At 36.3% G+C, this 144179-nt stretch overlaps 7 protein-coding genes across 9 annotated transcripts; 4 read left to right on the plus strand and 3 right to left on the minus strand.

Annotated features, from left to right (window-relative positions):
• Nucleotides 1-659: 659 nt before the first annotated feature.
• On the plus strand, nt 660-10265 carry ecm1b (extracellular matrix protein 1b). Its single transcript, XM_053495015.1, has 12 exons — nt 660-793; nt 2557-2607; nt 3005-3064; nt 4617-4873; nt 6230-6444; nt 7208-7317; nt 7544-7791; nt 8354-8568; nt 8731-8983; nt 9159-9373; nt 9549-9636; nt 9811-10265. Exons 1-12 carry the CDS (start codon nt 733-735, stop codon nt 9988-9990), a joined length of 1953 nt encoding a protein of 650 aa, XP_053350990.1. The 5' UTR covers nt 660-732; the 3' UTR covers nt 9991-10265.
• A 2878-nt stretch (nt 10266-13143) lies between these two features.
• pip5k1ab (phosphatidylinositol-4-phosphate 5-kinase, type I, alpha, b) lies at nt 13144-34443 on the plus strand. Of its 2 annotated transcripts, XM_053494607.1 has the most exons (17): nt 13154-13223; nt 18237-18265; nt 18360-18403; nt 18712-18792; nt 19021-19151; nt 19823-19940; nt 21154-21306; nt 21474-21773; nt 22645-22871; nt 24656-24739; nt 24934-24982; nt 25103-25184; nt 25319-25486; nt 25599-25707; nt 25819-25881; nt 25959-26046; nt 31124-34443. In XM_053494607.1, exons 4-17 carry the CDS (start codon nt 18733-18735, stop codon nt 31124-31126), a joined length of 1635 nt encoding a protein of 544 aa, XP_053350582.1. In that variant the 5' UTR covers nt 13154-13223; nt 18237-18265; nt 18360-18403; nt 18712-18732; the 3' UTR covers nt 31127-34443. The 2 variants fall into 2 exon arrangements, with proteins under 2 accessions (XP_053350581.1, XP_053350582.1); XM_053494606.1 differs by lacking the exon at nt 18360-18403 and having other exon boundaries at nt 13144-13223.
• Nucleotides 34444-40338: 5895 nt separating this feature from the next.
• vamp1b (vesicle associated membrane protein 1b) lies at nt 40339-46984 on the plus strand. 2 transcript variants are annotated; one of them, XM_053494409.1, is made up of 5 exons: nt 40344-40811; nt 41606-41756; nt 42427-42585; nt 44521-44572; nt 45445-46984. In XM_053494409.1, coding segments are annotated over exons 1-5 (381 nt in total). In that variant the 5' UTR covers nt 40344-40809; the 3' UTR covers nt 45462-46984. The 2 variants fall into 2 exon arrangements, with proteins under 2 accessions (XP_053350383.1, XP_053350384.1); XM_053494408.1 differs by lacking the exon at nt 45445-46984 and having other exon boundaries at nt 40339-40811; nt 44521-44598.
• Nucleotides 46985-47782: 798 nt separating this feature from the next.
• On the minus strand, nt 47783-54418 carry tapbpl (TAP binding protein like). The gene is made up of 9 exons (XM_053494407.1): nt 54119-54418; nt 53705-53905; nt 53304-53582; nt 52437-52625; nt 52182-52349; nt 51935-52038; nt 49806-50052; nt 49213-49279; nt 47783-49056 (listed from the first exon to the last, which is right to left on the minus strand). Exons 1-9 carry the CDS (start codon nt 54162-54164, stop codon nt 49050-49052), a joined length of 1308 nt encoding a protein of 435 aa, XP_053350382.1. The 5' UTR covers nt 54165-54418; the 3' UTR covers nt 47783-49049.
• A 1498-nt stretch (nt 54419-55916) lies between these two features.
• LOC128519918 (complement C1s-1 subcomponent-like) lies at nt 55917-61675 on the minus strand. The gene is made up of 11 exons (XM_053493883.1): nt 61587-61675; nt 60721-60934; nt 60429-60609; nt 59928-60068; nt 58489-58604; nt 58330-58408; nt 58086-58217; nt 57877-57957; nt 57524-57726; nt 56844-57061; nt 55917-56692 (listed from the first exon to the last, which is right to left on the minus strand). The coding sequence occupies exons 1-11, from the start codon at nt 61610-61612 to the stop codon at nt 56347-56349; spliced, it is 1737 nt and encodes a 578-aa protein (XP_053349858.1). The 5' UTR covers nt 61613-61675; the 3' UTR covers nt 55917-56346.
• Nucleotides 61676-61899: 224 nt separating this feature from the next.
• On the minus strand, nt 61900-70049 carry LOC128519919 (mannan-binding lectin serine protease 2-like). Its single transcript, XM_053493884.1, has 8 exons — nt 69837-70049; nt 69544-69724; nt 68346-68468; nt 67412-67540; nt 67239-67310; nt 66898-67106; nt 64725-64927; nt 61900-63308 (listed from the first exon to the last, which is right to left on the minus strand). The coding sequence occupies exons 1-8, from the start codon at nt 70047-70049 to the stop codon at nt 62948-62950; spliced, it is 1491 nt and encodes a 496-aa protein (XP_053349859.1). The 3' UTR covers nt 61900-62947.
• A 4254-nt stretch (nt 70050-74303) lies between these two features.
• Nucleotides 74304-79766, plus strand: LOC128520441 (holocytochrome c-type synthase). Its single transcript, XM_053494685.1, has 7 exons — nt 74304-74422; nt 74954-75072; nt 75160-75308; nt 75412-75560; nt 76241-76360; nt 78756-78842; nt 78945-79766. Exons 2-7 carry the CDS (start codon nt 74967-74969, stop codon nt 79141-79143), a joined length of 810 nt encoding a protein of 269 aa, XP_053350660.1. The 5' UTR covers nt 74304-74422; nt 74954-74966; the 3' UTR covers nt 79144-79766.
• Nucleotides 79767-144179: the final 64413 nt, after the last annotated feature.

A 144179-nucleotide genomic window follows, 5' to 3' on the forward strand; every position in this document is an offset into this window, starting at 1 on the left:
CTTGTTATCCCCTCCTATGTGTGAGCAGACGGTTCAAAAAGATGTGGTCGGCTGGCGTCACGTGGTTCGGAGGAAACACGTGATAATCTTCGGCCCTCCGACTGAGTGGTAGCAGTAGCCTTAATGTGGGAGCGCCCCCTAGTGACGGGGAGGAATTGGACACGACTAAATTAGAGAGAGAAAAAAAAGTGTTTTCACCGACTGGGTCATATTATTATCATGCACTTTTGCTTTGAGTGTTTGTTAAACAGATACAGCACTTCCAGGATTATGAGGTATGGAATAGTAAGCCTTTTTCCAAGAATACAACGACTAAATTGTAATATGACCGTTTTCAACTTTCATTATGACATGCCTAGTATATCTGGCACAATCCAATTTGTTTCCATCATAATTGCACCAATACTCGGGAAATATTTGGTAAAAGTGCTGGAAATTATTATGGTTTCTGGTTAAAAGGTTCCTGTGTTAGTGAGTGGATAATAAACATGAATTAAGTGTTCATTAATATAACATTGTGTAATATTGTAAACACCTAATCCAGATGATGGGTTGTGAGAAGTGACTGCAGATTCCCTCAGATGGTCTGTCTGACTCATGCTCAAAACTCCGACCTTCCCTTCCTTCGGGAAACTAAACGAAACAACGCGCGCGCGCGCCCGCGCACACAAACTGCGTGGGTCGGAATTTAAGAACAGCTAAGCGGCGCAACACACGGAGTCTCGATCCGCCATGGACTCTTTTAGAGGATATCTGGTTTTTCTGACGCTAATAGCGGTGAGCGCTGGGAAAGGTAAGCGTTTAGTTAAACGGGTTTTTATAATGACGTGTTGGCGCAGAACTGTATTAATTCCACACTGTTTACGGAATATCCGAAATCCCAACGCCCTTTAAACTCCTAGCCTGCCAGTGTGTCGGCCAAAACACTGTATCGATACTGGTTTCCTTTCTTTTTTGTTATACATATCATATAGAAAATGTGCAGTGAAGATAAGGAAGAAGCTATTTCTGAAGTTTATGCAACATAAAAGTGACCAAACTTGCTTCCCTAAAAAATTCACGTGGAAAGTTATTTTATACTGTATGTACCCCAAAAATAGCCATTTTTAGCAATATACTGTCTCACTTCAAACAACAATAATTTAAAATGCAATTTATTTGGATTTCTATAGATTTTTCTAACATGCAATTTATTTTTAGATTATAAAAAAAAATATGTGCAAGCTCCGAGAGTAAAACTTGTTTCTTTAATTAAAGCATTCTGTGCAAAATTACTATTTTTTTGGGAGAAAATCCTTAGTTTTCGTAACCATGTCAAATTAATGTTGTGATATCTCAACAATTTAGCATTTTAGAGTAATACACTTTCATGTGAAATCTAAATAGGCCAAGTTTCATCTGAAAGATAATTAAGATCATTGAAATATTTGAGTTAATAAAGATACATACTTACATAAAAGGGCATGAAATTATACTTAGCAAAGGTTTCTTTTTATTTAATAAAAATATAAATGCATATGCATGTTTACAAAAAGATTTAAGACTTGGATTAAGATCAGCCGGCAAAAAGGAACACATGACGAGTTAATATTTCATTGCCGTGTCTGGGTTACCTCAATAGGACAGGTATATTCAACCTCAGCTGGGTGTAAATATGGTGCTTCAAAAGTAAAAGTTTTTTTTTTTATTAACATTATAAGAGTGCCTTATTCAATAGAAACATTGCAGTACAGGCTTTACAAGCCATTTAATCAGCAGGCAGGTTTGCTGCGTGATAGGTTGGAGGTGCACAGCACTTTCTTTCTGACTGTACCGTAATCCTGAAACTTTTTTTCTGCTGAGATTTTTTTCTGAAACATACTCTTGATGTTGTACTGCTGCCAGATAGGTCTGCCGCCCTGTTACAGCCTAGCACGTGATTTGGAAAAACACATTCTTTTTACAGTACAAAGTTAAATTCCATTTAACTGGTTTTGGCTGATGATTGCTAAACATCCAACTACAGCCAAACAACAATCCAACTAGGTTCCGTGGAGGCCAATGGTGACTATTGTATTTATTCCGATTTTACAATCGTGGACTACTGGTCAACATTTACACTCGCACATTATGAGCAATTAGAATTGGAAGATTTTCCACTAGGTTTCCAAGCAGGTTTGTGCACAATGGCATTAGTACTGCTGTCAGACAAAGAGGTTCAGTGTGCAGCTTGTAGTCATTCCAAAGGTGTTCAGTAGGGATGAGGTCAGGATTAGTTTCCGGCAGCTTGAGGTATCCTTCTTCAGATTTGTGCTTCCAAAATTTTGCCAACAGTTCGGAGAAGGTGTACTAATTAGTGTGTTTGTCAGTTGTCTATATCCTTTTTGTCTGCAAAGTCTCTAACATTTTTTACTCAAGTTTTAAATTTGGCCATGACTTACAATGATAAAATGTCTATTTGTGATGAACCCATACTTAAATGAGTTCTGTTTTCTTATAATGATAAATTACTACATTGGACTACAATGAAAGCAACTATATATCTTGTCTGTTCAGCATATTTTTTTCTTCTGCTAGTTTTACCAGACTCTGAATGTTGTCTTCAAATGGAAGTTGGTATTCCCACTGGTAAGGCCAGACAAACTTTGATGTTAATTTAAAGCAGGATGATAAATTAATTATAGTGTATAGTTTCTTGAGAATATATATATTTTTAATTAAGTACTAAAACATTCTAGGTTCTTTTGCTAAATGGCTTCACTGTTTATAACTTAAGTTATGCAAAATGGTTATTGTGGATACTTACTCTTGATGTTGAAACTGTCTACAAGCATAGCAAAATGACATTTTGCAAGATTAACCACCCTTGTGTTAATCTTGTAATTTGAATTTTCATTTATTTTTTGGTGATGCAGTTAGAATAACTTTTTGAAGTGACAGTTTTTGTTAGCACATGTGAAAACATATTCTGCTGAAGTAAACGTTTTATGCCTCTTTTATGAGATGGTATTCTCCTTACCTGCAGACATCTTGGAAATGCTAAAACGGGAACCAAAGGACTCTAATCCTGCAGTGAGACAGAAAGGTGGGTTATTCGGCATGTGTAATGAAGCATGCACATACTAATACTCAGAATTCAGGCAGATTTAATTTATCCGTGTTTGCTTGGCACTCTTGCTGTAATGTCATTATACTATATATTCTATTATCTCTAACTTTCAATTCCATGCCATGATCATGCCATTTCTTTTTAAATTTCTTTTCTAATCTCTTTTTAAATCTCTTTTTATCCATTCCATATTCCCATATGTGTAGCCTGTAGTCCATCAAACCATGCATTCAACATTAATTCAATTTGTCTCTACCAGCTCCACCGAACCTAAGGCAGGCTCTGGACAGATCGTGAAAGTCACCATCAAATTGGCTGAACTGAATAGGATGCTAATGGGTAGCCATTGCTAATCACATCCCCCTGTCTAGCACGACAGGGGGACTTGTTGTCGAGATGCTTTTAAGCTGCTCTTTAGCTTCTAATGGTCTGGGTACCATGGCATCATATCCATATCTGTTATTTTCACTGTTCCAATATGATAAAGCCCCTGTGCACCCATGGGCTAGTTACAAGCATTCTCGAACACAAGACCCCAGAACATGGGCCCAGTAAGCTCACGGATGAAAACTTTTTTTTTTTATTTTCTATATTATTATTTTCACACACATTTATTTATAAATTCTTCTTTGTTATTTATAAATCTCCTCTTTTGGCAGGACCAACCTCAGCATCCTTCTACCAATATGCTCACGATCTCTCCTCTGAACTTGCCCAAACCACCTCAATCTGCCCTCTTTGACTTTATTTCCAAAACATCTAACATGGGTTGTCCCTCTGATGGACTCATTCTTGATCCTATCTATTCTTGTCACTCCCAAAAAGAACCTCAACATCTTCATCTCTGCTACCTCCAGATCTGCCTCCTGTCTTTTCTTCAGTGTCGCTGTTTTTAAGCCGTAGAGCAAAGCTGGTCTCACCACTGTCTTGAACACCTTTCTTTTCACTTTCGCCGATATTATTTTGTCACATAACACACCTGACACTTTTCTCCACCCATTCCAACCTGCCTGTACCCGCCTCACAAATTTATTTATAAATATAATATTTCTTCTTCTCAAGTCTAAAGAATTAGCATGCAGTATGTGCTAAAATGTGCTGTAGTACCCACACAAAATCCATAAAATATATCAGATGCCTGATATGAACCTCCAGCCCTGGTGGAGAAGGCAACAGTGCTTATCATAAAGCCATGTTCCTAATGCAGACCAAATAAACTTTATCATATGTATATTTTGATAAAGTTTTTTTTTCTTTTTATTATGTTGATATCAACAGCCTTGAATGTCATCTTGACTATGTGTATATTAAAATTTTAGCATGTTTTCATTGGTTAATTTGTTGCTTTTTATGTTAATCTTTTTCCTACTTTCTAATTTTATGTAGAGCCTTGTAATCCTGCATAAAATCTTTGGGCCTTTCTTTCCCAACTAGTGTTTTTGTTCTTAATTGGGAAGAGACCCTTTCTACCATCTAAACATTTGTTTCTTTGTCTCTTCTTCTCTGTCTTTGTGTTCATGTTACTCAGGTCCTCATATAAAGATTGACTCCATTGCTCCATCCATTCCTTTTCCTCTTGCATATCCAACTAAAGACAACATCTATTTCATTTGTCGGTATAGTAATCGTCGCCCTCGGTATACTAGCGACATGCTACCAAGAAGTGGCTTTGGTTACTTACTCCGTCAGGCCAATGCTGTCAATCAGTTGGAGTCCTGGTTTACTGTGTGCTGCAGTAATGGCACTCAAGATGACGAACTGACTCTGTGCTGTGCACGGCAGGCGGTGAGAACGCACACTGACTACCTGCACAATATCTTTTTTACCAAAATTTTCCATTTAGGCACTCCATGTGTGGGGAAAAAGGACTGCTTAATGTACATTAAGGGCACCCACATAAATGCAGTTTTGGGAGTTTCTACCTAAAGGGGCAAAAAAAAAAAAAAGCTGGTGTCAATACAGAAAAATTCAATTTTGCACTTGCAATGTAATTTCCTAACCATTAGCATAACACAATGTTTGTTCAAATCCCCCGACCTGCCAAGTTGTCCCTGCTGGGCTCTTGAGCAAGGCTCCTTAAGCATCAACAGCTCACATGTATGATGAAATACAAATATAAGTCGCTCTGGATAAGGGCATTTGCCAAATGCCTAAATGTAAGTAAAAAAAAAAGGATGTTTTTCTCTATTGAAGATAAACTTGTATTGTTTACCAAGATAAAGTTTATTGAAATTGTGTCTTAGTAAAACAATCTGAAACATTTGTATTACCACAAAAAAAGTTTTCATATTCTATAATTACTGTGTAATTTCGGGTGCCAATAGGTTTACATTTACTTAAGCACACTCATCAATCCATTGTTATATTCTTTTGACCATTTTCTTGTCTTTAGTCTGTTACACTGGAATTGTGAGTATAAACAATCAACTTGGAACTTTTAACACCAATTTGATTGTACACCACAATTACAGTGAGGCAATAGTATTGAGACAAAAGTAAAATTTATTGTTTGACATTTTAAATGTTTTAAATAATGACAATCAAGATGATGGATAAGAATAATTTAATTTATATAATGAAATTGCTATATAACGATCAATGTTTAGTATAAAGTCCTTTACTCTTCAAAACCCTCTATGCTGAATCCGGCTGGTCATAGTCAAAAAGACATCTGCAGTTCTCTGGTGTGCAGAGGTGGACACCCCGGCTTTAGAAGTTCTGCCACATATTTTTTCCATCTATTAACTAAACCAGCATAGTTCATCAGTTAGATAGGTGAGAATAAGTGACATCACCTGTTTTGTGAACAGGAAGAACGCTAATGCATGGCATATATTGTCTAACTACATTTGACCCCACTCCACATTTTTGTCAAACACAAACTAACATTTATTATGTCCTGTTATGTTTATCCACCCTCTTTCCAATGAACCAACAAACTCCACATAATTTATTAATGCACCAATTCAACACTGTTTGGTAGAAAAATCCTTTATAGTATTAATTGTTTATTGCTTTGATGCAGCATAGGTAACAGACAAATCAGTGGACATCCTTCATCTGCTACTTTTGTGTTTGTTTTCTTCCTTCTCTCTGATTCCTTATGGAGTCCAGTGTTCCAATTAGTAACTGTTTTTGCAGTGGGAGAAGTCACTCTCTAAGTTCTGTAAAGAGGAGTTCAGCGTTAAGACCAGTCACTATCACTGCTGTAAGAAGAAAGGGCCAGCGAAATGGGACTGCTTCAAGGAGGAGGCTACAGACCAATCTTACCAGCTCCTTGGCCCTGAAGTGCAAACCACACTTCCTTCCACAGTCCAAGAATTTAACTTTAGCCCCAGTAGCTGCCAGGAAACAAGGTATACTTTACTGAATTGACGGTGTCCTCTTAAAAGTTAATTCAGGGTTAAGGACATCCAAATCCTTGATCATAAATCATTGTAATTTTCCTGTACAAAACTTTGCATGCCAAGACAGTCAGTCAGTGATGTATGATTTATCATTAGCAACACATAATGTACCACTCACCCATCTTTTCCCTTTTTCCCCTTCCAGCACGATCTCACTTTTGTGGCCATACTCACGTTTAAACACTTAGAATAACTGAAAAAACTAGGCTGACCCTGCGCTCTGACCCCAGTTATGCTTAGATATTCAAGGAAAGAATTTCACTGTGCAGTAATGTATATGTGACAAATAAAAGCTTAACATTAGTATGTGGGTCTTGCATGCCCTTACATGTAAACTGTTTAAAGAGTAGCACGTAGTACATCCTAGCATTAAAGGCTTTATCCAATGACGCACTGTGTCTTTGCCAGCTATCTCAGGTTAAAACAGCACAATAGGTCACATCACTATTGTACTTGGGAAAACAAGTACAAAACTTAATAGGAGGAACGTTTATTGATTGTGTATATAAATAATTCCATGTCTCATGTATTAACACAGTACCCCTATCCAGAAGAAATGAACTGCCTCCCTTTCTTTGTACTTTCCTATTAGTAACTGTTTACAGCATCTGCCTCGTAATTACAAATGTTTATCTATTTGTTTGTTTAACTTGCAATGACCTACAAAACTCACCAAGTATGCTTATATAATGATTATATAAATGTGTCCCAGTGTTTCTGCAACCACTCCCAGAGCAGAGATGGTGACTGAAGCCCCAGCTGCAAGATTAATTGGGCAGAGATTAGTGATCCCTCAAATTTCCATGTCTTTAGAAGAGGAAGGTGGGTGGCGAATAATTAAAAACTGTTATTGCTGTAGTTTCAATATTAACCTATGCCTTTTTTTCAGTCATGTTAAAGCATTAAAAAAAGTCGACATTTTGTCGTAGATAACCATGTAGGCTTGATGATGTTGAATAACTTTGAGCTAGATCTCCAGGGATTTTTTTTTTCATTTTTCAGTTATTTGTCTGTCCCTTTATCTTGCCATTGTCTGCATGTTTCTCAGGTCCTTATGTATTCAGTCCTCGCTCAATGAGACCAACTGTTCTTTTTCCTCTCGCTCGTCCAACTACCACCAACATCCTTGCCATCTGTCAATATAGTAACCTGCGCCCCCGATATTCTACGATGCTACCTAGCAGTGGCATGCGACGTCAAGCCAGTGCTGTTAATCAGCTGGAGTCCTGGTATACTTCGTGCTGTGCTAATGGCATTTCAGATGATGAGATGACCCTGTGCTGTGCACAGCAGGCGGTGAGAACACCTTCTGACACAAAATAAACAAAATGGCTGTCATTCCTAAAACCATGTTTTATGAAAATGAGTATGCACCAGGCCTAAGACATAAGATCAACATGCTACATCTGTAAACTACACAGGATGTTTTTCATGTGCTGGACAGTTTTCTATGGGACTAATAGTGTCAGCTTTAATGTACATTCATTAACTTCTTGGTTTTAACAGTGAAGAGATGGGTAATAAAAATTAAATTTAATAATTTTAATTTAGATTACAGTGGAACCTTAGCATACTAATGCCATCCTTTACAAATTTTAGCCATAAAAATTTTTTACATTTTGCAAGAATTTTGCTTTGCCATATGAAGGATTTTTGGCATATAAACACGAATGAATTGAATCGAAAGCTGGAAGGGGCACAGGCGTCCAGGGAGTGAGAGTGTATTTAATGTTTGCTGGAATATAGAACAACAGAATTTAGATTTAGGACATCCAGGTTTTCTGCCCGGATTTTCATCACATTTCACTAACGTAATTTCATGTGAAGTCTAGTGTTTCAACTAGTTTTTGTTTTGCAGTGGGAAAAGTCACTTTCTGCTTTCTGTAAAGACGAATTCCGCATTAAAACTAGTCACTATTACTGCTGCAAGAAATATGGGCCAGCCAAATGGGACTGCTTTGAGAAGGCAGGTTCAGATATGTCATACCAGCCCTCTGGCCATAGAGTGCTGACCGTGCCCCCCTCCACAAGTCGGGGCTTTGATTTCGATCCCAGTATCTGCCAGAATTCAAGGTATGTTTGACACATGCATGCCACAAGGTAGAACTAGTCCAAGCATTAGTAATTATCTTTAAAATGTAAGAATCAAGATTGTATGCATATACTTGTATATTTAACTGCTTTGATGAAGTAAAATTTTGTGATTTATTTACTAGCTTGGCTTTCTTTTGCCAGTATTTTAGGGTTTACTTCTAAAGGTGTGATTGAAACACCATACATCGGCTTTCCCCCTGGTCGCCCGAATTCTTACAACATTGGACCAATTTGTGTTTTTCACAAGAAGCGCCCCCGCTACCTCATCAATTGTTTGCCTCGTACAGGATTTGATTGGTTTGCCCGTCAGTTAAAGGCTGTAAATTTTATGGAAAAAGGCTTTGGACGATGCTGTAAGGAGAAGAAAGATATTCAAGCTTGTGCTGAGGGAAAGGTATGCTTTTGTACTTGGTTCTTTGCAAAGTGACTCGAATGAAACCTGCTTAAACAGATCCATTAAAATATTAGCACTAATACATTTATTGCAGAGTGGGTTCTTCTGTGTACTTTACTTAAATATGGCAAGGTTCAAGTAATATTCAGTACTTGTTTTTCTCTGCATTTCTCAGTGGAAGATGATGGTGGATAAATTCTGTAAGGATGAGAAGAAGGTACAAGTAAATCAGTTTGAATGCTGTAAAAGGAAGAGAGGAGAAGAGCAATATAAATGTTTTAGTTCTGCTGCCCAAAATCCAAGCTACATGATTTGGAATGAGGAGATAACGTTTGTAGAGCCGCCTCACCTAAGCATGTTTTGTAAAACCTACACATCTCTTAAGAAAATGTAAGATTTCTTGTTTCATTAAAGTCTTTTACTTTAATACTTGTGATTTATTAGTTGGATAGTATGGTAATAATAGAGTCTTGGGACAGGTTATGTAAATTTAAATGTAAATTTATGTAAGAGAAATAAAAAATTCAAATAATACTTTAATTCTTAAAATCTGCCATTACTCTAGGAAACATTTGCCTTTCTCTGTTGATGAAATGGCTGAAAAGTGCTGCACCCTAGTGGAAGATAAGAGATCTGCATGTCTGCAGCTACAGGTTTGTAACCAGGTTTCTGTCTGATTTTAAACTTTTTCTTCACTTATGCCTGTTCGTGTAAGTGGATTATATAATAGCATTGGTTTTATGCACGTAGTTTTAATTTGTATACCAGCTCTAATCATTCAAAGTATAGGCCACCACTCATTGATGTTCATTGCCATATTGTTTCAGCTGGACAACATTTTGGATGATGCATGCAACACAGATGATCCATCATTAGCACAAGTAAAGCAAAAATGTTGTAAAAAGACTGCCATGGACAACTCTGAATGCCTCACCAAGCTGCTCTTGCACAAAATTGCTAAAGCAAACGGGATTAACAAGCCTCGCAAGATATGTCCATTTTCATAATAATTTTTTTTTCATCATTTTGGGCTTATGTTGAGCCAATAACAATGATTGGTACAAAATAAATGTGATGTTTTTGTGTGGTTAACATTTTCAAATGAGCAACACTAGATCATATAACAATGCCACTTACATTAGTGATTTGTTTTTGGTAGATGTCTTATTCACCTATTAATGGGTCATTTGGTTCAGAGCTGCATGGACAGAACACAATTACTTTAAATACTAAAAGGATTGCAAATTGCAAAATGTATTCAATAAAAATATTTCTTTACATATTTCTATATTGTTTTTTTTTTTTCAAGAGTATTGTTCATCATAGCATTTATACATACATTTATTTATATTGGGAAATAACTATATATAGGTGTGATTATGAGGCCTTTATAATTTCTGGCCAAATAATGTATGTTTTAAAAGATTTACTTAGTTGGGGAAAACATATTAGGACACTTTTGGGAAATTAGGAAAATTACCAAAATTAGTATTTACTTGAAGGCGACGCGGTGGCATGGTTAGCACTGTGGCCTTGCACCTCCAGGGTCTGGGTTCGATTCCCGGTCAGGCTCAAGTCCCGTCTCTGTGTGCATGGAGATTGCACACAGTCCAAAGATATGCTGGTTAGGCTAATTGGCGTTCCCAATTTTTACATAAATTGTGTAATATAATCAACATTTAACCCACTTGGCCATTAAATTTTTTGGTTAATTTCATGACCCAGCTGAAAAGAAGGGTTTTTCATAATGCACATGTATTCACTGGCTAACCCCATCAACCAAACCCAAAGTGATATTATCTAATTACTTTTGTCATACTGTCATTGCAAAAAGGCTTGGCTAAAGAAAGCATGTGGGCAGTCAGGTTTTAGTAGTTGAATATTGTACATTTTTTGTTGTCTGAGTGTACACTGCGGGAGTGTATTATTATTTCTCAACTAAATAACCCACACAAATGAAACAAAACAGAATGCATCAGTCCTTGTTGTTCATGATGTATATCACCAAACCGGTTTCTTTCTATCTAGATGTCACTTTAGGAATCAGTGTGGCTTTCACTGTGTTTAAAGCTTCAGTCAGGGGTATTAGAATATATGACGTAGCCCTTCAATTAATGTACTTAAAATTTTATAGTTTAATACAGTGAATTACATTTTTATTTAACAATTGCAATTTATAATTACTGTATATAATAGGAATCCAGTATGAAGATTCCACTGGAAAAACTACATTTTTACTGGATAAACTAATTAATTTCAAGGTCAGTGTTTTAAAATGTAGCCTACCATAACAAATAGTATATGGGACAAAGTTAAAGCTAATAAATGTAGTGTGAGTTATACATTTAACTAGTGAAGTAGATGTGATATTTTCAAGAAACTGGGGTTAATGCTACTAACATCTTGTCCCCAACTGCTCCAGGAAGAAAAGTCACACTAGTTTAATTAGTATGTCTTTTACTTAGAATATTACATGCATTTAATGTGACATCTTTCTAGTAAGCTTATGCAATGTCACAACATTTATTGCTATCAAGAGTCACATTAATTCCTCTCAAAGATCTTACATTGATGAAGGGAGAGTCGGGCTGCTGGACCAGTCTTCACCAGCACATCCCAAAGATTCTCAATGGAGTTAAGGTCTGGACTCTGTGATGGCCAATCCATGTGTGAAAATGATGTCTCACGCTCCATGAACCACTCTTTCACACTTTAAGCCCAATGAGTCCTGGCATTGTCATCTTGGAATATGCCCATGCCATCAAGAAAGAAAAATGCATTGATAGAACAATGTGGTTATTCAGTATATTCAGGCCATCAGCTGACCTAATTTTTGGGAGGACATCAATCTAGACCTGACCGATGGAAGCCAGATCATAACACTGCTGCCACACACTTATAGGCAGTGGGCATGATGGATACATCACGATCAACTTCCTACTCTGGAACAGAGTAAATCTGAACTCATCAGAACACATGACCTTTTCCCAATGTTCCACAGTCCATTTAAGCTTCCTAGCAAATTGAAACTTTTTTTTTTCAAATAGGCTCACAATTCTTCTTTAGGTTACACAGCTGTTTAGTCCCAATCCCTTGAGTTCTCTTTGCATTGTGCACATGGAACTGCTCTTTCACTATTAAACATAGCTGTGAGCTCTACTTTTCTTACAATTTGATTACACTAAGCGTTTAAGTGATCTCTGATCAAAATTATTCAGGATGTTTTTCTAAGATAATGGTTCACCACTGTCCTTTCAGTTTTTAATGTTTTTCAGTTCTTGACCAAATAGTTTCTACAATTCACTTTCAGTCATTTTGCTTCTGCAATTGGACTTTGGGATGGAGTCTTTAACAAAGCTTGGTAACTTTGGGAGAAGCATGGTAGTGTAGTTTTTTAGCACTGTGGCCTTGCACCTTCAAGGTTGAGGGTTTGATTCCCACCTAGCCCTGAGTTCTTTTGTGCGTGGAGCTTGCATGTTCTCCCCATGCTTGGTGGGGGTACTCAAGTTTACTCCATTATTGTTAGTCTTTCAGCTGGTCCCATCAAGGAGTCGCCACAGCGTACCATCCGATCCGCACAACAACCTAGCGGGGGTTTTAAGCCGGATGCCCTTCTTAAAGCAACCCTCCCATTTTATGCTGGCTTTGGACCGACACTGCTTTCGTTTTTTTCCTCCGTTAATTGTCATTCCCAAAAAGCCCGTAGTTTGTGTGCCCTGCGCTGGATTGGCACCCTGTCCAGGGTGTACCCCACCTCATGCCCTAAAGTCTCATGCCCCTGTGACCCTGTCCACAAGATAAGCAGTATATAACATGAATGAATTAATAAATTAATGTTAATGTTAAATGTTAATTTTTGTTGAATAACATTATCGAAATTTTGCATATATTTCCTTGTCGACTACACTGAATGGCAATTTCCACCCAAAATGTATTATTCTGCTGGTCGAAGAAAGAGACAGTAATAAGACGATGCAGTGCAATGGTAATATGTGTATGTATTAAACCAACTATGGACAATCTAGCAGGCCATGTCTAAACGATACTTCCACACCTTTGGTGGAAAGGGTTAACTTTCAGTAGAAGGGCGTGGCCAAAACAAGCGGTCCCGCCTATTGACAATGGCGTCACAAACAGGGAGCGCGAGCAAGATCCTCGAGTGGAATTGGAGGCCGTTGCCCGAGTCACATGAAAATGGCGACCGCCGGTCCCGAAGACCCGGGCTTCACTGCCCCCCCAGGTAAGTTCATTTTAATTAAAGGTCTCCTTATAACTGCGGAAACAGAGTTCTCTTTTATAGATACTATTAAAGAGATACCATTTTGTTATTTCTTGGTTTTAATTTCAAGAGCTACTTTATATAACGTCCCTGCGTCTAGGATAACAGCTACAAGCTTCGAGTGTTTGGAAGTACCGAGTGAAATGTACACGCTAGACTAACCTAGCTTTGTTAGCTAGCGCTTTTATTTATTTATTTATTTATTTATTTATTAATTACCAGTCCTTGGTTACTGTTTAAACGCTTTAACAGTGCAAGTTGAGTAAATCTGTTTACGGTATAAAGCCAGGTATTTAGCTGGCGATAAGGCGTTGGAGCCATGTGTAAGGTAAAGCAAGCTGTGCTCAGAGCAGACCCACAGTTTAGCTAATCCAGGAGGTCTAACGTTAGCTATTGTACATGCACTGGAAAGCCACATGAAAAATAGGGCAGTTTGGCTTCTTGTCTTCATTATTTTCCTGCTTTTAACTCAAGCCCAGATGTTGTGGGAGAAAGTTCAGCGGGTAGGCAGAACAGATCTCATCGGGTACGACTGCTGGCTAGCTAGCTAATTGGTGCTTTAAGTAACGTTAACATGGCTAGCTAAATAACGTATAATGCTTACTTGGACATCTTTATTTACGACATTTTAACACTCGCTTCAAAGCAAAGAAACTACGTATAACGTTATAGTTCCCATATATAGTTGCAATAGCCAGTACACAACCCTATTGTGTTTGTATTCTAGCTAGCTTTGTTGTGGCCTGTTTTGTTGTAACGTTAGCTTTCCATTATGTCCCGGTGTTGTGTATCTCACTTCAACTATCGAGTCATATCCAGTTACTTTTTGTACTTGAGTCGTGTTTCGTATTCTTATTCATGCACGTTTGTTTGCATAGCTTCAGCCATGGTCACTGTGTTGTCTGTATTTTTAGCCCTCTGTCTCCACCTATTCATGCTGACTTGTTGTCTCTGATTTAGCTTAGTACTGGATCTGCTTGCTTGGTTAGTGTATCATGTCATGCCCAAAGATTAGTGTTCTTCTGCTGTGTTTATATTGTTTAAATTAACACAGCTTTACCATAAATGTTATGAAGTTTTTTGTTTTGATTGCCTTGATAAGACTGGTATTCCTTTGTTTTTCTAAAAACATTTTTTTGTAACAACTGATTAGACATTGGCTCTAGGTAAAGATCTACATCTGTAATCTGGGATGTTTGCCAGTAAGATTGTCCAACAGCCATCCAATTCTACCATAACCTACAAACATTCTATCAAAATTCTTCCTCTCTTGACCAAATGTGGCAAATGCGCTCGTGTCTGCAATCAAAATAACTTTTTTTGCCCTCAATTTCAAGCTTTCTTGGTTATAACGAAGTAAAACATTAATTATTTTACCATGGCATAAAAAAAAAACTAACAAAATACCACATTCTGATTTGTCAGAACTTGTCACATGTATATTAATTCTTAACAACCATGCTAAACAACAGTAAGTACCATGGTTACTGTAGCATGGAAGGGAAACAGTAAGAATACAGTGTAAAGAAAGTACAGTTTAACTCCTTTGGGTCAACAGTCCAGGGTAATTGAGAGGGTGGGAAAGAGGTAATGAAGTGATTGCAGGCAGGTTAGAATAACTGAGGAACGTGTCTGGAGTTCTGTGTAATAGAAAAATAGCAGCGAGAATCAATGGGAAGAAGTACAAGACCGTGGTGAGACCGGCCATGTTGTATAGTTTAGAGACAGGAGTCTGAGCTGAAAATGTTGAGGTTTTCTTTGGGATTGACATGGTTGGATAAGATAAGGAACGAGTCCATCAGAGGAACAGCTCTGTCTAAATTTTGGGGGACAAAGTTAGAAAGGCTAGATTAAGATGGTTTGGACATGTTCAGACGAGGGAGAATGAGTTATTGGTAGGAGAATCTTGGACATGGAACTGTCAGGCTGGAGGCAAAGAGAAGGTATATGAATGTAATAAATGAGGATATGGAGCTAGTAGGTACAAAAGATAGGGAGAGGTGAAGAGAGATGATTAATCTAACACTGTATGGTGATGTTTGTTTTTTTGCTAGGGTTTTTTTCTTCTGTACTCCGTGAGCAGTTATGAGTTGCTGTATAACTTTTCCCTGAACTTTGCCAATCAGGCCCTTGCTGAAGCTTTTTTCCCCTCTCACTTGCTGATTGTCTACAATGACAAATCATAAAGCAAAATATCAACAGTTCAGTGTCTTTCCCCCTACAGACTTAAGGACTCCTTTTTGGAGGATGCTGGCCTCTCAGAGAAGTACATGCATGGTTGTGCTGTGCCAACATTTAGTTTTTGCCTGTCAAATAATCAATATTCAAAAATAAATAATCAAAAGTCATGTTTAAGTTATGAGGCTATAATAGCTTGTTTATTAATAACATGTTAACATTTTTACTTATTTATATATATTTTTTGTTAGTTTATCTTTGCAGGAGTTTCTCTTATAACGCAATCTTTTATTATCTCTTATTTTGGTGATTGTTATTGCAATGCACCACATTAAGTTGTTTTTGGTTCTACTATAATTATAGCCAGTTAATAAGTTAAAAACATATATAAGCTCATTTAATAACAAGTAGATATTATTTTTGACAGATTATATGCTGTTTTGATGTGTCTGTCTGACACATGATTACTCCTTTATACCACAATTTAATGATCTGCCCCTGTGTATATGAGGCGTAATTACATCCAACCAGAGCAAAATGTGTGTAGGTTCATATATCATTCTGTATGAAAAGTGTATTTGTATTCTCTTGTCTGTTATCTCAAAGACAAATTCATATCTCATAATGAATGGTGATTTTTATTTGAAAAATTAGAACATTGCAAGGTGTTTGCAGGGATGCAAAGCAGGTTGAGTTAAATTCTACGTTATCTAAACAAGTATGTTTCACAGGGGCGATGATTATAGTTTAGTGTCTGGCTGTAATAAAGGTCTAAATCCCCTTTTTATTTTCGTATAGACTTCCAGGCTTATTCGCATAGGGCTGGTGTGACTAGAGGTTTTTGTTCCGGCCATAAAAAGAATGATTCTAACCATTTCACTTTTCATTGGCTGAAATAAAAACCTGAAGACATGGTGGCAATTTGTGCATAAGATTAGATGCTTTTAATTTACAAGCTTAAAAAGCTTTTAAAGTCTGTTGTTCTTTGCAAGTGAACCTACTAACCATTTCTTAAAAGTTCTGTTGTGATTTAACTGTCCCCGGTTACTTTGTAAGTAACATGCTTAAATTTGTATGTGTGTGGGTAAATTTAGCACTTAAAACATTTTTTTTTTGCATGTCTCTTTTTCCATGGTATCAATGTTGCCTGTTCCCTTATAGCACATGCATTACTTCTTTATATACTGTTAAATTTTCACAAGGAGTGAAAAGGTATTTAAACGTCACAGTTCAGTATGTTCCTTGATTTTGAAGTCCCAGTTTGGTATGGTTCTGGTACATAAAAAAAAAAAAGATATATTTCTTTTTATTATGACCATAGACTAATTAGCCACTGCCACTACTCCACTGTAAATTAAGTCACATTGTTTATCAAATATAAACCAGAAAACTGGTGAGAGGATTACAAACACCCATGGCTCATCTCTGTGTGCATTAGCGGAAAAAGATTTCCAGAGTTGATCTGGCCTCCAAATTCCCCAGTTCTCAATCCGATCAAGCATTAGAGGAAATGGGACTGCTTGATTCTTGCTAAAATGTTAATCATGAGTTTTTACAATCCCAATTCTGTCGCTCATTTAAAAAAAACAAAAAAGACCCCTCAAATTAATAATCTTAGCCACTGAACATAAATAAAATGTTAATAATTAATAAAAATAACACCTTGGTTTTTTGGACAAACAGCCAACTACAGTATTTCATTGCAAGCATTAATTTTTATAAATTTATATTTTGTCAGTTTGAGGTTAATGTCATGCGGTTTTTAGGTAGTTTGAAATACGTATCTAACACTATAGAGTTTAAGTTTTTTTTTTTTTTTTTGCATAGTATTAACATGCTTCTAGTATACTTCTCTGTAACTTTCGCTCTGCATGAGTCTCTGTGAACAGCTACAATAGAATATTATTCATTTAAACCTGTACACGTCTCTCTCTTCACGTGGTGATATATATATAATTTTTTTGTTTGTGCTGACCAAAATAATAACATACATAATGTATGCAAAGATGTGTATATACTAGCTGCTAAATGCAAGTACAGAAGAAAACATAACTGCTCATTGAGGGACACAGAGCGTCTAAAAGAGGCCAATTAGAAACGTGTTGTCAGAATTTATCTGAGCTTCCAGTTTCTGATTGGCTGTTGTACTGTACTTGCTCTAGCCTCTGATTGACTACAATTGAGCAAGTGAGCTTTGTGATATTGAGTGCACAATGAGTACACATCGGAATACCGTAAATGAGGATTCAAGATGTAAAATGATTGAGTTTTGTGATCACCATTTGCCGAATCCTGGCCTGATTGGGGAATTAATAGTGTTTTGCTTCACACTGTGTAAATGTGATCAACATGGCAAATTGGTGATTTCAAGTACATAAGTGAACACATAAATGGAGCGAGATCTGAATGCATGAAAATGCAAGCAAGTGAAGCGCCGTCATGTAGGAGTAAGATTGCATATACAGTAGATATGGATCAAGATTTTTCCAATGCAGGCTTAAGTTGAACACTAATATATAATTAATATCTTAAATAAACTTGTTCAGCAGATTTTCCAAACTTCTATGATAAGGAACTAAGTTCCACTCCATGGAAATGGTACTTTGCAATGTTTTGTCAATAAAGGCTGCCTTAAAAAGAAAACAGCTTCAACTAAATGACTGTCGTCTTCTGTTATGAGCCTATGGTAAAAGGTATGCTAGGAAGCAAGATGAGTGCATCCAGAGTTTCCTAAATGCTTTCTTCACAAAACCCTTGCTAACAAATGAATCTTTCTCTTTTTTCTTCTCTTTGAAGGGTCCAGTCGAAAAACAGCTTCCCCAGAGGTGAGTGTTTGACAATAGGCTTTTTGTGATTAATTTTCCTTTGAAACGCAATTTTCTATTACAGGTTTTCTTTCTCCATTTCTGCATAGCATAGACACATATTTCTCTCTAAGCTGACTTGACAACATATTCTTCCAGGTTTGTCTGATCTGACATATGATGGATTGGGATGTGGAATGGGTGTATTAAAATGTTGGAAAATTACTTTTTGACAAATGTTGATATGATCTTGAAATCAATGTGTATAGGACAGTTTTTAAGTTTTAAAGTGTGGTTCATGACTTCTAGCAATGTAGTGGGTAAGAGCTTACTTTACATAAATCACCAATTAGAGAGGATCACCATTATGAAATTTTGAGGAAAGTGTCTTTCCTGATGGACTCTACACATCTTATGTTTCTCATTCAGTCTCTTTCTCGCCTTTTTTTTTGTCTCATAATGTCCAGGGTCCTGGGTCATCTCAGAGTATGAAGAAGACTATTGGTCATCGAGGGATTGACCCCACTGGAGAGACCACTTACAAAAAGGTCAGTTAATATTTGTTGTCTAAACCAGGAAGAATGACATCTTGGATCAGTGTAGGTAACCTAAAAAGAGCTGTTCATCAAATGCATGTCACTAATCATAGCAAGTCATAAATCACTGTATCTTACTGGCTTGGTGGGTTGAAGGTTAGTCTTAAAAACATGATGTGGACAAGAAATGCTACAAAAAGAAGGCTGCTGAACCTAATTTTACACCCTTTCTCCCACTAGACGACTTCCTCTGCCCTGAAAGGAGCCATTCAGCTTGGTATTACCCACACTGTGGGAAGCCTGAGCCAGAAGGCTGAGCGAGATGTTCTTATGCAGGACTTCTATGTGGTAGAAAGCATCTTCTTCCCTAGGTATGTACTTTCTGTTCTCCATGATAATTTTGTCAGTGGAACAAGGTATTTCTTGTTTCTGGTTACCAGGATTTACGTAAAATCTGCGCCCTAAGAGACAGGTGTCTGTAAAACGTATTTGTTTTGTTGCACAACGTTAACAAAAGGCAGCGCAGCTCAGCAGACCAGACTATCTCATTTCTCTTCGACCTCCAAAATAAAACGCACCCAACTACAGAAGCAATGTGGAACACGACAGACAAAATGGGTGCAGGAAAGGAGGAAAAAAATCTTTATTAAAAGGGAAAGAATGTATCTCAGCAGTTTTGCTTCAAGAATAAGTTTATATATATATATATATATATACACAAGTTAATGGAATTTGCCTATATACCTGGAAGGATAGTGCTGAATCATCAGCTTCATGAAAGAAATGCTGGAAACATGTCATGAACTATCTAAGATCAGCTTAAACTAATAGTGATCACAGCTGTTTTAATAATGCAAGTAAGAGCACAATCTGACAAGAACCTACCGAAGTGGAACTAAACAGCTGCATGGCCATAAGAAAACCACTTGTTAGTGAGACTAATCAAGAAAAAAAGCTGGTTTGGTAAAGTATTGTGCATAGTATATGTCATTTTCCCTCTCACCCCCCCCCCTCTCTCTCTCTCTCTCTCTCTCTCTCTCAGTGAGGGCAGTAATCTGACTCCTGCACATCACCATGGTGACTTTCGGTTTAAGACATACGCACCAATTGCCTTCCGTTACTTCAGGGAACTCTTTGGCATTCGACCCGATGACTACCTGGTCAGCTAAAATCACTACAAACTTGCACACACCGACGCACATAAGGTGTTCTATTCATGCCACAGTCCTGAGTGCACAGTTTTGATATTTTGCAAGCAAACCAAACATTGTTCATGTGCAGTTCACTGTGTTGTCCGCGCATTATGTGCGCGCTCGACTCGACCTGTTCGCTCACTTAACTTTGTCCAGTTTTATAAAGCTACCCAATCACAGATTTCCACACACTATTTCTGATCGGCTGTTTCTTCCCTATCAGGTGGCATTGTCGACCGCATAACGGAATTAAATTATTTCATTTACTACAAAATCATATTTATTTGTATAGTGCTTTTAAAAATGGTCATCGTCTCAAAGCAGCTTTACAGAATCACGAGAAAATTCTAAAAAAGTATGTTATATATAATTATTTATTCATATATATATATATATATATATATATATGGGATGCATTGTAAATAAAGTTTTATTTATATTATGAACAAATATTATTGTATTACTTTTTTTATTGAATTAAGTATTGGTATATACAAGTCTTGTCTGTCCATTCTGGGTTTTTTAGTTATCAAATTTTCCATGTAGCTCATCATTTGACTATGTTGACTAAAATTCTAATCGGACTACTCAGTCACTTTACTTATAAACCTTTATTTACAACACTTCCATTATGCAGTCGATAGTGCCACCTGATAAAGAAGAAACAATCGGTGAGCAAACAGGCAGAGTTGAGTGAGCACAGCAAAAGGATGTTGCGTGCATGCATGGAAAACACGTTGAGTGTGCAGGGGAGTCGCTGCATGCGAAGAACTGAACTGTTCAGTGCGCATAGGAGACACTGCACACGCATAGAATGCATTTGCATTTGGGCATTTAGCAGACGCCCTTATCCAGAGTTAGTACTTTTTTTTTCTTTTTTTTTCTCATTTTACATCTGAGCAGTTAAGGGTCAAGGGCCTTGCTCAAGGGCCCAACAGGGAAAACTTGCTGGTTCTGGGATTTGAACCTGGGACCTTCCAAACTGTGGTTCAGTGTCCTAACCCCTGACCTACCCTTACCTCGCGCTTAAAATGTCAATACTGTGTGCTCAGAATTGTGGCATGAATATTACGCCATACACAGACAGCCATTCTAACATTGTTTAATTGTTGGCCTGTTAAATAATATTGCTCGTTTGTAGTTCATTTTCTATTTGTTTCGTTTTTTTATGTTACTACAGTACTCTCTGTGTAATGATTCTTTGATTGAACTGTCGAATCCTGGTGCGAGTGGCTCGATCTTCTATGTCTCCAGCGATGATGAGTTTATTATTAAAACTGTTCAGCACAAAGAAGCTGAGTTCTTACAAAAACTACTGCCAGGATATTTCATGGTAATGGATATTTAAAATAATTTATGTGAATGCATCTGTATAACCTGTGTGTTCAAGTTTTACATGTATTGTTTCATGTAAAGAAGAATACATGAAGGCAGCACAACTTGCTATCTTATTTTGGCTTATGGTATTTTGTTTTGTGTCCCCCTTCTCTGTTGTGGTAGAACCTAAACCAGAACAAACGGACATTACTGCCAAAGTTCTATGGACTCTACTGTGTACAGGCAGGGGGAAAGAACATACGCATTGTAGTGATGAACAACCTTCTGCCATGCTCTGTACCAATGCACCTCAAATATGACTTAAAAGGCTCCACTTACAAGCGGCGTGCCTCTCCCAAAGAGAGGGAAAAAAAGGTGCCCACCTACAAAGACCTTGACTTCATCCAGGACATGCCTGAGGGAATTCAACTCGAGCCAGACAACTACAATGCTCTCAGTAAGACGATCCAGCGAGACTGCCTGGTGAGTATGATCACTGTTATTGGCAAGTTTTAACTGAATTGTGTTTGTCTGCACAGACCATATACTGCTGTCATTAGCTACTAGGCCTGAGACGATTCCTCTAGTAAATCGAGTAATTAAATTACAAAAAATTATCGAGGCAAAATCTTCTGCTTCGAAGCTTCGTGTAATTAATTTTAAAAGCTTGCGTTATGTTTTTGCGCAATTATTTGTTGTTATTTTTTTTGATCCTTAAAGACATTTGAAATCCTTTTTTTTTTTTTTTTTTTTTTGCATCCGAGAAAAGGCTTGAAAATAAGAAAGTATGGCTCTGTAATGCACTTAATTCATATCAGTCAACTTTAATACCCCTAATCTCACTTTGCGCGGTGATTCGAAGTACGGTTTATCATGATTCATAGAGAGTTAGGGCGCTGCAATGGCGTTTTCATCTTTCCATGCGAAAAATTAAACGTTTTAGCCGCCTTAAAGCGTTGTTTAAACGTTTCATTTTTGGCGGACCTTGTAGAACTCTGCGGAAACCGCATAGGTGAGATAAGGGTATAAGGTATTCCTTGTATTGTGAATAATGACAGTGTTTATTTTAGATAAAATGCTGTATGCATTTAAAAATAAAAGTTAATTTTTCTAAAAAGAAAACCAATTAATCTTTGTTTCTCTTATATATATTTTACATTGCTGTTTAATTAAGCAAAAGTACTCGATTACTAAACTATTCGATAGCTACAGCCCTATTAGCTACTATTTGTGTGTTTGCAGATACATGCAAGTTCTCCTAGAATAATTGCAGTACGGTCTGTGGAAATCATGTTTTAAAGTGTCTGTTTTCACTAGGTAGTTAATAAATTGCATGGTGGTTTATGTATTTTAGCTGTTGCAGAGCTTTAAGATCATGGACTATAGTTTGTTGGTTGGAATTCACAATGTGGATCACGCGAACCGTGAGCGCCTTGGCATAAGGGAAAGCAGCAGACCGGTAGATGGGACGGTTACACCTGACCAGAAGAGACCACAGGCGCAGAAAGCCCTTTACAGTACAGCTATGGAGTCCATCCAGGGAGAAGCTCGAGGGAAGGGCACAATGGACAGCGAAGACCAGTTAGTCACCAATTCTTACATTCAGACCTTTCTCTGTTTTACTCTAACATCTTATTCACATATATATTTCTGTCCTGCCAGTCTGTTCTTTTTTTTTTTTTTTTTTTTCAAGGTGCCTCTTAAGTTCAGGTTTTCACACAGAGAAAATCTGTAAGAACGAAAGAAAAAACTGTTAGAAATCTGTGTCAGTATGATGATGTAAGAGGTTTCACGTGTGATGATTATTTGTACATAAAAAGCACTAAATTGTTCTCTAACAATTGATAGTCAGTTTCTCATTGTGGAGTTTCACACACAGCAACTAATCATTAGCAATAGTTTTATTCTCTGTATTTTAGGTAACTAGCTAGAATAAGTGAGCTAGTGTGCATCTCCCGGAAGCACACTTCATGCTTGCGTATTAATTTTTTGCATGTGCCAATCAATCTTTTTTTCCCCTCTTATTTCCTGCCGTATTTTTTGCCTCCCAGCTTTTTTCTTACCAACAGCAAAATCTTGCCCCCATAATTCCTTTACTGTGCTTGATATATTTCGTGGTTGGGTGGACAAATTACTAACCCTGGGAAAAGCAGGTGCAGTGTATGTGTTTTTTTTTTTTTTGTTTGTTTTTTTTTTTTTTTTTTTGCGCCGAATGGAGAGGTAACATAAGTAAATAAATATAACTTCCTAAAGTTTATTATTATGGATGTTTAACTTAGCATTGTTATACATACTTAAATTAGGGGTGTCAATCGATTTAAAAAATGTAATCTAGTTAATCACGGGCATTGACTGATTTAATCACAATTTTAAAATGCAACAATGTTTAAATGTGAAATGTTGAAATAAAGAAACGCATGACCAACTATTTAGAGGAAATCGACCATGCAGTTTTGTAATCTCTCAAACATTTATCAAATCTTAAATACATTTTTTTCGATTAGTAGTTCCATCCATAGTTCCCCTTCAAGGTAGCTCAAGCACACAGCTTTGGTTTTAATCCAACCTGCAAAGTTTTTATAATGAAAGTTGCCATCCGGCACATCTGGTAATGTTTCCTCAGTCATCCTATTGTCTATGTGAAACATGCTATTATTACACACAGCCAGGTAACCATGATGCGATTAAAGGAAGCCATTAGGGTCAAACTTGGTCATGTGATTAATTTGCGTTAAATGGTAGCACATTAAAATTTCTAGATTAATCACATGCATTAACATTAGCCCTGGTTTAAATGCAACCTCACAGTTGTGCAACTCGCATTGATGTAACTTAGAAGCGGGTATTTCTGAATCCCAAAGATGGTGAATAATAAGGCATCTAATAAATCTCATGTTCAGATGGTAGGCATCTTTTCACAACCAAGAACAGACTTGTGCAAAATAAAGAAAACGTATTTAGAATTTTGTTACTATCCTTCACAGTATTATTTTTACTAGGAGAGCATCACAGGTCATAATGTTAACTGGTGACTTGCTGTCTGTTTGTCCAAATCATAAGCATGTTGCATCAAAAACATTATCAGGAGTATTGAATCTTTACAGTTGTTTCCTTCCTGCAAGTTCACATACATACATAATCATTGCTGTTAGTATGTGTAAATATGCTAAAATAGCTAGCTAGCTTTTTAAGTTATTCTAGCTGAAATGTTTTGCCTAGTTAGCTTAGGCTTCTGGGCAATCAAAACATGGCACTGACCAGTACATTAAAGTTTTAACTTGCCTGGAGAGATTTGGTAATGTATTCGTTATTCCCTGCTTCCTCGACTTCAGTGTTTGACTTTTGTATCTATTCCATCTGATTAGGTGGGGAGGTATCCCAGCTCGAAACAATAAAGGAGAGCGGCTACTGGTTTACATTGGAATTATTGACATTCTGCAGTCATACAGGTAACTCATCACATAATTAATTAACACCATTGTATTTGTTGGAGTCAGCGGGGGTTGCAAAATAGAAACATTGCTAATGTGAAACTAGAAGTAAATGTGTAAAGATGTGTACTTATATGAAGTACACATATACTGATGTGTAAAATATACAAAGCTTTTACATTTTTGTTACACATAATAATGTGGGTTTTTAGATTCATCAAGAAGTTAGAGCATTCCTGGAAAGCACTGGTTCATGATGGGGTAAGAAAATAAATGCAGTCTGTATTTGTATCCCTTAAACTTTGATTTAATATTTTAGGACCTTGCTATTTAAAATGCCATGGTCCTAACTATTCTACCCTAAATTTTATTTTTTTCCAGGACACTGTGTCTGTTCACCGACCAAGCTTCTATGCAGAGCGATTCCAGCGCTTTATGTGCAACACAGTATTTAGGAAAACATGTAGGTCTCAATCATCTTAATTCACTAACAGTTTTTCTTTCCTTTGGCAGATGTGTATCTCTTTAAGATGCTGTAACTGTTAAACAATTTCAGCAGTATGCGCTTATGTTTTGGTGCTTTCATTCTGTCCCCAGTAAAGTCATCACCATCAAAGAAGAGCCGTGCAGGTTTTCAGAGTGTTGCTCGGAGACTGCCCATGGGCACTGCTTACCCGAGTGCCCAGTCCAGCAGCCACATGCTCCTTGATTCTCGACTTGTTTATCATTCCCACTTTACTCAGCCTGACACAGATGTTGAAATTGGTGAGAAAGCAGATAAATAATAAGTGAAGACCTCGAGGATCTTTTTAAACATCAGACTGAGACACAACCTATCATTCATACATATGTATATGTTTGTTTAATTTTTTTTCAGGTATGCAGTCAGACAGACCTGACCTGCTCCCGAGCATGCCTCCCCTACCTGGAACCTCAACTGAATTTGATGCCACTGATGTATCTAATCCTTCAGTGCCCCCAACCAGGTATTTAACACATTCAGTTAATGCTGTAACTTGACATTTAATGTCACACTTTCAAAATGTCAACCTTTCAGTTTTTTAGTTGGTCACGGTTATATTGTCTAATTGTTGTAGGTCAGTTGGGGTGGAGGTGCACAAATCTGCAAGCACAGAACCTGATAGCAACACTTATCTCAGGTAACATTGGACACATGCTTTGTTAATGACTTTATGATTCATTGCATGATAACTGAACTTCTCGTTTCTTTTGCTAGTTCGGGAGCTGAAGTTGCAGATGAGCAGATTGGTAATGAAGATGCCATTTCTCTCAGAGACATCATTCCTGAGACCAACATTTGTTTTGTAAGTCTAATGCCGACTACCAACTATTGTTAATGCTTTTACGTAAAAAGCATCATTGTAGTAAGATGCAAGATGGGATGTGTTTAACAAATAGAAAAATTTATAAATAACAGTTATGTTGCAAAATAGCATTACATGCCATGAACATGTTCTACTATGTATTGTGAATTCTATTCAAGAAAAAGCCACGGGAAGAAAATGTCAGCACAAATCACAATAGATATAAATAGATATATAGACTCTACTATTTAGCATCTACAGTTGCTTCTACAAATGTAACTTTTTTTTTTTTTTTAATTGAACCAGGCATGTGTTTGCTAATTCCTGATGCATTGTACATTTAGTATTTTTAAATACATATTTGTAATTAGGGCTGCAACTAACGATTATTTTAATAATCGATTTACCTGTCGATTATTTTTCAATTAATCGGATGGAAAAACAAAAATTGAGTCATTCCTTTCCAACCCTTTATTTAAAACATAACTAATATCTTTAGAAAGTGCACAAACATGTTGCTCCTTGAGCTGTTATAGTAATAATAATAAAAAAAAAAAAAGGACTAACACAAAAAACATAGACATGCATGCTTTACATCTGCCAAATATATATAGTGGAATCTTGGATTACGAGCATAATTCATTCCGGTGTTTTGCGCTTAAATGCCCCCCTGCCATGGATTGCGCCCCCTACATAATATCAAATATGATATTACTATTATATTAAACCCTAGGCATGTTACAGCCATCAAGTAGGAGAGGTTTGTGAAAATGGATTTTTAACGCACACTGAAAAAAATATAACACTGGCTCAACTTAAAAAAATTTAAGTAATCTGTCACACCTAATTTTTTAGCATTGATGTAATTTAAATAAAACATTTTAAGTTCATGTAAACTAATTTCTGAAGGTAAATCAAACTAAAATTTTTAAGTTGTTTTAAATCAAAATAAATGAGTTGGCTATATTACTTAATCTAAATATTCTGCTAAATCTAACCTGAAATTATAAACTTGATATAAACCACTTTTTGAATGTTTGAGAAAATGACCTTTTTTAAGTTGCATCAAATAAAGATTTAAGGCATTCATAATTTAAATATATAAAAAAGATACAACTTAAAAAAATTGCAGTTGTAGAGAAGTAACAGTTATAAATGAAGACAATGAGCAAACAAGTTTTCCTCCAAAAACATTTATTACCATCCTTGAAACCATACCATGTTGTACTATTAAATTATTTCTCCAATAAAAGACAGAAAACAAAAATAAAATCAACTTGAGCTTAAAAACTGTATAATCCTATTTGCTAACCATGTGAAAATCTGACAATTGTTTGACAAATAGTGTGACCAAAATTTAATATTTTAATGTCAATATAGAATACGTTCCCTAAATATTTTCTGCCGGTCCATAAATGTGTGTTTGAGCTCACCAGGATAGCTCAAGTTTAACGCATAAATAAGGCCAAACATGGAACATTCATGTGCGACTGATGGAAACTTAAGTCACAATCCCGATTTCCTGTGGTGGCTGAAGACAGTTCTCTTCCTCCCTGAGGACAAACGGGGCCATCGTGCACCTCTCAAGTTCTGCCTGAGCTTCATCTTTCTGAACAACCTAATAAAAGAAAGCACATTTGTTAGACAAGTTGCTCTATTTGGCAAAACAGTGTCTGATGTATGAATGTAAAAATCACTTAATGCTCCCTAAGAGTGCAAAAAAACACCTAGGATTATGGTGCATCAAGTTAAATTTAATTGTCAATGAATAGGCCAAAACAACAGACATACATATACACACACATTATATATTACATTATATTGCCAAAAGTATTGGCTCACCTGCCTTCACATGCATATGAACTTGAGTAACATCCACTTCTTAATCCAAAGGGTTTGATATGATGTTGGACATTTGCAGCTATAACAGCTTCAGCTCTTCTGTAAAGTCTTTCCACAAGTTCAAGGAGCATGTATGTAACTAATGTAAATACATACTTTGATTTAAAAAAAATAATGGCCCTGTGTAAAGGTTGTGCTGCAGCTGATAATGCCACTGACCTCGTAACATTTTTTTTTAGTCCTAAGGTTAAAAAGCCTTATGAAAAAACGCTTACCAGTCTTTAAACAGTTGGTCCACATCTTCCACTAAATACACCATAAGACATTTCAGGAGATACTCTCTTCATACATACACCTCCAGCCTCTAGGCGTGTAAAAACAAACATAGTATTATGTTAGGCTTTTAAAGTGTAATAAAATGAACATGGCAAACATTGAAACCTGTATTCAGACAGCATTCACTAACCTGTGACCAAGTTAAACTAAATGTTTTATTCTGCTAGTTTTGTTTTAATTTAGTGCGTCACAGCCAAACTGATTTGGATGCCTTGCTCAGCCCCTGTGTCTTCCGGTCACAATATTACATTTGACACCAAGCTAATTTCTGTTATTTTTGAGTGAGTACATACCAGATCAAGAACTTGAAGATGAAGATTATATCTCTGGTCTTCTCTCTGACAATTCCTCCCTTGTTTCTGATGATCTCAATGAGTTTGTAGTGTTGCTTGTCCAAGGAAACCAGCAATCTTGCTTGAAGTGGAGCAGTTGTAATTCTCAGAAACTCATTACTGATCTGAAAAAAAAAAGTAAAAACAAAAATTGGACTGGCTCAAGTTCTTAGTAAATCTTAATTACAGTATGTATAGAAAGAATCACCACCCCACACACACCTATAAAATAACTGCATTCTGTTGCTTTGTAAGTGCTCACTACTGATAATACAATAAACCAATAAACATAATTCAGTTTTGCAGGATAACTGAAATTATTCTCTGATATTATCAAATAATTCAACTACTAATTTTCAGTGCTCTGTCATTTCGAGAGAGTTTATTTTAGGATATTTAGGTTACACTGACATTTAATAAATTCACAGCAATTCTATTGTATCATTTCCATTTCAAAATTTATCTACATAAGGTTTTTATTTGTGCATTCTGGGACTTACCAATGTCTGCAGTATGGGTAAAATAATGCCCTTTCAGAAAAGCTAACAGACCTTTAAACACAAAAGTGAATAAAGATTTCATGTTTACTTTTAAACTTCATAGTAATGGCTAACCTCAGCTTGTTGGTCAAAGTGGGACAGTGCTCCGCCCATTAATCCATGCTACTATTACCAAGCAAATTGGAATATATATATATATATATATATATATATATATACACACACACACACTGTTTTTGTGGTTTATTTCACATTTTATTTAATTTACATGGTTAATTTAATCGGTCGACTCCTGGACTTTTGTACTTTTACTTGTAGTAACGTTAAATCCACGTGTAAAATTGCTGCCAGTATTAGGGATTATATACTGATAACGTTAAAAATGTGTCATAAAGTGTTACCAGTGTGTCAGGAACATGTGCTAATGCCCCGTTTCATACGAGGGAATATAGTTTTAGTGATATTACATTACTTACACGTTAGCAAGTCCAGAAGGTTTTAATCATAACTATAAGTACAGTACAAACATCACTTACTCCAAACTGGCCGTTCTATGTTTAGATCACTTTCCTATTAATTTTTACATCGTTAACCAACGGTAGTTAAATATAATTAATTTCATTTTATTCGGCACAGCCGACTTAACGTAGAAACTCCTGTGTTTTCAAAAATAACCGCGTTAGTTTGCTAATGCTAAGTAATAGTGTATAGGTGTTTTTAGCCAGCAAACACGGACGCAAAACTCAACCTGCAAAGTAGTTGTTCCTGACATAAATCATAAATTTGCTCATGGAAGAGATACATTTAAAATAAAAATGACATGAGTTTGCTTTCTTACCTGTTATTTTCTTTGAAAAACGATGGCCGCCAGCAGAACTGGATTCAGTCCTCGATAATACTACGTCATGAGGTCACGTGACACGGCGAACTTTTGGTTTGAAGTAGAAATTGTCCTTTGAGTGAACGAATTAAATTTAAGTTTAACCAGGAGCTGAAATGTTTGCTTTAAAGCAATGTACAAATATCAGTTTCGTATAGGAAATTAATTTTTTTCCATCAGATTAATGTAGTAAACTTACTTTGTATCAATGACACAGCAGTTTACTTTTTTCAGTGCATACAGACACAAAATAAAATGTGTTTTACGCACACACGTGGTCACAGTGTTAGAGTAAACAGTACACACGTGCACGGATGTTGATTATACCAGTAGGAGACACGCACTAAGACCCAGCAGCATCTGCTATGTATCTTTCCTCCACCTTCACTCGTATTTTAATTTATATTTTTGCTCCGCCCTGTCTGAGACGCTGAACTCTGCTAGCATTAGTGCGCAAGACCAAGGGTGTTCACTCCGCTCGGCGCTCAACTAAATGTCTCTGCGTCGCGCAACACAACGAATCGATTATGAAATTCGTTGCCAACTATTTTAGTAATTGATTTTTATCGATTCGTTGTTGCAGCCCTACATGTAATTACAAGAGCCTTGGGTCCCAATGATCCTTTCACCAGTTTACTGGTATAAAATTGATGACCAGTGTTGCCACCTAGTTATGGTGATAATCCTATGGCTGATTTGTGTATATTGGAGTTATAAAGTTATTGCAGTATTTTTTTTTTTTTTTTTTTAAGCTTTTCGGCATTTATCACAGCCTACTACGTTTTCGTTGGGGAAACATGCATTTCAGCAATGTGATAATTAGTTGTTCAGCCCAAAGCTTTAGTAATCAGTATGATTTTTCTCTTCAGCCACAATTTAGCCGTAGTCTTGTAAATGTGAAGCATCTTGTGAGACATAAACATGGTGTTGGCACATTAGGTACAGCGGGAAGGAAAATTGTTTCTGGAAACCCATGTTGATTTTTTTGTGGATCTGTGGAAGATTTGATTACTATGGTTGCTGATTCTTATGCACATAAAAGCAGTGTGGCAAATTAATCCAAATACACACATTTCCGTGGATGAATCATCGTGTAAAAGCCTTCCCCCTCTGACACTTAATTGCATTGTTTATAGAACTTTGACTTAAATAAAGATGGATAAACTCTACCTCATTTTCTTTTACAGTAAGCCTGAAAACATGATGCAGGAAAGAGAGTGAAAAAGGTATGCATGAGAGCCTGAGATCAACTGAATAAGTCATCTCTCCCTAAAACAAGGAGTAAAAGGAATTCCAAGCCTTTGGAGTGACACCCTAGTAGATTTGGGCAAGAGAGTATGATCAATAGACTCTCTTCTTTATCTTCAGCACAGGGTATGCTGCTATACCTCCACCTGTTGACTACACAATTGCTTTCCTGAGCTTCAGAGTCACCTTTGGTCTCACACTGCATGTTTTTTATGAACACACAGGTTTTTGTCTTTCCGTTCAAACACAGTTTTGTTGCTCTACATACATATACTAAGAAAGAAGAAGACTGTTGAATTATTTATTCTATATACATATATATATATATGCAGATTATTTTCTGACGGTCTTGTTTTTGTAACAGTTGTTAGATGACTTTATGAACACATTATATCGGTTTTCATACCAGATGTTAACACTCTTTTTAAGTTGAAGTATTAAGAGGGCTTTTTACTTTATTCCCATTGTTATGAAGAAGCTTTGAATGAACTCCACTGTGAGCTGAATTGGCAGTAATGTGTTAGCAGGTGTGTAATTTGCTGTTTAACGCTGTAGGATTATCTTTACACTTGCAGTAAAACATAATCTGATCTGTTGTAATGGAAATCGACCTGATATTTATTTGACTGTTCACCATTAAGTTAAAAAAAAAACCTTCCCCTTTACTAAAGGTCTGTTTCATAGTCTCGAAATCTGTGTCTCAATGCCAATGTTTTTTCTTTTTTTTTTTTGGCATGTGTTAATTTCTTTCGAACCCCATCCTATTTTTGGCTTAGATTTTGTGTATGCATAAGATTTTGCAAGGTTTTTTAAGGTGTTGTTTTTTTTTTTTCTCCACTTTGGTCATGAAGTGTTTCAGTTCTTTTAAGTGGACCAATCAGCAATGTAGATTCATGAATTGACAGTCAGGCTTGCTTGTTTTTAATGCCAGAGGCCTTCAATCCATTGACATGTACTGTAGTTTTGTATATATTTGTATAAATATTATTCATTTTCATGTTTGCATACCTATCATAAAGACTAATATACTTTTATGATGCAGTATGTATTCTAAACTAACAAATTAACATGTTTATATTTGTTCTACTTTTTGGCATGCTTTGTCTGTTTGCTAACTGCGCTCTTCTAAGAGCTTGCTAATTTCTGCTGGATACAGAAATTACATACATTCGGTACATTACTTATGCAAGTGAATATTTTAATGTGACAGTGATCATTAGAGTACCTTTGCCTCATTTATTTACACAAGTTAAACATCAACCTTTTTTTTTTTATCTCTGTGCATTTATTGTGCTATGCTTTATTTCTCCCTGCATTGTATGTAAACAAACCTGTTTCTAGAAACACTTTTATTTATTATATCCGAATTGTGCCCAGAATTATTTTTTTGCACGAAAGGTGTGTACGAAGTTGTTTTTTGTTTTTTTCCTCCCTTCCCCTCCCCCCACGTGAACAAAAACTCAACTCAAAAAACCCAACTCAAACTTGGTGTATATATTTAACAATATATGGTGTTTTGCTTAAAGGTAGTGTCCATGCACCATGGAGTATTTTATTGTGTGCTTTTGGATTTTGGGTATTTTAAATGAGTGCAGTGTGGGACCAAGTTATCTGAAAATCTTTTAAAAGCTGAGTTGCGCCACAACAGACTAGTTGGCTGAAGGTGCATGAGGATGTTTAAATGTGCACTAACAGGGCTGGAATTTTTTTATTTTTTTTATTGATAAGAGTGCTGTACTGGTTTGGTTACTTGGACAAACTTTGTGTTCTCCTGAGTATTCTTCGAAGCTGATTAAGGGGAAAATTACAGTGGCCAGCTTGCTGCTTTGTCCCAATCTTTCTAATACACTAAGACTGTGATGCACATGACATTGCTGCCTTTTCCAGCATTTGTCTGATGGGTCTTCACTAATGTTTCCTGCATTGTTTCATCTCCGATTGTGCCCACTCCAACTACATTAAGAGGTGCACAGTATGCATCATACACCTAGACAAACCTAGTTCATGAAAAATAAATGTGAATATTATTTGGCAAACCCAATACTTATGCACGGCCATTGAGTCCTTATGAATTTCAGCTCATCTTCCACTATGTGGTTGCAAGCAAATACAATAAGTTGCCATATGAAGTCGTATGAAGTCGTGCTCAATGGTGCACCAAACGTGGGGAAGAAAATCTGATATTGCCAAATAAGATTTTGTAAAAGCGCTCTGTGGGTCAGAGGAATAAAATCTAAACTGAGATACAGGGCTTGCAAAAATGGACAAAAACCTTCTTACCACACATAACCAGTATTCCAATTAGAGTAACTTTAATCTTTAAAAAGATCATGCCTTGTCCTGTTGACAGAGCAAGTGCTTGAACATTCTTGCACTTTATGCTGTCATGATTTTGTATTTTTACCTGCATTTGTTCTATCCAGTGTGCAACCAATCTGCTTCTTTATTATAATTTAAAATTGTTCTTGTTTTTTATTGCTTTCCTTGAAACCTGAACTCCAGTTCACTGATAAAGGCAGGGTTACCTAGTCATATAATAGGTACCTGTAGACTCCTTTGTCTGTGTGGTTCAAATTTGTGTTAAATGAATGATGGGTTGTGAGCTACATGTTCTGTCCATAAGTTGTTTGCAGTATTTTGATTTTACTGACAGACTTTTGGTGAAACTGACTAATGCACAACAGACACATCAATCTTGCACAATTCATGCATGATTATATGCTGGCAATGAAGACACTACCATATGAACTATTGCATTGTTACATTTCTGCCAGTTAATGGTTTGGTAACTATATTTATTAGGAAAACATTTTTGTACCTTGTATGATTGTAATAAACCTAATATTCTTTCTACCATAGACAATTTGATTGCTGTAGAGAGAAACCTTTATATATATATATATATATATATATATATATATATATATATAAAATTGTATTTCTGGACAAAGTGGGAGTCTGATGATGTTGTACACTGTATTTGTTGTGTTTAAGGTATTATATATTACACAATTTTTGTAAAAACATGAATGTCTGGTGATTTCAGGAGTAGAAAGATTGCCTATATTTTTACTCAGCTTGTGTATAATGTGTAAATGTTCTGTATATAAGCAGCAAAAAAGAAGGGAAAAAAAACACCCCTGCCCATTCCCTCATAATGTTAATCACATGCCTTGTCTGCCAATTTCATATGGTGGTGGGTTTTTCTTTTCATATTATCACTTAGATTTTAAATAGGCTAATAAATTTTTTAAACATTGATGGTTTGGTTTCCTGATTTCTTCAAGGGAGTTTATAGAGCTGTGTATATACAGGGTGGTCCAAAACTCTGGATTAATACATATTTTTCCTTATATTCAATTTTGAAATTTTTTTTCACATTTTTTGAGCTCATATGAAGTCAAGAGTCCATGGAAATCGACCGAAAACAATTCTGCACTGAAGAAAAAATAACCTCTGCGTTTAACATCAGTTCTTAAACTTTCAGAAATGAGGTTAATTTGTATTTTTAAATATATTGTTGCCTATTGCTCCAGACTTTTAAGTTATATATCAGTTGGTCATGTCTACTTAGAAGATATGAAAAAAATAATGGGTGGGTCGGGGGCTAATAGAAAACAATATAAAAATATAATATCAAAATGTAACAGATGGTGCAGTACATTTTTAATACATGCCTATGTGTGCGCAATTGAAAGCAACTTTAACAAGTTTAATCTTACATCTTCATTTAATGCACTTCACTGTAACACATAAAAATGTTAATTCCAAAATTCAGCAGATGGCGTGGTATGGTATTTTATTTTAAAATAAATTGCATGCAGACAAAGTTATCCATGTAGACATCTAGTAATCAATAAAATATTAAGCTTTTTACTTGTAAGCACTATTAAAAATAGTCAACTATTCACTAAGCAATAGCCACCTGCCTAAATATAGCAATAACAACCGTTTTTTAAACCTCTAAGAAACTTTACCTTGACCTTGGCTACCTGTGTTTTGCCCTTATCCTCCTTCCCCCCAACCGCCCCCCCAAGATGTAGCACAGTAGCTATACTGATCATCACCATGGATCATATTCCTCGAAAGATTAGAAAATGTTGTAGGAGTCAAGTTAAGTGTTCCCCAGGCTCTGGTTGTGTGATTTACTGATTGTAATCATCTTGTAGATGCACAGTGGTGTTCAAAATAATGAAAAAAGTGAGTAAAGCTCCATATCCATATAATAACTTTTAATTTAAATTACATTAATGCATTGGACACCCTGCACATTCTATTCTGAAAATCAATTTCTCAAAATCTAATTCTCCCTGAAAATCAGAGTAAAATGGGTTGTCCAGACATTGTTCAGAAGAACAGCGTACTTTGATTTAAAAGTTAACTAGAGATGGGAAAACATACAAAGAAGTGCAGAAAATGATAGGCTGCTCCGCTAAAATGATACCAAATAATTTTTACGATTTAAAATGGAGACCAAAACCAGAAAGGCACGGAAGAAAATGGACAACTACCATTGGAATGGTTTGAAGAATAACAAAATTGATTTAAAGAACATCTAAAGTTACCTGTTAGTATTGTTACTATTAGAAGACGGCTATGTGAAGTCGAGCTATCAGCAAGAAGCGCCCGCAAAGTCCCATTGTTGAAAAAAAGACGTGCTGAAGAGGTTACAGTTTGCCAAAGAACACACTGACTGGCCTAAAGAGAAATGGCGCACTATTTTGTGGACTAATGAAAGCAAGATTGTGTTTTTTGGGTCTAGAGGCTGTAGACAGTTTGTCAGGTTGTCTTCACAGTGAAGCATGGAGGCACAAGCATCATGATATGGGGATGCTTCTCGTAATATGGTGTTGTGCCTATTTATCACATTTTAGGGATCATGGATCAATTTGAGTACATCAAAATACTTAAAGAGGTCATGTTGCCCTATGCCGAAGAGAAAATGTCCTTGAAATGGGCGTTTCAACAAGACGACCCCAAACACACCAGTAAGCGAGCAGCATCTTGGTTCCAGACCAACAAAAATAACGATATGGAATGGCCAGCCCAATTCCCTGTAAATGGTACTATTCTATGTGTACTAAAGCAAGGTTTGGTGTTAAACAGGGTTTGATTTTAGGACTTTGCTATTTTGCTATTTGCTATTTTCTCTCTACATGCTTCCTCTGAGGAACAGAATATGTAAGACACCAAGGATTGTATTAGTTTCTGCTGATATGCTGATGACACACAGTTACATGTATCAACAAAGCCAGATGAGAGACACCAGCTTAATAAACTTGTGTAAAAAACATTAGACACCGGGTGGTTTTTGACTTAAGTTTGAGAGTACAGAAGTACTGGTACTAGGATCACATTTTTTATTACACAGTAACTCTAGATGTCCAATCTGTTCCATGTAAAAGACCTTGGTGTTGGTGCATAAACACATGCCAGTTCAGATTGCAGCAGCCAGAGTCCTCACTAGAACCAGAAGATGTGAGCACATTAACGTTACCACTGCACTTGTGCACTGGTAGCTCAGTGGTTAAGGCATTGGACGACTGATTGGTAGGTCCCAGGTTCAGACCCTTCCAACCATCATATTGCCGCCATTGAGCCCTTAAGCAAGGCCCTTAAACCTCAGATGTATAATGTGACAGAATGTAGATCCCTCTGGGTTATGGTGTCTACCAAATTCAATAAATGTAACTGCACTTGACCTAGTGAAATTTTGCACTGATTTAAAAATGTTACTTTATGACCTATAAATCACTAAATGGTCTCATACCATAGTACCTAAGTGAACTGCTAGTGTTTTATGATGTGCCACAACTACTTTGATCAAATAGTGCAGGCTGCTTGTCGGTACCTTCAATTCAATTCAATTTTATTTGTATAGCGCTTTTAACGATTTACATCATCACAAAGCAGCTTTACACAATCAAAAGAATTAAGTTTGTATGAAATGTGAATGTGTATGAATCAAAATTATATGATTGTCCCTGATGAGCAAGCCTAGGACGACGTCGACAGTGGCAAGGAAAAGCTCCCTGAGATGGTAATAGGAAGAAACCTTGAGAGGAACCAGACTCAACAGGAAACCTATCCTCATCTGGGTGAAAACAGATAGCAGGGATTGATGTGCATAATAATATGCGAGACTGGAAGTTCAGTATAAGAGGAGATGTGTAAGATTAAAGTCCAGTTTGTTCCTGGAGGCTTAGGTGGACTGTGAGAAATTCCAGTCCTGAACTATTGAGCGACTGAAGTCACAGGTCCTCAGAGAACAGCTGTCTGCATCAGTCGAGGACAGGACCACCTTCATGGAAGAGTGGAACCAACCCCAGTCACCAGACGCATTCCAGGCAGACCACACAGGGCTTCCTGAGATGTAAAGCAACCAATCACCTCACCGTCAACAAACCTGAGTGATCAATGAGAGTGGGGAAGACAGCATCTAAACATACCAGTTCACCATAATACTTTACGTCCATGAGTCCCCCAGATCTGCTCCTTTACCTAAGGCAAATCTATTTATAAAAATGCTTGGCTAAATAAATAGGTTTTTAGCCTGGACTTAAACACTGAGACTGTGTCTGAGTCCCGAACACTATTTGGAAGACTATTCCATAACTTTGGGGCTTTGTAAGAAAAAGCTCTGCCCCCTGCTGTAGTTTTAATAATATGCGGAACTAACAAGCAGCCTGCATCCTTTGATCAAAGTAGGCGTGGCGGATTGCGTGGCGGGGCGAGACCATTTAATGCTTTATACGTCAAGAGTAGTATTTTAAAATCAATGCGAAATTTTACAGGAAGCCAATGCAATGTGGATAAGATAGGGGTGATGTGCTCATATCTTCTGGTTCGAGTGAGGACTCTCGCTGCTGCATTCTGGACTAATTGAAGCTTGTTCAAGCACCTTGTTGAACAACCAGACAGTAAGGCGTTACAATAATCCAACCTAGACGTGATAAAAGCATGAACTAGTTTTTCTGCATCATTTGGTGACAATATATTTCTTATCTTGGCAATATTTCTGAGGTGAAAGAATGCTATTCTGGTAATATTATCTACATGTGCTTTAAATGAAAGGCTTGAATCTATAATCACACCGAGGTCTTTTACTGTTGCACTTGATGGAACAGAAAGGCCATTTAAAATCACAGTGTGATTATAAATAACTACATATTATATGTAGTTAATATATTTTTCATATTATAAAAACTACAGCAGGGGACAGAGCTTTTTTTTTCTAGAATACCTATAAAATAGTTATAACATTTTTGCCATTACTGAGCGCCTGAAATGCTTTTAGTGTGGGGACATCGGGTATAAAAGGCTCAGCATTATGTACAGAGATGTGCGGACGGGGATCTCAGGGGGCAACTCGGCTGGGCTACAGAAGCAGATCACTGGGTAGCCGGAGAATACAAGAGGCCTAAACTACTCTGAGAACAGCGATATCCAGAAGTCTGTGCTGGAAAAGGTCAGTGACAAACACGACAACATCACTGAAACAAAAACTGTACATAGCACTAATGTGAATAATGTCGATATGGAAAGTGTTGTTAATATTTTTTTTTTAGACAAAGCCAAATTTATAAAGCCAGCAAAACATACAGCAACAAAAGCAACAATAACAACAAACAAACAAAAAAAACCACTGAAAACTGCTATGGATTGTGAACTTCATTAGGGTATATGGATAAAAACAGAACCATGACTTTAAAAGGAGTTGGGGTTATTGGTGTGTGGTGGGGCATGTAGGATCTCTTTTAAATTCTCTATGCTCAGTGTGCTGTCACAATCTTGTTGACCAAGATTGTTTTCTGGTCTTGAAACCTTTCTAATAGCAGTGTGCTTAAGTCATGTTGAAGAATTTGTATTTTAATTAATATTTTTGCAAAGAAAGGGGTTCATGTTGAATGTTTTTATTCAAAGTCTTGTTAGAAATTGCTATAGGTTAGTGCAATGAAGAAATACCAAATAACTGTCTAAAAATGTCAATGAAATTGCAAGTCACAGGTTGCAATAATATTTAACCTTGGTAATAAAAAATACAATATTAGAATAAAGAAAAAGTTCATAACTACTGTATGTATTATTTCCCACTATCATGGGAACTACTGTATTATTAGTTCACTATAGGGTACTGTATACAGAATATACGGTATTAGGGTACTGATCAGGGGGTCAACATTTTAGGTCAAAAGCTTAGTACAGTTTAAAGTTGTGCATTTGTAATGTTACAAGTCTGAATGTAAAAACAACACTTTAAAAAAAATGATTTTTAAAACTTGAACCATTTTAGCAAATGCTTTCCTTAAATGCTCTGAGTAAAATCTACTCATCAGGGTTTACAGTGGCACAAAATTACACCTAGAGGCAGTTTAGAGTAACTAATATCCCAACCAGTATGTTTTTGGAGGTGGGAAGAAACAGCTGAACCTGGATCAAAGTCATAGACATGAGGAGAACACAGCAGCACAGACTCACAACCCAAGCTCATGATCAAACCATGGACCATGGTAAATGGAAACAGTATTTTGAATACTTATATAATACAAATATATGTTGTATATTGAGTACTATTATTCTCTGTTTTGCCTATTAAAACAATTGTTTTATTGTTAGAATGTAGTCCTACCTGCCTTTTATTCTTTCCTTCTTTTGAGACTCAAGCTTGGAGACTAATCATTTCAGTTTGGCTTCAAATTTGAGTGATTTGTCTTTAGTGCAGCAGTGCAAACCTCTCAGGATGGTGCCAGGACTGTGAATTCTCCATGGAAACCTCTTCCATTCCTTGCATAATGTAATTAAATATGAAATGATGCCAGAACCTGAAGCAGCTGAGTGCAACTTTACTTATGGGGAATTATTATTATTTTGCTCCTTCTCCAAGATGGATGTATAAAACGCAGTGTTTGGGGCAGGTGCAGTATGGGATATGGCGAAAACTGCTTCGAGAACAGTGCTTTATAAGCAGCAGTGTACACGGAAAGAGGAGGAGGAGGAGGAGTGGGGGAGACCGTTCTAGACAGGGCAAAAACAGCAAACTCAACACTCTGTACGTCCCAGGCGTGTTAGCGCATAGAGAGAGAGAGAGAGGGAGGGAGAGAGAGAGAGAGAGGGAGGGAGAGAGGGAGGGGGCGGGGGGGAGCGACGCATCATTGCAGTACTGAGAGGAAAGTCCTGCGCTAGTCCAAAAGCCTCAGACACTCACACACACACACATCTAGGAGCAAGAAGAAGAAGAAGAAGACGGGGTACCTCAGAAGTCGAAACAGCTAAGACGCGTATGGTTCATTTCGTGCTGACTCACATCTCTTTAATTCCGAACACATCCTGTGTGTGTGTGTGTGCGCGCGCGTGTGCGTTGACACGCCGTTGTGGGTGAATTATAGTAGCTCGTAATGCGTCACTCGGGCTGATGCGCGCGCTGCAGCACTGAGCTGCGTTGGTCATCGCGCGGCGTCCCGTCCCAGCTCCAGTCCCGCTCCAGTCCCAGCTCGAGTCCAGCTCTCTCACCGCACCGCTCCGGTGGACTCTTATCATCTCTTCCTCCACTCCGCTGCTATCGCGCTGACTTAAAACCCCTCACATCTCCCTCCTTTTCCTTCAAGGCGAAAGCGCTGCAGAGAGCATGTGAGTATCAATGCGGACATCTGCTACTGCACACACACACACACACACACACAGAGTGCTGCTATCAGTATTTTTTATATTGATTTATAAAAAAAAAAAAAACATTTCTTATTCTCCTTATAAGTTTAGGACTCGTTATTTTCACCAGAGTTACTTGTTTTTTCCCTTAGGTGTTACGTATTACTGGACTTGCAGGATATTCTCAGGTCCACTGAACATGTCACACTGCTGCTATAGCACACAACCTTCATTACTGTAGCATGGAAGCAGCCGAGCTGTGCTACTCAGGGAGAGAGAAAAAAATATACCAATATAATGTTGGATAATGTTTGTTACCAGTATCATTACTGGTATCATTTGTGATGCCCATGACCATTTTTGTTGCTTCACTAAGCAAAACCATATTTACATTTATTTATATGGGAATAATTAACCCTCTTGTGAAAATGCGCACTTTTGAATGAGATCAGGGGATCAGTGCAGTAATGTTCTTCGCGCGTGACTGATGACTGTGCTTTGGTGTCCTCATTATTCATAGTCTTCCAGTGTCCAATACGTCACTTTAGAAATAGCACGACATATTTAAAACGTGCTCGACAGCACCGCAGAGTTCTACCTCATTTAACACACAGTCATAAGCGAATTAGTGAGAGCTTTCTGGGATAAATATTGCATGTTAATAGGGAAAAAAAAACAGATTTCTGTAGTGCCGCAGCCCTACAGGCCTTGAATTTGACACTCCTATTGCAATGCACTTATGATGTGCATTAATTCTCTGATGGCTTTTTGTTCAGGTCAGCGCCAGCTCCAGATGCTGCAGCTCCTGCAGGAGCTCCCGGAGCGCCTGGTGCTCCCGGGGCAGAAGGAGCACCAGGCCCTCCTGCCCCTCCTCCCAACACCAGCAGCAATCGTCGACTACAGCAGACACAGGCGCAGGTGGAAGAGGTGAGCATCACCGGGGAAGAGGAAAAATGGATGTATTCAAAACTCCTCATCATGTATTCAAAACTCAGTTTTCACAAACAATTATTTCATTTATAATAAATGACGGATTATGTAGTCTCTATTATTTTGTAAATGTAGTATATGAGTATATGGACATTGACCATCTATTTATATATGGTTATTAATGAACTCTATGTATATTGTAACAAATTAAACCTGGACCTTGTGATTTTGGCCTTCAGAACAGCAGGTTGTCTTTGATTTTAGTGTTTTAAATATTTAGTTTACCTATTCTAAGTACTTTTTTGTTTAAGATTTTACTTTTTTAAACATGAGCCTTATATTTAATTGGCACATCTATGATATTTATACATATTATCGAGAACTGTAGTCTGAACTCTTTTTATGCATCATCTTATAAAGTTAATCACTTTTACCTGCTGGAATTATTAATTGGAAAAGCTTTATTGTCCAGTTTATTAAAGTCACAGAACTGGCAGATAAATAATTATAATAATAAGGTCCTGAATTCTTGATTTAACTGTGAATTAAGTATTATAATAGAACGTTTATTAATAATCACCAACCATAGTTATTTTCTACCAAATCAAATGCAATAATGAATCGTCATTGATAATAAAATTCCTTAATGATTTGCTTTTCTGTAAAGGTTGTTGATATTATGCGTGTGAATGTGGATAAAGTCTTGGAGCGGGACCAGAAACTGTCAGAGCTGGACGATAGGGCTGATGCATTGCAGGCTGGAGCCTCTCAGTTTGAGAGCTGTGCTGCCAAGCTGAAGAACAAGTACTGGTGGAAGAACTGTAAGGTGAGAATGATTGACAGTGAACAATGTCATCCGAACCTCTAGCTGACACATTCACTGAAATGTTTTCATTTTTATGAATAGCTTATATTTAAGTACTTGTTTTTTAAATGAAGATGTACTGGTCCCAGTTAATGCACAGAAATAAATAATTATAAGAAGGAAAGAGAGAGAGAGAAAGAGAAAACATATAAGGAAAAGAGAGCAAATATAGAGAGTTTGTGTAACGAAGAGGGTGAATGGCAAAAAAAAACTCTTACTCATGCTCCCCCTACTTATCCTAATCTCAGGAGCCAAATACTGCACAGTGTGTGTGTGCATGTGTGTGTTTGTGAGTGTGTGGTGATTTTTAATGAGAGCAAATTTGAGCCCAGGGAAATGACAACAGTTGGTGTAGATACCATCAGGCATGTTAAATGAAACAATTAACTAAGGTACAAATCAGATTTATAAGTATTTAATTATGTATGATTTTATTTTTTAGGTAAAAAAAAAAATTGTAACAATATGTTAAGTCTTCTTTTGTTTTTATTTCTCTTTAATTGACCTGCATCCACAAATTGACCAATGAAGATCTTTTTTGTAGATGTGCATATTTGATAGTGTTTATTGCCCCACCCCCACCCTCTCGAATAGAATCAAAAACATTATATTTTGGCATTTGACTTTGATCCTCCATTCTTTAAAAAAGTCCTCAGCTGTTTTACTCTCTCCTTAATGTCAAGAAATCTTTGTTAATTAAACATTATACAGTGATGAGTGTATTGTCCCCTTATATCTACAGTTTGGAGGATATTTTGGTAAGAATATTAAGACTGGACTGTTCAGTCAGGGGACAAAGAAAAAATGTTCCTGAGCTACAGAGCGTTATCCTGACAGTGCTAACTCAAAGTCAGGTGTATTTGAACTAGATTTTGTAGGGAATTTGTTGCCAAAAACACCAGCTCAGATACACAAAACATCATCACACCTAATCGTCAGGCATCTTCAGGTATATTGTGTGGGCAGACTTCAGGAAGAAGTCTGATACCATGCTCTACAGTGAATGATTTGGAGTTATGGTGAGTATAATAATATAAGAGTTAATAGATTCAGGAGTAGGATTTTAATACGGCAAGTAAGTCAGTAACTGGCTAGTGATAAAAAATAGGTATATTAGTCCCTCTCTTTTATTTTTATATTATAATCTTGGTTTTGTTGGATGAAACTGTGTTTTGGCTAGCCTGCTATCACTAATTGACTTTAAATATTTGGCCTGGGCACAAAAGAGATTAGATAATAAAATACATTCAGTAATAAAGTAGACATAACAGGATTGTCCACAGGTAGTTCTATAATTTTTCCTTTTTTCCTTGTTTGTTTGTTTATTAGCATAGACAGCAGCCCACTGTTAGATTACAGGGAAGCAACTGACACACTTTATAATATATATATTATGCAACGTCTGTAATACTGACAACATGCAGGTAGGAGGGTAATTAAATCCTAAGAGTTCCAAATCAAATCCTAGTACTAAATATTTAGACATTTTCCTTTTTGCAGCAGTAGTTAATTCGTGGAATGGAGAAGGATGCATTACATTAAAAATATTGTTCTGAAAGTGACTGTTCTTTCAAACAGAGAACCCAAATATCCATTACCAGATTTTCCCTTTCTCTGGTGCTCAGTGCCAACTAATGAGTCAAAGGCAGTGTGTTGATTTCAAGGGGTGGTGGGGGTGGGGGTGGTGAAGAGAACGTTATGCTTCATTAGAGTTTTAATCTCCTCTCTTTCTCTCTCGCTCTCTCTTCTGTATGGTAATGAAGTGACACCATCTATTACATTTTCTCAGTGGTTAAAAACAGTTTACTGTTTTTATGTATGACACTGTAATTGAGGTTGAACACTTAACATGCAAGTTAACACTTCTGTTTTTCTGTTTTTATTGCCTTACTTTAGATGATGATTATGATGGGTATTATTGGAGTCATAGTGGTCGGAATAATCTTCTGTGAGTTACTATATTCATACTTTTAATTTATTTTTTTTACAGCAATTAAGCAAACAAAGTGGAATCCTTTTTTAACAGAGTAAAATGATTTATAAAGATAACACTACTTTAATTTTAATTAAAATGTTCTAGAAGGATTTACTGAAATTTACAGCATGTACAGTACACTGATCAGCCATAACATTAACACCACATAGAGTAGCATACCGCAATAACACTGATTATTAATTATATACCAGTAAACTGGTGACTGGATCATGGGCAGCCATGGCTCGTCTATGTCTGCGGGAGTAAAGGCCAGTCTGTCTGGTTCGATCTCACAGAAAAGCCAGTGCTGCACAACTCCCTGGAAAAAGTGCTGGTCACAATAGAAAGGCACCAGGACACTCACGGGCATACAGCCTACGCCTGCCTCACTCTGAGGAGCCATGAAATGTGCTGGACAAACAAGTATGATCCATAGAGGCCCCACCCCTCAACCCAGAGCACCCGAGCGATCCGTTGGCAACGTCCAAGTGATAGATACCACAGGTCTTTTGGAGCCCTGCCCATAGGGGCCAGAGCAGCTCAGGTGGTACAAAGCGAACCTGTATGATGTAATGCATAATGTTTTGTGTAGTAATGTTATGGCTGATTAGTATATGTTGATCGTTTTTGTAAGGCTTTCTCTTGTATGCACAGCTATTTATTCTCAAAACAAATTTCAATGTATTTTTAATTGTAAGTAGCCCTTAGAGATAATAATATAAAAGAAATAAGCCACACTGCCACAAAGAATCTGTGGTATTTTAAATGTATGAATTGCTGTAATTTGACAACTCTTCTGTTTTGTGCACTCCTTGTATCTTTCTCTTTTCCTCTTTCCTTTACAGTGTATTTCTTCTCATGAGCTCACCCAGCTGACATACATAAGAAAACCAGTTAATGGAGGCAGAAGAACAAAAAAGCATTATGAAAAGCCCACTCATAAAGTCCATGCCTCATCCTCTTCCTTTTCTCTTTTTACTATCAAGGTCTCTCATTCCAGCCATCTGCTACTTTTCAATGTGACACTAGTCATCAGAGTCACAAGCGTCCTGTTCTCCCTTAATCTGCTATGCTGTTCATTGATTTTTCATTATGATTTTCTCTAGCTTGCTGTTTTAGAAACTCTGAGATTCTACACAAACCCATGCATGCATGCAGATGGACATAGACCATGCATGTTTGTGTGATTAGTTCGAGAAAGGGTGGGATGCTGTGAACTGCTGTTGCAAGGGTGTGACAGGGAATGTAGGAGAATGTGCATAAAAAGAGGGATGAAGAAATCAAAGACATGAAGGCCACACTCCCCTTTCTACTTCTAAGGCCAAAGTGTCCTCAGCTGACTTTTTAAAGTCTTTGGGAATTTCTCAGATCTATAAATCAGCATATATACAACTTGTTCTTTCCTACTGTCATAATGTTTATAGCTATCACCCTACCTGCTTGTATCTATTAGTGTCAACATAAGATACATGAGAAGAAATTTAACCTACTTTTATTGTGTATGTGTAATTGTTGTTGCAAGCATTGCCTATAGAAACCATTTTTCTCAGATATAATTAGAAATATTCCATTCATTTGTTTGCTGTATAACAAATAAGCAGGCAGACAATAGAAATAAAAAGGGAGATGTGAAGAGGGATGTAAGGGGGAAAATGTTGGGACAGTCATGCGCACACATGCAAATACACAGAAACACACACACACACACACACACACACACACACACAAGGCATGGATATATACACATTGCAGACTTATACTGTATGTCAGCTAAAAGACAAATCAGTAATTCCTAACAAAACAAAACAAAAAAAATTTTACATATAAACTGACTTACACAAACCAAACCACACATGTCAATCAGGCCAACATTCATCAGGCCAGTATTATCCATTATTTGTGTCTAAGGACTTGCATGGAAGAATGGACACATTGTAAGAATCATCATATCTCTTACTGCCTAATGTGTACAGGCCAAATAGGACCATGTCATCGCTTCCATGAAATCTCTTCAGTGTAAAAAACATAAGATCTGTGAGCCTGCCAAAACATACAATGACCTGCTACATTTCTGAGAAAATGTAATGAGGAAAAAAAACAAGTTGTTTGACTTGCCATGTAGTACGCTATTTTAAATCAAATGTCCTTAATATACATAAATTTTATTATTTTTCTATGCAGTGCAAATGCAAGAGCTTTCGGTTTCCATTTCGCTGGTGGATTTAAAGAGATTGTATGGCGCATTCTTAAATGTAAATGCCATTTATAAAAAGTTTATCACTGACTAATAATAAAGCAGATAACTTATGACTATTTAGAGAATTTAGAAGCATGCCTATTTGCTCTAACCCCTTTGCGGATGCCAATAAAGAAATTTAAAAAGCATGGTGTATTACAGCGTTTTTATTAACTATCTTCTATTCAGAAAGGGGTGTGTGTTACTACGAAGACAGGTGTGCTTATGTCTGCGCGTGCCGTCTCTCTTTTTATCTCCACTCTTCTTTATCCTTTTCACTTTTCCTTATACCAGAGCAACGCTCTAATACCGGGTGCTATCTAATGTTCGCACATTGTGTGCTGGTTTCTTGGGGGTTTAAATCACCTACCGGACAGGTGTAGCGCGTCTCCTCTGATTGGCAACATGGTGGGGTTGCCTAGCAACCACGGCCGTCCGCTGCTCTGCCTGTCTATAAATCTGCTGCCTTGGCCGTTATGCGGGTGGCCGTGTTACAATAACATCAGACAAATAGAAACAGTCAAAGGGTTAATGACTTGTGCTTTAAAAATAGTCATTTTGCGCAATGTGTAAAGGAAATTGTGAGAGAAAGTAAACAGTGAAATAAAAAGACTGTAAATCAGTCTACAGTGTTTACTCTAGGATGGGTGGAACTGATGATTAAAAAAAAAAAAGACAGACATTAGAACCAGCAGCTCATCTTTATGTTTTCAAAAATGACTTAAATAAATTAAGAAAACGTGCAGCAGTTATCACAGTTAAGATAGGTGTTTTTGCATATAAAGACTGAACTCTTTTATTATTATTCTATTCTTCTATTATTAGCTTGTAACTACTGTCACAATTATTAGCTGTGCAGTAATAGTTTTTACCTTAAAATAAGCCTAGTTTCTGGATAATGTGGTGAGTTGTTGCCAACTGACAAGAAAAAAACAAAGACAAAAAGATTGAGTCCATGAGTTTCAGACTTTTAACAAGAGGTCTATATATTTACAGTGTTCACATTTTAACTTAATTCAACTTAAATTGGCATCCATATGCAATATTACATCAGTAGTCACTTTACTGTACACCAGTGGCCCCCAACCTCCAGGCCTCGGTCTGGTACCAGGCTATGGATGATTTGCTACTGTGCCGCAGAAAGAATTTAAATAAATAATAAAAAAACATGATTGGGTCACCTTCCATTTATTTCTCGCTGTATTGGTTTTGATGGCGGATAAAACTAAGTTAATCCTACAAGCTAACACTGGCTAAAATGAGTTAAAAAGAAAAACATGTCTCTGGAGACTCTGAACCCATAAACAAAAAGAAAGCTGCATTTAAAAGCAAACGCCAAGCATACCAGTATATACAGTACAACTTAACTTGTTGCCAGGAGTCTTATCTAATTTACGGGTTTATCGCAACAGGTGATTTACTTGCTCTAAGCCTGCTCTGTATAAAAGGTGTGTCCTTAAAAGGGTATTTGAGACAACTTCATCTCTTCTTCATTCTGGATTAAAATCATAGCAGAATATCCTGAGATATCTGCAAAAGCACTAAAAACCCTGCTTCCATTTTGAACATCCTATCTTTGTGAAACGGCAACAAAAACTAAATTATGAAGCAGACTGGACATAAGGAATACGCTTCAGGTGTGATTAGCTCCCATTACTCTAGATGAGACTGGCTGTCGCAGGGGAAAAAGCTCAGGGCTCTCACAATTCTGTGTTATTGTGTGTGGCGATGGCCGGTCCGTGAAAAATTGTGTTCCATAAAACTGGTCCACGGTTCAAAAAAGTTTGGAGACCACTGCTGTACACTGTAGGTGCCTGTGCATGCGTGCGTGCGCACACACACCCACACACACACACACACACACACTTTATCTTACTGCCCTTGTGAATACATTCTTTTAACAAAGTTATTCCTTTGCTTGAAAGATATTTATGCAGCCAACTAATACGGTACTGTGCTACTTAAAAATCTAACACTAATATTTGACTGCAATAATCAAAAGAAAACCTTTTAGGTCTTTTAGTTTTTTTTAAACTAAAGAAAAATTTTTTGTTTAAAAAAGTTGCTTCTTGGGAGTTGATTGAACTTGCACCATAAAATTGCACACACACACAAACAGAAGTGAACCTGCCCAGGCAGTAACTTGAGCTCAGATTAATGTCCTGGAGTTGTGCGGCTCCCTCTGCTGAGCCACCCTGACACCCTTTCATATCTTCAGGATCTATAAATATACATATACATATTTTTTATTTTATATTGACATTATATATATAGCAGATCATCCCTAAATTAATATGCATCTTACAATAAAAAATTTTATAATCAGTACACAGTAGTCTGTATACAATATAGAAAGTACAGTAGTATACATACGTACCTGAATGCTTGATATAAGAACAGTACCGACAAAATCAGTGTTACCAGAATCATCCAGTAGTATTCTCCTGTGAGAAAAAAAACTTTCACACTAAAACTAACATCATCACACATAGTCCTAAAAATAACCAATATGTAGGATAAATGCAGTTATTCACTAAAATAATTAGAATATACTATAGTATAATTATACATGCTTTATATTGTGCTTAGCTCTGTCTTTGTCACATTTTAAATGAAAATTGCTTTTTATATTCTCCACCTTAATACATGAAGAAGAAGGATATTGAAAAGCAGTTGTGTATTAGGAACTAATAACAATTATTTCTTGTTCAAATTCACAGGTGTCTGTCTTAAAGGATGTTTTCATTTTTGCTGTGTATTTTATCTTTCATATCTTATATATGTAGTGTGAAAAGGGATTTAGCCTACATAAATGGACCATACGTATATTTGTAAACTATAGTTTTACAGTTTAAAGTTTACTTTTTTTGTATCTACTACAAATATAAAAGTTGAATGCCACCCCATCAATAAGGAACAGTTTGTTTTATTTTTATTTTTAAAGTTTATGGCCATGAAATACAAACTCACCCAGGCTGGTGAATTGACCTGGCTCAGGTGCGACTATGGTCAGGCTAACATCCCTGGGAGTTTGCAGGGCAACATGAGAAACCCTACAGGTGAACACAGTGCCAGGAGGGTGTTCCGAGGGGCGGACAATGAGGAAGGATGAGAGAGAGTACGTCCCATCATTGTGCTGCCGATGACTGGAGAGAGAGGCTTCCTTTGTGCGGGAGATGTTCTCTGTCCCAGCGGAGGGTTGAGAAAACCACTCCACCTGCATAGATCCAAAGAAAAAGCAAGGTAATCCCTAAACATCCAACCAAACTGTAATAAACAAGTATTGCTGTACTTTTCTTTTTTAAAGAAGCATTTAGAAAATATGAATAAGCATTGGGGGGTCTTTTTATTCAAATTTTTTTAATTATTTGAATTTGCTTATAAAAGAAACTTTGAATATCCAGAGGATACTAATGATGTTTAACTACTCAACTGAAAACCCCAAAGTATTTCCCCATATCTCAGTTTAATTTCAAGATAAACCTGTATTAAATTAAAACAATCCATGTAAAACTGTGAGGAAGATTGTCAATATATGCACATTTTATAATCCGTGCACACCGTTTATTAAACCAAGTGCATGACTTAAGTAATATGTGTTCTCAGTGTATTAATCCATGCTCTCTGTTTTTAGTCCACGCATACAGTTTATTATTTTTTTCTTGTTGGAGCTAACATAAGTTAAATAACAGTTAATTTTAATAAAATTAGTGCAAAGGGAAGAAAAGAGAAGACATTAGAGATGTCACCAATAAATAATTTGCTGCCATCTGTCAGTTCTTGTAATATATTGAAGATGAATCATGCGAATGTAACCTTACAGATTTACGAACATTGTTGGTTAGTCTTTTCTTAATTTAGTCCACGTTCATTCAATTTTCAACTCCAGGTAAAAGATAGAAGTATAGAAGAAGCCATAAATGCATTGCTACCAGGTTTACTAATAGTTGTTGCGGTTTGATTGTAGTTACATTTTTGGGGACGTGCATGTGAGGTTACTCCATACGATATAGCATTGAGTATGCAGCTACAGTATGCAAAACCTACAGTGATTGATGCAGAGGCATAAATCTACCTTAAGCCTTATTTTGTGGTCGCACCTATTTCTTTCTGTGTTGTAACATATCGCGTCATCCCCTTTTATAAACACTAACACTATAAATCATGCGTTGAATTATTAGCCTCTAAATTAATGAAAATTATTGGTAATTCATAAAAGAAAAAATATATATTTTAATTTATAATATTCATTCGTCACTTAATACAAACTTTTTAAGTCTTAATAAAGTACTGTATAAGCCTCCGAGTGGCGCAGTGGTAAAGTGCTCGCCCTTTCAACCGGAGATCGCTGGTTTGAATCCCGGGTGATGCTGTTTTCCTCTCACAGCCGGAGGCACAGAGAGAGCTGATTGGCCGAGCTCTCTCAGGGGGGAGGGATGAGAGGAACTTGCGCTCCCACATTAATCACGGCTCTACAGCCAATCAGGGGGGTCTGTGAGCTTGCGCTAGCGCTTTCCTCTGAGTGTGTTACTCCGCCCCTAATGGTGCGTGAGCAAGCAGTTCGAAAAGATGCGCGTGATAGTCTTCGCCCTCCCGGGTGAATGGTAGTAGAAGCCTTAATGTGGGAACCCCCTAGTGACGGGGGGGGAATTGGCCACGACTAAATTAGGGGAGAAAAAAAGTACTGTATAATACTAGCACTACTATTAAGAGTTGTTTGCAAACCATACCATTACAAACACTGAAACATGGCCTAAACTAAATTAAAAAGAATCTACCCTGATGGTCTGGGACAAAAGAAAGTGAAATTTGGAGCTGCTTATTTAGAAAATGTGAATAAGCATTGGGAGGTCCTTTTTATTCACCTGCATCACTCAGAGTGATGTGAATTGCCAGAGAATAAGCACGGCATAAAGGAGGTTCCTTGTAGGTCACACACATGAAGTCACATTCACAAAATAATCACTCTGCCATTAGCACTTGACACAGTTTTTTTTTTTTTTATCCAAGGGCTAGTTATCCTTAATGTGATAACAGGTCATCTTAAAACTGTTGTTATCTGAATCATTAGTGTGTGCTGACTGCAGGTAAGTACACACCGTTACATCTAGGGGGTAATACCGCTCACAGTGGCAACTCAGTCTCTTTGGTGTTTCATCTTGAAATGTAATTTTGTTTTCTACAAAAAAAACTCTGGGAGGTTCTAAAAGAAACAGAATTGCAGGACATTAGATCAATAGATGATAACCACAAAAATGACTGTTGAAACTGCCACCTTTAACAAAAATAATACAAAGAACAAAGACATTTGGCATTTCACTGTCAACGTATTCGCAAGACACTTACGTATAATATTCAGCTGAACTATTTGCTGGGTCTGAAAGGGTTCAGAGTTAATAGTGCAGATGTATGTGCCCTCATCTGAGACCTTTACTGTCTTCATGGTCAAAGATGCATTTCCATTTAAGACTAGTAAAGTTGAGTTTGCACTTGCTCCATCTCGATCAACCTCCACTGCCAGCCAGAAAACAATTATCGGATTATTGGACTCACATAACAATTATTGCATTATTGGATACACATAAATAACCCTTTACTCACCAAGTGTTCCTGCCTCAGTCTCTTTCATATCCAGAATAGTCCGTCCTTGTCCTCTGTACTGCCACCGCCACTCAAGACCCACATTTCGCTCTGTGGGTGTGTCCCTTTGCCTATAACCACAATCTAACACAATGTCCTCTCCTATAGGGACTGCAATGGAGGGCGAGCGAGAGAACACCACAAACACAGCTGCAAAAAACAAACAAAGAGAAATTACAATTTTTAGCAGATTAATTAAACTATATTTTGTAATTTTTTTCCTCCGATTTTCTCCCTAATTTAGTTGTATTCAATCCTCCCACCGTCAATAGGGGGCTCCCACATTAAGGCTTCTACTACCAGTCAGTCAGGAAGGGCTGAAAATTATCATGTAATGCCAGCTGACCACATCTTTTCGAACTGCTCGCTCATGCACAGCATTGGTACAGCATTACCTGGGAATCGAACTAGAGCTCTCCGGGTGATATGGTGAGCACGTTACCACTGCGCCACTCAGAGGTCTTATAGTCTGCAATTTTTAACACCACATGCATCATATACCACTTGCAAGTAAAACAATTCAAGATACAGCATGCACTTGAACACTTGTGAATTGTCAATAAATAATTTTTACAGTTTTGCACTGCTGTAAATGTTATCAACTGGAGTGGTGTTATGATGTGACTGCTGAATGTACGGTATGTACAGCAATTAAAAACTCCCATGCTTTCATCCATCAAGGAATTTCACTATTACCCAAGAATTAGAATAGGAAGGCAAAAACCTAGATGTGCTACTCAATTAATATATGTCTATGTGTATGCTTAATTCTAGATATAATAACAAACAAAAAAACAAACAAATAATAAATAAGAATAAGAATAATACCCTCTGTGATCAGAGTTCCCGACTGGCTGAGAGGAAGCTGAAGTTTGCTCTGTATTAATGATGCCGTATTTGATTCCGTGTTCTCATTGGCTATTGTCTGTAGCACCAGCGTAAAGCCGACTCCTCCTCCTTCAAGTTGAACCGAGGCAATGAAATGAGCGGGTACGGAATCCGGGTTTGTGCCACGAGGAATATAATGACTTAATTCACAAGTCACTTCCTGTTCATTACAGTCAGCATGGAGAAGAGATTCTGCTTCAGGAATCTCCACAGATGAAGCTAAGACAAGAGACAAAGAGGACAAAGAGACAAAATAGACAGAGATAGGACAAAAACAGATTTCAGTTACAAAAGCAGATTACTTTTATCACAAGTTTATGGGCAATAGGATTATAACTTACATGTGGCCTCAAAAATAAGGTCATCTGCGTTAGGGATGGTAGGGGGAATGTAGGGGGTGATGGTTTCTGGGGAGAGGTCAGAGTTCATAGGAAGGTCTTTTAGTACGACAGTGGCAGGGGAGCGTATGAAGTGAGCACCAGTCATTCCTCCTCCCTCCTCAATAAAGGAGCAGGACAGAACTACATCTGCAACCAACACACCTGAGAGAGAGAGAGAGAGAGAGAGAGAGAGAGAAAGAGAGAAAAGAGAGAGAGAATATTACAAAAGGGGGAATCCGGCTATGCAGTACCATTATACACGAAGGAATACAAACAGAACAAACAAACAAACAAACAAAAATCTAATTACTCAACGCTTTATGGAAAATAAACACTTAAATAAATAAAAAAATATAAAAAGCCTGTAAAACTCACCGTGTGCCAAAGCGAGCAGAGAAGTGAAAATGAAGATAGTAAACATGATTATTACAGATAAGTATACAGCGCTATAAACACGAAACAGAACGACATGTAACCCAGCGCCGGTACACAGTTCAGTCGAATCAAAATAATAATAATAATTATAAAAACTTTGAGCTCGGGTCTGTTGCTAGGTCTGTTGGTTTTTAGACATGGCCTAATTCACAGCAGTTTCACTTTTCATTTAAAATATTCAGCATTTAAACTTCCGGTTTGAGATACGCAGCTCTCTCCTGCAGTAACAGCCGCGTCCAGAGAGCGGAGTGAAAGTGAAAGTATCCGCGGCTCAGGATTCATTTAGTTATTCATTTATTTAATCTATTGATTCTCTATAACGTGTTTAAGGAGACAATATGTCTTTAAATTGAAAAGGTTTATATTTTAATGCATTTGAAAAACATTTATTCTCTATATCCTGTACAGGGTTACAGGGGCCAATCCATCACTCACTCACATACACACACACACACACACACACACCCTACCATGGGCGTAAATTTCATTTAACAGTAGGGTTAACAATAAATATAAAATTTCTCATGAGCAATTTTTGAAGGGGACACAAACAGATAAATAAAGATATGTCCCCACAGTGCAAAACTTTGCTTCTATCATTATTATGGTTATTTTCAAAGTTTTTCTCAGGTTCAATGACAAAGCAGATTCTTTTTCAAAACTATTGTTTATGTTGTTTACAGTCAAGCACTATGCAACAAGCTATTGTAAACAAGCTAACGTTTACTAGATAAGTAATAATTTAATCGCTCATATAGCAGATTCATGGAAAATTACATCGGTAATCAGCATTTTTGCCGCAACTAATTTATGAATAATTCTGCATCAACTACATTAAAAAGAATCGCTTTATTTTATTAACATTAATTGAGCTGCAGTCACACACCTGACTTGAACTGGGAAAGCAGGCAGTGGGCCAAACCACTGTGAGGAAGTGGGGGGTGTCCAATTATCTTAGGTATACTTACATATATTTTTCACACTAGAGAGTGCGATAAAAAAAAAAAATTGGGATTGGGGGGGGGGGCATTTATGCCCATGCACTCTACCCAATTATTATTATTATTATTATTATTATTATACAAAACATACAGTAGTATTTATATTCTAATCAAGGACTACTCAGTTCTAGTCAAGATTCCGTTTTGCTTTCAAGGAACAGGTGTTTAGAAAACACAGGTCCCAGTTTATCAAATGGAAACATTTTCCTAAATTCCTAAATATATAGTCACATTTTGCAGATCTGGCTAAATTGGGACCTGAGGCAATATTGTTTTCTGGGATGTTTTCTGGTTTCCTTTTCAAATATAATGTGTTTGTTTGTAGCATTGGGTTAGTTAATACAGACACTGTGATCATTAGCATTTGGACCAGAGATCTAACATCTTACTTATGTAAAGTGCTTTCATTTTTATTTTATTTTTGTTTATTTTATTTACATAAAGATTTTTCATATCCATAATTGTTGTGTAAAATTTGTTGCCTTATTTCTTTAAATGGACATGTATATGACTACTGTACATTACCCAAACAAACATTACTGCCACACTATAATAATGCATTGAATACTGGACATGAATTAAATATGTAATGCTTACTTTGCATACAGTAAATTACAAATACAAATGTAGATCTTAGAATGCAAACATGACTGTTGCAATTTCAGTTGAGCTATGTTCTGATTGCTCGTTTTTTTTTCAATTCAAGTGTAATAAACAACTTCACAAATAACACTTGCTGGTGGGAACATACATTTTATTGAAGTTATTATTAAGAGTAATAAGTGAATGCTTCACAAATTTGCAGAATTAACCCAAAGATTTAAGTCACTCACTCATCTTCTATACTGCTTTATCCTGTATTCAGGGTCGCGGGGGGTGCCTATCCCAGGAGGCTTAGGGCATGAGGCAGGGTACACCCTGGACAGGGTGCCAATCCATCGCAGGACACACACACATACACACACTCACACACCTATTCACACACTACAGGCAATTTGAGAAGCCAATTAGCCTAACCTGCATATCTTTGTACTGTGGGAGGAAACCGGAGTACCCCGAGAAAACCCACCAAGCACGGGGAGAACATGCAAACTCCATGAACACAAAGGGGGGAATCGAGCCTGGCCCAGCATCTAATCTGGACCCTGGAGGTGCAATATACTGCTTTTAATTTTCACTCATTGTCTTGTTTATCCAGTCTATATATTGTGACACCTGAGTGTACACTCCATATGTCCCTGGTTTGCCACAGCCATAGCCCCAACTAACAATGCCTGTGGCCCAGAAAACACCATTCTTTCTTAAAACGAATGCCCCACCGCCATCTCCATTACAGGCATCTTTTCCACCTTCAGGTACACCGGCACAAAACATGTTGTCTGTCAGGGCTACTGGAATCGTTAAATTATCAACAAATCCTTGGCATGTCTTTTTGTCCACAAGAGGGAGGGAGGTATACCTTAGAAACCTGGATGATTTCATTCTTGCTGTCTGACCAAATCCAGAGACCCATCTGGAGGAAGGAATTGGCACAATAAGTACAATACACTGCTGATCAAACCATACAATACATAATTAAGTGGTCTTAGTTCCTTAGGGCTTATTTGATGAGAAACTAGGATTAGGCCTATATGTGTGTGTGGTGCTCCAAGTAACACTTTTACCCATTAAGACCAGGTGTGAATTCAGCATCTTGTGGAGGCAAACACAATGGCATAACTTCACCATTGTACAGAATGGGCTTCTCCAGCTTTATTAGTGCGATGTCATGGTCATAGTGGATACCATCTGAGTTATTATACAAGGGGTGGATGTGTAAAGACTTGATTTTAAGTGGTGAGAATTTAGATCGTTTTACTATATCACTGACTCCAACATAGACCTAAAAGAAGAAAAACAGAAGAAAAAAACTCACAGTCAAAGTGTTTGCTGCTAATCGTTGATAACTGAGAAAACTGTAAACTTATCTTACAGTATTAAGATAATGCATCAATGAATTAATAATGCATCTTCATTTGCAATGGCAATCTACATTAGACATAAGAGGTTAAGATTCACAATAGGTTAACACTATTTTAATCAATTTTTTTTTTTTTTTTTTTTTTTACAAACGTGTAAGCCTCTGCAGCAGGGTGGCACAGTGGCACACCTCATGTGTCTCACGTTGTTGGGGCAAATGTTTTACTGGACTGAATTATATACAGTGCATTGCTAGAACCATATGTTTAATGCAACAGTGTTTTACATATTCCTCATATGATGTCATATGCAGCAGTTTTCGCAAGGCCATGTAAAGCAAAAAATATCTACAATACAAAATAGGTTTTTATGTAATTTTACTTACTTTCGTTTGTTTGGGGTCAACAACCTGGTTTTTGTTCATTACAACATTTGCGGCCGTCAAGATCCATTTCTCTGCTATGACAACTCCACCTCCTCTGTGTAAATTCTCTATAAAGGAATGCCAGGGGAAGGCTCTTTGTGGAGCAAGATGGCCTCCTAACACCCTCTTATGACGTGCAAGGCCAACCAGCGGGCGTCCACACTCTGATATAATTATGCAGTTCACACAAATAATGAGAGTGTTTACAAGAAATCTCTCCATAAAATACATATAATTTTTTTTCACAAATATATAGAGCACATACTGAATTTGAATGATATTTTTGTGGTTTGTAATTATACAATAGTGCTTACCTGGAAGACATTTTGGATCCACAGGTTTGAGATTTTTTTGGTCATCTTTCCATTCCTTATCTGCATCACAGGTGTAGGTTACTAGAGGAAACAATATTAAATAAATGTAGTTTAACAGATGCCCATCTCTTTCTATAAAAAAACAACTTTATTAGAAGACAGTTACCAGTTTTAATAAATTCAACTCAGAAATAAACCACACAACTTACAATTGTATGCGGCAGGAAAAGTGTATGGCCTGTTACACTGCAGCTTGATAACAGATTGATATTGATTATGAGCCCCAGAGATGAATAGCACTTTTCCATTAAGTAAGGGTGGTGGATTTTTACAATGTATAACTATAATTGGAAAAAACAGTAATTTGTTTACAACTAAACCACAATTCTTAATATGACTTCCTGTGTAGAAAAATGGAATATATTCAAACATAAAGTAAAAAGTTAGACTTACTTTGGCACTGAAGATGAGCTAAACTCCATTGGCCATTACTCTGACAGGTAAGTGTGTAATTACTAAACTCTACTTCTTTCTGAAAAAATTATCAAATGTGTAATTGTTCACGTAAAATGCAATCCATCACGTAGCAGAAGCTTCTTTATGTGTCCTTACAATAATGATTGTGTAGCCTATGTCACATTCAGCAGTGACCACATTTCCATAGTAGTATATGGGAAGCACTGGACTAATCCTCGCATATATGCTTTTTGGAGGCTCACATTGTACCCCTGCGGAACAGCACAAAACAATAAAAAAAAAAAAATCAATGTAATGAGATGTAAAATCAATGTAAAAAAAATAGTTAATAGTTTTCTGGAGTATATAAACCCAGTGAACCAAATATAGCTTGGGTAAGAAACAAAAGCACACTTTATAAAGCAAGATAGGATAGTGTTTTGGGCCAGTAAACATACAACCATATTCAAAATCCCTGCAAAAGACTATTGTAAAGGATTTTCATAAGTCCATGTTAATCGTGTTTATCATGCCTTTCCACTGTACTTCCATTTTTACAAACAGACTTAGAACCAAAAGCTAACATTTGACCCATGAACATTAGACTCATAGACTACATTAACTGTAATAGGTTGTTCACCTTTTGTCCCGTTTATATGCACAAAGATTTTTATTCTAATAAATTAAATAATAGATATTATTAGGCGGAATCAAATATTTTGATTTCTCAAGCACAAGGAATTTTATTTAATCACATTAATTAATCAGTGTATTATATTTAAAATAGCATTTTCAAATTTAGTGTAGCATTCAGCCTTTTGTCTTTATGTATGATTTTAAATCATTTATTTTGGTCAGTCACACCAGTGAAAACATTGTTTTACTAGAAACAGTGTTAAAACCAGCATCTCACTCAATTATATTTCCCCCATGTGCCACCAAAACAGCTCTGACACATTGCATGGGCTCCACAAGACCTTTGAAGATTTGCTGTGGTATCGAGCACCAAGATACTGTATTAGCAACAGAGCGAATGTTGTAAGTTGTCTGGAATGGATTTGTTTGTCTGACGCTTCCCACAGATGCTTAGTCAGATGAAACTTTGTGAGGTGTGCATCCTGGTTGCTGATTTCTCCCCAGGAAAGAGACATACATATTCCAGACCATCCATATCATGCAGAAGAACGTATAATTCATCATACCAGGCCACATTCTTGCATTGTTCCATGGCCCATGGACAGAGGGTGTCTTCTAAAACATTTCTATCACAGCCACCATCCAGAAACAGTAAGCTTTTTAAAGGATCGGACCAGTTAGGCTAGCCGTTGCTCCACAGATACATCAGTGAGTCGTGGGCACTTATGATCTGCTAGTTCACCCTAATCAGAGCTTCTTACATCCTTACTCTTGCCAATTTTTCCAACAACTTAGAGAACTGAATGTTTTATTGCTTCCTAATACAGGTTATCACAGCTCTTGACATGCGCAAGTGTAATAAGATAATCAGAGCTATTCACTTACCTGGTGGTTTTAAAGTTGTGGTTAATCAGTATAAGCTCTACTTATTTTATGATCTTGTTTAGTGTAAAACTCACGAACACATGTACGCCGATCAGCCGCCAGCTTGAAGCCATAATGACAAGCACAAAGGTAGGAGCCCATGGTGTTGAGGCAGATCTGAGTGCAGGGATGTTTTGTATCAGCTTCTTGACTCAGAGGGGAACACTCATCTACATCTGTATGAACACAACCCTGCCATCTTAAATAAATTATATATAGCAGAAGCCACATACATAAGATAGTTTGTGCTTAGTCATATTACAATTATAGAATTTACTGGAAGTATTCCTACAACTTATTTAATTAGTGTTATTAACAAAATAATGCTATAAAGTCAACAAAAAACACTTTTAAAGAAGAAAATGTTTAGAATATGATGTGTCCATTACTGTATATTCGCAATATAGAATTGATGGCATTATCTGGGTACATTAAAAAAAGTTTTTCTTTTGTTAAAAGTTGTCACACTTGCTTAGTCTCAGTTTTATCAGTATAAATAAATTCCTATTGCAAAATCTAAAATGTTTTTTTGTCACCTGTAGCCTGGTAAAATGCAGAAAAGCCCACAGGCAGGGTAGGCCCTTGGTTCACTCCATTAGTAAGAAGTGAGAGGTTTACTTCATTAGCAGGTATAAGAAGAGGACTGTATCCTGGATGACTGTGCTTCTCTGAAACCTCCTCACCACAGAACTTCATTACCTTCTCGTTATAGGATATCTGTAGGATTTCAGATACATAAGTCTACATCATTCCCGAAATATTTCACTAATCTACTCAAATAGTTAAAAAATATAAAGAATCATAATAGAAAGTATATATCAAATTTACCGTAAGAGAATCGTTCCTGCAGTGTTGTGATGGTTTGATGTTTAGATAATTAAAATTGAGCTGAATGTGATAGCCGAGAGGCACCTTCACATCCCAGTGTTTGTCAAGGGGAGCTGAATAATGTTCAGGGTAATTAGGAGACTGTAGCTCACCATACATCACTGATGTGAACACAAAACTGCAATTCTGAACATTTATGAAGATTGAAAAAATCCTGGCAAGAAAATTCGAAAGAAAAAGTAAGCTCATGTATTAATTCATTCAAGGAGGTCGCGGTAGCTCAGTGGTTAAAATTTTATAATAGTGCTTCAACAATAGTGAAGTAAAAAACAGAACTTGGTCACTACTGAAATTGTCGAATAAGTTCTGGTCAGTTATCAGCTGTCTCAATTTTATTGGCTGTCTCAAAGCCAATTGAATCAATGCCAGTGTGAGACATTTGCAGCAAAAGTAACAAAAATACAATTTGATACAATTAAATGTACCTAAAGTTACATAATGCATATTCATTTATATATAAATATATATAAACCTATAAAAATAACAAGATCAACATTTTTTATTTGTCTACTTCTAGCAACAATGAGCCTGTAGAAAAGAATTCATACTGTACCGATATCTTGTTTTTATGTAGATGAAAAAACAACAATAAATAAAGTACTTAAAATCATAACAGGGTAGTGGTTGTAAACTAATTAATTTTTATATCTGTCCATTTAGTAGAGGGAAAAAAAACTGACTGACTTAATATCTGTAAACATATTACACCAATACTATCTGTAAAACACTGGTTGTTACTCTAAAGATACTCTTAAACCTTGATTTATTACAAACAGTATAAACAAAAAACATTCTATCATACTCACCATATAAGATAAAAATTCAAGTCCATTAATACAATGTTTAAAGTAAGCTAAAAGAGTGAATAAGAGCTCAAAAGCACTATGAACACAGGCCAAGAGATTGGTTTAGATAAATAAACAGAAGACTCGAAAAAGGACAAATTCCAGTAGTAGGATTAATGTTTAAAATCAGATTAGCATAGGGATGGGTTGATTCACACAATATTCACATTCACATGAGCAAGATTTAAAGAGCTCCAGATGCAACACTTTGGAAAGAAATAACAGAAGAGCCTGGACATGTTTGCAATCCACAAGAAGAGTTTATTGTCTTTTTTTAACATAATAAATGTTGAAATTTTTTGGCATGGAATTAGCAAAAGAAACAAATACAAAGAGAATTCTGGACTTCTGATGGCCAGGCACCAAGGTGTATTCTGTACTGTAAAATATTTCATGCATTGAAATTAAGGGGTAGAAAATAGAATTGGGATTGGGCTTTAATGTTACTTTTTACTGTATAATACAAAAAGAAAAGCAAATGAACAAAAGGTGTTTGATATAAATGTTTGCAGCACTAATATTGACCTGAGTAATTGATGTGTTACTCATAATGAATGTTTTTTTTTTTTAAATATTGTCCCTTTTTTTAAGTTTGATGAGAGTAAGTTAGACCCAAATTATGTAAAACTAAGTACCAGAAGAATAAAATGGAAGCAAACAGTAATAAATTGTTATTAAACACTTTTACACACATACACTCTTGTATGTAACAAGAGACACTAGTGGATCTTGTTACATACAAGGGGCATTCAAATCAAACCAGTACTTTAAGCAGAGTACAGTGATGAGACTCTTACCCGCAGTAAAACATTTGAATGTTACAAATGTTTTCAATAATGTCTCATTACTACAAATAAAGTTATAGTGACATTAATATTCTATAAGATTCAAATTACAGTCAAACCTTGAATTGTGAGTGCCTTTGTCTGTGAGTGTTTTGCAAGATGAGCAAGATAAGACTTTAGACTCGGTAAACGAGCGAGTTCTTGAAATACGAGTAGTATTGTGGGTAATCGTCTCCCATAAGCGGGCTCAGTGTGCATGCGTCACTCGTGTAGTCGCTCATCTGTGCACTCATATACTGTTTACTAAAACACTGTGACAACGTGTGCGCGTGTAAAGCATTTTTTATTTTGTGTTTGTATGTGTGTGCATGTGTGTGTGTGTGTGTGTGTGTGTGCGTGCGCGCTTGTGAGTAAGAGTCTCTGTCGGTAAACCGGTGTGTGTGTGTGTGTGTGTGCGTACGCTTGCTTGTGTAAGTGAGTCACAATCAGAATTTAATATGAATGTAAGGCAAAACAAATGCTCGATGAAAAGCATTACTAGTTTTCACTCATTGTCTTGTTTATCCAGTCAAGATACCGTGATACTTTGGTATACACTCCATATGTGCCATTTTGGGCACATGATTCCATACCCCAGCTAACAATACCTTTTACCCAGTGTACACCATTTTCAGATACAACAAAGGCTGACCCATTATCACCATTGCATGCATCTTTTCCGCCTCCCATAACTCCAGCACAAAACATGTTATCCGTAACAGTGGGAAATGTGGTGAAAGCATTTTTTTTTTTTTCAAATGAATCTCTACATATTGTTTGATCCACTGAAGAAATGTGGACATACATTAGTTCATTGGGAATGATAAAGTCTTCGGTTATCCCATAACCAGACACCCACCTAGAGTGTAGAGAAAGATGTTACTGTATTTTGGATGCATTTTAGTCTATTTATTCAAAGTCTCCTTTATTTATTAAAGCTATTTATCCCAGCCTATTATGAACTGAGCCCATACTGACCATATACTACACCAGCACTGGTACTAGATTGTAAATATTAGACAGTACTAATCTTCATGATATCTCAGTCTATTAAGATTACAACCTACAACTTTACAATTATTTTACGTGTGTAAAATAATTTGCTCACATACTTCTTTACAAATATACAGTACAGTGAAACATTGGATTGAGAGTAACCCAGTCTGCAAGCGTTCCACAAGACGAAACTTTTTAAAATAAATTCTTGATATACGAATACCAAGTATCATCGAGTATCATGTGGCACGCATGCACTTCTTGTTTTGATACGTGTGGGATGCATACATGATCACAACTGAGCCAATTGTGGGTCTGAGAAATTATGGGTAATTATCTACCATACTCGAGGTGCGTTCCAAACGGTCTAGAGTACCCTGCAAAGTATACTACACATACTGTAGTGTTCAGCCATGTTAAGTGGCCAAACCGCAGTGAGCGAAAATGTTAAGTTAAAAGGGAACGGCGAACGGTGTAGGGAACGAGTGAACAACAGGTGTTCACTTCACCGGAAGAAATGAAGGGAATGAAAATCTTGTGAGATTTTTGCTTCTGTGAGACGCAATGACTGATAGGAATTTTTAAATTCCCTTTTCCATGTTTTTCATTCCCTTTTCCATGTTCCATGTCTTTTGGACTGTTAACTATAACACTGTGACCACTGGTGCGTGCGTAAAACATCTTTTATTTAGTGTTTGTAGGGGATGACTTTCACACACACACACACACACACACACACACACACACACACACACACACACCAGTTTACCGAATAGAGACTCAGCCACGTGCTTGTGAGGGTGAGTTACTATTTGGTAAACTAGTGTGTGTGTGTGTGTGTGTGTGTGTGTGTGTGTGTGTGTGTGTGTGTGTGTGTGTGTAAAAGTTATCCAACACAGCAGCCACTGTTCACCACCTTGTCTGCAAGCTAGTGTGTGTGTGTGTGTGTGACTGTCGCTACAGCCACGGATCTTTTTAAATATGAAGTGCAAATTTATTTGTTTTATTTTTACTTTATATTTTTTATTTACTATTTTTAAATGAACATTTTTGGGTTGCGGAACAAGTCGTCTGAGTTTTTTATAATTATTTCTTATGGGGGAATTTCTCTTTAATATACGAAAAAGAATTATGCAATCCAAGGTTCCACTGCATAACTCTATCACATAATTTATGCACATTGATGTTTTACAGGCAGAATTTACTTGCATAATGCATGCGGTTCATAAAATATGCTGAAACTTTTAAATGGTAGTATGTATGGATAAAAAGCTCTTACCCTCGATATAACTTCCCTTGGGAATGCTTTTGTGGTAAACAAACTGGTGCGATATTTGCGCTGAATGTGATTGGTGACTTCAGTTTAATTAAGGCAATATCATTGTTAAAGTCTGTGGTGTAGTTTGAATGCACATGCAGTGATGAAATATCAAGTGTGGTAAATCTTGTCATTTCCTCTAAATTATTATGCCCAGCATATGCCTGCAAAAAAACAAAAAAAAAAAAACACGAGCTACAGATTACCATGAAAACCAATGTCTAATAATTTTTTTCTTATGTGCTGTTGGTTGTTATTTTAGTACTTTACATAGACAGAATGAACAGAATAATGTACTTCACTTTTGTTGTTAGTCAGGGTACATCATCATTATAAATAATTTTATGTGTAAACTATTTGACATACAAAAAAACCCAAATAGTTTATTTTTAGGGGTTGGGAGATACAGTTGTAGACAAAGGGTTAAGTACACACTTCCTTTAGATTTCATGAACTAAAAACAAAACAAAACAAACAAACATACAAAAAGACATTGTGGTATGTGTTCAAATGTGGATACACCTTTAAATTTGTGCTTAAATAATTGCAGATATTACAAACACAGCTTATAAACATGCAGAGATTTTTAGGTGAAAAAATTCACTTTAGGCACAATTTACTATAAATTTACCACAGTAATCTTATGAAACTATAGAAAGCGGAGGTTTCTGTATCTCTGGTCCTGGTAGCTCCTGAGAGGGCCAAGTCCAATTAAATTGACACAATTCACCCCAGTCCCCTGTGGAGACCATCTCTCATCATGGAAGCACATGTTGCCATGTTGCTCGATAATTGAGGAGTCCCACAGCCATTGGAACAGCCTAGTGGTCCTGGTGCCAGGAGCCCTGAACAAAGGGAACTTTACTATTACACCAATATGTAATACTTCCGTTCGCTTTGTTCACGGCTACTGCTACAAATTCTCCATCTCCATGACACTTACTGTATGCAGCCGAATATTTATGTAGTGTCAGGGGTAGCTCAGTGGTTAAGCCATTGAACTACAGTTTAGAAGGTCCCAGGTTCAAACCCGCCAACCACCAAGTTGTCTCTGTTGGGCCCTTGAGCAAGACCTTTAACTGCTCAGATGTATAATGACATAAAAATGTAAGTTGCTCTGGATAAGGGTGTCTGCTAAATGTAAAAATTTTATTGTAGATGATATCATTATTTATGATAATGATTGGCAGAATGCATTCCCAGAATAGGCTCTGGTACCACTGCAACTCTGACCAGGGTAAAGCAATGAGCAAAACTATAATCTAATTACCAATTTAATTATTTAGAAGAACTTATATAAACTCTGATTTGATGACAAATAAAATGGAAAAAAAACCCTCTAAAGCATGATGCTTCACTATAGAAATGATGCTATCAAGATTTTAGGATGTATTTTATTTGTGCCAAACATCATGCAATAGCTTTATACCAAATGGCTTTTCTGTAGTTACAGTACTGTACATCAGACCTTTCTCCAAAAGTGCCATATCTTTCCCCACTTTGTTAAAATGGATTTCACAGTGGCCCAAAGAAGCTACAAACCTTCAATGTTTTAATAACCTTCCAATTTTTTTACTCCTAAATAATTCAAAACTTTAATGCAGCACAGGCAGTTCATTAGTCTTGATAATTTGATCTCATCAGCCATTTTATCTTTAAGACCAATCAAAGTCAGAGACATTTATTGTGCAAGTAAACAGTTAAATGGTGTTTTTGTGCTAACCAAAGAATATCTGTTTACATATTAAAACTTTTGGCATCAGCTCTTGAAAATTATAAATTATAAATATAATTTATAATAATTATTCATTATTGAACTAATTAAAATTTCTAAAAGCATGATAAATACTTATTTATCTTTACTTTTTCATATTTAAGGTTATTCTGAGGACATGCACATAATTTTACCAAATTGTATTTCTGCAAAGAGTAACTTCAAAATAAGTGGGAAAATATGCTTAAATTTAATGTTCTAATACAGCAAAAAGAGAAGGAGGGGTTTAAAAAATTTATACACACTTCTTTTTTATCTATGCCCTTTTTAAAAGTTAACTTGACTTATTTGTAGTATTATGTTTTTTTCTAAAGATGTCAGTAGTCCCAAAATTGTTGAAACCTATATGTTATAGTGTACCTTAATATTATTTGTTTGTTCAAGATCTGTAGTAGCATGCTTCACCAACACATGAGCTGCAGTCATTAACCACCTTTCTCCAATGATAATCGCTCCTCCTCGATGGTCCCTATTAAGAAGGTAGACCTGCCAGGGAAAGGAACCAGGGGGAGCTGGCTGTCCTCCAAATATTCTGCCATAATAAGACGGCAATTTGTGGTAACCACATACTAAACAAATGCACACACGCACACACACACACAGACACACACACACACACACACACACACACGCACACAATTACATAATGCAATTTTTCTTTCAGTAAGTTTAAGTAAAGCATTTTGTCATCGTCACTGTACCATAATGGCATGAAGGCATTGTATTATCGCCAGTATTCCTCCATGCTTGAGCAGCACTACATGTATAGTTCCCTGTGTTGGAATGCTCAAAACAGATAAGTGTGCATACTCACATAATTTAAGAAAAATAAGCAAAATCTTTTCAACAATATAAGAAAACAAAGTTTCCTCACCATTTTGTTCTCCCTTGTAAAATGGTTCATTACAGTGGTACTCAATGACTGACAGGTATTCATTACTAGAACCTTTAACAAATTTTACATGTGCATTCCGCAAGGGGGTAGGAGGACCACAATTAATTGCTGGAAACAGAAAACAGGAGAAAGGACAACACTGAATATAATATTTGAGTTTAAATGCCATTAATGTGTGTTTTAATTTTTTTTTCTTTTTTTTTACTTAAAAAGAACATAGAATAAGTGGAGACCACTAATGCTAAAATCGAACCTCCACAATGCAGTGCAAAAAAAATACACTGCACTAAAATGTGTTTTGAGTAACAATAAGTTAAATGGCATTAAGTGAGATGACAAGCAAGTTTAAACACAGTAAGTGCGTAAGAGCTGGACTGGCTAAAGGACTACAGTGCTACTGCACTGATTTTTAGGTTAAAGATGAAGCAAGGGCTAATTCACGCTAATCAATTCAATTCATTCATTCTCTGAATTCAAATTTAAGAATTGTCATTGTCGCAAAGCAGCTTTACACAATCAAAATTATGGAAGTTTGTATGAAATGTGAATGTGTAAGAATCAAAGTGATTAGATTGTCCCTGATGAGCAAGCCGAGGGTGACACTACTGTAGATGTTGTAGGAACCATTTCTCCATGTAAAAATGTGTCAGGGAAAAAAATTCAATTCAATTCAATTCAATTTTATTTATATAGCGCTTTTAACAATGGTCATTGTCCCAAAGCAGCTTCACAAAAAAAAATAAATAAAATAACTGGTTTAGGGTGGATTTCTTTTCTTTAAATTACTTTACTGTACAGGTGTTATATTTTTGTTTAAAGTTTGTCTGAACATTTCAATCTGACACACCAGCATCAATTAGCCATTTATTAGTTTATATTTCATGGCAACTGATAATCCCTGCTGTTGTTTTACCATTACAGGTGTGGTTGTCCTGGTTAAGAAGATACCCAGGTGGACAGCTGCAATGGAATCCTCCAATGAAATTGATGCAGAAGTGGCTGCATGGATTACGCTGGCCGGCACATTCATCAACATCTATATAAAGAACATACGGACAACATAAGAACAAACAAAACAAAACAAAACAAAACAAAACAAAACAAACAAACAAACAAACAAACAAACAAACAAACAAACAAACAAAAAACCTGGATGTCTTATCCACTGTGGCACTTAAACTCACAGAGAACTTAACTGACCTATATGTTGGCAAGGTTTGCTGTATGTCATTAAAACTTTATACTGAAAAGGAAAATTAAAGAGTGAATGTCCTCTGGGTTGTAATAACGCAATGTAGAAGAGAAAAAACAAAGCTTTTTGGTGCATCACCATCATACACACTTCTCATTTTTTCCTTTTTAAGAGTTTAGCAGGATGGTGCTCTACAATTGACTGCCATTCCATCTAAGTCTGCACAGTGTTTGCAGAATAGGCTTTGGCACCACGGCAACTCTGACCACGATAAGGCAATTAGCGAATATTATAATTTAATTACCAATTTTATTATTTATAGGAAATTATATAAGCTTTAATTTGACGATAAATAAAAGGGAAAAAACAGTACTTCGTTATGATTTTTGAAACATATTACTGACAATTACTTTCATGTCCTGTTGTCTCTTTAAAGAAAGAGTCATTACAAATTAATCAGCTAATTGCCTTTATATTGTATGAAACATAAAGAATGTTTAAAAAAAAAAAAGAGTAATAAGAGTGGGCTCTTTCAGAATGGTACTAGACCCCCTTTCTCAGAACATGAGGGTTTAAAGACAGGTTTAATGAGCATGATAATGATGAGAACTCATGTGCTATGTCTTTCCCAGTCATCTTTATTCAAATGAACACCTACAGTATGTCAGACAAATATCACAGTTCCTACTGAATCACTGGCCAGTTGAGAAGTCTTTTGTGACTGATCTCCCTTCCATCCTCATCCCAATAATGAACATTCTTTCAAGCTGTTTAGATTTTTTTCTTTTGCCATTCTGATGTACATTACTGGACCTGATCTAGCAATTTGTACATGTCACAAAGCATGTAGACTACACTACTAGAATATTTATTACAATTATTTGCATCATGGATCTAAATACTTGCTGAAATGTTGTACCTTTCATTTGATAAATTGCACTGTATCCAGTGTGAACCTGTGGGAGTGAGTCATCTGTAATAAAGTAAGTAGATAAACAACCTCCCGAAGCAGAGTGAAGATGAGGATTGATGGAAGACTGCATCTCCATAAAGGACAAATTACCACACAGAGACTTGATCAGATCTTTGCCAGTGAAGACCTGAAAAATAAAACAAAATGAGGTGTAATAATTTTATTGTTGATTGACATGAAAAAGATAAATACAGCTTGACATGGAAATGCCCTTTTTTAAGGCACACACAACAACTGACCATGAGAGAATCACGTTCACAATTTGCACTGTTCTCCAGGTCCAGGTGAATGAGGGTTAGAGATACAGTGAATCCTGGAAAAGCACAGAGGGTCCAATTCTCTTTGCTGTTGATGGGATATGCCAGTGGATATTCTGGAGAGTTTAACCAGCCCTGATGTTGTTGTGAGCATACTAGTGGCAGCAGCAGCACACCCACACTAAAGTAAAACATGGGTTAAAGGTAAAAAAGGAGAACAATTTATTACTAGATTTAGTCAATTAGACCAGACAGTAAAAAAAAACTACAATTTAACATTTTCATTCATTCATCTTCAGCAAACACTGAATTCTGATCTAGATCATGGTGGATGCAGAACCTATGTCTGAGATGATCCCTGATCTGTTTAACTAGCATGCGATATTTTTAATGGGGACTACAAACCACTTCTGTAAGTTGATAATATTTTCAATATTAATGTAAGTAGATATTAAATTTAGAACATAGATAAAAAGCACTTACAACTTAACTAGTCACAACATTAGAATTACAATTAAACCACTGCTATCCATTATGCAAAAATAAATAAACAAATAATAATCTAACCAAGGTAATGCTTCTATTTAAATTTAAAGATCTACGTACCTGAAAAACATCATCATCCTTATAAATTTAAATCTTTTGAGTAGAAACAGGATGGACTTTAACTTAATGTCCCAGTAGTTACGTTTAGGAATGATAACATGTTAATATGTGACTAAGATTGATTAAAGTGTGTTTACATGGCTTTTGTGCGCTTCTTGGCAGGTCATACAGAGCAGGGCTGAGTGTAATGTACAGTGTGTCCTGTAGGTGGCAGTCATAACTGTAAACTGTGGAGGAAAGTAAGGAGGCGGGAGTTTTAAAGGTTGGCTGGCAGGAACTACTGTATTTATTTAGAATAAAATAGCGACACTATCAATCGCAAACAAACAAACAAACAACAAACATAGCCAGGGATGATAAAAGAAGCAGTAAATAACAAGTAATAAAGTATATAAAAAAAAAGTAAATAGCACACCTGGGAAAAAACAAACAACTGTAGAAGCAGAAGTAGAAACAAAAATATATATCCCATATAATAATATCCCATATTATTCACATAATACTCCACAGCCTTTTTTTTAAAATACAAGAAAAAGGGGTATATTATTAATAAATTTATATTTATGCATTTACATTTCTGAATAAAATTAGCAAAAACTTTCTTTTTTTTTGTTCAATTATTATAAAATATTTGTCCTGACCTTCTTGTAGTTAAAAAAAGAGCAGGGGGAGTCAATATCTTTTTTTTTTTTTTTTTTTTATAACTTAAAGAAATAAAATATTTTATAGGATAATATTTATACAATAATTTGAACAAGATTTATTTCAAGTTGTTTGTTAAAATAGATGGTAAGGTCATGACTTTTCTAAGGTATATTATTGACAAAACCATCCAGGATGACGTTACATGAGGCGCAGCGACAAAGACAGCAAATATTTGCTTTAATTTTTCTATGTAATAAAGTTAAGGTGCAATTTGGTTCAATAAATTTGTATTAGTAAATATGGACTTTATTAGCTATTTTAATGCCTAGTTACTTTTCACCCACCCTGTATATAAATAAGATAAGGTCAAAACCATGCGCCAGTTTAGAACAAAAGATAATGTGAATAGAAAGAGAATAAAAAAAATAAGAATAGAAAAAAAGATAAAGGTACGCTGCTGTTATCTCTTTACAGTATGTGTATAATATTATGTATGTAGTGAATAGGCTAGTAACACTTGTTAAGCTGCCTTACTGTGCTCCTAGCTTACATAACGTTAAAATATAATTTAGTATCCAGTGTTTCATGTCATAACATTAGCAAATTTAAGGCAAAAAGTTTTTAATTATATATATTTATATATTTTTCTTCTTCTTTTCTTTTGGTGTGACTCTGAAGAGGAGTTTGCAGCGCCATACATACTTAACTCACTGTACCAGGGATAAATTCAAACCAGCAAAAAATACAGCAAGAGTAAAAAAACTAAGCAGAAATTAAAATTATGCAATCAGGGAAATCAGTCTGTAATAACAGACAGATACTCCGTGATTATGTTTACAACCAAACTTCGGGTAATCCAACTGAATAGCAAATAATATTTCATATTAAACCTTAATGTCTTACTGTGAGGTAATAATATATCGTCATTTGATTACCAGATCAGCATTAGATAGATGGGTGGGAATAGCCATGTTAATATTATACTATACTACTACAGTGAATAGTACACTATAGCATGATATAATATACGAGTTCAAACCGGGTAAAATCCTGTGGTGAAGTTTCTCGTGAATGAAGGGGTAATACCAACTGCTCAGTATAAATAAATAAATTTAAGAAAGTAAATAAATAATTCACCCCACCAATTTGTCCCTCTGCCACCCTTTCCTTTTTTTCTCTGTTAGGTAATTGGCAAACCTTCGCCTACTTTCACCTCTGTTGCATCACCACATGGCTAAAATGGGAATACTGTATTTGATACATTGTTATGCAACAGTTGGTAATAATGCAACCTACTGGATTCCAACCATTGTTAAACAAAGGAATATAGTTGCAAGCAACGAAAAGCGGGCCCAAGCACCCTGCGCCATTGCCACCTTGTTGAAAGACAGTGGGCACACTGGGCACATGCAATCTTGGTATGCATGGTATACATACCAATACCTTTATGACAATTTTAGAAAAGGGGTTGGGGTGGGGGTGGTTATGTTTAGATACCCAAATTTACAAACCCAAAATACCCAGATTTCCAAAAAGTCCCAAATGCTGGAAAAAATGCATCACACTATGATGTCACTCAGTGTGATGTCACAATATGATGTCACCCAATATAATTTCACTCAATATAATCCCACACAGAAAGTTATTAACCACTTTTAAGCACAAGTTTGAGATACCCAACCTGCTTGTGTGAAGCAGAGAGGGGGTGCTTCACACACACACACACACACACACACTGCTCCTCACGGAAACACTGCTCTGTCGCGATTCTTTTCAAAGGTAAAGTGCAGGTTTGTTTGTTTGTTTTACTTTACAGCAGTGATTCCGGTATTAAGTGCTCACACAAGTGTCATTAGTGATGTTCCTTGCTAATTTTTCAGACAAAACAGTCTTTCTGTTAGTGTGTTTATGTGGAATTCAAATAAGAAAGGTTTACTGTGTAATAAAGTCTCAATTAGAAGGCTAAAAATCCATTTTCTCCCTCAGCCTGTGCGTTTCACAGTGTGTAATTTGACACTGTTGCCGGTTTATAAACTCTCTGGGAGGGGCTTCACACACATACACACACACGTGAAACACTTAAACAAAAACACTTATCTGTTAGGATTTCTTTTTACTTTTTTTAGGTAAAGTGCAAGTTAATTTGTTTTATTTATATTTTGTGTTAATTATTTTATGTATTTATTTTTTTGGGGGCTGTGGAACGAATAATTTGAGTTTCCATTATTTTTTATGTGAGAATTAAATTTGGTTTACTTTTTTTTTGGTTTCCCGCTTCCGGAACGAATTATGCTTGTAATCCAGGGTTTCACTGTAAATCCTTTTAGAAGCTCCATTTTTTTTCACGCTCCAGTGAGACGCAGTAACTGATCAAATCAAATCAAATCACTTTTATTGTCACATCACGTTACTGGTGCGCTGGTACAGTACATGTGAGTGAAATTCTTATGTGCAAGCTACACAAGCAATAGTGGTGTACAATTATAAGAATAAATATGCATATGAATATATATGAATACAGTAGTATTAATATTGTGCAAGTATTATAAAAAATACAAATGAATGTGGATAATGTGAGTAAGCATTTCACTACATACCATACTGTGTATGGCTGTGTATGTGACAAATAAAATTCGAATTTGAATACATGTATACACACACACACACACACACACACACACACACACACACACACCACATATATATATATATATATATATATATATATATACAGTATATACACATATACACATATCCACGTACACACATATGTATACATGTACACATACACACACGTTTGTGAGAGTGTGTCTACTTGTGTATAAATGTATAAAGAATGTCCGCAATTAATGTTGTGCAAAAGGCAATTATGTGCAGTATGGAGGGCATAACGTGTCTTAGCGACAGTGTGAAAGTGACAGTGTAGTGTTCATGAAGACCTACTGGTCAGTGTTCAGCATGGGACTGTTTTTATTCCCTTTTCTGGTGAAGTGAACACCTGTTGTTCACTCGTTCTCTACTACGTTCGCAGTTCTCTTTAAACTGGACATTTTCACTCACTGCAGTTTGGAATCACACTTAACATGACTAAACACCCTAAGAAGTCTACTTCACACGGTACTTAATAGCCTAATAACAAAGTCCTGCTAATCTGATGGGCCACAAATTCAGTCCAGCAGATGGCGGTAATGCACATATAAGCTGGATGCCAGCCGTTAGTAAATCTCCAAGAAGAAGAAGCAGTGAAGGATTGTGGGTAGCTGCCGGCTGTGCTGTTGCACGTTGACATTGAGGACTGTGTGTGCCGGTTAACCGAGGTAAAACCTTTATGTCTGCTCTGTTCTTTACCCTACTGTATGTGGAACAAATATAACTGTTTACAGTCAGCTGGTATTAGTAGCAGTCGTTACTAGGAATAGTTTAAACTAATAGGTGATTATATGTTTAATTAACTAGCTGTTACTGCTGATAGTATATACTTGAAGCTAGTTAGTCTCTTATATCTGTGTTTATTATCGTTTCCCAAAGTTAGATTTTTATTTTTTATCTGAGTTGTAACTGATTTAACTGAGATCAGCTCCGTTTATATTAAACAGTGTGTAATTAAAGTATCTGTTTGAAGTAAACTATTGATAAGCAAACCCCTTTGGTTTGGTCTTGGTTTGCTTTAAAGGTCATCTCATGCAAATTTGTTTAAGTAACTTATTTTACTATTTGATTTACACTTATTAATTACTTTAAGCAAACACATACACATTGTGTGCAGTTTGTTGTTTGGCTCTTTATAGATTGAGGCATATCTTTTTTGTCTTTCTTTCTTTCTTTCTTTCTTTCTTTCAACAAAACAGATCAGACCTCAGGATGGGAGGCTCAGCATCAAATCCTGCTGCCACAGTCAAAGCAGACGGTCACCACGGCACCGGCACGCCACCACCAGGCTGCCCCATGCACCAGGCGCGCCAGGAAAGTAAGTCTATTGCAACACTTTAATATTCACAGATGAATGTAAAACATTTGCATTTAATGCTCATGTGGAACCTGTCTAAAATTCAAGGTTCTCCTCCATCCGAGTGCCCCATGCATCAGGCTGAGTCTCAGACCTCTGCTCCTCAGGGACCAGCGCACCAGGACAGGGCCTATGACTTTGTCGGGTGTCCCATGAAGAATGCAAAAGAAATGTCTGACATTGATCCAACAAACATGGTATTTTAACTATCACTTTTATATATGATACATATATCTGTTTTTTTGTTTTGTTTTGTTTTTTAAACAAACTGACCATGTTGTGGATTTGTGTTTCCTTTAGATGCCACCACCAAACCAACAGCCAGCTGCTGACCAGCCTTTCCCTTTACCAGTCAACAGAGAGGAGTCCAAAATTCCTAGACACGGGACAGATAAAAACTGGGTGTATCCCTCTGAGCAAATGTTCTGGAATGCCATGCTAAGAAAAGGGTTGGTTTCAAATTTCTTTTTGTATGTTTAACAATTTCTATAACTGATTTTCCTTGGGGTGAAGTGATTTCAAAAGGAATTATTTTCTCTTAATGGTGAAGTTCTGGAGCTGTGAGGAGAACTCGGATGTCCCTAATCGGGGTGGAAAATACTTGAATAATAGTATTTTCTGCCTATGCTCTCATACTTTAAATTCTTTCTACTATTACATTTTAGTTTAGATTTTTAGAGAACTAGTTACAAATGTCTCTTCTCTCATCCTGTCAATGACCATAACCTTTATATCAATTAAATAAATTTGGTTCATAAGCAATTATTTAAGTCTATCAGTGTAGGGAACAAAAATATTGAGTTACGATAACTCTGGTGTTTGTCATGCTATCCAATATGGCTAGTGTTATAGCCATGCATTTGCAACATGGATAAGTATCTGGCCTGCAGTGAGGATGAGTGCCCTGGCTCTTACTAGAACTATGCAAAACCTTGTATGAAATGAAGTGTGTCCATTGCTTTCTAATTAGCTTCTTAAGATCTGAATTTGCCAATTAATAGAAAAATAAATTGGCGTTGGCTTTAAAACATTTATTGCATCTGGACAGATGTACTGTGTATTGAATTAATGTCAGCTTATAAACACAGAAACCGATCAGAAGCATAAACATGATCATTTGTTTTTATAGGTGGCGTTGGAAGGAAGAGACACTTTCCTCAGATGACATGAAAAACATCATTAAAATCCACAACCGCAACAATGACCAGGCCTGGGAAGAGATCCTAAAGTGGGAGGCACTACATGCGAGGTGAGTAGATTATTGTTGTTGATAATGATATTATTCTATTATTTTATTATTGTTGTTAGTTACGATGCACCCGCCGTCCACTTAATTTAGGAACATTTGCTCATCACAAGCAGCTTAAACAGCACATTTGTAGAGTTCTAACCTCAAGCGTGTGCATTCTGAAATGCTTTTCTTCTCACCAGTGACAGTAAAGAGTGATTACATTGCTGTAGACCCCCCAGACATATTGGACGCAAAGCCCAATCCTACTGTGGCGGGGAAAAGCAGGCATTCTTACCAAACCACACTGATGCACTAAAAATACTGGGCAATTACATATGCATATACAGATGTAACATTAACTCGTAAAATAAACCCTAAAATTTAATTCTTACAAAAAGCCTTTAAAGAAAAATTGAGCAGAGACCAGAAAATAACTGTCAGCAGTATTTGCTGATTTTTAAAAAACTAATTTTCTAGGTAGTTTTAAATTAATTTTGTTAAAATTTACTATTAAAGCCTGTTCTTTATATAGTTCGTAGATGACTTTTTTTTTTGTTTTTTTTTTGTGTTCATTCACGTGTCTATCAAGTGTAATACCTTCTGCCATTGTCTTTAAATTAAGAGTTTATAGAAAACCTGTACCTTTTGTCCATTAATGTCACACTTGACAAAATGCTAAATATTTTCAGGATGTCAATTAAGCTCTGAATTTTGAGGATTTGTTTATTTTCCCTAAAGAGGTTACATTGCTTTGCAAATTAATTCACTTGGACTAAGCTTGTCCATGCTCTGAGGCTTTTTGTTTACCAGTATGAGTCCAAATGTCACATCCATAACACTGTGACTGCTCTCCATTGTCTCCAACTGGTCTAGACATCCTCCTCTGATCTCTTCCCACATGGCATTTCCACCCCTAGAAGGGCTGCTTACTTTTTTTTTAACCATTCTGTGTAAATTCTAGAGTTTTGTGTGAAATTGTCAGGAGATCAGCAGTAACTGAAATACTTAAAGCAGCCAGTATAAACTAAATGCATATGAGGTGGTCCGAGTAATGGAGATCCCATTCTGATGCTTGATGTGAGAGTTAACCATACCTCTTGACATGCATTTGTGTGAATTGAGGCATGTAGTGGTGCAGCCACATGCCCATAAGTTGCATGGAGGTGCATGAAATCTACAGAAATTTTAATTAAAAAATGGTAATTAAATGGTGACTTTAATATGTTTAAAATTTAAGACTTTTATACAGTCATTATATATAAATATATAATATCTGTAAAGAAAATTGAGAACCTAAGGCCCCCATCACATTCTGACGAAGTACAGAACACAGCATCAGTCGGGTCAAAAAGGAAAAAATATGCATTTATGAAGTTCATCCTTGCCACGTCCATGTCAGGTTCTCAATGCTGTCATGTTACTTATTTCCTATCATGCACATGACCATTGCTTACCAGGTTGAAGAAGATTGAACGGAGCTATTACCATGTCCTGTCGGATCACACCACACTCTTACTCGGGCACTTATCACACACTAACTGCATTGTAAATGCTTGTCTTTTTGGTGCTTACCTTTAAGGTTGGCATCCACTGTGTTGCATTACTGACACCTTCTGGTCATCTTCCTTTCAGTTTAAATCCTCTTTCCTTGTCTCGTCGTCACTAAGAAACCTATCGGTACTGATTGGTTGGAATAAATACTATGACATACGTGCAGAAATTTTCATCACAAAGTGATAGTGTGAGGAATTGGATCCAGTATTTATAACTAAATTTTCTAAATGTGACGGATGCAATTATAACCTGCTGCATGCACAACATTAGTGTGGTTAGTGCTAGAAGAACGCAATATGAACTCGCTGCGCTCTTCTAAAACATGGCAAGGACCTACTATGTTAATAGGACAAGCATGAAGGTGTTGTTGTGAGAACTCCATTGACTGAGCGTAAACGCAATCACATCCCAATGACTTGGACAGAACACCATCCAATCCTTCCAGTCGGCGTCACGCTACAATTAAATCCTTAAGAGGTTTTAGTTAGTAATGCTTACATTACTTCATAATATAAAATTCTTCCAGCATTCTGCTTCGTTCCTCACCAGGCTTTAAAAGAAAAAAAAAAAAAAAGAAAAACTGTGTGGCAGCTCCATGTTAAGGGAGACAAAACAATTACAAATATAAACATAATGCAAGTAACGAGGGTGTGTACAGTATGTGTCAGGGGTATGGACTTTGTATTGGTGTGTTAAATGATGTGTATGGCTAAACAGAAACACTGCACATAGTCACTTGAACATGTGCAATGTTTACTTTTACTTCTGTCATTTTACCACTGAATGAGTAATTGGGTTAATGTTGCATGTACAGCTTTCTACTGAAGTGTCACTTATTGTACTTTTTCCTGGTTTGTAGTGAATGTCCATGTGGTCCTTCTTTGAAACGGTTTGGTGGTAAAGCAAAGGAGTTCTCACCCAGGGCCCGGATACGCCATTGGATGGGGTATGAAGTTGTATTTTGTATAAGTGATGTATTGCTAGCTAACTATGCTCAGGTTCCCCTGGACCGTGTATTCTAACTGTGTGTGTGTGCTCATGCATGTAGATATGAACTACCCTTTGACCGACATGACTGGATTGTGGATCGTTGTGGAAAAGAGGTCCGGTATGTGATTGACTATTATGAAGGTGACCTCGACAAAAGCACATACCAGTTCTCTATCTTGGATGTACGTCCTGCTTTTGACTCTCTTGGTGCAGTGTGGGACAGAGTAAAGGTGGCCTGGTGGCGATGGTCATCTTGAACTCCTGAAAAGCTCACATGGACTTTTCTACTATGTTAAGATGTGAATAAAAACTAAATGTGGAAATAGACCTGCATATGTAAATGTATTCTATACTGTACACTGATAACAATTTAAGAGAGAAACATACTCATATACTGTATATGGGGATGTGTTTGAGGTGTGACTGAGATTTTAATTTGGATGAGTCTTTCTTATGAGGCTCTTTTTAAAAATATTTTAATAAGGATAAAATACAGTTGCAGGAACTTTTGCACCCAAATGTCCAATTAAATAACCAAAACTGCTCAGTTAATGAAACTGCATTGAAATTCATTCGTTTAAAGAAAATATTATTTTAGGGATTAGGTTAAATAAGACAGTAAGTGAGAATAATGTAAAGTTTAACTTGTAAAATCTGTAAGAAGTGTTTTTGTTGTTGTTGTTTAAGCTGCTATATTCTCTGCCAGTACTTTCAGTAATGTTTTTAGTTTGTGTTATTTCTGGATCATCTTATTTCATTTTTTTAGATGTTAATTTTTACCATATGCGGTTTAAATCAGATTAATTTGTGTGGATATTTTTGTCTTTCTGTCCATGTATGTTTTAAAGGCTACTATATTTAATAAAATTGTCCGTATGTATGTGGTTTGCTAGACAACTTTTTTTTTTTTTTTTCAAAATTGCAAGCCATTAAAAATTGTCTGTCTGGATTACGATATCTGTTGCAGTTGAAATGCCAAAAAATTGACTTGTGTGACACTTCAGACTTCTTTCCAGGAGTTAATTCTAGCACCTTCACCTTTTTACTTTTTCATGTCTGGTTTGCCTTTCTGTCTGAACGTCATCAAGTTGATGTGATTTCTTCTTGTACACACTAGATGGCCACATTTCCACATCGAGTACTCACTTTTTCAGCTGTGTAGGTCGCCTAACCTCATAAGGCTCCACTGTCCTAATATGAGAAGACATTTTCGCTCGACTTAACTGTGTATACCCTTGTAGAACCTTCATATTACTTTTCTTTTGCCAAAACTTTTACTGTTTAAAGACACTGAAGTTTAACAGTTAGTAGGTTCCAAAAAACTGAAATGGTGAAAAGCAATTAGAAGGCTCATGGCATTTAAGTTTAACTCTCATGAGGTTAAGGAAACTCTTAAGAAGAGACGAAAGTTAAAAGTCAAGGAATCTTTACTGGGCAGCATTGTTTTGGTTTTTTTGGTTATATTAGGAATATTATCTAGTGCTTGTCGATTTACGGGTGTGTGGGCAAGATTTTTTTACAGTGTGATAAAGCCTCAAGGTACCCATGACCCTTTTAAGATTTAGGACATTAGGTGAGCTGGATATCTCTCACTCAAAGTTTCCATGAAGATTTTTTTATTTCAGCTGCTGTTTTTCTGATTATGCTACAAGATGCAGTTAAACAGTTTGCCTCTCTCTGAAGGCTATGGAGATGCATGTGCTCACTCAGATATGTGCATGTTACATTTCCAGCAGGACTGCTGCTTGGCTGGGAGCCATGGACCCATGGCACAGAGCAGAGAGCAGATATACAAACAGCCTGTGGCAATTCAGATTGGCTGCCTGATCCTGTGCACCGCTCACCCTGACCAAAGCTCTTTAGCCTGGTCTTATTTACATACCAAAAGATGCTGTGCTGTGCCAAGTACAATAACAAGGCTTTGTCACAACTGTAATTAGCTTAAGTCTCTCTCTTTCAAAAGGAGTTTTATGAAAACTCAGTATCAAGTCCTGTAATTAGTATGTTTTTAAGAATATCAACATGTTATCTATCTGTATTATTCTGAAACTGAAGCATACAAAAGATATTTTAAGATCTCTCTATTAAATGGGCTATAACAGGCTTTTGCTTGTTTAACAGTACATGAGCAGAAGCATACAGCATACAGATGGTATATTGTTACCAAGTACTTTGCAACATTTTAAGTATTATAGAACATTCATACCTGACCTACAGTAGCCTATGCTTTAGATTTACCCAAGACTTCAGACTTCTATAGCAACCATCTGTACATGTTTACTTTTTCTTCTACTTTTACAGCATTTATCAGAGACTCTTATATCGAGCCACTTAAACATCCACATGCTAGTTCAACAGGTCAGGATCTAAGAATATCAAGCTAAATCTCTGTAAGAGAGAAGTTAGTACAGCGAGAAAACTCTCAAGACAATGAATAAATATGATTTCTTTTTTCATTCTTTTTATTTTTTACATGGTCACATCATAGAGTAATTGCTTGTTTATGAGAGAATGGTAGATGCTCTATAAAAAGCAGCTGATTACCATCCATTCCACTTCTCTCAGCTGCAAATATGTGTCAAAAGCACTTGACACAATGGAAGTAAGTAAATGTGCACTATTTTCTAGTAGAATGTAAAAATAACAAAAATTTCCATTATTTAAATAATCCTCCATTTAGTTAATGCATGAAGGCAGCTTTTCAAGGTTTATTACTCTGCAGTGTAGAGACAAAAAATATCTGCAAACTGCCTTTAATCTGATTGAGGATTTGAGACATCTTCACAGATGACACGGTAATATCTGCTTTTGTGTCATGCTTAGAATATACTACCTTAGATGGTGCTGAATATTAATATACTGTATATAATTGAAGAAAGTGAAGATTGTAATGCCCTTTTCTCTTAATTTATCTGTTGCTATCACTACCTTCTATTCACAGTAAATGTAGAGATAGTACCATTTTTCTTGCCAAAATACATGTCAGATTTTACTACCTGTTAAAGGTGTTAAAAGTGAGGACATTTACTCTTTAATAAAGGGTTATTCCTGCTTTTTTTAATGGTCATATAGAGTTGATGTCACACCTGAGGGGTGACAAAGATCCTGCTTCGGAACTTTATGGGAAAGTTATAATTTCTAGGGTATTATATTTTTGCTATATTCAAGTGTAGCATATCCATTTATTTATTTCTTTTGAACATTTTAGGCACATTATTAGCAAATCAGTGACTTAGTGGTTAGCACTGTTGCCACAAACCTCCAGGGGTGGGGATTCAACCCTGTGATGCCCTGTGATGGACTGGTTCCCCAGGGTGTCACCTGCGTTGTGCACTGAGCTTCCAGGGATAGACTCAAGGCCCCCTGAGAGGATAAGCAGCATGGAATAAGAAAGAAAGAAAGACAGAAAGGAGGAAAGAATAAATATTGATGCTACAGCATTGAAATAGTTTTAATGGCCCTTTAGGGGGGAAAAAATCAGCTTGTGTAGCATAGCTCTTATAAAGCCAACTCTGCATGACCATAACATTCTATGTCTTATCTGGCTCCATCAGCTACCATTGATTGCCCTAAATTCTGCAGTGCTAAGTATGTCTTGCCTTCATTAAATCAATAAACAAACAAAAATTATTCAGGAAAAAATGGGCTCGAAGTCTGTCCATGCCTTATTCCATTTTGAAATGATTATTTCCTAATCTTTCAATAAAATCTTTGAAATGACTACGCCAAGCTGGTCTATGTAAAATGAAACTTAAATTAAAAAATGAAATAAATGCAAAACAATAAATCCACTGTTTCATTGATATAAATAAACTAGAACAATAACAATATTGTCTAGATTGTCCTTATATCTTAAAGCAGCACAGTATTTCCATTTTAGCTTTATTTATCACCCTTTCTTACAAGAGTGAGATAACAATAGGAAGAGCAATAGAACAAATAATGGTAAAGGGAAGAACATTATTTAATGAAAATGCTTTTCCCTTCTCACTTCAAACCTGTCTGGTCACTTGAGATGCAGGTACAGCTGCCCTCTAGCAATATTATTCTGTGCTGGAGAAATTCACTGATGAGCATTCAACAACAAAGGCTTCCAATTCCCTCACCCTGCTTAATTTATGCACACACAATTCTGCCTGAGGGCTTTTAAATACTTTTTACAAATTTGTGAGAATTTGGACATCACACTGTTAGTTTGTCATGGACATCTACATACATCCGTGCATGTGTGTGTGTGTGTGTGTGGGTGTGTATTTGTGTGTGGATGCATGTGGGTGTACAGGAGTAGCCACTCAGGTGAAGAATCAGCTGAAAATTCTGCACCAGCATCGAATACTTAAATGAATATCTTTAAAAGAACAATAAAATAAAGTGAATAATTGAATAAATAACAATATAATAATTTTGTAATAAATAATAATAATATATATAGCGGCACGATGGTGTAGTGGTTAGCACTATCGCCTTGAACCTCCAGCATTCGGGTTCGATTCCTGGCCAGGCTTGATTCAGTGAGCATGGAGTTTGCATGTTCTCCTCGAGCTCGGGTTTCCTCAGGGAACTTCGGTTTCCTCCCACAGTGCAAAGATATGCAGGTTAAGCTAATTGGCGTTCCCAAATTGCCGGTAGTGTGTATGTGTGTGTTCCCTGCGATGAATTGGCACTCTGTCCAGGGTGTACAGGATAAAGCAGTATAGAAGATGAGGGATATATATATATAGCTCTCATATAAACACATACAGTGAGTATACATATATACAGTATATACTGTATATACTATATATATATATATATATATATATAACACTGTATGTGTTATATGAGAGCTATAATTAAACCAGCTCCAGTTTTTGTTTAAGCTTATCATTCAGCTGGGAGTGATGAGGTTTTGACTTTTATGGTGTAGTCAACCGACAAACACCAGGACAGGCTCAGTCTAGCATTGTTTTTTTAATGAGGCCTGATGAAAACAAGACACCGTTAAGTGAAAGGGGAATATCAGTCTGTGCATAATCACTACAGCAGTGATAGCGTTACCCCTTCCCGCTCTGCTGGATCAATATTGAAACCAGCCTCTTTTGACTCACCAAGTCAGTGTGATCTCATTTGAATTCTTCTCTAGTGTTAGAGTAAAGACAAGCAATATTATTAACTGCATAAATACTGTATATGTATGTGCATGTTTGCGTGTGTGCATGTGTGTCCACGGTTGTCTTATCATTACTTTGATAAGGAGCAGCTGCTCCATATAATTTTTTTTAAAACCTTCAATTACTTTTGGCCACCATGACCTCATTTGTTGCCATTGCCTGCTTTACGGAGTGTTTGTGAGCACACGTCCCTTTGCATCATTGTTACTCATTATTCCTGTTGAACTGCAAGACATGCGCCTTGCAAACACTAATTACTTTCCAGATTAGTTGCTGGAGCAATTAAATGCTTGGAGTATACATTGTGAATTGTTCCTTCCCCCCCATCAACTGAACCTCTTGTCCATGTCATTACACATTTGGAGTTAATGTGAATTGAAGTGATCTGTTTTCTCATATACTTGTGATGTGCTTTCTTAACTTGATGCTTCATTTGTAATCACCAATTACATTATAGCAATGCATATCACAAGGCACATCACAATGCACATTATGCAGTCAGACACTCACTCTACTGAACCATTACAGAAGAAGACTGGGGAACGTGGGGTTTGTTGTTACAGTGATATTTGGCTTGTAAGGTAACATTCTTCCTATACATACTTAATTAAGCTAAAACACAGCATTGTAGTCTTCTATTGTTTTGAAGTGAAACACTAAAGTCACATTTTGAATTTAAATAAGCAAATACTTAATAAAAGCCTTTGATTAGCATAGTGATTGTTATGTGGCATTAAAATGAAGTCAGCGGTCTACCTGAATGTACTGAATGACCAGATTATCCATCAATGGACTTTTCCCCCCTGATGGCACAGGCATATACAGTATAAGGAAAATGATAAGAATAATCATGCTCAAATATAAAGAAAAATGGTTCTGGGAGCAAAGGGAATAGGTTTTATACATGAATTGGTCACCACAGAGTTCTGACCTTAACCCCAGCATGACTGGATGGAAATATTTTAATGTTGAAACAATGGTAGAACATTCAGTGTATTACATTAATGTACTGACAGCTGGTCAAAAAATTAATCTCCACTTACTTACCTCCAAGTAATTTCTTTATCCTAAAGTACCTTAGTACTTTACTTTACTTTAGTACGGTACCTATAGTCCTTAAATAAAGACAATTTTTTAGAAATAAAGATTTTTTTTTGTTGATAAAAATAATATTTGTAAATTTTAAAATCAAATTTATTACGGTAAATTTTACTGTGAGTAGGGGGGCTAAAATAAAAAACATAACAGAATGTTTACTTGTTTACTTACACATGTATTTTTGCTTACATTCATTTTTTATGTTGAATTTTCATAAGTTTCATATGCGTAATGGACTGCAGCTTAATTGTGCGTATCTCGTGATGATATATTGGCCTTGATTTTTCATATCAGGACTAACTTTTGTTCAATAAGGGGTGGCTAAACTGGCAGCTTTACTTGTATTTGCCGTTGGATTTATTACTGCACTAAATCCTCATGTGGCCAGCTGCATTGGGGCATGCTTTGGTTATGGAGGTGCTACCTCTGTGCACTGACACTGGCAGAAAAAAACATAAGAATAACCCTAGCATGGTCAGGCTGCTGGGAGCTTGTGATAGATGACAGTAGGTGAAAGAGCCCATGACTGATCTAATAGGAACTTGACACGACAGATTGATCCAGAGTCACAGAGAAAAAAAAAACACACTGAGCTTTTAAGAGCTGCTGCTGCACAGAGGAGGAACAAATGCACAGATAGGAATTTCCTAACATGATCGTGATCATCTCACCAAGTTTCTGATAATGATAGTTTGTGTACTGTATGTGAGGAAGAGTCATATTAATAATAGTAATCAGTGGTTACAGTGGATAAATAGTCTTCTCATGGTAGGTCGGCATTTGGATAACATGAAGGATGGATACCGTTTGCAAGGGAGCTTGAAAGCTAAGCACTTCTGTTGAGAATTAACTAAGAGTGCAAAATAAATCCATTCAAACAGTATTTAAATGAATTGACTGTTTTATGTGGGCCAATATGTGAAATCATGCATCCTGAATGATAATTTATCTGAAATAAATACCTCATGACAAAAAAGATTTAGCTGGATAATATTTTTTTTTTTTGGTTTATTAACAACATTGTTGCTTATGGTCTAATAATTTTAGGCTAATACTGATTGCACATTTATATCAAATAGTTTTAAAAAATCCATCCTCAGCTTGTGACAAATGTACATTAGGTTCATCTGAAAAAAAAAAAAAAAAAAATGCAAGAAATATATTCTGGTAAAATAGGTATTTTTTGGGGAATGTATTACAAAGTGACAGAATGTAGCCGCCTCCTAGAAACAGCCTGACATTCATACTCTGTCCTCTATTATTGAGTGTATTGTCTTAATTGCAGTAGTGGCATGAACACATGAGCTCATTAGCATGCACTTTCAGAAGCTCGTAAATTATGTATTACAAATATGTAGCATTTGCCGTAATTGAGCTGGAGTAGCAGGTTTAAATAAGTACAGTAATAGAAGAGCAAATGGTACAGAGTCCAGGAGGTAAACTTCAAACTACCCAGAAAACACACAACAATAGTTCCCGGGTCTGTACATAATATATACAGAAATCCAGGTTACTCTTAAAGAAGTAAGTCTTGTAAATCTACAAAGGACATTTAAAACACATAGGAAAAAATACATTATTTTCAATGTAGTGGGCCTAGAGAAGATAAGGTTTTAAATGGTTTAATGAATTAGCATTAGAAAAAAAGGAACATGTGGAATGGGTGGAAGTTATTAACTGCAAAAATAAACACATTGTTGGATATATAGTGACATAATGCACTTTTGATACAATAGTTATTTTAGGAGAGTAAATAAAAAGCTTATTAAATGTGCTATTTATGAGGGCAGAAATGATGATTAATAAGCAACAAGATAAAAAAAAAAAAATATATATATATATATATATATATATATATATATATATATATATATATATATATATATATATAAAAAAGATGAGCATTTGTCTCTCTTCTTTCTTTCAGTTAAAGACAAAGTCATATAAAAATGTTGTCTTGTATGGTTTGGAAATAAGAAGTACTGTATGGCCTCATAAAATATTAATGCAATGCTTATGACTGTATTAAGTTATCCAGTGTATGTACCCTTCACATAAACTGCCACTTATATTTTATGTACAGCACCCCAACAGCAACAAACAGAGTAAGAACGGGAAAGTTAAGTTCTATTAAAAATGCATATTCTACTGTATCATACACCCCTAGTGAACTCTGTCCTCTCAATTCAGCAGTTATTACCAACTTACAAAAATAAAGCTATAAATGAATAAATAAAATAACCTGCGCTATGGTGTGCTGTAGCAAATACAGAGTCACATAATGTATAAATTGACTTCTTTAAAAGGACAAGTATAAACATCTGCAAGAGTACCAACAATGTGAATACTATTTTATTCTCTAAAAGCATTTTTAACCACAAGAATTTACAGTAAATCAGTCCAGCAGTCTTGCCTAAAGAAAAAGACCTATAGGAACAGAGCCAAAGAAATAATCATATGGAATAGGCTAAAGGCTGTGACCTGCAGTTAAGCTTCTATGCACAAGTCTTTTTTTTATTTTTTATTTCTTAAAATCTATGTAAAAAGGCAGAGCACTTAAAGTGTTCTTGTTTAAGGTACAGCATGGCAATCTTTCAGCTCTTTCAAATCCGTGTCACTTCAACATGTAAATATAGACAATACATAACTATAAATGTTAACCATGAATTTTACTTACAATTTATAGTCGTCTCTGGCGTTCCTATATACTGAAACAATATTCATGAGTGCACATAAATTAAAATGTATGTGTTTAGATATTGGCATTGAGCAGCTTTAAATCAGCTATAACAGTGATGGGGAAAACCCCTTAAGATGATGTTAGAAAAAAACTTATACCAAGTAATGAGATTATAAATGATTAATCTCCTTGTATAGACAGACTACATGTTTATTAAACATAGTTATTTAACTTTTATCTTGATGAATAAACATATTTAGAAAAAAAAAGGGTTGACTGTAGGCAGCTTTGTGAGAATGTGGAAATAAATTACATTGAAGTTTCTGACTGGCATCTTGATGTCCAAACCACTTCCTGGCACTTAAATTAGATGAGAAAAATAGGGTGGGGACGGGGAGCAGGTGGCTTGTGAATACTCCATGCGAGCTGATGCAGTTGCTGTCGGCATGGCAACCAGTAACATCAGGTGATGTTGTGTGTGTGTGTGTGTGTGTGTGTGTGTGTGTGTGTGTGTGTGTGGGTGTGTGTGTGGTTCAAAATCCACATTTGGGTCTTTTGTATAAAATTTATCTTACTATATACAGTATGAAACCAATGGAATGTTTGGACACATGAGGGAAGAAGTTCCATCCTTCTTCTTTCCTTCATTGCCAGGGAAGCTTAAAGTGTAATGTTAAAATTAAAGTTAAAAGTGATGAAAATGTAATGATTAAATGATCTCAATGCTAGCTTTGCACAAAGGTAAACATTTTATTTATTTATTTATTTTTTATTTTATACATATACATATATTGTGTTTGGCATGTATGATTGATTTTGATGATACAAGTTATCAAGTTTTAAACAGTGAACTGTTTACTGTATGTATGTGGGTGAGACTGTATGTGTATGTGTTGATTATTGGTTCTTTTTTTATATATGAAAATAGCATAAATAATATGTAATATGTATATCTAAAATATTTACTACTTAAAAACAGTACCCAAAGAACAGTGTTGTGTTTTGTATATGAAAACATAAATTTCTAAAATGTGATTTGCATTGGGTACTGCCAGACGGTCCAGCCTCACAGCAACACATATTCTTAAAAGGCCAAGAGAATATCATTTGCATGTAGGCTGCCCCCCTACCCAAACACGACCACACACAAACACACACACACACAGTTGTTTCTCCGTATGGAAGAAAGGCAACACAAAGGAATTTGTGCCACAGCAATCGAATCAAAGTGATATTTTTTGCTGCTGTCAGAGGGGTTGGACAGCAGAGAGTGCTGTTGCCCTGTTCAAAAACATACCTCACGCACATGAAACACTTGTCACTTCACATTGCAAGTTTCTTTAAATATAAAATCATGTTAATAAAACTGGATGGACAGATTATGTCGAGAATTATGTATAATTGGACTTCTTTAAATAATACTTGCTGCCAGACCATATTTAGCGAGTGGAGAGAAAGAGCTTATTAAGTCACCAGTTCAACACATGCTGCTAACTACATTAATTAATACGTTATTATACAAGCTCTTTAAAGCCTCATATGTATCTGTGCAGCTTTTTAAAAATACATACCCTGTAAATTTGTCATAATTTATCCATGAGGACACATAACTATTTAGCATTTATTCTGTTTTTACACTTGTTCAGCAAGGGAGTTAAAAAAAAAAAAGCAGATAAGTTTCAGAAGAGTGGATTACTTGCAAAACTCTCTCATAAATCCCTCCATAAATCCATTTATTTTTTCCTCTAATTCTTTCAGTTTTATATCTGCCCTTTTTCTTTGCCCTCTGCTTGGCTTATATGGGTGATGCCCCTTTGGCATGGCTCCTTCCTATGCATAAGATCAGCTCTGGCACCTTGCAAAGTCCACAGCCTGCAGGCATGACTAGGCCAAGTGGAGCAGCTCTCTGAGTGAAAGCCTCCATGTCCGTAGGACTGAGATAGTCCTTTTCTGCACTGTTGCAGTTTGAGCCGGGTTCCTCTCCGACCAGATCTATGTTTGTCTTGGCTTGGAGCTAGCTAGGAAGGTCTTCATGAGAGTGCAGGGGGTAGAAATGAAGCTTTTGGAAATCAACACAGGGACAAAGGGAGATACATAATCACAGCATATTCTGGTCCAGAATCTATTGAACATTTGAATTTGTCCAAGCACTGAATTCCATCTACAGTCATGCCTGGTGAGAGTGTGTGTTTATCCAAGCACAGTGTATTAACACTTTAAAAACATTATTATTTTGCAGTTAAACAATCAATAAAAAATATCAGTAATAACAATAAAAAGAAGATAAAGAAACCATGTTTGTTGAGTATGTAGAATACTTACATAAGCAATAAAATGATAAAAAAAAATGTGGGAAATAACTCAAATGTATGCAAGTTTTTGTGAACATGCTTTGACTTGGCACAGAGTATTAAGTACACTTTAAGTATCTGATGCAGCCCTCCCATTTATATTCAGGCTTTGGCCCAGTGCTGAAGATGCCCTGCATCCAGTGGCTGGGAATCAAACCTGGGCCTTCCGTATGGCAACAGAAACCGCTGGCCTACAACTGAGCTGTGAATGCCCAGTTTATTGTCCACATATTATTAGTAAATGTAAATCAGAGGAAGAGGAGTCACTCTTTATCAGCTCATTAGTTCTTCATTTGAGTACCAGATGGATTTACATTTGCACAGCTGCACAGCTACACTGGCTGCCTAAAGAATTAAACACTTTTATGTTTTGTTGGATCATCTTTAGTTTTGGTTACAGCCACATATTCATCATGACATTGTTTCTACAACTGTATGTAATGTCATAACATTTATTTCAATTCAGAGTTGCATTAATATTTGGCAAAGATCTTGCAATAATGGCAGAAGAGTCGAACACTTTCCAGTACAAACCAAAGACTTTCAATTTTGGCCAATTAATGTATAAAAGTGATTCCTCATGCTTCCTCAATTTGTGTCTGATAAATCTTGGCATTGTAATTCAGAAATGTGCCTGTGGCATCAGGGAAGAAAAAAAAGCATTGATGGCATAGACTGGTCATTCAGTACATTCTAGTCAGCTGACTTAATTTTATTGCCACATAATGTTGTTGAGTCTAGACGTGACCAACTGAAGCTAGCCCAGATCATAATACTGCCTGCTAAGGCTTGTGCAGTGGGCACCATGCACTTCCCTTCATACTCTAACACACATTACCTTTTTCCATTGCTCCAAAATCCATAAGGGTCTTCTTTTTATTATTAAACATAGCCGTGACTTTTTTTTTTTCTTTTTTTTTTTACTATTTGTAACCTTACCAAGTGTTTTAGTGATCTTCCATCACAGTTATTCATGATTTGTCTCCAAACCAGATTTTATCTTTCCAGGTTTTATCAGGGTGTTGGACAGTTCTTATCCCAGTTACAATAGTTTCAGCAATCTCATCAGTTGTTTTCTTTGCTTTGATGTAGGCCAATGATTGACGCTTTTGCAACATTGCAGTAATTATCAATTTAAAGTATATGCGAATTTAAATTCAAATGCTGACTTTTTTGTTTGCCAGAAAGTGTATGTGAGGACATCCATGTATGGTTTTGAGATTTTAAGGCTTTAGTCTGTTTTTCAGTGTTTATATGTTTTTTTAAACTGTGTTTCTAATCCATAGAGAGGTTATTTTGCTAAAATGATTAGATTAAAACCATGTCAGGATAATTTGACCTATCTGAGTTCTTAAATGAACAAAAATGTAGCTATAAAAAGTCAGAGTCAGCTTTATGAACATTATGCATGTTGCACAATGAAATAAAGTAATGAGCCCTATAAAAAGAGTCCACATAATTACCTGCAGCAGAGGGTTTTTTTTTTGATTATGTACTTAAAGAGCATTATAAAAAAAACAGCACACTTCAATAACTCTTTTCATGTTTGCAGCAAACACAGGCAGAAGCACTTTCAACTTCATTGTTTATATTTTCCTTGAATCTTGGACATCTCCTTCTTTCCTCAATATTTAATATTGCTGTACTAAAAACCAATGGCTGGAACTTCATCCATGCAGATCATGCTAATTTAATATTTCCACTAACTCTGTCACTCACAGAAGTTCTTACAAATCTTCGACATGGTATGTGTGTGCTTTTTTTTTTTTTACATTATACTCTTAAATTAATTCATCAAATAAAAACATCCTTGTTTTAGACCGATGATCCCAGTGCGTGGGGTCAGTAGTCTTCCCATCATGCATCGGACACCAGACAGAGGGCTGCTGAAATAATCAATGACAATTCAATCAGGTCTCTGTCGTTCTGCCTTTCCTGCATTGGCTCAGGACTGACAAAAGCAGAGAGACACTTTCCTGAGAACTTCATTTCATTAGCCACGATTCTCTCAACACTCACACACTGATATCACATGGACACAACAAAATAAGTCAATCGATTATGGTTTTGTCTGTATCACACTCTCTTCCCACCAAAAAAGTCCTTTTTTCTTTGTAGGTTTCAGATATACAAGTTGTTTCTTTCAATCTTAGAGTTTCTTACTTCTCCCTGCATGGAAGTAAAACACAGGTGCATGAGGCTTTGTAACCCTGGCAGCAGGGTTTATAGTGGAGCGTGCCTGTAGCTGCTTGAACAAAGCAGGAGAATGTGTGCAAAGCTTTGCTTGTGTGTGTGTGTGTGTGTGTGTGTGTGTGTGTGTCTGCACAGTGTTCCTGGAGCAGTACTGCAGAGCTTGATTAATCAGCCAGCAGATTGTAAGAGCTCCCATTATCCTGCCGCTTTGCTCTGGCTGCAGCCTCCCAGACCTTGGTGCTTTATTTTTTTTTGCCTCTACATTATCTGGCTAACAAGCACATTGTTAATTTCAGAATGAATAACATATCCTGTCAACTTTGTGTTTTTTTTCCCTCTCTCCCTGTACTCAACCTTAGACTGGAGTTACTTCTAAACATGCTGGCATTCCATATACTTTGGCTATGTATGATGATGATTATTATCTGGTAAATGCCAGTTTGCTTGATGCATGTATAATGGTGAACAATGTGGAAATGGTGTATAGTGTTACCATTGAGTATACTAACTTAACTTATTCATTCAATTTTTTTTAAATGAAATTCAGCTGGGATTTTTAAAGATTATATTCTAACAGCTTGTTTTCACTTAGTTTTCTTAGCAGCTTCAAGTATTTTTTTTAAAGTCGTTCCCATCTTGAAATAATGCATTTTGTTGCTTATGGTATGGTGAAAGAACGTCTGCTCACAGATTGATTTACTCATGAGGGAAACTCATGACGGAAGCTATTAGTCATTTCCTAATTACTTATTCCCACCTCAGACAGAAGCCACCAAACTAAAAGTTTTCTGCCTGAGCATATTTACCGAGCACTTATTTTTGGCAGAGCTCTTGAAGATGTGCCGTGTTTAATTGGCGTAAAAAGAAATAATGGCACTCTACACCCACCTGCTTAATGGCATGCTGGCGTCTGTCCTGTTTGCCTCATCATACCCAGAAAATTCTCCTGATTATAGTGGTGGATGCGATGTGTGTGGTATGTTTAGTAAAATCTCCTAAAATGCTTTGTATGAGAGGGAAAAAAACCCCGAAAAAATAAAATATGTGGTACATTCATGCATAAATTATATTTATAACAAATGGTATACAGTATATACTGAATATCAGTGTGTAAATGATGTAGTATATACCTAATCTAATGTGTGCATAATTGTCTGTGTGCTGTATTTGTTCTGAGTGTATCAATGTGTATACGGTAATATGTAAGGTGTCTCGCAATATCTGTGTTCTGTGAATTGGTGTCTTGGCCACCTTGTTCTTGTGAACACACTCTCTGTGAGGTGACTGTTGTGTGCCCTATTGTTTGATGCTTTAAACCCTGTCCACTGCAAAGCAGCAAACTCACATATTAGCAATGTCAGCACCGAACACAATACATACATAAGGCCAGGGCTGTTGTGTATCATATACTGTATGTACTATACACTCAATTGATGAGCTCCATATGTATTTACTGGAGTTTCTATTTATACATCTTATGTGTTTGTGTAGCTAAAAGGATGACCAACACTTTATGATTTAAATGGACATGCCACCCCTATTTCACATGCGTGCAAAAACACACACACAAAGAGATAGAGAAAGATAGAGAGAGAGAGCAGGGGAAGGAAAACATGTCAGTTGTGTATTGCCATTTCCCCTTCTACTCTACTGCATGTAAAGTTGATGAATTTTGATTATGATTGGGCGAGACTTATGCAGAATGAAGCTCACTCTGGACACTGTGACGTGTGTGTGAGCCGAGGCTGATTTTCTGTCCTTGCTAAGAAAACAAATGAAAACTTGACCCTCCTGTTCCGCTTTAACTGGAGATATATGTGTTGTGGAAGTGAATATATGACTTTAGGATATGCATGGATGAATTTGCTCTCTCAAAACAAAAGCCACAAAATTGAACTGAATATTCATGGGAAAGCATCTCCCATGAAGCGCAATTATTTGCATATTTTTGTTAGCGCAGAGATGATGGAAAGGAAGATGCAAAAAAAAAAAAAAAAAAAAAAACAGTTCCTGCTGTCATCCAGAATGATATTTCTTCTTATCTGTTATTACCATGGAACTGTTTTTAAAACACCTTTTTAAGATCGTCAGTATAAAGTCTTTCAGCAAACATAAGTATGTGCCCTTACAATGAGCTGTCCACTTCTCCTGTCCAACCTGTTATTGTGAAGAAATGAGCTGTTTGAATTCTTAACAAATGTAATTTGTCAACGGTTAATATGGCATGCAAGGAGGAGGAAGGGGAGTGAGGAGTCCCGTCTGGCTTCGCAGAAGAGCTGTAGCTAAATAGGTACATCCTTGTGGATTAGCGTTAGAGACAACACCCCCAGTCTAGGAGCTGGATCTGGCACTACCCTCCCACTGTCAGTCTGGAATACACTCCCCTGATTATGGGCACTGCCAATTTAAGAAAGAGAGAGAGCGAGAGAAAGAGAGTGAGAGAGACAGAGAGGAATTGAAAGATTAAATAATACAATAATACAATAGCAGAGAATGGCGGTGCTGTGTGGTAATTTTCATTTCTCTCTATCTAGCTGGTCATCTGTCAGTTTAAGAGTCTAAACAGCAAAGGTGGGATTAAGCATGAGTATAATCCTTCTCATAGCTGTGTGTAAAAGGTTTGAATGTGTGTGTGTGTGTGTGTGTGTGTGTGTGTGTGTGTGTGTGTGTTTTGAGAGGCTCCGTGTCTGTGTGTACAAGTGTGCTTGTGCATAGACAGGGGTGGGGATTACTGCACTTTTTCAATTTCCTACTTGAAGCATCATAAGCTATTTTTGAAAGCACACATGGGCTGCTTGTGAAAGCAGGCTTTGGGGAGGCCAGATTTTGCCAGGCTGAATAGCAATCAAGCCAGATCCCCCTCTGCCTGCTGCATTAGGACTTCCAGGGGAGTCGGCTAGTGAGAGAGCCGCTCGTGTCAACATGCTGTGTGCTTCGCAGTCTCTTATTATACACCACCTATTACCACAGACAAAGCCATCCTTGGGGTCATTGACACATGACAGCTGCCACAACGAAGCCTTAGAGAATAGAGCTACGCTGAAGGAAGAACATCGACAAAAGCCCATGCATTAGATTATGAACAACAACCCTGAATTACATGATGATTTTATTTACTGAGTGTTCTCATAACAACTATACTCTATAGGTGTTACTTATAACCTATATAGCGAAGCATCTGCTGCTATCTGTGTCCTGTCCAGACCCTAACTACAGAATGTACACTCTACTTAATTGTGCAGTGATGGTTTTCAATGGCTCATATGGATATGGACATGGAAAACCTTCCTGTTTAAATAAAAAATGACACCAAATCAACAATATCAGGTAGAAATAAGAGTAGGAGTGTGTTTCTCTATCAAATAAGCCTAAGCACAGCTATGGGAGTAAACATCAATTGTTCTAAATCTTGTTTCAAGCTTTGCATGTAAGGATGCTGATTACTGATGTGTCAGTAAAAGCCCTAATGATCAGAGCCATCTCCACATAGCAGGAAATAACTTTTGAGCCTTGAAAAAGCTTCTCTCCACCACCCGAGCAATGCTGAATTTTAAAAAACTTATCTAAGGCTGACATTTAAATTTAGCTCTTACCTGATTGGTTAACAAATTATGTGACTAAGAAAGAAGAAACAGATTTACTTTGAAAAACATAATTGTTTTGTGCTGTGAACCATGGATGCAATTTTCTTTTTGAAAAGTGTTAAGGACAAAAATAAGAAAATTGAGGGGGGGGGGGGTTGGGGGGGGGCGACAAGTATTTGGGTAATAAAGAGTAAATGGGTTTGTATTAAAAATCCTGCTGTAAATGGAATAATGGGGTTTTCCCACAGTCCCTAACTTTTTTTCCCTGCACAGATCTATGCCAAGCCATGATGTTTTTTATTTTTAATTGATATTATTTGTTTAAGCTTATTGATTTAAACTGGGCATATGAAAAACATACTGAGGTATGTTTACTTTCTCAATGTTCTTGTAACTTTACACATTCATATATTTTTTTATTCATTTAAATTTTCTTGCGTAACTAGTTAATTTGGTTCCCGACTTACAAACAAGTTCCATCCCAGGAGCATGTCTGTAAGTTGGATTTGTTCTTAAGTGCAACAAAGTCTTATGACACAAATATACAATGTAAAGCATACCAATCTACTTGACTAAATCTCTGTCTCCTTTCCCCACACTGCAATCATGTGGCCAAAAACCAAAACCATGCTCAAGGAAATAAATCTTCCAGCGAAATGTCAAATGTAACACTGCTGTCTTTGTGCCTTTAAATCTCAAGGAGAATCCTGGGAGCAATTTGGTCTCAGAGCTGTTTTCCACTGTATTGGACTGTGAATTCTACTTTTTTGAGGATAAAAAAAAAAATATTAAGAATATTCACCATCAAGACAGCTTTAAAGGACAGCCATTTTCTATCATCATGCTCCCGGACCGATTCATTGAAACTGGTGAGGCAGGCTTATTTCTCCCACTTAATAATAATAATAATAATAATAATTATTATTATTATTATTATTATCACCAAGAGAATCTCAAAAGACTCTTTTTTTAAACAAACACAAATAGTGAAAATAGAATGCGTCATTTCTCCATGCCTCACATTGCACTTTATTTTAACAATAAAGCAGTGAATATTTTAAGATTTAATTTATACATTAAACATCTTGAACATCATTTTCATTTAAGGCCATGATTAAAGATTTTTTACTTTAAGTGTTCTAAAACACATTAATCTTTGCAGTAATTATCCAATCAGAGGTTCTTAAGTACTTGCAGATTGAGACTTGTAATAGTGACTCTTTGCATGTAGGAAGTATATTTTTGTTAAATACTTTGTACATATTTTTTTTCCTCTTTTCCATCAACAAATACTGTAAAATCATATAAAGCATTTAATTTTAAACTATTGAATTGATTTTGTATCGTAACGGATAGTTGTTAAATGCATGATTTGTAATAGTTACATGAAATGTATTTTTTTTAACTGTGAAAATATTGGTAATAATACAAACTCCACAACAAGGATAAATTGGCAGATTATAATTTATTAGTTCATGAATTAAGACAACAAAAATATGCCTTACCACCTCAACAAGAAATAGAATGTTAGAACTCTTCCTTATTACTATTTCCCTCACTCACTTTCATTCTCCTCAACTGGCTGCTGTCTCTCACCTCCCGCTCTGTAATTGGACTCCTTTCATGCCTAATCTTGTGATGACATCTATCTGCTCTGTGCTGGCATATGACTTATATGTACAAATTTCCAACCTGACCCTATCACCCTGGAAATGCTTATTTCTCATTTAAGCAGAAGAACTGACATGCCTGAAAGTGATCCCAATTCAGTAATCGAGATCTTAAGATGATAGAAAGTTAAAGGTTCTTGTTCAGCATATTTGGCACTACAGGACATAACACTGTGGGAAAAATCTGAGGTATCAAAAATGTTTGATCATGATTAAAATTTTGAAACATAGTCACTGACTAAAAGTTATGTAAGGATGGATTATAGTGTTTTTTTTTTCTTTAAAATGTATCAAAGAGTAGACAAATATGTAAAAATGTCTTGGTAAGTGATTATGTAGTCAGCTTTGAGCTAGCTGTTACTTCTGGGGTGCTGGTAGAAACCTCTCATACAAGGGCTGGGCAAACTTGTTAAAATACATAAATCCAAGTCTGTGTACTTAAGTACTAATGTTTACTAAATCCATTGCTCACAATGGCAAAATCCAAACCAACACAGTAAACTACTAAATAGTTTATCTACTTAAATGCTCTAATTATTATAACACTGCATAAAGGGATTTTAATTACGGAACAGAATTCTTCTGCAGTCACTGGTATATAAAGTGTATTAATAAGTTATAAGGTGTAGTAAGTACTTTGTAATAGTTTATAGGTAAATCATGACAGTTTTCACACAGTTCTTGACACCTTTGCATGAATTTGGCATGGATTGTGGAGGAGTCCTAGGTGACATATAAGGGCTTTCTAAAATTTTGTAGCTAACACGTGGCTAGTTCATCAGTAATTTAAGGCATGTGATGCAGTAGTGAAAGCAGAACAAATAAAATAAAAAATAAACTGCCAAAAATTTACTCTAGTAAAATTAAAATTACCTCACTGAACTTTCTATATAAGTACAAGTAAGAAATTGCTTAATTGTAAAAATACAATAATAAAAATACAAGTATAAAGATATATGTACTTGTTGCCCTGACGCAACAGCATAAACTCCTATATGTATGCTGTATGAATATATATGAAATAGCGGTTGTGCCATTTTGGATAGGAACAAGATATAAGATTATGCCGCTGACATCATTAGCAAACCATCATACACGTGTTTATCATTTCAGGTTGGATAGTTTTTTTGGGCATAAATCATATTATTTTTAGAATCAGCATGAAAAGGGGACAAAAAAATAGGTAATTTACGTTTGACCGTGATGAACATGATAGGCAATCACTTAAACATTGAATAAATGGAAAAAGATCATTTGGTCTGATAAGTTCAGACTAACCCTATTCAAGCTCGATGGGTGCACCAAGGTAAGAAGGGAAGCACATAAAGTGATGCACAAATCAAGTATAATGCCCACTGTGCAAACCTCTGGAGAGAGTAGTATAATCTGGGGTTGCTTCAGTTGGTCATTTTAAGGCTCAGCAAAGTTATGAGGCCATAAAATTAAGTAAGCTGAAGACCAAAATGTATTGAATGACCAGGTTATCACATCACATATGTTTTTTTTTCCCCCATGAAGGCATGGGAATATTCAATGACAAAAATTATGAAAGAATAATTGAATGAGTGCACATTCTCACACATGAATAGGGAATATTATTCTTTGGTTGGACAGTGTAAATTCATTTAAATGGGGACAAGAAAAAATATTTTTAACGTACTGAGTCTCATACATGGTATATTACAGTAATTTCGATATAAATTGCACAAGCAATGTCAGATGAGCATGTCTTAAAGACCTTTGGTTTCACAAGACAATTTACCTCTGATATGACTATTTAAAATCATATGTAATCTCTCTAAGTTAATTTGTTAACTAAGAATGTCTGGATTGACTATACAGTGAAACCTCGGATTGCGAGTAATGCGGATTGTGAGTGTTTCACATGCGCTTCTTGTTTTGACTCCGAGCGTCACGTGATCAAAACTGAGAAAACAGTTTTTCTCCCTCTTGGGCTGCAAAATTGTGGGTAATTGTCTTCCCTGCTGGGTCTTAGTGCTCATCTCTTACTGGTAAAATCAACATCCGTACACGCACATACTGTTTACTATAACACTGTGACCACGTGTGTGCTTAAAACATATTTTATTTTGTGTTTAAAAGCACGTGCATACAGCGCGTGTGTACTTGGTCTTATAACACATGTGTGCGCGCGTGTAAAGCAAAAGAAAGTCTAATTAGAGGTTAAAAATTCATTTTCTACCTCTCTGTAGTTAAGTGTGTGCCGGTTTACACACACTCTCTCTCTCATCTCTCTCACACACACACACACACACACACACACACACACACACACACACACACACACACAAAGCGCCTGCGCGCATAACGGAAACACTTATCTGTTGGGATTTATTTTTACTTTTTTTAAAGGCAAAGAGCAGGTTAATTTGTTTTATTATTTGTTTTTTGGCCTGTGAAATGAATAATTTGAATTTCCATTATTTCCTAAGGAAAATTTTGCTTTGGTTTAAGAGTCTTTTGGAATACGAGTCCGCTTCCAAAACGAATTATGCTAGTAAGGTTCTTTGTTAAGGTATTGTTAAGGAATAAGTGGTTGTTACGTTACCTTGTTGCTATTTGAAATTTTTTTTCTAGCTAGTAGTAGAGACCACTGGAAGTCCAGCAACCTCTAATTTCTTAAAATGAGACAAGGAAAAGCTTACCAAAGTGTCTATATTATTTATCAGTTTTGATGGCATTGAATTTTTACCAAATTAAATGATCAATGCAGTTAATTTACACAAAGTGTTTTAATGTACATCATAGCCTGTGTAGAAATCTTCTTTGAAGCCCCTGACACAGAGCTAATAGACACTCTGCAAGGCTGAGGGGCTTCTTTGGCAGTTTATCACAGATTTGCATGCACAGTGCTAGACTCATTGGACAACATTCTTTTGAGATGAGCCACAGTCAGATGCATGGACTTTACCTGGTACAATTTGCACATTGAGAAATGAAATAAAATAAATGAAGATAGCAATTAATTTTTTTAATGAACTGTAAGTATATTGTTCTGTAAATCTTTTAATAATTACTATATTTTTATATTCTATATTAAATCTAGTTAGCTGTCATGGTTGCTAGAAATAGGCAGACAGGGTTAATGTTGACTAGACTTTAGAAAAGTCTTTAGATGCTCATACTTATAAAAAGAGACAAAAAATTCAACAAAAAAACAGGACAACAGCCAATATTTTAATTCAGTCAGGGAGCAAACAAGTTCCTTGTGCCTGTCTTGGTACAGTAAAATTGATTGGCTGTGTTTATTATTAGTCTTTGTGGGGATTATGTGACGTGTTCTTAATACGAGTCCCTGTGTATGAGCTGTTACTATAGAAACGATGTTAGAGCAAGCGCATTAATATAAACCTTAGGACAGCTGTGTTTCCTTTATTTTAATTTGCTACCAGCCACCGTTGGTAGAGAAACCTCTGCTTAAAATTATTTTAGCGTTGTATCAAAACAAATGTGTTACTTTTAACCCTATTAATAGGACCATCCACTGTGGTCTGCTCATAATATAGTGGTCATTGTGTAAACAACTGGACTAATGTCTGAAAAAAATCTGTATGCCTGTTGAAGGTAACTTCCTCACATTAATGCAGATAACAAATGTTTTCATTTATTAATTATCATTAACCCCAGTTTTTTGTTTTGATTTACTGACTCTATGACACTAGATTGTCTGTAGTCTTTATGTTCAGATTAAATGTAAATGATTCTCTTTACATAATCATTTAGATACACGTCAAATAATAACCAAAAAAGACTAATAATAAACACAGCCAATCAATTTTACTGTACCATACTATAAATAGATGAATGGATAAAATGATTCAGTATTTACCCTTGCCAAATTATAACTGAACCCCATGATACATACAGGTATATCAGGTAGATGTGAATGGAACATAAAGCAGGGGTTCCTGCTCTCTCCTGCTTAGATTAATTATGGCAGGCGTCATACTCTAATATATCCTAATCTTCTCATTCAAATGGGATTTGTTGTCAGTGTGTAGGTGCTTTTTTTACACTAGAAATTTTAAATCCCAATAGAATTGGATAAATTTGTGCTTTTTGTAAATGCACACATAAATAAAACAGTGAAGGTAACTGTCATTCATGAGTGGCAAGGTATTGAAATCATTAAAATGATTGATGCATTGGTAATGTTTAAAAAGTACAAACACATTTTTTTATTAACTGTGCACACATAATATAGTTATACTGCTTCATACAACATCATAAGTGAATTTTAGCCAATAAATAAGAAGCTCATATTGAGACATTTTTTGAAAGTAAATTTTTCAATTATTGTTTTCTACTTAGAAAGGCAAAATGCTTGATATTTACACTGACACAAGGAAATATGTTCCGTAACAAAACACAGAAAAGAGAGAGACAGAGAGAGAGAGAGAGAGAGAGAGAGAGAGGTGTGATGTTAGAAAAAGGCCGTGAAAAAAGACAGAGATATAGTAATATATATATATATATATATATATATATATATATATATATATATATATATATATATATAGAGAGAGAGAGAGAGAGAGAGAAACAGTTATAAAGAAATTATTTTTTTCCCCCACATAATCAATTTGAGGATTTTCTGTGGTCCATTATTGGCACACATACTGCTCTATTTTGTGCACTGGGGGAAGTAGCATTAAGGAAGGCTTGCAAGCTCTACAAAGATGCAGGATTGGGTGGGGGACTAGCACAGAACAGACTGATTGCACAGATGGCATGGTCCATTCCCAGCACCAATTAATCCCCAGCTAAATGTGACACATCTTAACCTGCACTGGGTCCTATTCAGCACTCTACAGCAAAACCCATATGGCAAGGAGACACTTTCAGGCAGCAATTTGGACCTGGCAGTGAACCAGCCTCTGTAGGCTGGCCCCCTCCTACTACTAGACATGTTTGTTCTACACATCTAGTCAGCACATGTCAGGATTGTCCTCTTGCCTTAACGAGGGCCAGTCCTGATATCACCTTGTCTTACATTCAAAACAAGGTATGAAGCCAGAGACAAAAGACTCTCCACTGCTGTGCGGATTGGTTGTCTTATTTTAATTCATAGTTCAGGAACCAAAAGGGAAAAAATGTAAGGGGGGCTTGTTTTATGTTTTATCAATACTATATTTGGCATGAATTATTATATGGAGCACTATGCATTTTTACTTGTGAGTTGCACATTTGAAATATTATTTGATTCAGCAGTTCATGTTAAATAAATGATTTGAGCCAAGTATTAGCCTAGTTGTCACATTGAGTCTTCAACTCTCTCTCCTTCAATGTGTACAGAGTGTACAAGTGTACAGAGAGAAGTTGGCACAAGTGCAAGTACAGCATGTTCTACAAAGATTTAAAGAGGTGAAACCTTCTGCGAGAGCTTTACTTTAGTTGTTCAAGTACAAGTACTAAAGCAAAAAGTGAAGGATGAAAATTGACAAAAAAAAACAGCATCTACATTATATACATTTACATTTATGGAATTTGGTAGATGTCTCTGTCCAGAGCAATTTATAGAAGTGCTTTATGGTCTCAATCTATAAATACATTCTTTTGTTGGTTCATTAGACTAAGAATAACATCTAAATCCTGTCATGGAGGATTTTATTTAATGTTTCCCAGGTACATTACACACTTAGAATGAGGACACAAGTAGCATTAAAAGGTAGTATTAAGTACACTCCATCCAAATGACCGATTATAAGAACAGAAAATTGGTCTGACCAACTACAAATGTTAATCCATATTACATTCACATGAATTGGTAAAAAAAAAAAAAAATTTAATGAAAGAAGCTTATTCTCCCAATGGGATCACAGAGGGATCCCCCCTAATATTCCAGTCCAGTTCTTTTAATTGAAAATATTTTATATTGACTTTATGCTTAATATTTCTGTAGTATATTATGTTGGGACAAATAATGTGTATTATATAATTCTTGTGCAGTGTAGTAGTGAGTAGGACTGTATTTATTGGCTAGTGTTCCACCAAGCGTAATTGTGTGGTTCTGTGTGCATAGCGTGCAACAAAGACGATCTTGAACCTAAACCCAACCCTTCTGACCCGTGTACATTATTTACTGTATTTGTACATTATTTTGGTATATAAGCACACTGTAAGTGTTAAATGTAATAGCTGTTGAGTCTGTGGGCAAATCTACAGTGTACTCCTTATCTGCTCTAAGGTCAGTGAAAAAAACAAATAATCACAGCTGACTGAGTTTGGAATGCATGTTTTTTCACTCTGTAGGCTACATTCTGCCACCCCGTTTCATATTGAATTTGACAACTGTAGGCTACATAAGATCTTTAAAAACTTTTCTAAAAACTGCATTGTTACTATAAAAATCCTTAATGTAAAGCATTACCAAAGACAATTAATGTAATAACCTTCTACACACTTTCTCAGTATAATATCACCTACTGTACATGGCTTCCTGGGCTTCTTCTGCTTGTTCTTGGCTTGAGTCTAAGTTTGGTAGAGCTTTTGAAAAAAAGATGGATGAAAAGCAAACAGAACTGATTTATGTACTTATTAGACACTGCAGGCTAGGTTCACCACTTCCACAGTAGAAGCCAAATTTGTTTTTTCTCAGACAAAAGTTCAAGCTAGAGTCAACAAACCTTGTGAACTCAGAGACTTTCATATTTTTACTTTCTTCAACATGCTACCATACCATCTGCTCTCTCAGCAGAAGACTGTGCAAACACTTTATGAAGCCACTACAATACATGAGGTATTGTATGCAAAAAATAATTACAAGCTGCATGTACATCAGTGCTCTCTGTGCGCACTGTACACCTGGTTTAACTAATTAGCCAGCTGTCAAACTCTTCATGAAAATCATGTGAGGTAGAGGAGTGAAACAAATTACAAGGGGGTCTAAATGTGACAAACAATGCATTGTCAATACACCTGCCATATAATCTGCCATTTCAGTTTGCGTCAAAGTTACTGAGTTAGATTATAAAAGTACAAAAAAAGAAACAAAGCTCAGGTGTTACATGAAGATTAACACTATTAAAAAAACAAGAAGAGAAACATTAGAGTTAGAAAATATGAGCTTAGTCAAATCTTTCTGACTTCAGTCAGTTGGTCACTGATTTCTAGGTTCACATTTTGTTTCTTTTTTGGTAATTTCTTTATAATTTCTTGATTTAAAACACCTTTTTGTCACCTAACTATGCTACACTCCAGATATCTACAGCTTAAATTCTCTACAAAAATTCCAGAGACACATTGTCAGGGTGTTTTACTTCCTCAAAACATTTTTATATCATTTAATGCAATGAACAATTAGATGATGCGACAAAGTCCATCACCTTGGGTGTCTCAATAACAGAGGTAGTCACTTATCTCCATGATCATTCCAGATTAGTGAACAAGCTCTACCTTGTTTTTTTTTCATTATCTATAATAGTCATCTATACAAGGTCATGGTTCAATTCTAAACCTTCTCCTGTTTTTGTGCTTGTCACTGCTTCGTTTAACACCTTGCTCTGCTGCTCTACTATATTGACAGTTTACAGCTTTCCTCCTAGCTCTACATGTACAGTATTAAGGACTTTAAATGCAGGCTCTGGGCTATATTTAGAACTGGTGACCAAAGTTCAAAATATCTAGAAATATTAAGCAGTGATAATGTAAACTGAGGAGCTTACCAGGGAGTTCATTCTGATTTTCTTGATAGTCAATTAGGATGATCCAAATTACTGCTTGGAGTTTATGCATTTGCGAGTTTTACTTGAGTACAGTCCTATCTGAGATGGGATTTTCCATTAGCATGCCGACACCATAATTATAATAATGGACTCCAGTTCCCAAATGAAAAGTTATGAAATGCAAAGTATTGCTCATTGTATTCATACCTGGTATGCAAAGTTGTTTTCACTGTTCATGGTATTCCGGTTGATTCACATTCAGTGAATATTAGTTAATATAGTTATTGAATTTTGAATTTTTCCTGTTTGTTAATTGCCTGACACTCTGACTGTTTTTTTTTTTCCCACCACAGACTTGTCTGATGACTTGGTATTGTCTGCCAGTTTCATGAATAAAGCCTTATAACATCAAACATCATTAAAGACGTGCATTTTTGTTTGAGGCGAAAAATGAAATTTGTGAACGGTGGAGTGTTGCTGTCAAATGTAATTGAAAGTAGCATAAAAGGGAGACAGTTTAACAAGAAACATATGAAAAAAAAAACTAACACAATAATATAAAAATACCAAGTTGTCAAGCATTTAGATAAACATCTTACTAATAAACATCTCATACAGTATGTTGGCAATACATGGCTTTGTCACTGTTTCTCCTAATTATCATGTTTAAGTTAACAATATGGCTACCCCTCATTATTTCTCAGCTTAGAAATTAGCACATGATACAAAATCCCCTATTTTTTGCATGAAAAGTACATACTAAATAATATGAAATCATAATCAATGTGTAGCCTATTTTATCATGTCTTTTTTCTAGTTGTTAAACAAGAAGCCAATGTTTTGTTAGTTCAATGCCAATGGTTTTGTTAATTCATGAGCCAGGCATAAATATTTTCTAAAATGAAAACATGCCTGTTTAGACCATATCTATTATTTTTTCTAGATTTCCTAAGGTAAGGGAGATTTTCTTTTCTAGTTGGTTGTTGGTGGTGGTTTATAATCTAAGTGTAACTGGATTGCGCACAAGACAAGAATAGCATAAGAGTACCTACTGTAAGAGATATAGGAGCTGTGCCTCATTTGTACTGCACAGCATTTCATCAGAAATATTATTTGTTAATATTAATTGTTTCTCAAAAGAAACATTCTATCATCTTCGATTATCATCAAGTATCATTACTTAAGATACAAAACCTTGCATGAAGGTAATATTCATAATACTTACTTACATAACACAATATCTAGAAAGACACAAAGGATATATTTTTAATGCAGTATAGAGAAGTAGGCTTTCACTTTTCATTATACTGAATGAATGACACCCTCTTTAAAACTTTATGTCATTATATATGTTTAATGCAAATTTAGGGGGAAATGAAATAGCTGAAAAATGTTCACATTTTCATTACTTATTACACTGATTGGTGCTGACAGAAGAGTGTGCCTTCTACATATTAGGACTGATTTTATTTCATGTAATTCCATTGTTTTCAAATTCTCTCCCCTTCATTAAAGAACCAAAGTAAACTACAGAGATGATGCCATAAATAAATCTAATAAAAGTGTAATATCATCTATTTTAATCTCATCTAATCATATATCATCTGAGATAATCACATTGGAGATCACATTAACCTCTCTAATCTAATTCTGTTGTCATGGTGATTTCTTGTATCTCTGGACTTTTTTTTTTTAATACTCTTTGCAGCAAGTTTGTGCCAACCAAGAATTTTTATTTTCTTAAAAAATGTGTACTCTGAGTTTTTCACACTTAGTGACATTGTGCACTTTCATTTGTGGCAATCTTACTGAGTTAAACATTTGGCCCATAGCACTGTTATTTGCCTGTCTGAAGGTCGAATTCAAGATACATCCAGCAGAGTAGGACAACTTGAAGCTGTGAGGATGAAATGATTGATAAAATGACTGCCAAAGGTGCTTGTTGTGTTAAGTAGATTAAAGTAAATTGCTTTATTTCTAGATGACTACCATGAATAAGCAAGGGGGATGGATGGATTTATGAATGGATGGATGGATGGATGGATGGATGGATGGATGGATGGATAGATAGATAGATAGATAGATAGATAGATAGATAGATAGATAGATAGATAGATAGATAGATAGATAGATAGATAGATAAATGGTTAGATAGATAAATGCCAGTTTATATTAGATTTGACCAGCTGGACTGCTTAGAGTTATACTGTTGATTTCTAGTATAGGGTTGTAGTTGCATGGACTAAAATTTTAATTCAGAAGCATCCATAAACAGGGTAGCAGATCACCATAGACATAATTAAGTCAACACACCATGAGGTAATGTAGCTGACTCTAATTTGCATGCTGGTATATTTAAAAATGATGTGCATATTTGCTGACTATAAAATTATGGCATACATCTGCTAACCGTGCAGAGTGGTGAACAAATTACCAAATTATTTAATAAAAAAATAACACATGAGCCATGCCACTTTCCTATCCTCTCACAAACACTAACATATAAAACAAAATTGCATTTCTTCTTACCTAAACTATTTGATCACCCAGAAGCCTCTGAGGATGTAGCGCTGCACTCATTGCCATTTCCTCAGCACCTCATCAGCAGCTGATGGCAGAACGGCTATACTGCATTTCCAATCTCACCAACTTTATCAAACAGAATATCTAATTTTTCTGGGGATAAGAATCGGTATTTTGTGATGCTCAGAACCAAGCCCTCAGGAGAGGAATATGATGGGGTACCTTGGATGGCAGGTGTCTCTGTTGTCTGTCTGCGAGTGCTCTTCTCCTTCCATGTGTTACTGACTGGACACAGCTAGAGCAGACTGCTTGCGTTCCTTAACAGATGAAACAGAAATTCACATTTACATGTAGAGGAGTTTGCACAACCCACAGAGCATGTTTTACTTCTTGCTGTCATCTATGATCCTGAATGTTTGATTAACAGGGTATTATTGGTGGATGGTGAAAACACACAGGAAATGCCACTTTGTGCGGGAATGAAGATATGAGCAATAACTGCTTAAAAATGTGCTTTAATTTTATGGTAGACAGCAAAAAAAAAAAAAATAGAATTTGTTGCTAACATGAAATACTTATACTAAGTACACTGATTCACATCCTTAAGGAAGGAAGTGTTTTCTTCCATCTCTTTTACCCAGTGAGAAATTTCCTCTTTACAGTTGTAAATAATTAAAGTTTCAATGAGATGTATTTAATGCTTCTTGGGTAAGAATATGGAAATGCAATAACATTTGCATAATTGTGCATCAATTAAACATTCGGCAGTTCTTAATGAGTTAATCAGACTTCCCCCTTTGACAGATACTATCCATTTGCTGAGGAAGTAAAACTGCTTCGCCTTGCTGTGTTGCTCATGTGCAAAGTTTACACAGGAGTGATGGAGGAGAGACTTCAGTCATAAACAAAGACTCAGGAGAAATAAAGCTTCCTTTGAAATCATTATCTTTCTGCTTGTCACATTCCCACATCTACACAAGCGTCTGTTTTAATGTCCCATTCGTAAATATTATATTCTAAATTTTAACAACAATTGTTATCAGTGAAAACTCATCACCGTAAAATCATTATAATATGATTGTATACCTAGAATTCTGACAACCAAACAGACTACTCAGACTAAGGTTCTTGGATTGGCCCCACTAAAAGGCTGGCTTGAGATGGAGTGAGATTAAGTGCTAAAAAGATCTAGTGACACGCAAGTACTCAATTATGCATAGGTAACAAAATATGCACACCCCACTCAGGGTTCACAGTGGAAAACTGTACACCATTTGTCGCCGCTGGCTGCCATCTTTATTCAGTGCCCTGTGAGACAGGTCCAGAGTGGTAATTACAATCATACCTTTCCCGCCAGAGCCCTGTTCCTCACTGTAGCTGCCTTCATATATCCTTGTTTGAAACATTGTTCATTAAATGCTCCTACTCCAGGTACCCATGAGCCTTTGAAAGGGCCTTACTGGGAGTCATCAAATGGGAACACATGGATAATGACGCTGTCAGATGTGAGGGGAGTAATAATCAGAGTCTTGCCTTCACACAAGACTCTGCCAAAGGCTGCTCACTGGAAGTAAGGTGAGAAGTTTATATTGCTCAGGCAGCCATTTACTTTAATGAAGTCTCGGACTTAAATGAGGTGTCATTTGACAGCAAAATTATTTGAGTTGAATGGTTGATAAAATAAATGGCAATTTGTACATATTTGACAGGTTTGTGGGGCCTGGATTTTTTTTTAATTATTCTGTTGAAACTAGGATTCTAGAAAATGGCTTTTGCACAGTGAACATTGTTTTCTGTGATGTGGCTTTAGAATAAAGTAATAATACAGCATGAGACTGTAAAAATGTGTGTGTGTGTGTGTGTGTGTGTGTGTGTGTGTGCGTGTGCGCATGTGCGTGTGCGTGTGTGTGTGTGTGTGTGTGTGCACGCACGTGTGTATGTGTGTGTGTGTGTGTGTGTGTTTGTGTGTGTCAGATTCTCAAACTGTAGTAAAGTCTTTTGCAGACAGAAGAGTTGTACTTTTTTAAGCAGTAAAGTTTTTCCAAAACTGCTCTTCTCTGGATGTTATTATTTGCTTATCTGTCCCAGCAAAGTCTCAGATATCACCAAGTTATCTTTCAGAATCAGGGGAGAAATGGAATGAATCCATGTCACCCCTCAGAGAGCGAGTGTTATTGTTTGTGTGGGATTATAGCCTGTGGGCCATATGTTCTAAGAGTGGACACAAATGAAAAGTTGATGGACATCTTGGGTGACTAGGGCTATCGTTCTTATAATGTCTGTATGTGTGTGCGTGTGTGTGCGCGTGTGTGCGCGTGTGTGCGTGTGTGTGTGTGTGTGTGTGTGTGTGTGTGTGTGTGTGTGTTTGCATTTGCACATATCTGGAGAAGAAGATGAGAATCCCAGTCTGGAGTCTCTTCCTGAAGCGTGAGATTAAGTGCTTGTGTGATTAGTCCATTCGGTAATGGCTGCCAAACCATCATTCTTCCTTATTCCCAGCACCTCTAATCTGTCTGACACCTGCCAATATTCCATCACCACATCTAGAATCTGCCCGCCACAAATCCCAGTCTGCTCATTCAGATTTTTTTTTTTTCATTTTCATCTCATCAGCGTATAGCCGACTCCTCCAGGCCTGATGACAGAAATAAAAGTGTTGTTGATTTTTTTTATATATCACTGCAATCAATGATTGGTTCTTGGCTCTTTTTACTGGGCAATATAACTTCAAGAATTCAGTTTGAGCTTGCCTGCTTAACACACTACCATAATATAATGCTTTAAAAAAAGAGACTTGGATAAAATTATTTTTAAAGTGGAGACCTGCTTTAGGAAAAAAACAGCAATAATCACAATACATACGCAGTTAGGGGTGATGGTGAACTTTTAATTCTTTTTTTGCTTCTGCGAAGTGTGTTCCCTGATTAACAGGCAACTTTTCCAAATCATGCAAATGCTGTGGCATGGCAAGATCTTGAGGTGCTTAAACATATGAAAGCTCAAAACATGAAACGTGAAAATAAAATGGAAAAATTATTATATAATCAGACTGCATGTCTTGTATAAACATACAGTAGAGTAAAAAGCAATTTTTTTTTTTTTGGAATTTGTGTTCAGTGTGTTATATGTTACAGAGCTAGACATAAAAGTAAATAAAACAAAACATATATACACACCAAAGGAATAAATAGCCATTAAAATCATGTCTAGCATAGCAAACACCTTTCATCATTATCTGGCCTCGGTTCATTATCTCCCACTACAGAGCCTAGGAATCTCCCCACAGTCCCCTATCTATTTATGCGGGAGACCAATTTGTCCCACTGCCTCTGCTTAGTATTTGCATTGACACTCAGGGTCTGATGTGGACAAGCAATTATGACAGGTTTCCTATTGAACTGTAAACGAGTGATGTCTGCCTCCAAACTACAGCTTTATCCAATTATGGCCTGAAATTTCCACTTGGCTCTGTTCTGTTCATTATCAGCTGCTAAAAATGATGAATTCTGATGGATAGACTTTTAAGAAATAGATTCATTTCATGATTATTTTCATGTCAGGATTTCAAATTGGCACTATTTGGCCTGCATTCTAATGCTTTGTATCAACCCTTTGAAATGCACTCCTGTGGAAGACATTGTGCAGTGCCAACATCAATACGTGTAACAGATTTTACTCCGTGATAAATACTTTCATTCACTTAGAAATAAAGACCAGATAAATTTTACTTTTCATTCAGTCTGTACCAATTTTTTTTATCATTTAATATTTTTAACCTGAGGCTATGAATAATTGGATCTGATATACATTCTACATATTGACATGCAGAATGACAGTATATATATATATATGTATATATATATATATATATATATATATATATATATATATATATATATATATAAATACACTACCGTTCAAAAGTTTGGGGTCACTTTCTAACTCCATGATGGTTCCTGATTTTTATTTTTTTCTAGATTGTTAAGGAATGCTGAAGGCATCCAAAAATGCATTTATCTCCTTTGAACAGTTAATGGTGAGATGTTTCTGCTACTGGTGCTCTGTAAAGACTTCATAACGCATCTAATCTAAGATGCTGTTAATTGGTCATTTTTCAGGCTGATAACTCTAAATGAACTTCTCGTCTGCGGCAGAGGTAGGTTTTGGTCTCGCCCTCCTGGGATGGTCTTTAGAGCCAGTTTCATTATGGTACTTGACGGATTTTGCAAATGCACTTGACAGTACTGTTCTTGCAAGAACTATTACAGAAAGGCTGACCTCTGTGTCTTAAAATAACAACTAACTGTTGTTTTTGTTGTTGTTATGCAATTACCTAATTCCATATGTGTTATTTTATAGTTGTAGAATGTAGAAAATAAATCACTAAACAAAAACAAAGACATTTGCAAGTGACCCCAAACTATATATACACTGTTGCACAGTAGTGTTTTTAAAGCATTTTTAAATCAGTATAAATATCCCATAGATCTCACTAGCAAGATTAAGAAAGCTCAGGAAGCTCATACTCTGAAAGTGTGCCCTATTGAGTGTATAGCACACTGTTTTTGTGGGTCAGCATATGTATTAAGGTAGCGACTGAAAACCAAGGGAAACAGAGAATAACCAATGCAACCTCAATGGGTAGTGAACAAACAAAAATAGAGGCCATAGAAAACACATAATGCACTGTAGTTTTAGGCTTGTCTAAAACACAGAAGAAAACAGTAAGCTAAGATAGTACTGTCCTTTCAGACTTTTTACAGATTGTAAAATGTTCTTCCTTTTTTTGTTGTTGGTGTAAACAGAGCAAATAATTGTGTGGTCTGCTGTTGCTGAATGGTTGCAGACATGTATACTGTGTATGTTTAAGGTGCCGTATTATTGTTGTCATGGTTATACTAATGTCCTGACTTACTGTATCAATAGAAAAATATTTAAGAGTGTTACCTACAGTGTTTCTTTCTCAGTTTGGGTAATGCAAATATTCATGAATTTGTTCAAATTATTTCTCCATTGACATCTGGGAAAAATAAGCCAGTGTGCAATTTATTTTCACTTACACATAAAATGTGCATGCTATTTATGCAAACTTGTTTCAGATTTGTAAGTGGAAATATTCAGTTTAGTCTTCTAGTCGTACATTGAGTGTTTCTGTGCTTTTGTGCTGATGGATAAAACTGGAGATAACAGAGACGCAACTACTGCTGTTAGGGTTTTTACATTGACTTATTCTGAATACTTCTAGCCAGGCAGGCAGAGAACATTGATTGGCCTCCTTTGGCAGGGGGATTAAATCTTGAGATAGGTGAGGTTAAGAAGGTGTAGACTGACAAGATTGACCAAGACCTCTTGCTGGTTGCTAGACCAAATGACAGAATCTTAATACAAGTGCGGACTCAAAGGTGGAAAATAGAATTTGTCAATATTGAGGCTAGATAGATAATCCTTCACTTGCAGAAAAAATACTGGTGCATTGATAAACCAGACGTTTCAACACCATATGCTTAATGAGTTCTTGGAAGTCATGATTTAGTTACACTGATAAAAAAAAAATCCCCTTATGATATAATGAAACGTTAATGTTTATTTTTTTCGGTTACTTTGCACTAAAGTAACAAATTATATGAAGAGTATTCAAGTCAAACTGGGACTTTTGATTATGCAGAATACTAGAACACAATTGTGTGAGTAACAATTACCTTATTTCTCTATATAATCCCTTGCTACTGTACACTAGTGTGCTTATCCAAATGTTTCACTTCTACTTGGATATCATCAAGGTAAAAAGTTTTCTCTGTCATCTGAGCCAGGATTAAAATGCCTGCTTCATTTCTGAAATGCTGGGAGCTCAGGTACCCCTTAAATAGCCCAAACATGTGGAAAGCAGGACTGTACAGGGGACGTGGCAATAACGCCCAACTGAGATTCTGTTATGTGCAAGTGGTGTTTGTGAATAATTGTGTGTACAGTCCCCACAGACAGGTGGCATCTCTTTCACAAGTTATCTGCTTAGTTTTAAGGATCAGGCATTACACTCACTGAATGGTCACAAGAATGAATTCAGTGAGTTTTGACCACCTCAGCCAGGTTTGTCATTCACAGTTGTACGTCCTTCTTTAAACTACTGCGCCATTTAAATGTTTACTGCAAGTAAGAACATTATCACCGTGTTGTGCTCGAAGTCTCTGCAAATGTCAATTGGTCAATCATGGATAATTTTATTACAAGACCTGGTATGACTTGAATGCCACTCATACATTATTGCCATGTTTAATTATTTATGTTTTATTCTTTAATAGGCAGTTTAATAGACTTTATCCAAGCATTTTAATCCTAAGTTGGGCTGCAGAATCCACTTTCAACATATACTTTTGAAAAAATCTAATTGCTTTCTCTAGGATGGACCTAAGCCTCACAAGCCAATGTCATTGACAGTCAGCCTTAGATTTCCCCAGATCCAATTTATCAGGTCTCCCTATTTCTCCCTGCTTTATTAAAATGTCTATGATCCCTCCTGCTGGACACTAAGTGTCACTCTATGAAGAAAGTCCTGGACCTTAGTTGTAAATTAAAATTCCTTATGTCAGATCAAAACCAATGAAGCCTAGAATCACACTTTTAAGTTTTTAGTCTCAGAAAATAGATCTGATAAAAGACCATAGAGGGAGACATAGCATAGGTTTTGAACTGAAATGGTCCTACAGTTCCTTTGTGATTTTAAAGTAAACCCTTTTTTTTCCCCAGATGATATCTGAATACGGTAAATTTTGTTTACTAAGGCGTAGAAATGCAGCCTGTAACAGTAAGCTGTTTCCATATTTTTCTTACACAGGATGACATTTAAACTCATTGACTACCCTTATATGCAGCACACACAGAGATAGCAGCCCTGTCACAGCCTGTCTGGGCCCTGCAGAAATGGGAGTGGAGCTGTGTAACCAGATTCATTCAGAGGAAAGCAATGCTTTTCCTCTCACTTTGACAACTCACAGCTCCATTATAAGGAAATAGAAGGGCTGAAAAAGGAAAAAAATGCCTCTCTCTTTTTCCGTATCTTCTCGTGGCAGCCTTCTCCATATCTTTTCTAATCTATACAGACCAAACGCATGCTCTCATCCTGCCTGAACTCCCCTGTATGTCAGGCTTCAGCTGGGACTCAGTAGGCATGCTGCAGTCTTCTTTCTTACTTGTCAGACCACCCTGGCATTTAGCAGGTAGTAGAGTTGGAGTCTGGCCTCAGGGGGAAAATTTCTCAATGATGGCTAGCTGAGGGGGGCATTGTCAGGTCTATTAATCATAAAGTAATATATTCACTTCATGTCTGGTTGTAAGAGAGGGAGGTTAGCCTGCAACCAGTTTGAAAAAGAGACAAGCAAAGAAACAAGTGAATAGGTCAAACTGCCCTTTAGTTCAGGGAGCTCCTGCAGGAATAGGCTGAGTTGAACAGTGGCGGAACACAAGGAAATACTGCAGGCTGGAAAGCCAGAGCTGCACTGATTGCAAAACCCTCCCAGGCTGTTTCATACTTGTTTCACAACCCAAACCTCAGCTGTCACAAGGACATGGTTCTGTTTCATTTAAACTCTATGGTTTTTTTTATTTTTTGTACTCTGAAGTTGTCAGAAAAAAGCACACCCGTTTTTAAGGTTTTGCTTTTCTCATTTTTCTTAGGTTGTTTTTTAAAAAAAAATTATAATGTATAAATATGCTTTCAAGATCACTTGAAGTTTAACAGTTTCACACATTCTTCCTGTTTCCACCTGGGTTTCCTCCATGTTCCTTAAACCTTCCCAGTAGGTGGACTGGCAATGCTAAATTGCCCAAGTGTGAATTAGTGTGTGAATGTGAGTGTGCATCATTCCCTGCAAGGAACTGGCATCTCTTCCAGGGTGTATTCCCTCACACCTTGAGTTCCTAGGATAAGTGCCACTGTGACCATGATTAAGCAGTTACTGAAGATGAATGCCAGAAAACGAAAGGACCTCTTGTTCTTTGTGTTTCCAAAGGTACGTCACATTTATCATTAAGGCTTATAGCTGTTTTAACCCTATTCCTCTATGCATCTTCATTTTCCATAGCAACTGGGCAGATCATCAGGGACTGGTTGGTAGTGCAGGGGTGTTGGGGTGGTGAGGGCATTAGGGGAAGCCACCTGGGGGTGTAATGTGACAGTGATTTGTGGCAGTGCTCTGTCCTCAAGCCCACTCCATTTTTAGGCCCTTTCCCTAATGTTCATTGATCTGGGTGCAGATGGCACATTCTTTGTCTCTCTGGTCTGCCAAGTGTAAGCTCTCCAGCAGCCTGGCAGGTAGCCTGACGCAACATGACTTTGATCCACTGCGACCTTTTAACAAATTCTCCATTTTCTCACTGGCTGGAGTGAAAGTGGGGAGGTAAAGGGGAGGGGAGCTATCCATAAGATATTTTTGTAGCCTTCTCCACCCTCTCTGTTAGTTTGTTGGACCTGGAAGCAACTCACTTCAGCACTTCAGTGTTTATTGGTGTACTAACTGCTTGTGTTAATAAGGATGTTCACAGTGTCAGCGCAGTGGAAAAGATGCAGAAATATTTGTTATCAAATTGTTAATATTGTCTAAATATTTGTTCATTTATACACACTTTTTTATGTGCAATATGAATTAAACATATATATTTCAAATTGAAATAATTAAATGGTAATGTATATGCCCTTGTTTTGGTGACCTGGCTGAAGAACTGCAAGGGTTATGAGTTAAAAATGTATAATATGGCTGATGATTTTTGCTCAGTGGCTGACGTCCATCTTAGGAAACTCCTGATCTGCACTGTTCATATTTTATTGAAATGATAATCTGACTTGAATAAACACATTAGGGCCTACATTATTAATTCCAATTTCCCCATGATTCTGTTTGCTCTGCCTGGTTCATGATGGGGTCAGAAAGCTTGGTCACTGAGCCCAGGTGTAAATGCAGCCATGCCAGCCTTTGTCTTCTGAGGAAATTGAGGCCCAGGGAAGGTTAAATGCAAACTGTTTCTCTTCCTTGCTGCTTGTGTTGATTCAGGACCCTGTGATATTTGCCATGCCAGTATGAGTGCCTCGGTATGACAGCTATGATAGTGCTTAAAAGGTCTGCACCTACCCGCTGCCACAGTCCTGGAATAAAACCCTCAGAATTAATTTGTTAGAGAGTTTTGCTCATGTCTCCTAGCCCCCCAACCACCCCTCCTTTGCCCACCCGCTTTGGGTCTAATGTCACGCAGTGGGACACTTGATGCAGCACCAGCCAGGGAGGGCAGCATGCAGTCTCCTGCTGTGCTCTAGACAAATATATCTTCCTCAACATGATTGCACATGATAGCTAGGGAGCACCCACAACTCAGAGCAACATGATTTTTTTTCTTCCTTTTTTACATCAGTCATTTCATGGTAAGACAGCTGCCTAGGTTGTGCACACTTTACCTCACATGGTATGAGTAAGACTTCTTGCAGTTCCATTTTTAAACACCAACAGCACCAACAAAGAGAATACACAACCCTGCATTCATATATATATATATAATTTTTTTTAACAAGCAAATGCTGAATGGTTGTATAATCTGTCAAAGCCATCATCTTGTTCATGAACAGTGCCTCCTCCCATGTCAAAAATTCTTGGCACTTAAAAGCTGAATGATGCATTTGGCACAGTGCATTTGAGAGGTAATAATGATATTAGATGACATTGGGGAGGGGAAGGGAAGTGGTCTATTTCTGCATGTAAGATGGACATGCCCTGTCATTTCCTATTTTCTGGGCAATTGACAAACATGCTCTAATGGCTGTGGTTCTATTTCAGGTTGAGGTTGTGAGAAGTGACTGCGTCTGAAGGAGGAAGATAAGAAAAGGAGCAGCCCTTCTCTGTAGCTTTCTAACTGAAACCTGTGACGTGGAACCCAAGAAGCTTTTCTGGAACCAGACAGAAAGGAGGCAAACAGCTGAGTCAACCATTAACCGGTTTCAATGCACCCTTACATGAGCACGCAGGAGGCGATCATGAATAATATTAAGTTTTGTTGAATTTTTTTAGTTTACAACATATTTGAATATAAATGTAAACAAAATTGATCAAACATAAAAAAAAAAACATTGGTTGTGCAAAAAAGACTTTGGTTATGGATAAATACATTTTTGAGTCTGTTGATGCAATATTTGAATTGAACCTAGTTAATTTTAAATCCGTTGTGGTATTGTACAGAAACAAAAATACAAAAATTTACTTTCCAAATACTTATGGATCTGACTTGTTCTGCCATTTTCATTGCTTTAGGATCTTTGTGAAAACATTCCTATGTCTAACTTTTTTTTTTTTATTTTGTGATTTTTTGGTATCACATTGAACACCACAATAAACTAACTAAAGAAACAAGGATTTATTAAATTGCATACAATTTTATTCAAACAAAACTTTTAAATTACTGTTTAATTTTTTAAGATTATTTTTTGGAATATTTTACATTATTTAAATGGTCAGTGTTTGTCAGTGTTTGCAAACAAAGAAGATTTGAAATCCCTGCTCATTATTAAAAACACAGGTTTAAGTTTAGGTAAACTAACGTTAATGCTAACCCCTTAAATCTCACTTTAGTTATTCAGAGTCAGGCATTTTATTTAGTGTTTTAGATAATTCAGTAATTAATTTAAGAATATATATATACCTGTACATTTTATAGTGCATTTGCTAACCCCTACAATCACATATATCTACTCTTGCTTCAGTCTGAAATAAAGTCTGAGTATACAGTATTCCACTGCCTCATTGCAGGAAGAAAAAAAAATTATATGTGCTCTATGTGTTTTTGATGATTTCTGTGTCACTCTGCTAAAAATGTTACTTGTGGGTTTAGTGTCGAGTCGCATCGAGAGGAGGAGAAGTGCAAGTGCCCAGAGACATATGATTGTTCAGGGCAAGGAGCTTTCCCCATATTTAGCCTGAAAAACAACCTGGCGCACAGACATTTTCTCTCATTAAGCAGTGATTTACTCCTAGTGTGAGTGTCTCAACCCAGAGCTAACCTTATCAGAGCCATCACCACTTCCCGTGCTACATGTCTTGGCCAGCTTTGAACACACATTCTGCATGCACTATGTCAAGGGCACTCCTATTAGGAGCTAACCTGGTGTTGTGCTGTTGCTGTGCCTTTTTCCCACTGAGGAGTATTTAAAGAGGTGAGAGTGACAATACCCATGCTAAGCTTAATTTAGAGCAGCAGCCAAACACAGGTTTGAAGTTGTAATGAGAGGGTCACATGGCAGTCTTTTTAAATGGATCCTTAAATTTTAATCCTGAAAAAGGTTATAGGAATAAAACAATGTTTATTTGCCAAGAAGCAGTGCAGGTCTTGGGGCTAAAATACTGTTTCAGGTTTAAAAAAAAAAATGTGGTAATGAGGTAATATAAATAGATAATTAATATGTATATTATAATATGTGGCACATAGATATTACTGCAGGTTTTCACTTATGATACACGTTGCACACAAGTTCATTAGGTGGATTTTGTACTATGCTTTTCAGTAATCTACATGAATTCCTTATTGCTTATTGAATTGCTTAGATTACATCCATTTAGTGTTAGATCACTTTTAACAAGCCATTACCTAATAGTAAAAAAGCCAAACATAGGATTCTTTATAATATTATAGCTAAATTAATTATGACAAAGGTCTAAATGCACTGAACAAGTTTACCTCTCCCCAGGCAAAAAAGGGTTATATGCTTAATATTAAGAGGAATATTTCATTTTTGACAATGAATAAACCGAGCTAAAATTCAACTATTTCTACCCAATTTTTTCCCTTTTATGCTGGAAAGCACCTTGCACATTCTCCTTGCACCTTTGGCTTTTAATACTCCTCCCCTCATTCATCCCTGTCTCTCTAAATTTCTTTTACAATTTTTTTAGCTGTCTCTCTTTTTTTTGCCTATAATCCCACAGCCTCCATTATTGTCTTAATATCAAGTACAGCAAGAGATAATGGAGAGTCACGCTAATAACAGTGTGGCCTAAAGGGGGCCCTCCAGGGAAATATCTTTGATGCCAGAGGAATATTAATACCACCGAGGTCCTTGCTCTGTGCGTCTCTCATCATCTAACATTTTTCACAACTACATAATAGCTCTAATATACATAACAAAAGCTTTGAGAGAAAAAAATCGTACTTCTTTAATAGGCATCCAGACGACATCAGGCTTCAGTGTGTAAAACCCACTGTTGAATGGAAAAAGAAGGAATTTAAAATTGACCTGGGATTTAATCTGTAAATGTGTTTGTGTATATTGTTAAGTTAATGTGTTTGGCGGATAATTTTTCTTTGCATCGTTTAAAAATGCTAGAGCTATACAACTAATCTAATACTGTATCCCACCTCCATTTACTTTTAACAAACAACTGAAACTTATCAACAAAAAACATTTGATTCTTGTTATTTAACCACAGTGTGGTTAACTTTGGCTTCATACACAAATTCATATTAATATGCAAATACAAAACATTAGTGAAAACCATACTAAACCAACAGCCATACCACAGAAACAAAAAAACATCCCAAGCTGAACGCTTCTTCTTCTTCTTTGGAAAGACATCATCTATGTTCAAAGATTTCATTATTGCATTTTAGACTACAGTTGTAATAACTTCACAAGTTAAGAGATATAAACTAAAATTTTACCTGAGGATTGTTAATAAGTCTGCAATGCATCATCTATTGTAGCGCTAAAGGCGTAAGGCAATATATTCTTCTCCTCGAATATGCATTCCCCAAATATAAAAAAACAAACTTACAGATTTATGTTTCCTTTTTTTTTTGCTTATTGCACAGGATATAAATAGTAAGTTTCAAATTTGGATGATATTTGTTGCAACTATTTATTAAAAACTTAATAAGCTGTCTTCTCCATGAATATATTTCATATGAATATATTAACACTTGCACATGAAGAGTTCCTCTTCCCTGCACTACGTGGAAATATGCTTCATTTGAAAGTTTCTAAGTACGTGGATATAAGTTTTCGTCTAGGAAGTAGTTATAAGTCTTTCACAATCTCAAGGGATTGCTGACTTGTCCATATCAACATTTTAAGCAATACACTGTGACAACAGTATTCTTCACCATGAGCAAGAAGACTGCATGGTTTATGTGGAACCCAGTGCAACTCCAGCGAGGCCTAGGTTTTACAGCACCACAGCACACAGGCCAGATGTCTCGAAGCTAATAATCAAGCAGATTGCTTTAAGTAAATCAGATCCAAATCATTGTCTACTGGCCCATACCAATGATCTCATTGAATGCTTTAATCAAACCCTCAACTCAATGCTGAGGAGGGTTGTTGATGAGAAAGAATGCAACTTAGATGCCATTTGGAAGACTCCCCAAGTGGCCTCACCTTGGCAATTCCTGAGATCTGCAGTAAACCCAGATTGGTGGAGCTCTCCCAGAAACTTCCTCCAGCAGTGAAGGTGACCTGTCCAGGAACAGACACAGGATGATGGCCATCAACCACACGAAGATGACCCAGTAAGCTCAGAGATACACAAATATTCCACAAAACCTTTTGAGAACATGGATAGAACCTTTGCAGCTCTTTTCACTAATTGCCCAACAACTCACTGGTAGGGAAGGCAGAAGGCTTCACCCCTGCTCTGGCAGTAGCTACTTTCCAATGGCTAACGGATATCATTATACTCCTGTGCAACCTCTTACTCACTCAGACCTAGACATACTGTATCACCTCCACCACCTGAGAGAGGACTTGGGAGGGATTTGCCAGTCTGGACTTACTGTGAACCGTAGCCTGTTCCATTTGGGGATGATTGAGGCCCACTACCTAGGATACAGGATCAGCCACTGCCCATTAAAACTGCAAAAGAAAAAAGTTGAAGCCATTCGACAGTACCCCTACCAGCTGGCATGCAACAGATTAATGTATATTGGGGCGGTCTGGTTAATATTGGCATTTTTATGCCTGATTTCTCTTTCTTTCTTTCACTTTAATGAAAAGGGGTAGCAAGCCTGGAAGAGATAGATACCACAGAGTAGGCCCCGAAAATAATACCCACAAGTTCCCCTTTCCTGTGGAGTCAAAACTTCAGAGGGCCCTTTAATGTTCATTTCAAGAGTTCTAGGGCAAAAAAAATCATCTTATATGTGAGTATAAATTGTCTTCTGTAAAAAATAAATTTGCATTTTTTTGTTGAGTTGGGCGAAGAAGAACTGTCGTATTATTTTGAAGGGTGGAATTTTACCCTAATGACTAATCATGGTCTGCTCCAATGGAAGGCTAAAGTACAAAACAGCAGAACCAGAATAACCCTTTGCCCTTTATCTCTTTAGGATTCCTGTTTCCAGGTCTAACACCATGCTGGAAAACAGCATGAAAATGCAGGCAGGATTTTCTGCAGGTACACACTGCACACACAAACAGTTAACACAATGCTAAGGTGGAGTGTGATGATCCTATCACCACAGATGCACAAGTTATTCTCTCCTCCTTATGTGGCTGCTCTGTTGTGGACCACTGGCATGACATCAGGGTGGGGCATTAATGAGGCCCAACTAGTGGTGCATCCATGATTCCTCACTCTCCTAAGGAAGTGTCCTGGAAAGTCAGGAACATATGAAAGTCAAGAGGATCAAAAAAACTAACATGAGTCTTACTGTATGCTGAGCACTAACCTGTATCATCTATTGCATCTAGTCTCCTTGAAAGAGACTCTGTGGCTATTGTGTCTGTGGGACACAATTGCATTTTATATACACTGTATATATATAGACAGTTGCCATATTTTGGACTCTGTACACAATGATGGATTTGGAATGAAGTAATCCAGATGCACTGTAAAAAATCTGACCTAGGGTTTACTTAAAAAAATATGGCAACAAAGTGACACCTAACATATTTAAGTAAATTTTACTACTATAATAATGAGTAAGAAACATAGGATAAATTATTTAAATGTAAGACAAAATATATATTTAATTATAAATTAAATCAAGTCTTTTATTGTATTGGATTTAATATTAACTGTTGAAAATATAATGTAGTCAGCATAATTTATTATCTATATTAAATCATTTTAAGGAAAACAGTTTTACCTTTACTAAAAAAAAAGGGTTACATTTAATGAACATCTGAGAGAAACCTGAAAGAGATTGATTTATTTTTTATTGAACATCTGATACAAATTGACTAACATTAATTAAATATTTAGGTCAACCTGATTTACAGATAAATCTTCATCTGCACCTAAATACAGTTAAATAAAAATTCAAATTAGATATCACTTAATTGAAACAATTGTAATATTTCTAAGTTACTTAAATGCTTGTGCTGGGTTACCATAAAAACAACAGGATAGCATTTAACATTTGTAACAATGACATTTATTTGCAGACACAATAAACATTGTTCAACATTTTTGCAGCATCAGAAGCTAGTAAAATGAACAGTAACTGCATACTTCAAATGCAAATACTTAAAAAACTGCATGTATCAAAAAAGAATATACTGCCAAATAACTTTTATCTGAAACATCAAGAGTTTTAATTTAAAAAAATTTAATTTATACAATATTCTGTTACTACACATGTCCACTTTAATTTAATATTTTATATTGAGCTCAATTCAAAACACAAAAGGTAAATCTTTAAGTTAATTACTCACCTCCAGAGCAACGGTTAACTGCTGCAGTTAGGCACTCAGTGTCAAGGTCAGCTAATCACTTGTTAGAAGCTAACGCTGAAACTCTGAAACATTGACTAGCCTGGCTGCCTCTTTAAAAAACAAAATATACTTTATAACGCACATTGTAATAAAATTCACACACTAAAAAAACTACCATGCTAAGCTCGACTCTTAGCCAAATAAAAACAGAGCAGACTGAGAGGACATCTTTGCTTTAGAACAGACTGAGAGGAAATAGCTTAACTGAATTTAACCACACAATAAAATTTATTTATTTCACAACTGTCTGTAAAAAAAAAAAAAAAAAAACTGCTACAAAATTATTTGTACATTCATATTAGTAACTAAACAAATCTCACCGTAAGAAAAATGCATATCCTGCAGCATGTGGCACCTTGTCTGGACGTAAAACTTGGGCGGAAATTGTATGGCAGTACAACCTAGTCTCTTTAAATGAGTCAAATTGACTAAATTTCTTTAGTTGTGACATAGCCAGAAAAATGTAATTAAAATTTCCCTTTTTTTCCTCGTTGATTTAAACTGACAAAAAATTTACTTAAAATGGAATTAATAAATAATCAGCATTTGTTTAAATCAGCTTAATTAGACTCTAGAATGCAGTTAGTAAATTTTATTATGTATTTGTCACTAATTTTAATTTTACAATTGTTAATTAAGCCCAGTCCCACTTTTTACAGTGTGTGACAAAAGTGTTTATTGTCAACAATATTGTATTAATGTGTGCAAATTATTGACATTTCACAGGCTTAAAATTAATTTTATTGCACGTGTTTGCAGTTCATTGCTCCTCATGAGAACTCAGTTTTGTTTTTCAATTCAATTCAATTCACTCACTCATCTTCTATACCGCTTCATCCTGTATTCAGGGTCACAGGAAGGCCTGCAGCCTATCCCAGGAGGCTTAAGGCACGAGGCAGGGTACATCTTGGGTGCCAATCCATCGCAGGGCACACACACACATATACACACTCACTCACCTATTTACACATTACAGCCAATTTGGGAATGCCAATAACCTAATCTACATGTCTTTGGACTGTGGGAGGAAACCGGAGTACCCAGATGAAGCCCATCAAGCACGGGGAGAACATGGAAACTCCATGCACACAGAGACGGGAATCGAGCCTGGCAAGGAATCGAACTCAGACACAGGAGGTGCAAGGCAACAGTGCTAACCACTACCCCACCACCCAATTTAATTCAATTCGATTCAATATTTACAGTATATTACACTTTTTACAATGGTCATTGTCTCAAAGCAGCTTTACAAAATTAAAAGAAAATCATGGAAATGTGTATGAGCGAGAACAATGTGTACAGATCATAATGATCAGATTTTATCTGGTCCATAGAGGTGCCAGTGTAAATGAAAAGCACATTAGACTGAACAAACCCTGAGACCAGTCATAGAGATAGCAGAAACCTTACAATAAATCAGTACATTCATAAAAAGAAGGCACATACAGTAGCATGGCACATGACAACACCAAAAAGTCGTGAAGACCACAGAGTTATTGTAAAGTTAATAACTTCAGAATTCTTTCCTTGGTAACGCATAACCAGTTTAAATAAATTGTTGGTTTATCATTATACCGCTCCTTAAAAAAATTACTTACTTCTAACAGCATGCCCTGTATTTGTTTATTTCTTTACCTATTTCACCTTTCCTAAAAACATTACTCTCACACCATTAGTAATCACCATTTTCTTTCTGTAATCATACATTTTAATTACCAGACTATTATCTTGTCTTTAAGTTTTTATTCTGTATAATCTGTTTTCTGATTATACAGTTAGCTCTTCTCTCTGTATGACTATTCTGCTGAATCTCCCCTGTTTACATAAAGATAGATCAACAGACAGACACATAGATAGATAGATAGATAGATAGATAGATAGATAGATAGATAGATAGATACTGTAGATAGTCTCAACAACATATTTCTTAGGCCATATACATACAAATTTCATTTAAAAAATATGGTTTTAATAGTTTTTAACACTGTGTGAGGATCTAGATTTAAAGATTTTTTTGTTTGTTTGTTTGTTTTTTATATGTCTAATCATATCTGTAGAAAAATTGTGATTTGTTACACAGTAGTCGTAATGGTCCAGCAGAAAATTACTACAAAACTCTGATTCATGTTCTTTTTTCCCCTCTACTGAGAGCGCTAAATTGATTTCACACTTCACTAATAACCTGACCAGAGTATAACAAGAACTTGGATTGAATATAGTTCATACAAATTAATTACAGCAATTAGTTCTGAAAGGGGAAAATGATTTGGAGGGGAAAGGGCTTATAGAAATTAGGCAGAAATCAAAATTTCAATTTCAATTTTTATCCAGATAACTCACCATACCATACAAGCACTGAGCTAACTCTATTAATCTTAATAAACATCTCAGAGAAATCAGAAAAAAATCTTTTATGAATACAAATAGCTACAAATTTATGCTCATTAACAATATGATGTACCTGTGCTGTCCTTCTATCTATCTATCTATCTATCTATCTATCTATCTATCTATCTATCTATCTATCTAATTCATTCATTTATTTATTTGCAGTAGGTGTACATGGCTATAAGTGATGTGTCAAGATATTTCCATTCATAAACAGTAATTACTAATTTAGTTTTTAACAAATACAAACAAACACAAAAAAGGCAAATGGGATGAATAGTCAAGTGCCAGTTTATGATTGGAGTGTGGAGTGCTAAGTATGTGAGATTTGTTAAATAAGTGTTTTTATTTATAAGGACAAGGAGGGGTGAGATAAGTTCCATAAGAGAGAGCTGAGTAACACAGGGCTGTGTGTGTTTGTGTGTCTTGCCTGTCTTCTTACTTAGGCACATCGTCAGTGATAGTATCTGGGATCACTGGGTCTTTTGGGTCTTTCAGCTTCATACAAACCTTTAACATCCACCAACATAACAACCCACAAATGTAATAAACCATAAACGAAATACAAACTTGCAGCTTGTAATATAATAATCTTACAAGCATAACAAATTTCCTGCAAACATAATAGCACGTTCTATTACATTTGCAGGGATTTGTTACGTTTGTCGGAATGTGAAATGCTTCAGCTTTCAAAACTGTGATAACTTCTGACAAATGTAATATAACATTTCTGGGATGTTTATTACATTTGTGGGACTACTACATTAAAAGCTGCGGATTTGTATTACGTTTGTATTTGCGTTTGTGGGTTGTTATTACATTGGTGGGTGTAAGGAGGGCTCGGTGCTGCTTAAACCTGCTTGGCCAACTGCCACGGTTCCCACCATTGCCCTGTGCCCAGCCAAGAGAGGAGTTTTACCTTAGCTTTGTTCCTATAGAAAGCAATAGTGCTCTGGCCTCTTGCCAACCACCTTTGAGTTACAACAGTGATAAAAAGAACAAATGGCAAAATTTATGTTTAAATAAAAAAATTTCATTATATCAGTGTGAATTTTGTGTGATTTGTGCAAAATGTTATAACCACACCTCCATAATTGTAATGATTTTTTTGGTCTGACCTCTGATATTCTGTTTACTGATCTGCCCTTTGCCCGTGACCCAATTGTGATACGCATGCTTGATTTGTTTGAAACATTACTATTTGTTTGAAACATTACTATAATAAAAACATTGTCAATCCGTAACAAATTTATCAATGTAGCAATCAATTAAATCAATAAATCAAAATAAGTGTAGAACAGGAGAACAGGACGTACACATGGATTTCATGTCTCTTGTACACAACTTGAATTTGTTACATTCTCTGTTTGCTTAATTTTCTTTCAAACATATTACTGTAATGTGCATTATGACTGCCCTAACCATGCTCCATTTCATACCTTCCAAGGTGGACCACTGGAGGACCCAGAAGCATTAATCAATCTCTGGGCTGGACATGCTTGCAGTGGGTGGTCTCTTTGTTGTCACTATTGTCGGGGGAAGCCCAGCTGGTGGCCCAGCAGCTTCCACAGATGATTTAGCAATATTTTTTTGGTAGAGAAGTGTGGCACCAGAGATGTAGACGATCTTGTGGTGCTAGAGCTGTTTGTCATCTGGCCAATGAGGGAAAGCATCACTTAAAGAGCTACTGTAACTACTTAACAGTGAATCCAGGGACTGGTTGAGCCCCCCCTCCTTCCTCCTTTCCTTACTCAATTTAACTTTTATCCTTTTTTTTTTTCTCCCTTATAGTCACGCTTTCCTGCACACCAGAAATGCACACCAGAAGGCTTTTCCTTCCCCTCACACTCCCTGTATCTGCCTCTTCTCCCCCTCATATTGGTAACTCTGGGACCACAGATGTAGAAGCAAGGGCTGGACCAGTGTGCTGGCTTTGTAGGGAACTCCAGAATTTCCAGGACTAGTGACACATTATGGATTTAACAGCATTGTTCCAGGTCCCATCTTACTGCAGGCTGTGCTTAATTAAGTTGAGACCTACTGTGTGCTTGTGAGTATAAAAGGGGCTACATACCCCACATTAGTCAATCTGTAACCAGCCCTTGCCTCATCAATGCCTGGCTCATAGTGCCATAGTGGTGAATACAGAACCATGTGAAGGAGAGAAGTATGTGTATGTGGACATGCACCCATCCCTGATTTTGAAGACAAATTGAGCAGCCTTGCTGTTGTTGTAAAGACAATGACTGGATGGGGCAGACTTCACCATTAAGGTTGGTAGCCGAAGCAAGGAATAAGTTCTAGACAGGGACACAAACATGATGATTGGGTGGGAGCTTGACATGGGTGTTAGACTGGAACTTGGCAGAATGACTTGGTCTGAGGTTGATCCCGGAGTAGTTCCAGGACTTGGCTTGGGCACATGGTTGGAGCTTGGCACAGGGTCAGAACTAGGCATAAGTTTGGATCTTGGCACATGGAGTGGTGGATTGTAGTAATGGCATATCATCCTCAAAGCCTTGCAGGTCTCGTGTGGCAGAAACAATGTTTTCAAACCACTGAAAATTGGTTAGTATAGTATCCTTAAATTTAAGTGATGGCACTTATAGATATATATACTGACTAGATGTCGCCTCTGACGCTGCTGTCCATAGGAACGATGCATCAGCGCGGCCGCCATCATGTGTTGGGGGAAGCCGAGTCTACTCTGCATTAGTTAACATTGGCAGAGAACTATTAATAATTAAAATTACTTTAATTTGCTTAATTTTTAACCGATTTTCAAGCCGTTTTGTTTATTATAAATGTCAGACATATTTATGATAGAACATAGATTAATTAATTATTTTACTTATAAGTAAAATTATTAATTAATCTATGTTTTATTAAAAATATGTGATATATCATATGCAATACAATACAATACTTAGACACACCTACATAATTAATTAATTTGTTCTACAATGCACAAAACAATTACAAGAATGCTAATAGTGATATAAAAAAAACATGAATAATATAAAATAAAGTATATATAAAATACAAATAAATAGATAAATAATAGAATAAAGGCATGAGTGAAAAAAACAATTATGGACTTCCTGACCAACAGACCTCAGATGGGGAACCTAACATCTGTATCTAGGCAGAAATTAAATCATCATAAATCGTCCAAATCGCAAATGATTTTTTTGTTTGTTTTTTGGTTTGTTATAAACTGACAGACATCAAATTTCAAATTAAAATTAAAATTAAAATTTTATTTGTCACGTACACAGTCATACACAGTACGATATGCAGTAAAATGCTTTTTCGACTACCAGTGACCTTTAAATAAAAACTTAAAATAAAAACATAAGAATAAATATAAATAAAAGGTAATACGGTAGAAAATAAAGTTAACTGGTAAAATATACTGTACAAGTAAAAATAAAGACATATTGCAGTAAAAGAAATATTGCAGGAAAATTAAATTAACTAGTAAAAGTAAAAATATACTGTGCTACCTATGATAAAATAAGAATAAAAATATACTGAACAAATAAGAACATAATATATATAACATAGAAATATGAAAGAAGAAAATAGAAATTTGTCCATAAGTAATGTAAAAAATGGCTGAGGTGTGCAAATATGCATAAAGTGACTGTCTTCTTAAAGTGTCTTATTATTAAAGTGATTTGTGCAGTGGTGCATAATGAAAGTATAAGTATATAGTGCAAAAATAGTTTGACTTGTATTTATGATCGAGTCCAGAGAGAATTGAAGCTTTTGATATTAATCTACTTCAAAACTAGGTGTTAGTGATCTTAAAATTAACTATTGTTACTTACTTTAGCCTAGTCTACTGCACACAAAATGGCTACAATGGTGCGATATCCATACTTAAAAAAACATGTTAATTAAAACATTTAAATTTGTACATCAGCAAGCCTGCAATACAATGACCCAGCTTAAAATGGGTATATAACACAAGAACAAACATAACGTACGTACATAGTGTGAAAACATCTTCCAGTATTTACAACAGTATAATGATTAGGCTACAGTATATAACACAGTATATAACACAGGTTAACCATTCTTTGAAAACCTCCAGTTCTGAATGCCGGGAAACTTTGGCGTTTCCTTTAGATCCCCGACCCAAGATGGCGGCGATGTTTGCGTTATCTTAGAGGCCCAAGGCGACATCTAGTCAGTATATATATCTATGGATGGCATCAGTATGGTGTCCCTAAAAACCAGCTAATGGGAACAGCATGATGCTGTGGTATGGGCCATCAGTGTGAGCACCACATACTTGAAGGCAGGTAGTGGTAAAATCACACTGTTTTTAAAGTAAGCTGGTGGGGTTGGGGACAGCAGAACATCCTTGGTGCAAGAAGACACAGGTGGACTTCGCTGGGATGGTCAGGGCCTAGCATGATGCTGTGAAATGGGTCCGTCAATGTGAGCACCACATACTTAAGGGCAGATAGTGGCCAAAGCCTACTGTTTTTGAAGTCAGCTTGCGGTGTGGCGAACAGCAGAACATCCCCAGTGCCAGAGGACACAGCTGTGCTTTGCTGGAAAACGCTGAGGAGAAACTATGACATTCATCGCTGATCTCCCTATCTCCATTATCATAATCACTGACCATATTTCAAAGCCTGGGAAATTTCACTATTTATTCTGTGTTCCGACTATGACTCACATTCTTATGGACAGATAGAATCACTGAGCCAAGAAATATAGGAGTTTCTCAGATCATATTGCCATCAAAATCAACATGATTAGATCCAGGAGTCTTTCATAAGCTAAACACGCACAGAATTCACTCACTCCACTACTAATTTCACTCTATTTCACTGAATCTTGGGTTACCAACCTCCGCTGTTCAGGTGGTCATTACAACCTTGATTTGGGAGGTGGATTAAATTAAGCACAAAATCAGATACCAATTGCCCAAACTTCACTATGCTGAACAGAACAGAAGTAATAAGCCACATTCCTATTTACTCACCCTTTCCCCTAATTTTTTGTGCAGTACGTCTCCCACCAATAAATATGCATGAAATGCAGTTCGAGTTTTGGCATGTTCCTTGCACTTAAATTATGCATTTATATAACATATTTGTGGCAATTCAAGGCTATATATATATATATATATATATATATATATATATACACACACTTTGGTTTTACACACACACACACACTGCAGTCTATCAACAGATGTACGCAAACAAAATAACCTGACCTAACATTTAAGTATAAATAATCAATTTTGGGGATAGCAAGAGGCAGAGACGCGGCTATTTACACATGTGGTTGCCAGGCAACGCCGCAATCAGCGATATCGTTACACATATAGCACATACAGCACGATCTTGTACAGGAAAATCCTCAAAGTTAATAAAGAATGGAAATCTACTAAACAACACATTTGTGCCATTGAGGGAATGTTAAACTTTTTCCTGTAGAACAGGTTGTCTTTATAAACTAAACATTTATTTCAGATGTGTTGGTAAATGGGGCTTTTTCCTGTTTTTATTTACAGTACCTGTACACGTGTACAATAAAATGTAAATTTAGTAGGAGTGTTTTAAATAATTTATGTAACTGGATTTTAAGTCATTTTAGTTGAGTATGAACTTTAAGCTAACACTATGAGCAATGGAAAAACCAAAACAACCTAGATCAGCAGCTGAGTAGTATCCTAAAGTAAAGCTGGCACTTTAATTTATCTGCTAATTTAAAGTTTAGTAATTCAAACTAACTATTTAATTAGCTAAATTCACATTTGTCCCCTCTTTTTCTCTTTCCCTTTTTGTGCAATCTTTTGTCAAATGTGTATTACAAAGACTGAAGTACAATTTGCAACCTTCTATGTGCATGGTACATGAAACACATCCCATATAAAAGTTTTTGTATAGAAAATTCAGTACACCTTGAGTCAAGCATCAGATAAAGAAGGTAAATTGTGGTTGATCAACAACTGTCACATACACACATAACAATGATCACCAATTATACACTAGTAAAATGGTGAGAGGATCATGTGTATCACTGCTCACCTATGGCTGCAGGGACCAAAAGTCAAAAGTTCAGTCTGATCCCACAGAAAAGTCAATGCTGGCCATGATTGAAAAGCACCAGAAAACCCAGTGCATCACAGCCAGCCACACACAGAGCTTAGCAGACAAAGAGCCAAGACTGTTGGCACATCCCCAAACTTTCCAGATCCCATATTGAGCACCCACCACAGCAACCTCCAGCACCCAACATACTTTCTTCCAATACCTTGGTGCCAGACACCATAGCAGACCTCCAGAGGCCCTGCTGAGCCCTCCTAGGTGCCAGAGTCTCCCATGTAGCTCAACGGAAACCCAAAAACCTAAGTGTAGGTGGGTTTAATTTAACGTTTTCATTGTTATGACTGATTGGTGCATGTCAACTAAAGTTCATTGATTTTTTTTTTTAACCTTTTTGCCAGGCAGGAGAATTCTTTCCATTCCATCCCAGGACACCATTCACATATGCACTCTCACACACACACACACACACACACGCACACACACACACACACACACACACACACGGATAGGTAATTTAGTATAGCAGATTCACATAGAATTGTTTCCTTAAATGGAAAATTAGTCTTGCATTTTTAGGAAAATAGCAGAGAACCCAGAGAAAACCCACATGAACATAAACAGGATATGCACCTTTCATAGAAAGGAACCCAAGATCACTATCATTCCTAATACCCTGGAGCTCTGAGGCACCAATACTACCACCAAACCACTGTACTAAACTTATACTAAAGTTGAGTAATAGAATATAAAATTTTTTTAAATCATTGTAATAAATAATGGGAAATGTATCTGCCTGAAAGACTCATTAAATGAGAAAGGCAGTGCAGTTACAGTATATGTATTTTTTTGTGAATGAATTCAGGATTTAAAGTTTAGTGGTATTTTTTTTCTGCTGGGTGTCAGTGAACAATTACCAGTATGTATGATATAAGTACTATGTATGAGATTTTATTCCATGGTGACAGTTTAATAGATTTAAAAAATAAATTTTATACAATATCTACAACGTCTCTAATTAGGTGACTTCTGAAGGCAATTGGTTCCACTGGATTTTAGTTACAGGTATCAGAATAAAAAGTGCTGAATACAAATGTACATCACATTTTTTCCTAGATAGAACACTTTTGAGTAGAATTAAAGCAGAGACTGCAGGCCTTCTCATTCAACATCAGTGTCTGACCTTACAAATGCATTTCAGGAAGAATGGTAAAAAATTCCCATAAACACTCCAAACCTGAACATTGTGGAAAGCCTACCCAAAAGAGTTAAAGCTGTTATAACTGCAAAGTGCAACATCTTATTAAAAACCTATGGATTAAGAATGGATTTTAATTTATAATGTACAAAATTACAATAATAGTGTCAAAAATGTTACACACCAACACTCTTTGTGTCTTCAGATTAAGCTGGGAATTCAAGCATTTCGATTAGGGACATCTAATTCCATAGTGTACATCCCTGCATCTAAAAAAATCAATATTATTCTTTTACTTTGAATGCTTTTATTTTAGGGTTTCAAATATTCATCAAAAGAAAGCTGTAAAGGTTTAGTTGTAATTCATGACTTGTAAATCTTGCCCTATAAAGCTGACTCTCAGCCTTGCCCACTCTATTGACTTGGCTTCAGTAGAACAGTGAACAGAGGCTGCTAGTCAACAGGAGATACTGCTGGAAAAAGTAGACATTGTACCATCCATAACAAAAAAAGTCACTTTAGCATGCTTTGGGACATTGGGTAATTGTGTGTGTGTGTGTGTGTGTGTGTGTGTGTGTGTGTGTGTGTGTGTGTGTGTGTGTGTGTGCGTGTGTGTGCGTGTGCGTGTGTGTGTGTGCGTGTGTGCGTGTGTGTGTGCAAATATGACAACTTCCACCTTTATTGTACAAAAGAAAAATAAGTCTTCTAATTTAATAAACACAGACTGTACATAATCAACCTATTTTATTATTTCAGAATTTTGGGCTAATTCTTATGATTTCACCAGACCCAAAAAACCTGAATATGTATGTGAATATGTAACTCAAATAAAGTAAAAGTATAGGAATACAAATTTCAGATTTGACGTGTTTTTTGGGCGGTGGAACGAATAATTTGAGTTTCCATTATTTCTTATGGGAAAATTAGATTTTGGGATTTGATTTACTGTACGTGTGTTTTAAAATACGAGCCCACTTTTGGAACGAATTACGCTCGTAATTCAAGGTTCCACTGTGTGTATATGTACCATTATGTCTTATGGTTTATTTTGCAAACTGATCACCTTTTTCCTCCTTTATTATCACCGTCCTTTTCCTTTCTTTTTTTAACCTCATCCTCACTTAGATCAATTACCCTACCAGCTAAATTGCCCTTCTGGGTAATCTTCAAATTAATTGAAAGTGAAACTGGCTTGGTTGCTGTTTTGGCTTGGTTTATCTGAAACAAATGTCTAAGGCTTCGAGAAGAAGGAACGAAGGAAGCATTGTGTTCTCTCAGTTCACACTTGTTAATTTCTCTGTCGGGAGGCACAAATCTGGTCATTAGCGCAGTAATGCAGTCTTCTTGACCCAGCTGGCCTGCTATTAACATGTCCACACCTGAGACCACCTTTAAATACCCAACACAATTCACTGCTACAACTTCTCCTTCTTATTCAAAACAGTCCAAAATGGGGTAAAAAAAAAATAACTGCTAGCTCTACTTGCTGCTTCTATTTTGCTTGGTGCAGGTCTGATTGTTAAGCTGTTATGCCCCAGTCTACCTTGGGCCATAAAGACGGAAAAGTCTTTATAAAGAATTGATGAAAAAATCTGTCAGAGAGTGTTTATTGTGATGTAGTTTAAAGGTCTAGCTAAAAGTTTTTATATTTGCTGTATTTATTGGGTTGGCACAATAGCTTAGTGGTTAGCCCTGTCACCTTGCACCTTCAGGTTCCTAGTTCGGGTACCGCCTTAGGTACATAATTTCCAGCATTACTTTAAACTGCATTTAAGTCAATCATTGGTGAATTAGAGAATGATGTTGCCATTTTGTTACATAACAACAGGTAAGGCTTCTGCTGCTGGGAGTAACAGATGCACCTGTTCCTGCCATTAACCTTGCAGTGACGATGAATGGTAGCTCCCTCACTTGTCCAGGGAAAAAAAAAAAAAAACTATATGAACGATGTATACATTGAGTGTGATGTGAGGAAGGCAGCTGTGCACTCTATGGAGCAGGCTCATTAAAGACGCTGGGAGAATGTGCCTATGCTGATTAACACTTCACTCTCATAGTGCTTTAATCTGCCAGCTCTCTGCCTCCAAGCCTGGGCCTGTTCACACACCATCACCTGAAAGCCAGTCTTCTGTGCTTTCACACACATGGGTAATTAGACTAAGAGAGAAGACAGTAACTTTCTTCTAGAAAAATGGACTTGACTGAGATGCAAATCTTTACTTATTCATTACCCTAAATTTCCTCTTGTGCTACAAGAAAACAAAAGGAGAGATGAAGTGAGATACGTATGTAGATAAACCTATTGTGTGAGTCTGGAAACTGAATTTCCATAGGCTTTCTGATTTCTCAATTGTCATAAATACAATTGCACTTCAAGGATTCACTGCATTTTACTCCATTCACTTATTAGTATTAATAAGTTATGAATTTTTTTATTATTCTTTTTTTATTCTGTCCATCACATTATCCATCCTCCCATACATTTAAAGGACTCTTTATACATTTAAATGTCTATATAAAAATCTATTTCCCTTTATAGCGAGTAACTCAAACAGGTGGTCAACCCGGATGAGGAAGATGCGGTGGTCAAAGAAATGGCAGGGGACATCAGAGATGTGGTTGTGGGCATAATCTTCGAGGAGTGCTTGTGCCTCACCAGTGATGTTTAAAGGTTATTTCCAGTATGTTGGATCTTTTATTTATTTATCTATTTGTTTTTGTAGTTGCGGAACACAAAAAAATATTTTTTTTTAACCAACAAATTATCTCACTTTCTCTGTAGTATTCTCTCAACTGGTCATATAACAGTGACATTACATGTACTGTAGAACCATCACAAAACATGTATCACATATTTTGTACTACAATATATATGTGTATGAACAGTTGCAGTTGAAAAATACTTAAAAAAAACAATGCTTGCTTGTTTTTGTTTGTTTTTGTTTGTGGTTGTTTGTAGGATTATTTAAATTTCATTTACTAAGGTCAAGGTACAGGTTAGTTTTTGTGTCAATGCATAACATAAATTAATATGCATTAATAAATATCAATTAATCAATCAATAATTTATTTATATATCACTTATTAACAACTTTGAGTTGACCAAAGTAAAAAAAGAAAAATATGCAATCAACACTAGCTGTAAAATAAAACTGAACATGTAAAATTAGGAATTCAAAAAAATTAAGAACTGGCTAGACATTAAAACGGAAAGCATAAAACAAAATATTAAAAATATAGATAAACAAAGAACATTTAGAAATAGAAAACAGAATTTTAAAAAGGATGTTATTATAAATAAAAGCAACACATAATCTAACAACTAAAAAACTTAAAGCTACTGTAAATAAGTGCATGTTTAAATTTGGATTTAAAAGAGGTAGTATTTCAAGTAGTAGTGAATTCCATAGTTCGGGAGTCGCTTCAGCAGATTTCCGATCACCAGATTGTTTGCATCGGAATCTTGGCACTTGGAAATTGACCAGATGATCAAAGGGTTACGAGGTACAGTATTAAGATATCTGTAAATATGTCTAAGGATGGTCGTATGTGTGTGTGTGTGTGTGTGTGTGTGTGTGTGTGTGTGTGTGAGAGAGAGAGAGAGAGAGAGAGAAGAACAAACACTTAGATCTCTCCATAAAGCCATTGTGCCTTTGGGGACCAGATTCAATGGGTTACTCCTTATAGACAGCACTGTCTTTTTGTGCCTTTGGGTGTGTGACTGGCACTGGTGTGAATGATGAGATGGAATCACTCCAACAAGGAAAAAGATACAATGCTTCAGCCTGGCTTCTCCTCAACCCTCTCCCTGCCCTTTAATGGCAGCTCCTGCTTAAACAACCATCACCAGCCCTTTTCACATGAAGAACTATGTGATTTTGTTGACTGACAGCATAATATTTGTTTATTTTCTTGTCTAGCACCCACCTGTAAGTGCTATGTTGGGTGTAGCTATTTGTTGTATTTATTTGTTATTGACAGTATGAAGTTTTGCCTGTGATCACGTGTATGATTTTTGTATCATATAGTGAGGCTGACAAGCTGAACTAAAGAAAACAATGCTGTCAGGAAAGAGAATGCTGATGAATGAGTCTGACTCCGGGTAGACTTCCTGGAGTGTAATTACCTTTTAAGAGCAGCGCAGAGATTTCAATTGTTATAACAAAGATTTAGGGTTAGGCCACTAGTAAATACATTCTATGGTCAAAAGTATGTTAACACCTGACCGTCAAGCCTGCATGTGCTCGTAGAACATCTCATTCCAGATTTAGTTCCACCTTTGCTATTTTAATATTCTACACTGTCGGGAAAGATTTTTTTTCTTGACTTCCTACTATGGATGTGGAGAAACGCATTCGTGAGGTCAGTCATTCTTGTCTGGTTCATTTAGTTTATCCCAACAGTGTTTAGCAGGGTTGAGGTTAGAGCTTTGTGTAGTCCTCTCAATCTTGGAACACCATGCCTTCATGGATCTTGCTTAGTGCACAGCGCATTCTGGAACAGGCCCTTTATTTCCAATGAAGGGAAATTTTATGGTATAGCATATGAAGATATCCTTTAAAATGATGTGTTTACTTGTGGTAACTTCATAGCAGCAGTTTGGGTGAACGCCCACACATGGATGTGATGGTCAGGGGTCCACAAACCCTTAACTTGTTTTTTTGTCTGTAACCTTCTTCCCTTGACATAAGATGGATGTAATAAAATCAATAGTCTGTAAATAAAATGTTCAAATACTGTTCAAGTTTAAGTCAGTTTGTATCTTTTTTATTTGATGATGTAAAACATTCATTACACATCTGAATGAATGAAATGAAAAATGAACTTGTTGTTGTTGTTCTTTTGGCTGCTCCCACTGAGGGGTCGCAACAGCAGACCAAGTAGTCTGCAAAATACCTTGCCACTGGTTTTACGCTGGAGATCTTTTCTGATGTAACCCTACCATTTCATCTGCATCTAGTGGCTGTGGTTAGAGCATTGGCTTGGAATCGAACCTAGACCTTCCACATGGTCATGAACCAACCACTGAGCCACCAATGCCCATCACATTACAAATGAACTCTTGGTTTGAAAACATATTTTATCATCTAGTGTAATACATATTAATATTTTACAATAACTTACCATTAATATATAATAACAAATTCAAAATGTCATGATTAACAATTTTTTTCTAAATTATACATAATGTACAGTATTATGTGTAAAATACTTTCAGAGTGTTTTTTTTTTTTTTGACAGGATGCTCAAGACACAAACATGATAAATACAGTTTGTTGGAGTTTAGCCTGTCTAAAAGATAAAACATTACTTTAAGAAGAAGATCTAATCTGGTCAATATCACTATAAAGTGCCTTTGACACTATATACCTACAGTAACTAAAAAAAGGAAAAGCGGTTTTTTACATTTAATTTTAAGTTAAGTTTAATTAGGTGGACCTTATACAGTTGACCAAGTGTTATAAATTGCTAAAGATTTTAATGAGCACATGGTGGATCTTTAGTTAAAGTAATTCACTGTTGAAGGTGATTATTCATTACACATTCTGTATTTTGAATTTCTGAAACATTTTCTATTTTGTAATATTTCACTACAGGAGAGTGGAAATACTAAACTTGATAACATCAAATTACAAACACACAAATATACAACAATCAGGAAATATAAGTGTTTTATAAAATATAAGTGTAAATATTGTACCTTCATTGAATTCATTGATTATGTTGGCCAGTTTTTCAAAGGCGCAGTAACCCCAAAATGTTTAATATTATGATAAAAATGTAATTTTGTTTTATAAAAAAAAAAATTTTGAACAATTATAACATATGAAAAGTATTTAAATTGAGTGCACTTTAACCACATGACCAAATCACATACACCCAATCAACTCATGTCAAAAGTTTATGTGTCTAAATGTTTGTTTATTTATAGTAAAATAATTTTATTGTTTTGCAATATGTTGATCATAACTTAGTAATTCTGTTGAGGACATCAAAAGCACTTTATACTGACATTAACCTGACCTGTGACTAGAGGATGCAATCTTTTAGTAATTAAGATTATATGAACAAAAAGTATACAACTGCAATAAATTGGATTGTATACATTACACTGCTAGTAAAAATATATATAATAAATAAACTATATTTTTGCATTTTATTTTACATTATTTAAATTACCTTATTTCAACTTTTTTGTACATGTGAAACAAGAAAGGGTAAATGTTTTGGAAATTAAAACATTTTAGACATTATTTGGAACAGAATAGATCTAATCTCACCAGAACAGTATTTATCACTCTAATTAAGCACTTTTACGTAACATATTTTACACTGGTTAATACTAGCACTGTCTCCAAATATTTTATCTGTCGGTTCAACAGTTAATCCTTCAAATATATCTGCAATTAATAATTAATAATAAAAAATTAAGGGCAAGTCCAATTATTATCTAAAAGTGAATAGTTAATAAAAAATAATAAAATATTATGAAAATATTAGGTTTACCTATTTAGTTGTTATTCTTTCTCTGTTAATCTTTATATTAGGTTTATTACTAATGAGCTAGTGTAGCCCACTTAATCTGACAACAATAAACAAAGAAATTCACAAATTAAACGTTTTTAGGCTCTTTTTTAGGCTCAACCAATAAACAGACTTTTTGTCAGTCCCAGCCTGCTGGTGTTTCCACAATCTCAGCTCCAACTGTGCTGACAAGGTCTAACTAATTACAACAGTGTGAGACATGCTTCTTAAACTAAAGGCAACTACATTCCACAAAAAGCTCATAATAACAACAAACTTGGTATGTCAGTTTAGTTACAATGAGAGCACAGATTCTCTAATTTCCTAAATCATCACAATATTTATGGCAGGGTAAGTAAGATAACGGATGCAGTGAATCTTGAAGGACTTCTGGCTTAAAGGAGGTTATTAATCCTATTTACAAGCCAAACCATTTGTGAGAGCATAACCGACTCATTCGGGCAAGATAGCTGTCCACCTCCACAGTGATTGGCTCATAGAGGTGTAGGTGTAATTAAGCTTAGACCAAGCATAATTACAACAACAAACTAAAATTCAGAAAAATGAGGCCTCTAGTGGATGGGGGAATATTGTGTTGTGCTGATGTTATAGCAAGAATGTCTCAAGGGGCATCTAAAGGCCATGGGGTATGATGTTGTGTTGACTGCCATAATCTGTGTTGTAATAGTCCATTAGCGTTAATGCGATTCCAACCATATGTGGGACTCAAGTTTATGATCATGTGGAATATGTGAAGTTTGTGTTGTGTGCGTAATCTCTTATTTGAACACAGATTGCAATGAAAATTAAATCCTGTACATGGAAAAAGCTGTGTTTCTGGCTAGTGGAGCATGGGATTAATAAAAATAACAAAACTAGGTTTTCCATATTAGTGAAGAGCCAAATTAATGGTCATTTTATTGTTTTATATGGTGTTTATTCCTGTTCAAATGAATTAGTAGTTTTTTAAATCTATTTCACAGATATAAATTCTGCAATGCAGTCTAACAAAATGGTCCTACTCTGATCAAAGAGGCTGATATTTGGATGGAGTGTTTGTTAGCCCACATCCTAATTAGCGCTATTCAAACCACATGAAATAATGAAGTAATGAGGGGCTGTTGGTGTGTGCTCTCTAAGAAAGTGGCATTCCTTTCCACCTCACTCCCTCTAATTCCTCCATCTTTGCTTCTGAGAATGTCTATTGGTGTGTGTGCTCAAAAAGACTGAGCGAGAGAAATAGATGAGTAGGGAGGGATGTGATCAGGATGCCATTGAATGAAGATTTTTTGCACCTGGATCTGAAGAGAGAATGTGTCCTTGATAAAGCCTTTGTGCCTTACAAGGTCAATTATCATACAAATCTTGACTTCAAGCTTCCCAGTCGAGTGGCGACCTCACAGATGCACATGCGGCTCTTGGCACACATTCCTTTCTGCTTTTCTTTGGAAACAGAAATAATGGCTGTTCTGTGGGTTTGGCTACTTTTTAAACCCTGTTCTGCAGTGCAATCTCACCACACAAAAGGGAATCAGTCACATTGGTTATTATTGCATGCTATACACTACTTTATCTGTCTCAAACAGCCAGTATTGGACAAGATGCAGTACTGTAAATATAAAATGTCTAAGGTTGCCTTTATATGGACTTGCTGTGTTTCTCTGCATCTTTAATGTCTGGGGTTTGTCAATCTTTAGTAAATGTTTTTTTTTTTTTTTTTTAATTGTCAGTTGTGCAGGTCAGGCTTACAACTATTACCAATATGTGTCATTTTTTGCAAGCTCAATGCCAATGATTGATAGGGCACTTGGATATGTGGCTTGGTCATTTCACTATCTATAACCTAGAATTGTCCACTATGCCATTGATTGGACTCAGGTGGGCAATGTCTTAATAAAATTAATTGGATCTCTCCGCTCAGTCAGGTCTGGTAGAGCTCAACGTCTCAATGCCTTTGATAGCAATAGTCTTTGCAGCAAAAAAATTATTCAACAATTTCCTTTAACAAATGACCCCTTCATGATGATGGATGGATGCAGTTGCCAATATGCTTTAGCCATCTATATAAAATTCAGGTGTTGATTCAGTATATTGATTCAAACAGAGCTTCAGAGATACAACTTCATAGACTTTTTTTCAGCAGAAATAGTGAACAATATACTAGTACATGTGTGATGTTAGCATCATATATTTGAATATACTGGTAATATTTGTGCATTTCAATACCATCTAAACTTTTTTCCTAGTAAAATATTTTGAGGAAATAATTCTTGTCAGAAAAATGTAAAGCACTGGACATGACATAATTTACTTTGCAATTATTCTAAAGTTCTGTTTACCCCTTCAGCAGTAAAGGACCAACAAACTGTCTTTTTATAAACAAAATCAATGTATCATATAATTTTAGAATTGTAAAATATAAAAAATTGTAATAAACACATGAAATATACAATAACGACACTTCATATATTTTCAGGTTAAACATATTGACTTTTACTTTAAGCCTTAAAGTTCTACACAGTTTTATGAAACTATTTACACAGTAAATGAAACAATTGACTGTTGCTGTTCAAACAGTTTTAGTAATAACCTTACAGCTAGAATCCCTTTACTCATGCAATAAAATTTTGCTGTCTTTGATTAAACAATTTGCATTAAAAGTAATAATTTGTTCTCCTTTATGTATGCATGTCATGATCCTGATGGCAGAAACATGCAGCGTATGATTAAAATCCAATGTTGAATGAGACAAAATGGTGTCAGTGGGGTCCATTAAAATGCACCAGTCTTGAATGCATGACTGTCTTTGATGGCTAGCTAAAATTCACAGTATTGTGGAGCTGAGCTCACATGTCACCAAGAGTTATTTCCCTGTCTGTCACTCTCCAGTGTGTATTCAAGGCAGTGATTTATGTTCTGCTGTGTTACACTTTAATGAAAATTCATGTACCCCCTGTCTGTCAGTAGGAAGATGGTTGAGAAAAGGCAGAAATATGTGCTAGCCCTGCTATTATTCCATGGATCATTATTATTTTCCTTTTGAATGACTTTTGATTTATGATTTTTTTTTTACCCGATCACACTGTAATTTTAGTATCTGTGAAATTTTGTCTCAAGCTGCAGCAACAGTCAACTTCAGACAACTGAAGTTTGATGGGACAGATAAAAATGAAAATTCTGCAGTACCCCATTACTGTTCTCTTTAGTTTTTATGTCCTTACTGTCCTCTTGTATCTTTGTTTGCTTAACTTGAAGAGGTCTTAGGAGGAGGCCAAATCTTTGTTTAACTCACCAACATGGTTTGTTGTTTTTGCTGAAGGTTCTTCAGCCAGTTGGAGATGAATAATTAAGTTTGTGTGTGTGTGTGTAGTGTGTGTGTGTGTGTGTGTGTGTGTGTGTGTGTGTGTGTGTGTGTGTGTGTGTGTGTGTGAGAGAGAGAGAGAGAGAGAGAGAGAGAGAGAGAGAGAGAAAGAGACAGTTTGTACGAGAGTTTGTGTGAGTGTGTGTGTGTGTGTGTGTGTGTGTGTGTGTGTGTGTGTGTGTGTGTGAAAGAGAGAGAGAGAGGGAGAGAGAGGGAGAGAGAGAGAGAGAGAGAGAGAGAGAGAGAAGGAAGCTATCTAGCCATTTGGCTTCAGTCGTACCTGAGCCACCCGTTATGTCTTGCTTCCTCTGACAAGAACACCCAACCCCCTCAACCCCCAATACACACACCACCACCACCCCACTTTTTTTAAAATATATTTTTATATTTCCTTTTTTTATGTGTGTGTGTGTGTGTGTGTGTGTGTGTGTGTGTGTGTGTGTGTGTGTGTATTACTCTGTGTAAGTGTGCTCAGGGCAAGTAAATCTCCATTAGTTTAATGTCTCTGTGCCTTTTTGGCTTTATGAGGGCTGAGCGTTTGGGATGAGTAATTGTGAGCTGCTTCATCTCCTCCTGGCGCCGTCGCTATTTACTCCCTGGCACCTGCTCCTTTTTAATTAGCGCCCCAGCCCTGATCATCTCTTAATCGACTTGGAACATTAAAAAACAAAAGCCAGTCTCTGAGGAGGCCACAGTATGGGGGCCCCTCATCCTGGCAGGGGAGCAGGGCCACCCCCTAATGAGCCAGGCCATCTCTGTGTCACACTCAGTATAGCTCTTCATCTACTGCCAAAGAATCATCTTCACAAGATGGCTCAAAACTTTGATTCGCCCTCATTGTCCCATCAGCACGCACAGCATTTTAGCCAGTGGGACAGATGGGTGGGAATTCTTTACCAAGCTTCTCTTTTGTTCATCAACACACAGCAACAAGCTTCAAAAACGTAAAAATATCAACCCAGTGTAAGGTTTATAAAACCTTATATACTGGTATAAGGCTCTTCCTTATATACTGGTATAATGTTTGTATACTGGTTTAAGAAACAATGTTAGTTTCAGATGGTATTTCAA

Source organism: Clarias gariepinus, chromosome 4 (genome assembly GCF_024256425.1).
Source record: "Clarias gariepinus isolate MV-2021 ecotype Netherlands chromosome 4, CGAR_prim_01v2, whole genome shotgun sequence".
In the NCBI taxonomy this organism is placed as follows: domain Eukaryota; kingdom Metazoa; phylum Chordata; class Actinopteri; order Siluriformes; family Clariidae; genus Clarias; species Clarias gariepinus.

What these genes read in the sequence shown, in the direction of transcription:
- ecm1b (XM_053495015.1), top strand. Translation starts at nt 733, where the DNA reads ATGGACTCTTTTAGAGGATATCTGGTTTTTCTGACGCTAATAGCGGTG. An exon ending in TGTGCTGTGCACGGCAGGCG is followed by an intron (nt 4,874 to 6,229) that starts GTGAGAACGCAC and finishes CTGTTTTTGCAG; the next exon opens with TGGGAGAAGTCACTCTCTAA. An exon ending in TACACATCTCTTAAGAAAAT is followed by an intron (nt 9,374 to 9,548) that starts GTAAGATTTCTT and finishes CCATTACTCTAG; the next exon opens with GAAACATTTGCCTTTCTCTG.
- pip5k1ab (XM_053494606.1), top strand. Translation starts at nt 13,172, where the DNA reads ATGAAAATGGCGACCGCCGGTCCCGAAGACCCGGGCTTCACTGCCCCC. An exon ending in GAAAAACAGCTTCCCCAGAG is followed by an intron (nt 18,266 to 18,711) that starts GTGAGTGTTTGA and finishes CATAATGTCCAG; the next exon opens with GGTCCTGGGTCATCTCAGAG. An exon ending in CCTTCAGTGCCCCCAACCAG is followed by an intron (nt 25,708 to 25,818) that starts GTATTTAACACA and finishes TAATTGTTGTAG; the next exon opens with GTCAGTTGGGGTGGAGGTGC.
- vamp1b (XM_053494408.1), top strand. An exon ending in CACAGGCGCAGGTGGAAGAG is followed by an intron (nt 41,757 to 42,426) that starts GTGAGCATCACC and finishes TTTTCTGTAAAG; the next exon opens with GTTGTTGATATTATGCGTGT. An exon ending in ACTGGTGGAAGAACTGTAAG is followed by an intron (nt 42,586 to 44,520) that starts GTGAGAATGATT and finishes GCCTTACTTTAG; the next exon opens with ATGATGATTATGATGGGTAT.
- tapbpl (XM_053494407.1), bottom strand. Translation starts at nt 54,164, where the DNA reads ATGTTTACTATCTTCATTTTCACTTCTCTGCTCGCTTTGGCACACG. An exon ending in GGGAACTCTGATCACAGAGG is followed by an intron (nt 52,626 to 53,303) that starts GTATTATTCTTA and finishes TGTTTTTTGCAG; the next exon opens with CTGTGTTTGTGGTGTTCTCT. An exon ending in ATTACCCCCTAGATGTAACG is followed by an intron (nt 50,053 to 51,934) that starts GTGTGTACTTAC and finishes GGATCTATGCAG; the next exon opens with GTGGAGTGGTTTTCTCAACC.
- LOC128519918 (XM_053493883.1), bottom strand. Translation starts at nt 61,612, where the DNA reads ATGGACTTGAATTTTTATCTTATATG. An exon ending in TTGAATTTTTATCTTATATG is followed by an intron (nt 60,935 to 61,586) that starts GTGAGTATGATA and finishes TTTTCTTGCCAG; the next exon opens with GATTTTTTCAATCTTCATAA. An exon ending in TGATCGGCGTACATGTGTTC is followed by an intron (nt 58,605 to 59,927) that starts GTGAGTTTTACA and finishes GCTGTTCCGCAG; the next exon opens with GGGTACAATGTGAGCCTCCA.
- LOC128519919 (XM_053493884.1), bottom strand. Translation starts at nt 70,049, where the DNA reads ATGTTTTACTTTAGTGTGGGTGTGCTGCTGCTGCCACTAGTATGCTCA. An exon ending in TTACAAGGGAGAACAAAATG is followed by an intron (nt 67,311 to 67,411) that starts GTGAGGAAACTT and finishes ATTCCAACACAG; the next exon opens with GGAACTATACATGTAGTGCT. An exon ending in AACAAACAAATAATATTAAG is followed by an intron (nt 64,928 to 66,897) that starts GTACACTATAAC and finishes GTTTTTTTGCAG; the next exon opens with GCATATGCTGGGCATAATAA.
- LOC128520441 (XM_053494685.1), top strand. Translation starts at nt 74,967, where the DNA reads ATGGGAGGCTCAGCATCAAATCCTGCTGCCACAGTCAAAGCAGACGGT. An exon ending in GCACCAGGCGCGCCAGGAAA is followed by an intron (nt 75,073 to 75,159) that starts GTAAGTCTATTG and finishes CTAAAATTCAAG; the next exon opens with GTTCTCCTCCATCCGAGTGC. An exon ending in AATGCCATGCTAAGAAAAGG is followed by an intron (nt 75,561 to 76,240) that starts GTTGGTTTCAAA and finishes TTGTTTTTATAG; the next exon opens with GTGGCGTTGGAAGGAAGAGA.